The 144,179-nt window shown below is 41.5% G+C and overlaps 2 protein-coding genes across 6 annotated transcripts; one reads left to right on the plus strand and one right to left on the minus strand.

Moving 5' to 3' along the window:
* Positions 1-11,526: 11,526 nt before the first annotated feature.
* On the minus strand, positions 11,527-27,595 carry TNFAIP3 (TNF alpha induced protein 3). Of its 4 annotated transcripts, none has more exons than XM_050787357.1 (9): positions 27,243-27,595; positions 23,315-23,624; positions 19,820-20,010; positions 19,009-19,156; positions 18,678-18,848; positions 17,598-17,778; positions 15,478-16,397; positions 14,577-14,758; positions 11,527-13,796 (listed from the first exon to the last, which is right to left on the minus strand). In XM_050787357.1, exons 2-9 carry the CDS (start codon positions 23,607-23,609, stop codon positions 13,512-13,514), a joined length of 2,373 nt encoding a protein of 790 aa, XP_050643314.1. In that variant the 5' UTR covers positions 23,610-23,624; positions 27,243-27,595; the 3' UTR covers positions 11,527-13,511. The 4 variants fall into 4 exon arrangements, with proteins under 4 accessions (XP_050643314.1, XP_050643317.1, XP_050643316.1 ...); XM_050787360.1 differs by lacking the exon at positions 27,243-27,595 and adding an exon at positions 23,921-25,431; XM_050787359.1 differs by lacking the exon at positions 27,243-27,595 and adding an exon at positions 23,903-25,431.
* Positions 26,548-86,688, plus strand: LOC126952615 (zinc finger protein ENSP00000375192-like). Of its 2 annotated transcripts, XM_050787429.1 has the most exons (3): positions 26,548-27,143; positions 79,187-79,259; positions 83,780-86,688. In XM_050787429.1, exons 1-3 carry the CDS (start codon positions 26,881-26,883, stop codon positions 83,936-83,938), a joined length of 495 nt encoding a protein of 164 aa, XP_050643386.1. In that variant the 5' UTR covers positions 26,548-26,880; the 3' UTR covers positions 83,939-86,688. The 2 variants fall into 2 exon arrangements, with proteins under 2 accessions (XP_050643386.1, XP_050643387.1); XM_050787430.1 differs by lacking the exons at positions 79,187-79,259; positions 83,780-86,688 and adding an exon at positions 67,493-69,948.
* The last annotated feature ends 57,491 nt before the right edge of the window (positions 86,689-144,179 follow it).

Genomic DNA, 144,179 nt, shown 5'->3' on the forward strand with positions numbered 1-144,179 from the left:
CTTTTTATTGTAATCCTTGATGATAATGACTGTCAGGGCTGAAAAAGACACCTCAAGAAAATATAAAAAATAGAAAAAAAATAGAAGATATGTAGAAAAAAAATCACTGGGTGTATCTGCTATTTCATGGTGAATCACATTTCATTGTCAGTTATCAAGTATGAAGAAGTTTTTGTTGAAACTCAGCTAGTAAATTCCTATCTTCTTTGATGTCGGTTAGTTGGGAAGTTATAAAGATAAGTTGAAATTCTCAACAAATGGATTCAAAATCTCTTGAAACCCTTCATTTGGGTAATTTTTAAGCTGACTAGAAAATTTGGTTTGCAAGTTTAAGTGTGCAGATAATAGAGTTTGTAGGTGGCACATCTGCATCATTTCTGAATGAATGAATGAATGAATGAATGAATGAGTGAAGGTGCCTCTGGGACCCTTCTCTGAGCTAAGTAAAGCATACAGTGACAGTGACCCATAGACGCTGTCAACTTATATACCAAATATTAGCAACATGTGGTTTATATCATAATTTTTAAGATGAAAAAATAAACTCAGAGGTGTTCTATTTTGTTCCTGCACCTCCTGGTGGCATGCACCCTGCTTTGGGCTTTGGGAGCAATACAAAGCCAAGAAGTCTTAATTAGAGGAAAAGCATGTCCAGGCCCATGATTTACAGGCGTAGGTCACTAATAAAGATACAGCAAAAAGTGGGTTGGAAAAAGGGATGAAGGAGTTTCCAGCCCAAGATAGAGCAGCAGAATGGGAGGGAGAGGGATGGATTTGAGAGAGACATTTTGGTGATACACTTAAAAGTTTGGATGTGAGGCCGGGTACGGTGGCTAACGCCTGTAATCCCAGAACTTTGGGAGGCTGAGGAGGGTGGATCACTTGAGGTCAGGAGTTCAGACTAGCCTGACCAACATGGTGAAACCATTTCTCTATTAAAAATACAAAATTAGCTGGATGTGGTGGCACACGCCTGTAATCCCAGCTACATGGGAGGCAGAGGCAGGAGAATCACTTGAACCTGGGAGGCAGAGGTTGTAGTCAGCCAATATCGCACCATTGCACCCCAACCTGGGAAAATGATAATGCCCCTTCCTCCCTGAGCATGGGAAGAAGAGGGTGGGGCATGAAATGTAATGAGTTCAGTTTCGGATGATATGAGGTCCCCTTCCCTCCCCCCATGTGGTATATGGGAGGCTTCCTGCAGCATTGGGAGTGAATATCTGGGCAAGCTGAAGCAAAGCCAGTTCCTTCCAAGCTTTATTTTTCAGGCTTCTAATCCCTAGGCTCTTTGTCTTTTCGGAAAGTTATTTATTTCTTTGAGACTCTGAAGAAAGCCATGGGTTCCAGTTCAGAAGAAAGTGAATGTACACACCACAGCATAAATTTGTACTTGTGCTTTATAGGACACTCAGCCCCAGAGATCTGTCCATGTCCAGATGGGAGCCCTGCTCTAACTGGCTCCTTCAATGACCTCAAAACCTGCTCTGTTTCCCTATGTGCCAATCTTCTGAGTCAGAGATAATTTGCTAATTATAAGTCACTTCCTATTTTAGAAATCCTCATGACTTATGGTCAAATGCTAATGTTCATCACGCTGATTGATGAATTGTAATTTCTAATGCCGGGTGTGAGATGGCAGATAAAATGGAGACAAGAGGAGGTTCACTCTGAGACTTTGATTCCTCTGGGCCAGCATTCATATAGCTCATCCAGGATGGAATGCAGTAGGAAACACACAGCACCACCTGCGAATAATTCTTGCCTCAAGGAACCAGAATCTAGTAAGAAGTACAAAAGAACAAGTTAAATGACACCACAAGAAAGCAACCAGCCAATCCAGAATGTGGGATACTGTATGAAACAGATGACCCCATTGCTCTAACAAATGAATGGCATGAAAAATTAAAAGAGAATATTCCAGAAAAAAAAAAAGAGCCTTGGCTGGGTATGTGGCTCATGCCTGTAATCCCAGCACTTTGGGAGGCTGAGGCAGGCAGATTACCTGAGGTCAGAAGTTCGAGACCAGCCTGGCCAACATGGTGAAACCCCATCTCTACTAAAAATACAAAAATTAGCCAGGCATGCTGGCACATGCCTGTAGTCCCAGCTACTTGGGAGGTTGAGGCATGAGAATTGCTTGAATCCAGGTGGCAGAGACCTCAGAGAGCCAAGATCGTGCTACTACACTCCAGTTTGGGTGATGGAGCAAGACTCTGTCTCAGTGGCTGGCAAGAAGCCAAATAGGAACAGCTCTGGTCTGCAGCTCCCAGCGAGATCAGCACAGAAGGTGGGTGATTTCTGCATTTCCAACTGAGGTAACCAACTCATCTCACTGGGACTGGTTAGACAGTGGGTGCAGCCCCATGGAGGGTGGGGTGTCACCTCACCCAGGAAGTGCAAGGGGTTGGGGAACTTCCTAGCCAAGGAAGCCGTGAAGGACTGTGCCATGAGGAAGGGTGCACTCTGGCCCAGATACTACACTTTTCCATGGTCTTCGCAACCCACAGACCAGGAGATTCCCTTGGGTGCCTATACCACCAGGGCCCTGGGCACAAAACTGGGCGGCCATTTGGGCAGACACTGAGCTAGCTGCAGGAGTTTTTTTTTTGTTTTTTTTTAAATACTCCAGTGGTGCCTGGAATGCCAGTGAGACAGAACCATTTGCTCCCCTGGAAAGGGGGAGGAAGCCAAGGAATCAAGTGATCTAGCTCAGCGGATCCCAATACCATGGAGCTCAGCAAGCTAAGATCCACTGGCTTGAAATTTTCATTGCTAGCCCAGCAGTCTGAAGTCAACCTGGGATGCTCGAGCTTGGTGGGGGGAGAGATGTCTGCCATTACTGAGGCTTGAGTAGGCAGTTTTCCCCTCACGGTGTAAACAAAGCCACCAGGAAGTTCAAACTGGGTGGAACCCACTACAGCTCAGCAAAGCCACTATAGCCGGACTGCCTCTCTAGATTCCTCCTCTCTGGGCAAGGCATCTCTGAAAGAAAGGCAGCAGCCCCAGTCAGGGGCTTATAGATAAAACTCCCATTTCCCTGGGATAGAACACCTGGGGGAAGGGGCGGCTATGGGCACAGCTTCAGCAGACTTAAACATTCCTGCCTGCAGGCTCTGAAGACAGCAGCAGATCTCACAGCACAGCATTTGAGCTCTGCTAAGAGACAGACTGCCTCCTCAAGTGGGTCCCTGATCCCCATGCCTCCTGACTGGGAGACACCTCCCAGCAGGGGTTGACAGACACCCAATACAGAAGAACTTTGGCTGGCATCTGGTGGGTGCCTCTCTGGGATGAAGCTTCCAGAGGAAGGAACAGGTAGCAATCTTTGCTGGTGATGCCCAGGCAAACAGAGTTGGCAGTGGACCTCCAGCAACTCTACTCCAGCAGACCTGCAGCAGAGGGTCCTGACTGTTAGAAGGAAAACTAGCAAACTGAAGGAATAGCATCAATATCAACTAAAAGGACATCCACACAAAAACCCCATCCAAAGGTCACCAACATCAAAGGGGAAAGATAGATAAATCCACGAAGATGAGGAAAAATCGCACAAAAAGTTTGAAAATTCCAAAAACCAGAACACCTCTTCTCCTCCAAAGGATCACAAGTCCTTGTCAGCAAGAGAACAAAACTGGATGGAGAATGAGTTTGATGAATTGACATAAGTAGGCTTCAGAAGGTGGGTAATAAACTGCTCCGAGCTAAAGGAACATGTTCTAACCCAAAGCAAGGAAGCTAAGATGCTTGAAACAAGGCTAGAGAAATTGCTAACTAGAATAACCAGTTTAGAAAGGAACCTAAATGATCTGATGGAGCTGAAAAACACAGCATGAGAACTTTGTGAAGCATACACAAGTATCAATAGCTGAATCAATCAAACAGAAGAAAGGATATCAGAGATTGAAGATTAACTTAAGGAAATAAAGCATGAAGATAAGATTAGAGAAAAAAGAATGAAATGGAGTGAACAAAGCCTCCAAGAAATATGGGACTATGTGAATAGACCAAACCAACGTTTGAATGGTGTACCTGAAAGTGATGGGGAGAATGGAACCAAGTTGGAAAACACTCTTCAGGATGTTATCCAGGAGAATTTCCCCAAGCTAGCAAGACAGGCCAACACTGAAATTTAGGAAATTCAGAGAACACCACAAAGATACTCCTCGAGAAGAGCAACCACAAGACACGTAATCTTCAGATTCACCAAGTTGAAATGAAGGAAAAAATGTTAAGGGCAGCCAGAGAGAAAGGTCAGGTTACCTACAAAAAGAAGCCCATCAGACTAACAGTGGATCTCTCTGAAGAAACCCTACAAGCCAGAAGAGAATGGGGGCCAATATTCAACATTCTTAAAGAAAAGTATTTTCAACCCAGAATTTCATATGCAGCCAAACTAAGCTTCATAAGCAAAGGAGAAATAAAACCCTTTACAGACAAGCAAATGCTGAGAGATTTTGTCACCACCAGGCCTGCCTTACAAGAGCTCCTGTAGGAAGCACTAAATATAAAAAGCAAAAACCAGGACCAGCCAATGCAAAAACATACCAAATTGTAAAGTCCATCAACACTATCAAGAAACTGCATCAACTAACAGGCACAATAACCAGCTAGGATCATAACGACAGGATCAAATTCACACATAACAATATTAACATTAAATGTAAATGGGCTAAATGCTCCAATTAAAAGACACAGACTGGCAAATTGGATAAAGGGTCAAGACCCATTGGTGTGCTGGATTCAGGAGACCCATCTCACATGCAAAGGCACACGTAGGCTCAAAATAAAGGGATGGAGGAAGATTTACCAAGCAAATGGAAAGCAAAACAAAAAACAAAACAAAACAAAACAAAAACAAAGAAGGGCATTACACGATGGTAAGGGGATTAATGAAACAAGAGCTTGCTACCCTAAATATATATGTACCCAATACAGGAGCACCCAGATTCATAAAGCAAGTTCTTAGAGACCTACAAAGAGACTTAGACTCCTCCACAATAATAGTGGGAGACTTTAACAGCCCACTGTCAATATTAGACAGATCAATGAGACAGAAAATTAACAAGGATATTCAAAACTTGAACTCAGCTCTACACCAAGCAGACCTAATAGACATCTACAGAACTCTCCACCCCAAATCAACAGAATATACATTCTTCTCAGAACCACATTGCACTTATTCTAAAATTGATCACATAATTTGAAGTAAAACACTCCTCAGCAAATGCAAAAGAACAGAAATCATAGCAAACAGTCTCTCAGACAACAGTGCAATCAAATTAGAATTTAGGATTAAGAAACTCACTCACAACCACACAACTATATGGAAATTGAACAACCTGCTACTGAGTGACTACTTGGTAAATAACAAAATTAAGGTAGAAACAAATAAGTTCTTTGAAACCCATGATAACAAAGACACAATGTACCAGAATCTCTAGGACACAGCTAAAGCAGTGTTTAGAGGGAAATTTGCAGCACTAAATGCTCACAGGAGAAAGCAGGAAAGACCTAAAATTGACACCCTAACATCACAATTAAAAGAGCTAGAGAAGCAAGAGCAAACAAATTCAAAAGCTAGCAGAAGACAAGAAATAACTAAGATTAGAAGAGAACTGAAGGAAATAGAGACACGAGAAACCCTTCAAAAAATGGATAAATCCAGGAGCTAATTTTTGAAAAGATTAACAAAATATTAGCCAGACTGATAAAGAAGAAAAGAGAGAAGAATCAAATAGACACAATAAAACATGATAAAGGGGATATCACCACAGATCCCACAGAAATACAAACTACCATCAGAGAATACTATAAACACCTCTACCCAAATAAACTTGGAAATCTAGAATAAATGGGTAAATTCTTGGACACATACACCCACCCAAGACTAAACCAGGAAGAATTGGAATCCCTGAATAGACCAATAATAAGTTCTGAAATTGAGGCAGTAATTAATAGCCTACCAACCAAAAAAAAGCCCAGGACCAGGCAGATTCACTGCCGAATTCTACCGAAGGTACAATGAGGAGCAGGTACCATTCCTTCTGAAACTATTCCAAACAATAGAAAAACAGGGACTTCTTCCTAACTTATTTTAAGGCCAGCATCATCCTGATACCAAAACCTGGCAGAGACACAACGAAAAAAGAAAATTTCAGGCCAATATCCCTGATGAACATCGATGTGAAAACCCTCCAGAAAATACTGGCAAACTGAATCCAGCAGCACATCAAAAAGCTTATCCACCATGATCAAGTTGGCTTCATCCCTGGAATGCAAGGCTGGTTCAACATATGCAAATCAATAAATGTAATCCACCACATAAACAGAACCAAAGACAAAAACAACATGATTATCTCAATAGATGCAGAAAAGTCCTTCAATAAAATTCAAACATCCCTTCATGCTAAAAACTCTCAATAAACTAGGTATTGATGGAACATGTCTCAAAATAATAAGAGCTATTTATAACAAATCCACAGCCAATATCATACTGAATAGGCAAAAGCTGGAAGCATTTCCTTTGAAAACAGGCAGAAGACAAGGATGCCCTCTGTCACCACTCCTATTCACCATAGTATTGGAAGTTCTGGCCAGGGCAAACAAGCAAGAGAAAGAAATAAAGGGTATTCAAATGGGAAGAGAAGAAGTCAAATTGTCTCTGTTTGCAGATGACATGATTATATATTTAGAAAACCCCATCTTCTTAGCCCAAAATCTCCTTAAGCTGATAAGCAACTTCAGCAAAGTCTCAGGATACAAAATCAATGTGTAAAAATCACAAGCATTCCTATACACTAATAATAGACAAACAGAGAGCCAAATCATAAGTGAACTCCTATTCACAGTTGCTATAAAGAGAATAAAATACCTAGGAATACAACTTACAAGGGATGTGAAGGACCTCTTCAAGGAGAACTACAAACCACTGCTCAAGGAAATCAGAGAGGACACAAACAAATGGAAAAACATTTCATGCTCATGGATAGAAAGAATCAATATTGTGAAAATGGCCATACTGCCCAAAGTAATTTATAGATTCAGTGCTATCCCCATTAAACTACCATTGACTTTCTTCACAGAATTAGAAAAAACTACTTTAAATTTCACATGGAACCAAAAACTAGCCCATATAGCCAAGATAATCCTAAGCAAAAACAGAAAAGCTGGAGTCATCAGGCTACCTGACTTCAAACTGTACTACAAGGCTGCAGTAACCAAAACAGCGTGGTACTGGTACCAAAACAGATATATAGACCAATGGAGCAGAACAGAGGTCTCAGAAATAACACCGCACATCTACAACCATCTGATCTTTGACAAACCTGACAAAAACAAGCAATGGGGAAAGGATTCCCTATTTAATAAATGGTGCTGGTAAAACTGGCATCCATATGCCGAAGCTGAACCCCTTCCTTACACCTTATACAAAAATTAACTCAAGATGGATTAAAGACTTAACTGTAAGACCTAAAACCATAAAAACCCTAGAAGAAAACCTAGGCAATACCATTGAGGACATAGGCATGGGCAAAGACTTTGTGACTAAAACACCAAAAGCAATGGCAACAAAAGCCAAAATTCACAAGTGGGATCTAACTAAATTAAAGTTTCTGCACAGCAAAAGAAACTACCATCAGAGTGAACAGGCAACCTACAGAATGGGAGAAAATTTTTGCAATCTACTCATCTGACAAGGGGCTAATATCCAGAACCTACAAAGAACTCAAACAAATTTACAAGAAAAAAACAAACAACCCCATCAAAAAGTGGGCAAAGGATATGAACAGACATTTCTCCAAAGAAGACCTTTATGCGGCCAACAAACATATGAGAAAGAGCTCATCATCACTGGTCACTAGAGAAATGCAAATCAAAACCACAATGAGATACCATCTCATGCCAGTTACAATGGCGATCATTAAAATGTCAGGAAACGCCGGGCATGGTGGTTCACGCTTGTATTCCCAGCACTTTGGGAGGCCCAGGCTGGTGGATCACAAGCTCAAGAGTTCAAGATCAGCCGGCCAATATGGTGAAACCCCGTCTCTACTAAAAATACAAAAGTTAGCCAGGCGTGGTGGCGGGTGCCTGTAGTGCCAGCTACTCGGGAGGCTGAAGCAGGAGAATTGCCTGAACCCTGGAAGGTGGAGGTTGCAGTGAGCTGAGATCACACCACTGCATTCCAGCCTGGGTGACAGAGTGAGACTCCGTCTCAAAAAAACCAAAAAACAAACAAAAAAACCAGGAAACAACACATGCTGGAGAGGATGTGGAGAAATAGGAACACTTTTACACTGTTGGTAGGAGTGTAAATTAGTTCAATCATTGTGGAAGACAGTGTGGTGATTCCTCAAGGATCTAGAACCAGAAATATGACTTGACCCAGTAATCCCATTACTGAGTATATACACAAAGGATTATAAATCATTCTACTATAAAGACACATGCACACGTATGATGTATGTTTATTGCAGCACTATTCACAATAGCAAAGGCTTGGAACCAACCCAAATGCCCATCAATGATAGACTGGATAAAGAAAATGTGGCACATACATACCATGGAATACTATGTAGCCATAAAAAAGATGAGTTCATGTCCTTTCCAAAGACATGGACGAAGCTGGAAACCATCATTCTCAGCAAACTAACACAGGAACAGAAAACCAAACACTGCATGTTCTCACTTATAAGTGGGAGTTGAACAATGAGAATACATGGACACAGGGAGGGGAACATCATACACTGGGGCCTATTGGGGCTTGAGAGGTAGAAGAGGGATAGCATTAGGAGAAATACCTAATGTAGATGACAGGTTGATGGATGCAGCAAACCACCATGGCACGTGTATACTTATGTAACAAACCTGCACGTTCTACACATGTATCCCAGAACTTAAAGTATAATAAAAAAAAATTTTAAAAAGACTCTGCCTCAAAAATAAATACATAAATAAATAAATAAAAAAGAGCCATATAACTCATTGCAGCCTTAAGCAGTCCTCCCACCTCAGCCTCCTGAGTAACTGGAACTAAGGTGCCTGTTCACTCTTACTGCTATCTAATAATCCATTGTATGAATATACATCACAATGTATTTCTCTTTTCTCCTGTTAATGAACATTTGGATCATTTGAAGTTTGGAGCTGTTACGAATATTGCTGAGATGAACATTTTACTACCATTTTTTGGTGAACATATGTATGTATTTCTGTTTTATGGGTGTATAGCTAGGAGTAGAGTGTATACCACTGAGTGTATACCTAGGATTGGAATTTTTGGATCATAAGGTAGGTATATGTCCTAATAAATATTGCCAAACATTAAAAAAAGAAAAACAAAAAGAGCCTTAATAAACGAAAGCAATAAGACTTTGTCTTGTATGGTAGATAAACTGAGAAATTAGAATACATACTTGGAATTTGGATATTAAAGAAGAAAATAATTTAGCTGGCTCTGATAATGGTGGTTATGTTAAAAGGACATATTCTGATGAATTGGAGATGCACACTGAAATATTTATGGGTATGAAGACACAATATCTGGGATTTGCTTTCAAGGAGTTCAGGAAAAACAAAAAAGAGGATGTGATAGATGAAACAAATTGGGCAGAATGTTGGTAATTATTGAAACTGGAGGATGGCTATAGAGTGGCTCTTTTTTTTAAATTTATTTTTTATTATTATTATACTTTAAGTTCTAGGGTACATGTGCATAATGTGCAGGTTTGTTACATATGTATACTTATGCCATGTTGCTCTGCTGCACCCATCAACTCGTCAGCACCCATCAACTCGTCATTTACATCAGGTGTAACTCCCAATGCAATCCTTCACCCCTCCCCCCTCCCCATGATAGGCCCTGGTGTGTGATGTTCCCCTTCCCGAGTCCAAGTGATCTCATTGTTCAGTTCCCACCTATGAGTGAGAACATGCGGTGTTTGGTTTTCTGTTTTTGTGATAGTTTGCTAAGAATGATGGTTTCCAGCTGCATCCATGTCCCTACAAAGGACACAAACTCATCCTTTTTTATGGCTGCATAGTATTCCATGGTGTATATGTGCCACATTTTCTTAATCCAGTCTGTCACTGATGGACATTTGGGTTGATTCCAAGTCTTTGCTATTGTGAATAGTGCCGCAATAAACATACGTGTGCATGTGTCTTTATAGCAGCATGGTTTATAACCCTTCCTCTTTGCAGATGACATGATTGTATATTTAGAAAACCCCATTGTCTCAGCCCAAAGTCTCCTTAAGCTGATAAGCAACTTCAGCAAAGTCTCAGGATACAAAATTAATGTGCAAAAATCACAAGCATTCTTATACACCAGTAACAGACAAACAGAGAGCCAAATCAGGAATGAACTTCCATTCACAATTGCTTCAAAGAGAATCAAATACCTAGGAATCCAACTTACAAGGGATGTAAAGGACCTCTTCAAGGAGAACTACAAACCACTGCTCATTGAAATAAAAGAGGACACAAACAAATGGAAGAACATACCATGCTCATGGATAGGAAGAATCAATATCGTGAAAATGGCCATACTGCCCAAGGTAATTTATAGATTCAATGCCATCCCCATCAAGCTACCAATGAGTTTCTTCACAGAATTGGAAAAAACTGCTTTAAAGTTCATATGGAACCAAAAAAGAGCCCGCATCTCCAAGACAATCCTAAGTCAAAAGAACAAAGCTGGAGGCATCACGCTACCTGACTTCAAACTATACTACAAGGCTACAGTAACCAAAACAGCATGGTACTGGTACCAAAACAGAGATACAGACCAATGGAACAGAACCACGTCCTCAGAAATAATACCACACATCTAGAGTGGCTCTTTATAGTACTTGTCACTTTTTCATTAAAGTTTTCTACTTTAAAAGTTAAAATTTTAAAAAATGATTATAAATATATTTTTAAAGTGTGATTCTAAAATCTGACTGATCATCCGAATCACCTGAGGAGCTTAAAAAAATAGATTCTGGGAGCTGCACAGTCCTGCGGAATCAGTTGTCTGCGAGTCCATTTGTACTGGATGGGAGGTGGGGATGAAGGCTTGCACATGGAGGAATGTGTTATTTTTTAATTTCCTAGTTCTGGCAGCCAGCACGGCCATGCTGCCTCCTCTGCTTTGTCTGACCCAGGAGATCTTACATCAGTCTTCCTTCCTCCCTGCCTTCTTCTCTCTTTCCTGTCTTTCCTCCTCCTCCCTGTTGTTTTCTCTTTCTTCACTTTATGAAAGTTTAGGGCAGGAAACTTAGAAGGGCCACAGGGTCCTAGCATCCCTTTCCTCTTCCCATCAGAGGAAAAGTGTCCTCATTGTCAAGCGGGGCCTTGTGCTTGAGGACCGGGCCTGGACCTCATACAGTTATTATTTATGAAAAGCTGCCTTGCTACCATGGATGAGAGATGTGTGCATTGCTCAGGTGTGCCTCAAAATAAAGCTGCTTAGGAAGCACAGTCTTAATATCCGAGCCTTTCTTTTTCTTTCAGCATTCATCAATTGAAAACATCACAATCTGTTCTTAAATAATTTATTTTTTAATGTTGACTCTTGTGAAAAGTTACATTTATTTAGAAATACTTGAAGAAATCCAACAAAGAATAGGTGGCTTTCTATTAGGGACAATTAAATGTGCAAATTTCAAATACTTTTTATAATAAGTATAAATAATTCAATTTTTTCACATTAAGAATGGAGATAATGATCAACACAAAATATTAACGTATCAACTTTAAGAGAATTAGATGAAAACACCGAAGTTTATTTGATATCTTTGGAAAGAAATTATAAAGATTTGTCTGGGAAAAAACTTAGGGAGCTCTAAGGGGAAAGCATGTCTAATAATATGAGTAAAGGCTGTGTAGAGTTATAGAGCACATATATTTTCAGGTCATAAGCACAGACCCCCAAAATGACAGCCTTTATCTCAGGGGAAAATACGTTTCCCCTCTTTTTTTTTTCTAGAGCAAATATGACAGCAACCACAAAGCACACAGAGAAACTGTAAGCTAGCAACAGAAAGAGATTTCCTCATACTCATGGTTACTGGCTTTTGCTGTCCGAATACCAGGGTACCATGGGATGCAAGGGACTTCCCAGCCCCCCAGGACACAGTGTTAACACAGAAAATAAAACCATCACAAAAGGCCGTATCTTTCCCTGTGACCATCCCCAATCTCATCCCTGCTCCTTCCCTATCTCTATCTCATCTCCAAGGAGGTAGGACACTCAGAGGCATTAACAGAATACAGAGGATGGTTTTTTACTACATAGCTGGAGTTTCATAAGGAGAAGCACAAAACTTTGATGAATATATATACCTTGGATGCAATTCCTTCTTTCCCGGGGAGGCAAGCAAAGTGTACCCAAGAGGCCAATTTACCCGCTGTGGTCAGGAACTTGCCCACAACCTGACTCAAAGCAAATATGTTCTCTCAAGAGGACACTGCAGCGTTTTCCCCAGAGCTGAAGAAATATCTTCACTTAAATAATCTCGAAGTTTGTAATAAAATAAATAAAGTGAATTACACAAACAGGACTAGAGCTCCCTTTAAAAAGGCAGCTGGTTGAGTTTATGCAAGCAGTGTATATACAAGCTCATGCCCCAACAACAACCAGAAAACAGGTTATTATTATTTAGCCCTCCTATTATACTTCTAGGGCAGCATTTCAATATAATTTAAAAAAAAATCCCTCATACATAATGTAAGGGTATACTATAAATGTACACACTTTTACTCCTCAGTTCAAGCTTACTTCTTTAGAAGTAAAGACAGTAATAACCCAAAGAGTTACACGTCTTCCCACTAAAATATTCTTTTAAAAGGTGCATATTGTAAAGAGCAGCTTGTTTTTCTGTCAACGTGAACATGTTCAGTCTCAGCAGCCTCAGAATCACAGTCCATGGATGGTTCTGCATTTCTGCCGGGTCCTCAGGAAAGCACCCGGGCAGGTAGGGAAAAAACCATGAACTACAAACACTCTCTGAATACGTCCATTTTCCCTGAGCTTCCTTGAGCTTCTTGCAGAGGGCCTCGCTGCCATGAGGATCTGGCTTCACATCTCTGAGAGATGCTAGGGGAGGGGAGGTAGAATGGCTCTGGCTTCTCCAACCCACCCAACTGCGTGTCTTTTCCCTTCTCAGCCAAGATGATGAAGCAGTCCTGACGGGCAGGGTGCAGGCGCCTCGGCCAGTCCCCGCACACCTTCCAAGTCCAAAGAAGTTCCTGGCCTCTTGCTTGGTAGGAGAGGAGGAACCTTGGGCTGAATCTGACATCATCCCTTGCCAGTTACAAGCTTTGCTTTCTAAGGCCACCTGGGAACACTCCCTGGTTACCAAACCTGAGCATCGTGGGCACCACAAAGAGCTTATCTTTCCTCTCCTGCTCAGACACCCTCGAGCCCACTGTTGCAGTGGCAGCTGAGGGTTCAGAGGATAGCACCATGATGACTGACAGCTCGAGGCCCCACTTCTTGCAGGAGGTGACCCGCCTGTTTCCGGTTAGCCATACATCTGCTTGAACTGAAAGCACTCGTTGCAGTAGCCGTTGCACTTGGCATTGCCAAAGTGATCACAGGCGGGGGCCCGGCAGCGCTGCTTGGGGGGGTCTTCGGGGGCAGGCTCACCCCGGTGGGCCCCGGGGCCCATCCTCGGGTTGGGATGCTGGCACTCCATGCAGAGCTCCTCGCTGCGGCAGGCCAGGATGTTCTTGCAGGAGGCCCGGGCGCACTTGGGCCTTGAGGTGCTCTGTGTGGTTCGAGGCACATCTCTGCGCTGGCTCGATCTCTGAGTGGAAAGAACAGACGGATCATTAAAAAGTCAGGAAACTATTGCTCACATTTCTTAGGGACAGCACAGTGAAATCTCATTGGATAGTGTGGAGTCTACAAAGAGCTTTACCTGCCTGAGCAAGGGAACAGGAGAGCACCGCAGTCTATGAGCCAGAGCTCTTGAAGGATGTTTCCTTCCAATCTCAAGGAAAGCTGACTTGGCCCCCAGGGAGGCTGAGGAAAACCGTCAAGCCTAAGTTGGCCTGCAAACTTTCCCTGGCTCTCTTCTGTTCGGACCAATAACCACTGTTCTTAGATAGCTTCTCTACCATTATGTGAACAACAGGCGACACACCTGTATCTGTCAAAGCTGGCTTTTCTGATGTACCATTAAGCGCAGGCCCCCGGCAAGCTCTGTCTGTTCGCTCCTTGTGATAAACGATTATTTAAGAAGGGCTGCTTTTTAGATGTCTGTGCTTCTCTTACAAATCAAAGAAGCCTCTGATCACGGTCTGGCTTTCTGGGGGCTGGAAGAAGTTTTATGCAATGGCTGTGTTTCTTTGTTTTTAAAATAAATTCAAAAGTATTCTTGGAGCATGAAAATCGGTGGCAGCATTTCGGACCTGGGGAGCCACAGTGACATGGACATTCCCCTTCAGGTTCTGAACTAATCCTTTATCATGAGGGGACAGAACCTGGCAGAGACGAAAGCCTGCTTGTCACTGTCGGAAGCCAACGCTCCAGCAAAAAGCACCGGACACACGGGAGGGAGGGAAAACTCCTCAAAATGTCTCACCAGTTGCTCTTCTGTCCTTTTGGCCTCATGAAATCTCTGATTCTGAGCTTCAATGAAACACTTCTGGCAGTATCCTTCAAACATGGTGCTTCCAAGGGTGCCGCACTCCCTCCCCAGGCAGGGAATGGTGTTCTGGAACCTGGAGGCTGTGGGACTGGCTTTCCCTGAGGCAGCGACCAAATCTACATGAGAGTGGATGCTAGTTAGTACCACATAGGGGTCACCCCACAGATACAGAGATGCTGACATTAGAGAAATAAATGGGTTCCAAATACAGATTAGGCCAGCCTTAAATATATAGAAATATATATATGTACATATTTAAGTATATAAATTCAGCAAAAGAAATAATAACAACACTATTATGGAAACATCTTTGGCTTTACCAATCTCTCATTTTGAACTTGAAGCACTGATTGGTCACAGGAACAGGGCAAAGAGCAGGCATTACCTGGTCACCCTTCTTTCAAACGAGAGATTTCCAAAACCACATCTGTTTCCTTACAGTGTCAAGAGAGACTTCCTTCTCTCCAGTTACTACTCTTCAGATTTTAAGATTGTTCTATTATATCTAAGTTGCAAAAGAAGTCTAGTTTAAGACTGTCTTAGATACGCCAGACCTGAACGGTCAAGTAAAAGCAAATCCCATGAGCTCTGTCTACAGGGCACTCTGGTTTTTGGAATGTGATATTAGGAGCTGCTACAACCACGCAGTGCCTTTTGCCTCCATGGGCAGCTGGCAGGGCCACCGTGGCTGTCCCATGCACAAGCCAGTAGAAAAGCACGGTAGGTCCTGACCACTCTGCCTGACTGCCCACACGGGATTTTTTCCTTAAAGGTCAGGAACAAAACCTCTTCTGGACAGTAGCTGCTATGTTAGGAAGTCAACCATTTCACTCACGTTTGTTTTCTCTGTACTCGATGAAACACAGTGTGCAAAAGCCCTTGTTTTCTGGAGTCCCAAAATACATGCAGCCAGCTTTTCTGCACTTGCTGGTCCCCGTCCTGTCCCCCGGAGTCCGTGCAGCTTGAGACAGGCAGCCAGCGGGGGCGTCATTTCCAGCTCTGTGGCAAGAATGCGGGGAGGGACTCCGGACGAGCTGTGAGGGATCTGACTTGGAACGCTGGTGACAGGAGGGAGGGAGGCTGGTGCTGAGGCTGGAGGAGGCCTCTGCTGTAGTCCTTTTGAAGCAAGTACTGCAGATCCCATTAAATGTCCTGGTGACATCCTGGAGGCAGGCTTGGCACTTCCCGGGATCCAAGTGCCTTGTGTGGTCTGCGGCGTGGCTGGCGTGAAGTTGCCGGGCGTTGTGGCAACGTTCACAAAATCCGTTGTGCTGCACATTCAGTGTGAAGGGGCAGCCGGGGCTCCTGCACTTCATGGCAGTGGTCTCACTGAACAGAAAAGGGCTGGGTGCTGTCGGTGGAGCAGAATGAGGCCCCCCAGTGGGCTCCTCGGGGTTCCACGCCAAGGGCTCATAGGCTTCTCCCCGAGAGGCCCCGAGCGCCATGCCAGGGAGCCCCTCGGGGCCCGGCTTGGAGTTCAGCTTTGGGAGTTTGTTTTGATTCTTTTGCCGCCTCTCTGAGCACTCATGGCATAAAGGCTGGGTGTTCACAGACATGAAGAAGGGGCAGTTGGGCGTTTCACATTTTACATCCATGAGAGAAAGCTGGGGCAGGGAAGATTCCATGGGATTCTGGGCATGCATCTCGCTCCTCCCCTGCTCGCTGTTTTCCTGCCATTTCTTGTACTCATGCTGAACAAGCTCAAAGTAATCATCTACCAGATTGATTTCTTTTGGTAAGTTAGCTTCATCCAACCTGAAGACCAAAAAGAAAAAATATGTATGAGACTACACAAAATCACACACAAGATTTTACATCATTAGCCTACAGAACAAAGTTTTAGAATATGGATTATGGCAAGAATTGCAGAACCATTAACTGAAACGCAGGCCTGTGATGAAGAGCTCACACTTTTCACGTAACATGATCTGACACATTTCCCAACACGTTCTAGAGTCAAGAATGATGTCAGTTAGTTTGCTAAGACTTCCTTATTTTTAAAATCACAGTTTCATTTAATCAATCTTGGTCCATCCAAAAATTATAGATAGTTTTAAAACAAGGGCTAAAAAAAAAAAAAAAAAAAAAAAAAAAATCAGCTGACTCTTTAATTTCTCAGAGATCAAGTTTTGAGTAAAACATCACTCAGGCCATTCGTTTGGGACTAGTCTACTTTATAGCACAAACTACTTTGGAACCTCAGGTTGGGTATTTTGCTATTACTAACTTTAAACTTGTGTCTGGTCTCCACCAGCATTAGCAGCCATGAGTAACTAAGATGCAGACACACTCAAAGGCACTTGCCTATTTACTGTTGACTCTGTAATTTGCTAATCTCCACGTTGAGAGACAGATTCTCTTACGGCCTCCTTGTCATCTCTTGTGCATCTCAAGTGCTCAGAAACAGGCATCTCTTTAACATAAAGCCAACGTTTAAAGACCAGATACCTGCACAATGGGCATTCTGGGGCTTTCCTCCCATTCCATGTGGCAGAATCATGAGCTGCAACAGGAACAATTCTACAGCCCCAGCTATGTCTGATGTGCCTGTTCTTACCAAGAAGCCAAGAGAGAAAGCTTTTTGTTTCCAAGTGTTTTCACTTGCTAGTCTTTTTAATACGTACCAGAGTAATTAAAATACAAAAACAAAAAACAACAACTATCCTTGATGTAAATGCACTTTGAAAACCCATAATTCTGCAATTCTGGCTTTTGGGATCCAGATATCTAGGAAACTCAATATGGATAAATGACTTATTTCGATTTGAAACCCAAGTTAGTACGGCCTTACAGAATCCTCTCTAACCATGCACAAGGCTCTGAATTTGTTTCCCACTGGCAGAAACTGGCCACAAATCACTCTACTGTTGAGCTTCAGGGTGGCAGCAACTCAGGTGGCTGAGGTTAAAGACAGTTACAGATGACACAGGAGAGAGCTGAACATAAACTGCTTACTTTGCGGCATTGATGAGATGAGTTGTGCCATGGTCCCAGCCTTGGACAGGGATTTCTATCACCATTAAGTACTCTTTTAAGAGCTTCTCCTTCATCTCATTTTCAGGATCTGTCAAAAAGTGAACTTTCAAGTCTTCAAATCTTCCTCGGTCTCTGTTAACAAGTGGAACAGCTCGGATTTCTGAGGGAAAAAAAATAACACATAAGTAAAATCGTATTCTACTAAACAAGGCCATAGGTAAGTAGATCGCATTTTGAAAGTGTGTAAAATATATAATTTACAGAATAGAAAACTATTCTCAGCCACAGTTAAACCCAAAAGGGAAAACAGAATGTGCTACAATCTAATATAAAAATGCACTGTTTCCAGGAAACTCACAGAATATTAACCAGCCTGGAGGGGGTGGATCTTATTGGTTGAAGTCCCAGGCTTTAGAATCAGACTGACCTGAGTTTGAATCCTGGCTTTTGTCAAGTTGTGTGGCATTAGGCAGGTCAGTTGACCTCTCTAAGCTTTAACTGTCTAATCTGTAAAATAAGGCTACCAAGGCCTACATCTGACAAGAATGCTAAGAGGATAAAAATGCAATAAAATAATATATCCAAAGCACAGTGCTTATTCCACATGAAGCTATTAAAATAACAGCCAACAGGCCAGGCACGGTGGCTCATGCCTGTAACTTTGAGAGGCCAAAGCGGGAGACTGCTTGTCCCCAAGGGGTTGAGGCTGCAATGAGCCATGATTGTGCCACTGCACTCCAGCCTGAACAACAGAGGGAAACCCTGTTTCAAAAAGAAATAAAAAAGCTAACCTGACAGGCATTTACTTGCTCCATAACAGGCACTGTGTGCCTTAATTTATCATGTATGAAAGTACTTTCCAAGTCATATTCAAAAAGATATGAGGGTATTATGAGTTATTGCTATTGCATTACTCTTACTAACCAAGCAAGTCACAGAACAATGCATTTAAATAAAAATAAGATACTTAAATAAAATAAGATTATTTCAATAAGAAGCAAAAAAACCCCTGATGTTTCAGTGTCTAGTTACAAATCTGAATTAATGCAGTTTTCTCACCAGGCCCACTGTCCTTCAGGGTCACCAAGGGTACAAAATGATGGCTGTCATAGCCGAGAACAATGGGGTATCTGTAGCATTCCTGGGCAGGCCAATGGAGAGGCAAGTAAATTCCACCCACTTTCAAAGGGGCGAAATTGGAACCTGATTCCAAACTTCTTAGCATTTTGTCTGTTCAAAGAAAGAGAAAGAAAAATGAGACCCTTAGGTGACTTTCACCAAATTCCATTTCACTCTGTTACCTGAACTTTGGCAGTGTGGTTTTCTCGACGAGCCAAGCCATAAAGCTGAAAGCATTTAAGTACAGATATGTGATCTATAGGCATCTCACCTGAAATGACAATGATTGGCCTTCTGAGGATGTTGCAAAGGACAAATATGTGTATTTCTTCCAGTGAGTTGTACTGAAGTCCACTTCGGGCCATGGGTGTGTCTGTGGAAGCCATTTTGATAAGGTTGTCCCATTCATCATTCCAGTTCTAAGGGGAGGGGGGTGAAAGAAAGGAAAAAAAAAGCTTGAATGTACCCTGTACTCCCTGTACTAAAAAGTCATTCTGACATCACTCTACAATTATTCATTTATATAACTCAGCTTATTTTTCCCCTTTCATGAAACTATCATTCAAATGATCACCCTTTTTTCCCCATTTCCATTTTCTTCCTTTACTTTTTTCCACTACAAGGCAAACTCAAAAGTTGGGGAGGACGGGACAGCACCTGCTTTAAAAAAAAAAATCCCTGATGAGGTATCACATTGCAGCCCCTTATCCAAATGTTCACAAAAATTCCAAACTTGTGACTGAGGATGGTGAGGCACGTGTCTTAATCTTATTGGCTGGCTCAGCAAAGCTAAGGGCAATCAAACCGAAAAACAACAAAACACCAGTGGAAAAGGCCATGATCAAAAGACTTGCTGCTACAGGGAACAGATGCACAGCTGGGAATCTGCTAACCAAAAACAGGGCAAGAGCCTTGGGTGAGTCCCACTGGAGGTTTCTGGTGTTTTCCATTGAGTATGCTTCGCTTAGACAAATTCATGTGACCTAGTCCATCAGATGCTACCAGAGGGCAGGGACTCGTCCAGGGGTACCCTATGCCCACCATGGAGCTCTGTCAGTAGATAATTACGGGGAAAAACATACCCGAGTATCATAGCAAAGCCCCGTTTCAACAAATTCCTGAGATTTGAGAGACTCCAGTTGCCAGCGGAATTTAAAGTTGCGTGTGTCTGTTTCCTTGAGCGTGCTGAACAGCGCCTTCCTCAGTACCAGGTCTGTGTCCTGAACGCCCCACATGTACTGAGAAGTGGCATGCATGAGGCAATTGCCATCACCTGAGGACAGAAAGGAAAAGAGAAGGAGTCAAGTTATCTGCATGGAAGGCCCAACAAAAGTTTCAGAATAAACCAGCCCTACTGCTATTCTAGTGGACTGAATGGTTTAATTTGGTTTAATTTCCTAGTCAAGGGCAAACTGATATTTCATAAGATGATGACAGCTTTAAGGAAAAAACAGTTCTTTTTATTCTTCTTTTTAATGAATGACACCAACTGCAGAGGAGCCAGGGGACCTTGGTTCTAGCTTAACTCTGCTCCTACCTAGTTCAGGTGACCTGGGGGAAATTCCTTGAGCTCTCTGGGCATTTTTCCTGTTTGTGAAATGAGGGCAGTGAGTGACGGTCTCTAAAGCCCCATTCCTTCCTACCATCCCCTGATCTGCCGGTGAAGGCACTGGCATGGCTGCTCTCTAATTCTAAGGAAGCGCACACAAGGCTGCACGCACAAACCAGGAAGCAGGCATGGCTTGCTAGACAGGGATGGTCTGGCTGTGACTCAATGGCAAATGACTTGACCATTCCACTTTAGCCTTTGGGCCCTGGGAGTTTCCTCTCCTGGTGTGTAAAGTGGCGTTGACAACACTGAATTACCTATGGCCTGCTAGTCCGGCTCTCAAAAATGCCTTATGCAAACCTGCTTGTTAGTAACTGTAAAGTACAAAAGTTAAAAAGCACCTGGGTGTCTAAATTTGAAAATAATTCGGTGTTTAAGGCTGACATTTTGAGAAAAAAACAAAAAACAAAAACCAAGTTTAATTGTATGCCATTAATTTGTGACATTTCCAGTTTAAAACTCACAATTCAATGGGCTGCATTTTTTTTCAACCCCCAAACAATAAATCTTTTGGGGGAATGTTTAAAACAAAAAACGTTAACTCCTTAATCTCCTTTGGCAAGTGCAAAATAATTTTTATAAAGAAAAGTTAAACTGTTTCTTATATTACTCTATAAGTAGGGCAATAAAGTTATTTGAAATTTTATCAAATTGTAATTATAGTCAAACTGTAAAGAAACCAAAAAACCTCAAATATATATCCACAGCCAGTATTCCTTCAATTTATACATTTAGAAAAACTAGCTAAGTATTCAAACAAATGAACAAAAAAGATCACCCAAGCCTTGTGTCTTGGCAGACGTGTAGCAATGATTGCATTCTGTTGAAATTTCCCCTTTGCAAAATCTAGAGCAAAGATAAGGCTTTTTTTCTTCTTGTGCTTACTTTCAGTTCTTTATTGAGATGCACCAGTATAAAATTCCCTAAGTAACATCTGGAATTCCCCAGTGCTAAGTTATTTGACTAGCAATTGAGCAACAGCTATTGTACTTTTTGTTCTGGTGTGTAGACATTTAAACTGCGAAGTGCACCCTGGACTTTCCAAGTGGGTGTGGTCAGGGTGAGCTGGAATAGGGCTACTCATTATACAAGTGAAATCGCTGCAGCCAATAGACGCTGGAATTTTTCACATGAAGTTTCAATTTTATGCCACCTACTCCCTTCCTCATTCACCACAGTCTCATATCCTCAAATGCAAACTTGTGAATCACCCCCTCCCCAAACAGATATTGCCTTTGAAGAACCCTCCTATCAAGGGAAGGATTAATTTTTTTTAAAAGGTGCTAATCAAAATCAAATTTAAAAAGTCATTTGTTTTCCTCCCCTCCCTAAATATCTTTTCTTCGTTTTTTAGAATCTTAAGGAGTTTTCTTGAAAGTGAAGAAACAAAAGGATTCTGAGTCCAAAAATGATTTCCCAGAAAATGTTACACAAATACACCTGCTTTTGTAGTTTTATTTCTAGTGTGGCTCCTTGTTGATTTAAATGACATGTTTGCAAAATAAGTGTTTCCTATTTATATTCCTTTTTTTTTTCTAGTGGAAATAGAGCATTTCCTTTCTTAAGGAAATAAAGCAAAAAGTCAGTTAATTCTCTTAATAAGGTTTTCCCCTTTCTACCACATTTTTAATTCAGCAGAATCTTTGTTTCTAACTCCCCCAGAGTTGACTCCATCTCTTTTTGGTAACAAATGGGAGAGGATTAAAACCACAAATTGTCAGGCACATAAACCCCGTGATGATGACTTCACATAATTACCTACCTCTATGTATCACTTAATTTAATGCCAAGAACAATGCAGACAGTAGCTATCCCCAGTTTTCTTTCTATGTATGTTTCTAAGAATCAGTATTTCATAAGTCTAGGCAAGATGTTGGGGTAATGTACAAGAGTCCCCAGAATCAAAATTTAAAAACCCATGTCCACTAATCACTCTAAGTTACCCAAGTCAAAAAAAGCCAAAGTTAATGTACCAATGAAGTTAATTAAGTTAGTGTTCTTATCGTAATCATTGTCAACAAGGATTTTCTTCCCTTGGACATATTATTTCTATTAGGATGGCTTGGGACTGTCACAGATATAAGGACCTGAGATTCCTGCTCTTATGTAGACTATGAGCATTTAATTGATCTTGTACAGTCTACTTGCTTATTGTCATAACTATCCACATCCATAGAGTAGAATTTTGTGCCTGCATGGAGCAGTATGCTCTGACATTCCTGTTAATGCACATATTCTTACCCAAGGGAAATGATTAAAAAACAAAACAGTAAAGCTTGGAATAGGAAATAGCTACTAGTGGTAAAGGCCATTGGCAGAACAGCACAGACAGGAAGGAATTCAGTGACTAAGAACCCCTAAAAATAATGAAGGTGAAGTCTAAAATTCATGCTAAAAATTTCAGCTATCTATTTCACCTTGCAGGGCATAGGCAATAGAACCTAGGTCAGAGAGGAGGAGGAGACAAACGAAGTTCTTCATGTCTTCAACAGCCATTCACTGGTTAACTCATAAAATGCTACCAATTCAAGAAGTGTAAGAACATCACAAGCATTTTCTAATGACAGTGGGAAACAAATGTACTACCAGTTTTCACACCATGCTTTCCTTTTGAACTTAAAGGCTTGTAACATTTCCATTACGGGCCAGTGAAGGGTATTTTACAGATGATTAAACATTTGCAAGAATGAGAAACAAATTGCCTAATCGGGGTATGGTGTTTACAAATGCATTCTCCAAGCCTCAATGTGCTCTGCAATATACGCAATCAGAAAATATCCTTAATAAATAGATTCACAAAACAAGTCTGCTATTATCACATGCCCCGAATAGAGATTCTATACTAAGGTCTCAATACTAAATCTCAAGACTGATTTGAGCTTGGGCTTGTGCTAGTAAAGCTTGAATGGGGACCCAGCAGGCGGGAGCTATCACCCAGGCAAAAGAAGCACAACAGATCAAGTTTTACCGTTCGTTTTCAGCGCCACAAGCTTCCTGACTTCTCGACACCAGTTGAGTTTCTTCTGGCTTTCCAGGGAAGCCTGGATGTTTTTGTCGATGAGGGCTTTGTGGATGATCTCCCGAAACTGAGGACAAAACTGGCAAGTTCTGAACATTTCCAGTGTGTATCGGTGCATGGTTTTAAAATGATGAATGATCCCATTAGTAGGTTTAAAAATATCTTCTGGAGTTCTCTCCCGTATCTTCACAGCTTTCCGCATATTGCTCAAATACAAAGCCTGAGGAAGGACTTGTTCAGCCATTGTGCTCTCCAACACCTGAAAAGGAAAGGAAAAAAAGCCATTCCATTAGCCTAACTTTAATACGACTCCTATATAGCTGCCTGCAGGAAACCCCAGTGTTTGATCTTGTCATTACCCTGATCTGTAGGCAAAAGATCTTAGCACCTCTACTCCCGGGATACTAGCTGGCCCCAGAGATTAACTCACACTGGACTGTTTTAAGTTACATCACTTGAAAAGATTAGCCTAAACAGGAGAAGGAAGGCAGAGAGTGGGTACTGAGGAGGAGGGGAATAACCCGTGTTTTCAGTAACTTTTGTCAGGGAGCCAACCCTGTCTGTCAGCAACAGGTACTGCTCCTCAAAACCAGCTTAAGCTCCTGTTTCATTCTGAGGCCACGCTGAACAGCGCTGGATTTGGGGAGTACCGGACGCCAGTTAAGGGCTCAACATAGCCCTGACAAGTCTGTAGCTCCTCCCCTCAGACCACCACCAGGCAATCCTACTCTTGGGCCAAATCTTGAGTTATCACTCCCTCCCTATGCTGGAAGGACAGTAAAATACTTTATGAAAAATCTTGCAATTTTATGCTGTCACTTAGGCTGCTGGCTGGTGTTTCCTCTTTATTCCCAAAGAGAAGTATTTATAAAGTGTGTATTCATAAAGTTTATTCTAATGTTTATAAAGAGTTAAAACCGAATGTTTTCTAATCAATAAAAAAGCCCGTTTCCACCAAGATACTTTGTAATTTTAAGAGCAGTCAGCATTCCTTCAGAACCTCCCAATAGGACTTCATATCAGAATAAGAAACAGACTAACAATAGGCTAGGCATGGTGGCTCACGCCTTTAATCCTGGCACTTTGGGAGGTCTAGGTGGGAGGATCACTTGAGCTCATGAATTTGAGATTAGGCTGGGCAACATAGTGAGACCCAGGTCTCTACGAAAACAAAAAATGAAAAACCACAAAATAATAATAGAACAATAAATTCTATACTTCTAAGAACAGATATTGGAGCTCAATCATTTTAACTCAACTGCCAATGAAATTTTATCATCACCCTCCAGGTACCAACACAGGGGCATGTCTGCCTGGCTTTTCACCCTGAAATCTTTAAGCATAATCAACTAGTAGAAGGAATGAAAGTCTAGAAGCAGACAAAGAAAGAAGTTTCCACCAGGAAGCCACTCTGGCAAATGAAGGAGGAAAGGCGGCAAAGACCAGCATCTACAACCCATGCCAACAGTGCAGGATGATGCAAATTTACATGATGTGGGATCTCTCCAGTATGGAACAGTGTAAAAAGCCAACTCTGATTCACTAGCCCTTAGTAGGGTGTCTGGTCACAATTCCTAATTTCCAAGAAGATGAAGAAGTTTTCAGAGCACAAAGACATTCCCTAGGAAATTTCACAGTGATTGTTAATTCCATTCCTGCCGCATCCTATTTGCCAGGGCAACTCTCCAGTTAATAAAAATGTTAAACCTATGGAAGAGGGAGGAGAAGAAATCTAGATTTTAGGGTAGCTACTCCTGCGTGGGTCTAGACTCTCTTAACACCATTAATAAGGTGGTCTAAATTCTTGTGGCCCACTCACAGGGGAGAGGTTGGACTAGATGACCCATGGTTTCTCCTGAGGAGTTTTCTGGTGATAGTTTTAGATTAGGATTCTTAATCTGATTGCTGGGAAAGGCATAGTGGGAGTCATTCTCTGGATCAGATGGTGCTCTCTTTTGATGTCAGACGTCCTCTACAGGTGGAATTGGGCAAAACCATAACAGGACAAAAATAACACATACACCTTTCCTTTGTGGCACAGCAAAAGTCTCTCTCACGATATCATCCATCCATCCATCCATCCACCCACCCACCCACCCATCCACCCAACAAGCACTACCTGACCACTACTGAAGGCCAATCACCATGCTTGATGATGGGATTAAAAGTCAAAGATGACCTTATTCCCTTCCTTGAAATCACACTACCAACTTAGTCTGCAGCTAAGGCAATGGAGTTACAGGTACTGCTCAGATCCCACAGCCATTCAGGGGCGAAGTTTTGCCTAGGAGCCAGGTCTTTCAATACCTGCCCCTTGCAATCCCACAACACCAAACCTGTGGCTACAGTGCCTGCCACAATCAGATGGAAAGAGATGGGCAATAGGAAGATTTTAAACAAATGAGGTGTTATCTCTTTTTGCTTGTCTGACCCTTTTTTCTCTTCTGAATCTAAAGATTTTTCACCAAAGATCTAAAATAGTGAGAGCTGTAAACCATACGCAAGACATGCAAATGTCAATATTGGATACCCCAGTGTGATCTCATTGGTAGGTTTAGCCTTGCACAGCCTGTAAAACTGCCTCCTTAGAAATCAAAACCCACTGTCCAAGTTTCCAGTTCTTGGATCTCTCTACACTTAAGATTAAAGAATAAATGTTTCAGATACATTATAAAGTGGCAAACAATGCAATATTACCCTTAACTTTTTTTTTTTCTTAACATTTGTTACCTCACTGTCTTATTTAAAGGTAATTTCTCAACTTTTGTCACTAGGATTCTACAGAACTTCTCCATTGCTCAAACTCTTCTCCCCCTTGTTTTATTTTTCCACTCTGGGCAGATATTTTTGTCTGCGTTGTGGAAATTGATGAATTATTTATCAACAAATACCTCATCCAAATTTGGGGATGTGCCTATCAAAAATAGTACTAAGAATTGAAAAAAAAAAAAAAATCAAAGCAGCACCTTAAACAATGAGAATGAAGCATTCATTGGCTGCTCAATAATCCAGTACATTAAGGTTGCGGGTCCAGAAGCCCCTTTAATTAACAATGGTTCCACCAAAATGCTGCCCTGAGACACTTGACCAGACTGGCTTTCCAAGGCAAGAAGATCTGAGGCGAGGAGAACTGAAAACAAAGCGGGTTCAAAAAGAGTTAAGCTCCTTCCTTACTTAATGCCACTGTTTTCCTGAGAGGCCAGGTGGCAGGATGTGGGACGACTCCGGCTGACAAAGACAGTCTAACCGTGGGGTAGGGGCTGGAGCAGGCGCCAGCGACCCATGTCTACATGCATACTTCTCTTACACTGCTGCAGCTGGAAAAGCTAGACCCTGCGCCAGGACCCCAGCCCTGTGCACGGACCCCTGAGCGTCTGGGAAGCTGTCTCTGGGACTGAAGCCCCCCACCTCCGCCGGGCTGGCGGCCACTGCGGTACCCTACTCCCCGTCGGGCTGGCCCTGCACAATTTGGGAAAAAGCCGCAGCGCTTCTGCAAGGTCTACGTGGCCAGGAGCATGCAACGCTTGGCTTCCAAAAAGACACGAAAGGAGCAAAGCATCAACGACCACCCGATCAGAGGGCCCGAGGGGCGCCTCTTCACCAGTCAGCTGCAGCTTAAGTTCCGTGCATTATCCGAAAGGAACAGCTGGCTGGAGGTATCCAGGGCTGTCACTCCAACCTCTGAAGCGGTGACCTCAACTCCCAGCACTTCAAAACCCAGACAGAAACAAACGTCCAACAAACTCCCACTCCAGGAGCGCTGCAAAACCAACGCCAGGTAGACGGAGCCAGCCCGGGGGTCGCTGCCCAACATGCATCCGCAGCCCTTGGCTGCGGTGAGCCCGAGGCAGACGGCACTGGGAGGCGCAGTGGTTACCTCTCCGGGCCCCGCGATCCTTTCGCAAAGTCCCAAGTCCGGGTCAAAGCAGGAGCGCCCAGCAGGCGGAGGTCGGGGCCGGGACCGGGCGGAGGCGACGCTCCATGGACGCCCGGGGTCGGGCTCGCTCGCTGGCAGGGTCGGCCGGGGGTGTGATCTCTCTTGGCGGCCGCTATCGCCGCTCCGCCCCCGCGGGCTCCAAGTTCGCTTGGCCCGCCACGAAGACTGCAGACTGCGCAGTCTGCTTTTCCCCGTTTCAGTTGTATGCGGGTCTAGGCCCGGGGATTTCCACGGTACTTTCCAAAGTCACGTGACTCTCTGGGTAGGGCTGCGAATTGCGTCCCGCCGGCCGCCAGAGGGCGCAGGGGGCGAGGGGCTTTCGCGGCCTCCGCGCCCCGACCCGCCCCCTTTCCCTGCCCCGCCCCGCTGCCTCGCCCCGCCCAGTCCCCGCGGGCCCAGGGAGAAACTCCCTCGCCCCGCCCCGGGGTGTCCCCGCGTGAGTCACCTGGGCATTTCGGAAGCTGGGGTCACGTCACATCCATGTGGAAATCGCGGTGATGGGAACTGGAAATGAAATAGGTTCTTTTTCGCAGTTGTTTTTCTGCAGAAAATCATCAACTGTGGAGAAGAAGAAGGGAAATAAGAAAAAAAGAAAACCCTAAAAACCACCCTGGCGTCCGGGCCCGCAGGCCTCGGGCTGGCTCTGAAAAGTTTGGGCTGTGCACGTGATAAGCGCGTAGGCGGGAGCCCCAGACAGGACCCGGGCGGGAATTTCGAGAAAAAGCAGCAGTGACAGCCTTTGGTCCCCATCTCCATTGTTCCTGCCAGCTCTGGACCCCAGGCTGCATGAGACGTAGGTCCCAGGGAACACCCGACCCCGTGGCCCCAATCTTAGGTAAACTTAGGAATCAGAACAACATTCACCCCTATGCCACCCTTGCTCCATTTCCCCTTCTCTATTTCTGCTCACCAAGCATCCAGCTGACATTGCATTCAAGCAGCATTTCAGCTTAGAAATCGCTTCTAGTCCATCACCGTGCTTGCCATGTGTCTCCAAGGCTTTATTAGGTGTGTTTTTAGTTGTCCTGATTATCAGTTCACCCCAGGGTGCTGATGGCTGATAATACTGGCGCTCCCTTCCCCACCCCCATGCGTTGCATAGGGAGAGTGAGTCATGTGGAGATGGGTGCAGTCCCCTGGGCAGTGGGGGTGCAGGTCCTGTGCAGGGAGGAGGCTTAGGGTGCTTTTACTGTCTTACAGCCCTCTAAGCACGGGACCCTTTGGATCATTTACTAGATTGGCTAAACTAGAACCAGTTGGAAATATTCTGTACTGTGGTCCCTTTAATTACATTTAAGAATACTCGTCAGGCCATATATCACAGGTTTTTAATTAGAAAAGTATCCTCCTCTCGCCCGTAAGTACCTGCAGAGAGGGGGATGCGAGCTGGGTGGAGGATGGCACTGTTTTGGCAAAAAGAAGTTTAGAGCAGGCCGGGCGCGGTGGCTCACGCCTGTAATCCCAACACTTTGGGAGGCCGAGGCGAGCAGATCACGAAGTCGGGAGATCGAGACTATCCTGGCTAACACGGTGAAACCACGTCTCTACTAAAAAATAGAAAAAAAATAGCCGGACGTGTTGACAGGCGCCTGTAGTCCCAACTACTCGGGAGGCTGAGGCAGGAGAATGGCGTAAACCCGGGAGGCGGAGCCTGCAGTAAGCCAAGATCGTGCCACTGCACTCCAGCCTGGGCGACCGAGCGAGAATCCGTCTAAAAAAAAAAAAAATAGAAGTTTAGAGCAGGGTGTCACTAGTGGCCTCTCCGAAGACTGGTTCTGGTCTTAAAACCGATGGCTGGAATTTCTTCCAGTTCCAAACCTCTCGTTATTTGTCCTCTCTTCTTGTTCACAAATGTGTTATCAACATTCAAACAATGGATAGTCAGCTATCCATTGTAGATGGACCTTGCTGGAATTCAGGGCTAGCAGAAATGACAGGGTCTAAAATGACATTGATCAACTAGTTGCTATATGCTTATATATGCTTTTTATATGAAGCTTAAAAAACTTGAGACATTTGCACAGTTTCCACAACCAAAAGGGGCAGAGTCACCTGTGGCATTAAGCCTGTGTTACTCCAAAGACCCTAGTGACCAGTCTTACTAGACCATTCCTCTCAGGAAAGATCCTGTGAGACAGGGACTCTTTTGGTGCCCTGTCTCCCAGCCTCCCAAAACAGAATGCAGCTTCAGAGGTAGAAGGGTCTTGGTTCCACCTTCAGGAAACCTCCTGGGCTTCATTTGAGCTGACAGAAGAAGATCGTGTATCTGAAAGACCCTGCCTGGAATGTTAGTCCTCACACCACTGTCCCGCTGGTGCTCCTTTGTAAACAGAGTTGGCCTGCTCCCTCTCATCTCTGTCTGGCTCCATGGCTTCAATTCCTCCTGCAGCTTCCACTGCCCCTGTCTGGCTCATGTCTTGCTCTCTGGTGTGATGAGCTGGGAGTGCAGTCAGGAGGAGTGGCAAGCCCGAGGGGCCATGTCCATACCTGCCACTGCCAACTGTCCTGATGTAAATGCTTTGTCATCTTGCCTGCCAGGATTTGTGACAAGGTGATAGCAGTCAGAGGCAGGAGTGGTCTGTAGCCCTCGATTTTGTTCAAACTCCACTTTCCATGATTCTACTACTGGGCTTGTGAATTGCCACTCCCACCACCAGGCAGTCTTTACTGTCCTTTCCACCTTCTAAATCAGCGCTGTGTTGGGCTGTACCCTTGGCTTTTCCCCTTCTATTATGTAACGCATTCATAAGACCAATGACAATTTTCTTGGCGAAACAAAAGGAAAGAATAGAAGAGAAGGAGAGAGTATAGATGGAATGACTTCTTATGGAAAAAAGGGGAAATACAATTTGGGGAGATTTGTTGAATAAGTTGAAACCAAAGAGATATAGAATGCCGAAAAGCCTTGAAGGAGGCTTTAATTTGAGCTATAGGCCTTGTCAAGATGGACAGAACTCTTTAAAGAAGAGAATAATTATTAAAATCTAGTAGACAGGAGAAAAAATATGTCTCCTTATTAGATGAAAAATGAATTCTGATTATGTGAAATATTTTTGGAGAGTTCCTAAGTTACGTGCCATTTTGACACCAATGCGGGGTTTATGGGTCATGAACTGTGTAAAATGAGCACACATGACCTCTTGGAATTAAACGGTTTCTGTGAGACTGTGCTTGCAGCCTGTATCCCTGTACCATGCAGTAAAAGAGATGTGCTTGCCAAGATGGGGGGAGCAGGAAGAACCTGATGAAAGAGAGCACTACCTGTGACAAGTGAGAGGCGACCCTGCTGAGCTCAAACATAGTTCATAAGCCTTTCTTAATCAAGAATCAGCAACAGTTTATTGGTTGTTGATTCTTTTTTTTTTTTTTTTTTTTTTTTTGAGGTGGAGTCTTGCTCTGTCACCCAGGCTGGAATGCAGTGGCGCGATCTCGGCTCACTGCAAGCTCCGCCTCCCGGGTTCACGCCATTCTCCTGCCTCAGTCTCCCTCGTAGCTGGGGTTACAGGCGCCCGCCACCACGCCCGGCTAATTTTTTGTATTTTTAGTAGAGACGTGGTTTCACCTTGTTAGCCAGGATGGTCTCGATCTCCTGACCTCGTGATCTGCCCGCCTCAGTCTCCCAAAGTGCTGGGATTACACACGTGAGCCCCTGGTTGTTGATTCTTAATTAGCATGCACCTGCAGTCCCAGCTACTCTGGAGGCTGAGAGGAAAGGGTCCTTTGAGTCCAGGAGTTTGAGTCTATCCTGGGCAACACAGTAAGACCCATGTCTCTAAAAATTAAAAAAAATAAAAAAGAAGAAATTATATATTTTTAATAATCAGTGACACTCTCTTTCTGAGAGTGTACAGAATTCCAGGGCATGGCAGTCATGGGCCAAACTAAAATTGGACCTTTTGTGTCTTTTATACAATTGCCTCCACCCCTTTTCCCTGCACTATACTCTATTGGAAAAGCAGATCATACAAAACATATTGGGAAGCACCCTTAGATAACTATGGCAGCTTAGTTATTACAGGATAGTTTTGAATCATGGTTCAGATTTTCAAATGCTGCTTCAAACATTACTAAAGAGTGATGTTTGCACATTCAAGATCACTACAAAGGCTAGTTCTGAGAATAAAGAGCAGCTCTCTGTGGATTATAAGCGTGAGAACTGGGATAATGATGTCATAGATTTCATCATCTTACGAATGCCAAATTCTACTGAATGTTGCTTCTTATCTAGGGACCTCAGATCCTTTACAGGTGTTATCTGGACCGAATGGAGAAACCCAAGACCCACCATGGCGGAGGGACAACTGATGTCCTAGTGACCCCAATGAGTCATAGTGCCAGGAACAAAGACCCTCCGCTGGGAGGGAGGCAGTTGGTGTAATGACAAGTACAGTTCCTTCTGTTCCACTTTGCCTGAAAGCATGGGATGCTGACATCTCAAACTTGTCCGAAAATCCACTATCCCAGTGAATTCTGTTTTATTTCCTGTCAACACTTGGCTGAAACACTTGGCAAAGTAATTTTTATTTTACATCATAAATATAAATATTCAATTCTTAGTTTCATTTCTGTTTCTGCGAATGCTGCTATTAATGACCAAATAGGATGACAGAAAGCCCAGAAATGAGTGTTACTAGGAACTAGCTAGAATGCAGTGTTGGTTTTAGCAATAAGCCATGTGTTTCTGAGATAAATTAGTTCTTGTTACTTGGAATAGTGCAAGCCATTGTGAAAATTTGCCTTGACATTCCCCTTTGTCTTCATTTGTCCCTCAATCCCTTCAATCTAGTTTGGGGTCTCTATAATCCTGCTCCTTTGGCTGTGAGCCATCTCCATAAAAAAGAAATTTTAAAGGCTTCCATTCTTTCGGAGACCTGTTTTCCGGGACTGGCTGGTAAGATAAATCATGCTCGTTTTTCAGACAGATTGCGATGTGTTACTGTGTTATATTTCTTGAAAAAAATGTTCTTACAGAACTTCCTAGAGCTTAACGGTGGAAATTCCAAGCACTTTAGCAGGCTGGAGAAAGAGCTGTGGTATTTCTATGATTCTTAGAGTCCATGTTTGTAAGACACACTATGGATTTAATAACAAGATTGGGAGGGGGACAACCTCATTGTATGAAATGTACACACGTTTCTTCCTTTACTCACTTAGCCTACGTTTGTTGATGCGATGACATTTCTTTTTCTTCTTCACTGTCACCATTCATGTTTGATTTGAAGGCTTCTTGGAGTTTTGTGATTCCTCTGAGCTGATTTTGATCTTTGACAATTGTGTACTGCAGTGCTCAGATAGGCTGTTTGCAGTAATCTGCCTCTTCTGGCCTTTTTCGTAATTTAGAATTGACCATAACATTACATATTCCTTTAAACTTCTCTTAAAGGTCTGCTGGAAACAGAGATAGTCCTTGAAGATGCTCTGTTCAATAACAGCTTTGGAAAGGAATTTGGCTCCCTTTAAGCCTTTCATCGTGCGATTGGGTCTATTCTTCCGTGACACATTTAAACAGCTTTATCTCTATATAGGGACCAAACGGGCCATTGCTTTACTAGAAACAATGGACTTTAGTTCTGCGTTTTTCTCTTGTAGCTTTAGTCCAGCATCATAATGTATCTTTTGAAAGATATTTTGTTCAAGAGATAGAAATCCAAATTTAAGTTAAATGGAACTTCTCGTTCAGCTAGCCATGTAAATGAGTCAACAGGGTGAGTCTCCATGTTCCCTGATTTTGCTGAGCTCAGGCCAGCTCGCCTCAGGGTCCTGCACTTACTGTTTTCTCTACAGGGACTGCCCTCTCAACTGCTCAGCACTCAGCTTTCTGCTTACATGTTATTTAATCAGAGAAACCTCCCGGACTTACCCCACTTCCTGATCTTTCTGTCTTGTTTTCTTTGAAGCGTTTATCACAATGGAAAATTCTTTATTTATTGGTTTAATTGTTTATCATCTACCTTTCCCTACTAGAATGAGACTCTTTGAGAGTCTGTCACTGATGTTTGCCTGTCATTGTACTCTGTACTCCCTGTGCCCAGAAATGTAAGTGGTACAAAACAGGCACTCAGTGAATAACAGTTTGTTAGATGAATGAAACGATTGGGTGGATGAATGAAAAGATACCTTTCCTTTGGACATTTTTAAGCTTGCAAATGCACAGGCAATGAGAACCACCTCTCTTCACTCTCTGGCATTTGAGGCTTTTTATGTAAAAATTTAAACTAATCACTATATTAGAAATACCAAAATGTTAAAAAATAGTATGTTGTAAAATTGAGGAAATATAGTATTTTGAGAGTCCAAACACGTTAATGCAGTTTACTGAGCCTAAGTGTTGGGTTAATCCTAGTGATTTATCTTTTTAGGTAGGTAAGGGAATAAACAGAAGATCAGAAAAGAAGAGGTACTGCTATTACATTTTAAGTTTCCAAATATACTACTAAGTGTCTCTAATAAAACTTAACTCATTGAAGAAGAAAATAGTCTGACTCTAAAAAGAGTGTGTGTTCCTGAGAAAGACTAGACCAGTTATTTTCCCCTTTCATGTTTGAATGAATAACCATCAGCAAGGGAGAGATGCACTGACCCTCTGCCAGGTATGTTTAGTATGGATGTTTATATGCTGTTGACAAAAAAAAAAAAAAGCCAATCTCTGTAAAATATTTAAAGAGATTTATTCTGAGCCAAATGTGAGGACCATGACCCATGACATAGCCTCAGGAGGTCCTGAGAACATGTATACAAACAAGGCGTTTGGGTTACAACTTGATTTTACACAGTTTAGGGGGCGGAATTTATAGGCAGACATCAATCAATGTATATAACGTATACATTGGTTTGGTCCAGAAAGGTGGGACAACTTCAAGGAGGGTGTTGGGCTTATAGGTGATAGTTGAATTCAAAGGTTTTCTGGTTGGCAGTTGGTTGAAAAAGTTAAGTTTCTTTCTAAAGAATTGAGACAGAAATGCCTAGGGTTAAGATAAGAGTGGGGGTTGTAGAGACCAAGGTTATTGTTACGAAGATGAAGTCTTCAGGTAGTAGGTTTCAGAAAGAGTAATAGGTGGTAAATATCTCCTATCAGACCTTAAAAGGTGCCAGACTCTTAGTTCAATCTCTCCTGGATCAGGAAAAGACCTGGAAAGGAGAGATAATTATCTACTGAATGGAGAGTTTCCTCACAAGAGACAGCTTTGCCAGGTCATTTCAAAATGTATCAAATAAATAAATTTGGAAGTAAAATACTTCGATTTCTTTCAGGGCCTCCTGTCATATTGCTATCTTATTGCTACAAAAAGTCTGTTTTGTCAGTCTTAAGATCTCTGTTTTAATGTTAATGCTGGTCAGTTGTGCCTGAATTCCAAAGAGAGGAGAGTATAAGGAGGCATGTCCGACCCTCCCTTCCCATCATGGCCTGAACTAGTGTTTTAGGTTTCTTTGAAATCCCCTTGGCTGAGAGTAGGGGTCCATTCAGTGGTTTGGGGGTTTAGAATTTTATTTTTGTTTAGAATATTTATTATTCTTTTGATTACAGTAAGTTGGCTGTTTTCCCATATTAATGTCTAGACGTTTTAAAATGTTTTTTCATGCACTTTAATTTTTTAAAATTTATTTGTAAATGAACTTACATGCAAAAGTGTTAATCTTTTGTTTTATGTTAATGGGAATGTTCTTATTTTTCTTAATTGGTTCTGCTCTCATAAAATCCCTAGAATTTAGCCTTGTTGATTTCTAGTTTTTATTAGAGAGCGTTTAGAAAATTAGGAGAAAATGTTGCAGTTGCCATATTTTTAGTATATGCTTTGCAGGGAGGAGGAGAGGGTTGGGAAAGGGTTGCTGAATTTTTCATACTTGAAATAAATCTACCAAATCTATCTTGAGATATGTTCAGCTCTCTACAGAAAACAACTAGAGAAGCGTTATGCTTCATCTCTACAATGAAATGTGATTTTCTCTTGAAATAAGTTACTTTTATGGTATCTTAAGAAGTACCCCTGGGAACGCTCAACTTGTTACAATTCAGGTGTGAAATAAACCTGTAAGAAATGCCTTGATTCTTGAGGCTTTCATGGTTGGTTCTTAGGTTCTCTGGTTGAACCAAACAGTCATTGTTTGGTTGGTTCTTAGTGGTGTCAAACATCCTAACTTGAGCAAGTATGGGATTTGAGATTTTTGAAAAAGATTTTTTTTTATGAAATAACTTCATTCATACATACATCCCCGGCTTTGAACCTCGAGAAAATTATTGTACTTCTTGGGTGGCTGAAAAATTCTTGGCCTTAGGCATTTTAACTATAATTGTTCAGAATTGCACAGCCTGCTACGTCTTATTCCCTTGCTACAGCTGTTTACTTTGTGATAACTGAGCGAACAATGCAAAACTCTGGATGCTGCTGTTTTCAAAGTGCCTTTCTAGTGCTAAATTGGATAATTTAAATAAAAAATTCACCACAACAAAAGATTAATCACTTTCTAAACTAATGATCATTGACTCTAAGCCTTAAAGCTTCTGTTTGTCTGAGTTGATACCTGTTTTTTTTTTTTTTATTTTCAAATTCTTAAAATTTTTATTATTTATTTTTAGAGACAAGGTCTCACTCTGTCACCCAGGCTGGAGTATGGTGGTGTGATCATGGCTCACTGTAGCCTTCACCGACCCTTCTGCTTCAGCCTCCCAAGTAGCTGGAACTGCAGGCTTGCGCCACCATACTCAGCGAATTTGTAATTTATTATAGAGTTGGGGTCTTGCTTTGTTGCTCAAGCTGGTCTTGAGCTCCTGGCCTCAAGAAATCCTCTTTCCTCGGCCTCCTGAAGTGCTGGAATTATAGGCATGAGCCAATGTGCCTGGCCAATAACTGTTTTTTTGTTTGTCTGTTTGTTTGTTTTTATGTCTTTAAGGTACAAAGTCTTATAGAAATCATTTTGAGAAACTTTAGGAAAAACGGTGGAACTTTCTGCTGAGCCAAGAGATTAAGAGATTATTTTTTTCCCTTCTTAAATTGGCCTCATTTTCTTCATTTGTAAAATGAAGGATCTGGATTCATTGGTCCCTAAGTCATTCCAATTCCGCTATTTTATCTTTCTATGATTCCATCAAGAAAATTGTATATGATTTGATATTACAGTGGATAACATTTAATATAGGAATCTGAGTATAGGTTCTGAATCACACTGCTGGGTTCAAAGCTTCTTCTGCCACTTACTACTTAAACAACCTTGGGCAAATTACTTGCTTCTCTGCTTTGGTTTTGAATTTGAAAAATTGGAGATAATAATAGGACTTAGGGTTATTAGGAGGATTAAATAAGTTAATACATGTGATGTGCTTAGAACAGTGACTGGCACATAGTAAGCACTCAATAAATGTTAGTTGTTATTTGCTCACTTTATTGACAGGAGAAGTCTTTTTATTCTAAGGTTTGCTTGGAATTAATAAAACTAAAAGCTACAACAAGGCATTTTATGGTTGTTTTCCATATCTTGGGGGTAAAGGGTTTTTTTGCAAGGGAGTTCAAGAATTCCTTTACACATTTACTTATTTTTACAGGTATAGAACTATTGAATGGTAGAGTTTGAGATCTTAGAAACCATCAAGACTGATGATTTTCAAGCTACTTTCTACATAGGAATCCTAGAGTTCCTTGGAGAGGATATGAAGGTTATTCTCAAGCCATGCAGATGGATGGGCAAGAAAGGATGTGCCTCCATGGTTCCTCTTCAAATTCAACCAAAACAGTCTTGCTTCCACTGGCTTTATATAATACTGTAATTCTTGATAATTAATCTGATTTAACACAAATTTCCTCATTGAGTTTCTCCTCATGAAGAAACTGGGCCCCAGTGAGGTAAATCGGAATGACAGGAACACATAGCCGGTTAGTGCAGACCAGAAATCAAACCCAGGCTTTCTGACTGCTCAATAGACCACATTCTACCATGCTACCATGGAAACTTTAAAATAGATGAAAGTAAAAACAAACAAACAACAACTTAAAAAAAAAAAAAAAACCCAGAGCCTCTCTAGGAAATACCAATGTGCTTTTGCCAAGTGGGGTTTCTCTCACTTCATAACAGCAGTAAACACTAAACCAAGGGAAGGCAAATTTAAAGGTTAGAAAAGATAACCAGAGATTTGGCCAGGCACGGGGCTCATTCCTGTAATCCCAGCTCTTTAGAAGGCTGAGGTGAGTGGATTGCCTGAGGTCAGCCTGGCCAACATAGTGAAACCCTATGTCTAAAAATACAAAAATTAGCTGGGCATGGTGGCGTGCACCTGTAATCCCAGCTAGTAGGGAGGCTGAGGCAGGAGAATCACTTGAACCAGAGAGGTGGAGGTTGCAGTGAGCTGAGATGGCACCATTGCACTCCAGCCCGGGCAACAAGATTGAAATTTCATCTCCAAAAAAAAAAAAAAAAAAAAAAGAAAAGACAAGATGACAGAGATTTACTGGGGCGCTGGACTCCTGCCTGTAATCTCAGTACTTTGGGAGGCTAAGTGGACGAATCACTTAAAGTCAGGAATTCCAGAAAAGATGCCAGAGGTTGGGCCTTTACATTGTTTTGTAAATTCTTCAAACCTTAATCTTATTTAACTTCCCCACCTATACAAAAATTAATGCAGTAATTGCTTTTTAAGGAAGCATTCCAAGGGCCAAATAATTCATATATGTCAAGTACCCTGGGATTCAGGAAAGAAAAATTCCCTATAACTCTAAAGCAAGGATTATAATTTGAGGTTTCCTGACAGTTTTTGTAAGAAAAGAAATGCCAACCTTTCTTTTCTGGGCCCAATGCCAAGTTAGGTAATAACCCTTGCCCATTTTCTTTCCCCAAGCTGTTTTAACTAGATAAGAACTCTGCCTTCATTTCCTTTTGTGAACTGACTTGGGATGTTGCCACATGCCCTTCAACTACTGTCAATGCTCAGTTTGCTGAGTGCTTTTCCCTTCAGAATGGAAAAGGTTTTGCCGTAAATATCTAGCTTTCTTCAAGGTACAAAATGTTTTCCAAGGAGCAGAGACAGAGGGAACAAACTTTCATGTTTCCCAATTGCATTAGTCTGTTCTCATGCTGCTAATAAAGACATACCCAAGACTGGGTAATTTATAAAGGAAAAAGGTTTTACTAACTCACAGTTCCACATGACTGGGGAGGTCTCACAATCATGGTGGAAGATGAAGGAAGAGCAAAGGGATGTCTTACATCGCAGCCAGCAAAAAGAGAATGAAAGCCAAGGGAAAGAGGAAACCCCTTATAAAATCATCAGATCTCATGAGACTTATTCACTACCACGACAACAGTACAGGGGAAGAGCCCCCATGATTCAGTTATCTCCCACTGGGTCCCTCCTGCAAAATGTGAGAATTATGGGAGCTACAATTCAAGTTGAGATTTGGGTGGGGACAGAGCCAAACCATATCACCAATGCTAGATCCCTCAGCTTCAAGTTGGCTCCAGTGATCCTAAGAGGATCAAGGACACTCTACCTCCCTGCTTGTCCTGGATGTCTCTGACACATGTTAAGGGAAAAGCATTAATAAAGTGCTCAAGAAACAATTGTTCAATAGGTCAGTCTTATAGTCAATACTTCATCCCATGCTCTGTCCCCTACTCCTTGAAAAACTGCCCAAAGAAACAATGGATCCACGGAGTCACAAAAACAGGGCATCCAGTGGCCCTCCCCATCTTACCAGCAATGTGACTTTCCCACAGTATAACGACAGCAGTGCCCAGATCCCGATATAAGCAGGGGTCTGCACTGAGACAGAGCTGAGTTCTAGTACCAACTACCCTCCTTATAGCAGTGTTATTTTAGGCAAGTTTCTCAACTTCTGGAAGGTTCTTTTCTCAGGCTTACATAGTTTTTAACTTAAAAGATCTTGGAGATGTCCATATCAACACGGGCAATCTACAGTATTTTTTTTTTTAATGGCTGCACAGCATTCCATGATATGACTGTACCATTATTTAACTATTGATGGACATTTAGGCAGTTTCCAGTCTCTTTTTACAGGAGCCAATGCTGCAATGTGGTGGGTCATAACTTTTTCTTTTTTTCAAATGTGGTCTCACTATTTCATGCAGGCTGGAGTGCAGTGGCATGATCACAGCTCACTGCAGCCTTGAACTCCTGGACTCAAACAATTCTCCTGCCTCAGCCTCCAGAGCAACTGGGAGTACAGGTGTGTGCCACCATGCCCGACTAACTTTTTAAATTTTTTTTGTAGAGACGGGGTCTTGCTATGTTGACCAAGCTGGTCTTGAACTTCTGGCCTCAAGAAATCCTCCCACCTGGGCCTCCCAAAGTGCTGGGATTACAGGAATGCACCACTATGCCCAGCCTTAAATAACTATTTTTATTTCCCTTTCTGTAACTGCTCAAGTCTTTTATGCATTTTTCCTTGGGTATTGGCCTTCTTACCAAAGTTTAAGAACTGTTTATGTATAGGGATTAATCCTTAGTCTGTTGTACGAATTGCAAATATACATGTATTTTTATTTGTATATGCAAAGTTTGTCTTTTAACTTTGTATATGGGATAGTTTTCCAAGCAGAGTTTTATTTTATTTTATTTTTCATCTTGCATGTCTTTCCAAAGGACCAAGCAGAGTTTTTTAAGAGTTGTTTTATGGCTTCTGGGTTTTTAAAGTCATATTTAGAAAGATCTTTTCCACTCTGAAATTAAAAAAATAAAGTCTCCCAATTAAAAAAAATTATGGCTTTGTTTTTCATATTTAAATATTTGTTCCATCTGGAATTTATTTTATTTTAAGCTGTAAGTAGAGACCTAATTTTATTTTATTTCTCCAGATGGCCACCCAGTTGTTACAATACCATTTACTAAATAATACATTCATTGCCAACTGAATTTAGCATATACTAAATTTCTCTGTGTGTTTTGTTTGTTTGTTTGTTTGTTTTTGAGACAGAGTCTCACTCTGTCACCTAGGCTGGCGTGCAGTGGTGCGATCTGGGCTGACTGCAACCTCTCTGCCTCTCGCGTTCAAGTGATTCTTTTGCCTCGGCCTCCCAGGTAGCTGGTACTACAGGTGCCTGCCACCACAGCTTGCTAATTTTTGTATGTTTAGTAGAGACAGGGTTTTGCCATGTTGTCAGGTTGGTCTTGAACTCCTGACCTCAAGTGATCCTCCTGCCTCAGCCTCCCAAAGTGCTGGGATTACAGGTGTGAGCCACTGCGCCCAACCCTTCTGTGTATATTTTGATGTATTGACTTTCTAGTCTGTTCCATTAATTTTTTGTCTGTTCTTAGGCAAAGAAAGCATTGTTTAAATTGGAATTTTGTAACATGCTTTACTATCTAATAGAGTATCTTCTAACTTTTTTCTAGAATTTTCCTGGCTAATGTTACTTGTTTTTTCATATGAACTTTAGTATCCATTAATCTAGTCTTCCCCCAACTCCCAACAAAATTAATTACTATTTTGTGAGGGTTGTGCATTAAACTTATGAATTAATTTAGGATGACTTTACATATTTATGATATTGGACCTTTTTACTGAAGATTATGATATGCCTTTCTATTTAACTTTTTGTGTCCCTCAGTAGTATTTTGAAGTTTCTATGTATGGATGTCATAGAGTGTTTAAATATGAAGAGAGGATAATAATGGTACTTCCTGCAAAGAGTTATTATAAAGATTAAGTGAAGATAATAGTCAGTGCCTGGTCATAACACACACTTAAAAAATTAAAGCGTGACAAATGCACACTTATCGCCATATCCTGGACTATGTGTGACTAATCTAATAAGATAAATCGGTCTTTCAATAATCTCAAATTTCCATGGTTGTGACTCACACTTGGCTCTACCCTTGAAATAGGAACTCTTTTTCTACTTATGTCGCACTCACTGTGTCCAGCTCACCTCTGTGAAAGGTGAATTGAGACAACCAGAAGTCCCACCAGGGGTAACTGTGGCCATCCTTGGACGGGAGACATTCAGGATATGGCTGCCCTGCTGGTCAAGGGAAGTATCAGGATCCAGAAAGAGGTGACTGTATAAGAGTCACATTTCACATCTCTCTTGACAACTCTGGAGAGGATGAAGAAAATATTAAAGATACATTATAGCTTTCAAAGCTACTTTATTTTTGTTTTGAAGGTAGAGGATCTCCCTCCATAGGATAGCAGGGGGGTTGATAAGATTGCTCAGTTGTCAATCACACGGAGTCTGGATTTATCGTCTCCTGACACTCAGCACCCCATATCCGTATATGTAATACACCTTATGGCACACTCACTGTATAGTAGGTATTGAGCTAACTGTTTTATTTGCTTTATCATATTTAATTTTCTGAAGTAGGTATCATTATCCCATGGTACAGACAAAATAACTGAGGGTTAATGTCACAGCTCTAGAAACTGGTAAAACTGCAGCTGGAAATTTGCTTGTCTTCAAAGTCTCTGCTATTAACCACAATGCTTAATTTAGCTGATTTTGAAGAAGCTAAATAAAACCAACTGTAAAATAAATTGAAATATGATTTGACTGCATGTTAGAGCATGCTCCTTCATCTGGAACAGAAGCATTGTCATGCTAGGTATTATTAGTGTATACCTTGTTTTTGTTAATAAAATTGCACCATGACTGAGGGCTATAGTTCCTGGTCTATCTTGAAAATCAGTCTGAATATCCTAGGAAATTCAACTATCTTTTCAGCTGCATTTGCAGGAGGATAAAGTTTTCATTTTTATGTGAACAGAAAATGCCATCCTATCAATATCCAAGGAGTAATCTGTTTAATGGTCTTAATTTTTTAATGCCTTCCTTTGGCAGAAAACTTATTTATGTCACACTTCCATTTGGCTTTTCCCAGGTAACTTATTCAACCTCTGAGAAACACATCAGCAAGTAGGAAAAATGGCCAGCAAATTACTTATTCCCCAAGGGAAAAGCATGTGGCCAATGAATCAGGGGAAACTGATTGCCCAGGGAAGAGAACACTCAAGGCGTTTCAATATGAGTCACCAAACATAAGGACTACCCCATGATCAAAAAAGGTGAATGAACAAAGCCAGGATTCCTTTTATAGTTTCCATCGATGCAATCAGCATGGGATTGTTCCCACACAGGCTGGTGAGGTCTGTCTTGTAAAGAGTGAGGCTTTGTCACTAAAGTACCCAAAGGGATGCTCTGTCAGAGAGCATGCTACAAGTAGAAATGGTGGGCCTAGGGCATGGGAAGCAGAACTGGGTGGGTGGGAAAGGTATTTGGAAGGTCAGAATCACATCAATGGTTGAATGGGGGAAAAGGCCTGGAGGCCGGGAACAGAAGTATGTGGAGACACGCATAGTTACAGAGCTGGCAGGAGATGGTGGCTGGACTAGATGTCAAAGGACCTCATTTCTACAAGAACTGGGAGAGCAAACCTGGAACTTATTCTTGGAGGAAGTGGAATATTTAGGGTTTTAGGAAGGCAGACACTTGGACAAAAAAACTGACTACTGGGGTGTAAGGGGAAGACTTGTTTCTAGGAACTGTGTCTGTTTTGCTTTTGTTTTGCTTATTGCTATATTGTTTCCAAGAGGAGGCCCTCTGCTTGGCACATGGGAGGCAATTAAGTGTTTGTTGAGTGAATAAATGAGGCATAGGGCAGACACCCAGTTTCAGAATGTAGGGCATGTGGTGAAAGCAGGTCTCTGAGTGGGGTTGACTTGATGCCAACTCACCTGAGCAATGACTAAGGACGTGGTTATTGCAGAGCCTCGGGTGGGGCTGAAGCTGCAGGTGGCATGTGCAGTGGCTGGGTGCAGGGCATAGTTGGGGGAAATTAGGAGGATGAGGAGTAGGCAGGAAGCTCCTTACTTATTCGATGACAGCTTTACACATTATTGGTCTTCACTTTTGATCAAATATAATGAAAATGTTTCTCCAGTTTCCTCACTTTCCATGGAACGTCTTACTAAGGAAGTCACGCGTCCCAAATGTCCAAGGTTCACAATTTTATGAGCTACCATTTAGTTTCCATTTATTTGCTTGCTCTGTGGCTGGTACTGTGATGAGTTCAGTATAGTCAATATCTCTATTCCTCCCAGTAATCTTTAGAGGTACTACTTTGCTTGTAAAGTCCCAGCTGCTGCTGTTGGTGGTGGTATCTGCACCACATGTGGGGTAGCAAGAATCTACAGCAGGGTTGGCCAGATAGTAAATATTTCCAGCTTTGTGGGCCATATGATCTCTGTCACATTTCTTCACCTCTGCCATTGAAGTTTGAAGGCAGTCATAGATAATACATGGATAAATGAGTGTGGCTGTGTTCCAAGAGAACTTTATTTGTGGACACTGAAAATTGAGTTTCACATAATTTTCATATGGCACAAAGTATTTTTTAAGTTTTTTCAACCATTGAAAATGTAAAAAAGTTAATTCATGGGCTATAGTTCCCTGACCCCAGTCTAGAAAATTCAGTGGCCTTGATCCCAAAGGGTTGAAGAGCTTCCCAAAGAGGATAGCCCAGGTTCTGAGATTTTGTGAAGTCACCACCAACTATAACAGGTGGCAGGCAGGTGACTACGATGAGGGAACACCTCATCTAGAATGTGGGGTCAGATTTGCCTGTGACAGCCTTTGTCACTTCCAGCAGGATGACACGGCAAAGTTTTTAATGTCTTAGTACCTTAATTTCCTCATGTCCAAAGTGAGGCTAAAAACAGGGTGATTGTGACAAGAAAAAGAAATTAGTTAATGCAGGGAAAGTGTTTGTGATGCCTGACAGAGATGAATTGCAAGGTTAGACCTACAATCTTAGCATCACTGACGGAAACAGGCTGTGAGGACAAGAGTCCCTCAGAACCTGGCTGGACCTCAGAGTCAACCCACTCAAAGATGACCTGAGAGAGAATTTGCTGATCGCTACACTGCAGTTGTCAACAATCATACAATTTTAAGGAAAATTCTTTGAGGAATTCAGAACTGAGTTCAGTTCTATAAAGTGCCGGTGAGGTCAGCACAGAGTTCTTATGAAGATGCCTTTATAGGGCAGGCAGCAGAAACCCTCAGGAGGACTGTTGGCAAGACACAAGGACACGGTTGGCATTAAAGTAATCAGAACAATGAATATAGCTGACAGTTATATAACATTTATTAATATCCTCTGCTTGGCAATGGTCTAGTGTTTTCTAAGCAGAAAATATGTAGGTCTAGTTTACTCCCATGATCACTTTGTAAAGTAAGCACTATTATTAAACCCATTTAATAGATGAGGCAACTGAGACCAAGAGAGGGTAAGTAACACGCCCAAAGTCATGCTTTCTTTAAGTGGCAGCACAATCTGGCTGCTGCATCCTTGTTCTTAGTCTCCAGGCTGAGAGTCTTTACCCCAGGCTCTCTAGTCCTCTGGATAAAATTAGCTTGGCCAGACTTGGGGACGGGGGGATCAGGGGTTTCCTTCCAGGGAGCAAATGGGGCTCTGGGGATTTGCAATACTTTTATGTCACTAGGTTATGACAGATAGCAAATATGATTCATGTGCAAATGGAAATAACAGATTTTGCATTCGTATTTCACATTTACTAACCTCTCAAGCTGGAGCTCTGGTCTAGTCACACAGCATACTGTACAAGTTCAGACTGTATCCTGCATTTTTGATGTAGATTCATTTTCAGAAGCGGGTCGGGGTGGCACACATATTTTTGTCTTTTTTTCTGTGTGGGTGATGACCCTGGCCTCATATGTGAACTATGCACAGACAATATGAAACAGAAAGGTGCCCGTTATGGATCAGAAGGAAATGTCACTTGAACCAGGGCTCCTGAAATTAGTGCCTCTGATTACTTGGATCCTATGAGTCTATAGAAAACTTTGGGTGATTCCCCACATCATGACTGTTGTTTTTTCCCATCAGTAATCTAAAAGAGTTTTATAATTTTTTTTCTGTTTTATCTAGTAATTAAACAGATCTTCTAAAACTGGATTTGGAAAAGGAATTTTCAATAAGGGTATTCCCAACTACATATGCCTCAGAGGATTTGCACTGGAAAATTGGTCTCACTCTATGCCCATATTTGGGAGCTTCCTCATTTGTGAGATCAGATTTCCTGGATATTCCAGAATTGCCTCCACCACGTTTTTTTTTTTGTTGTTGTTGTTTTACTTGCAAAAGGGACACTGAACCTAGAAATGTTATGTTACCTTTTCTCAAAGGATAAAGAATGATATATGAACTGCCGATCTTCATATACAAACTGTGTTCATAAGCTTTGACCACCATCCAGTGTCATGTCTCTTGGTTAAGCAAAATAATCTTACATTCTCTAAATTTTCCAAGGACTTTTTTCCAGCTGATTAGTGACTATGAACCTCTACATTAATTCCTAAGGAGTTATAGATATGTCTTGGATTCTAGCCCTGCACATAATTAATAATTTTATGAATATAATGATAGTGAGCCCTTAACCACACACACATAACTAACTGGCATTTGTTATGTAGATTTTCTTTCTGTTTTCGTTTTTATGGATTTAGTACGTAGAGGTGAGTTTTTTTTTAATGAAAACTGTTTTCGTTTTATAAGAAATGTGCCTTCAGCGATTCAAAGACTGAGCTTGCTTAATTTCTGTGGGATACACAGCCAAGAAAATCACTGGAAATAGTTATTTAAATAAGAGTCACACAAAAAAAGTCCTGAATTGCCTTAAACATACTTTGTAATAATGTCTTCATATGTTATGAGAGTCACTGCAGTCAATTATAAAAATACACAGAATACCAGGAATTCCTATCCCCAGTCCAGCCTCACTTGTAAATATCATACGACCTTAAATAACTGACTTGGGACAGATCCTTATGGCAGTAAATGTTGATTTTGTATTCTAGAAAGGGATTGTTTGTAATTCATCCAAACACATCCCGTTAACTATATACTCCCAGGAGACTAGGGGAAAAACAAGAAAAGCAATGCTAAAATATATTTTCCAAAATACGTTAAATTTCAGCCGGGCCTGGTGGCTCACATCTGTAATCCCAGCATTTGGGGAGGCAGAGGCGGGTGGCTCACTTGGGGTCAGGAGTTCGAGACCAGCCTGTCCAACGTGGCAAAACCCCATCTCTACTAAAAATACAAAAATTAGCCAGGCATGGTGGTGGGTGCCTGTAATCCTAGCTACTGGGGAAGCTGAGGCAGGAGAATTGCTTGAACCTGGGAGGCAGAGGTTGCAGTGAGCCGAGATCGTGCCACTGCACTGCAGCCTGGGAGAAAGAGCGAGACTCTGTCTCAAAAAAAGTAAATTAATTAAAATAAAATAAACAAATAGAGATAAAATCTATTGAATTTGAAAAGAAATCCTTAAGGCAAAATGATTTCTCAAGGTGTTTGGATATTCAGTAAACAGATAACCTGACCAGCATCATAGTCTGGGGGAAGACAAGTGTGATCTATGTTATTTAGGTTCCCCTTGGTTTGATGAGGAATTTATTATCTACTATGAGACATGTATAACTCCCAAGAATCTATACTGAACAACCCAGGACAGTATACATTGAGAGCTATGTTGTGGTTCTCTGGGGCTATAGGAATTCAAAGGAGCCTAAAACAATAGACAAGAAAGGGCCGGAGGCTGAAGCTCCATGGAGAAACAGATAGTTGAGGCCGGTCTTAAATGACAGGGACAATGCCCAATGTGTTCTGGAGAAAGGTGAGGGCCTTCCAAGAAAGGGAGGCAATGTGGGCCAAGTCATGGAGGTGGGAAAATGAGGCCGACAGATTAATGGAAGCATGAAAGAACTAGGCTTCCATAAGCAGAAGCGAGCTGGGGCCCAGACACATTCTAGAGGCCACTGCAAGTCTGTGGAAGGACTTCAGTTGTGGTAGGGAAGGGAAATGGAGCCTCTGAAAATTTTAAGCATGAGTCCTGTGATAAAAATGGTGTTTAAAGAAGATTGATCTGGCAGCGAGGTACTCTGGGAGAGACTATGTCTCCCACTGAACTTCTGTTTGACCTCAGAAACACCTTCTGTTTCCCTCACTGTCCTGGAACTCTTTACTAGGCTTTCCTCCAGCTCCTCATCTATCCTGGCACAGAGCTCAAGCTCAGTCACATTGAGCTGCACCGTCATTGGTGCCTGATAGTTCTTTTTCTGAGTTCACCCACACAGAAAAATATATAGCAGCAGCCTATAAATTTATATGCTATAGAGTCTTAATTTGGGAGATTAACTGTTTCACCATCCAGCGAACCATTTACTTTCACATTTACTTACACATTTAATCTAATATTTTAAATTTATTTTAAATATCAAAATAAATTTAATATTTTAAATGTATTTCTGGAATATTAGTTCAATATTTTATATCAAAATACTGCATACATTGCATTGTGCCACTTGTAATCCTCACAGACGAAGGGTAGGTAAAAATGCGTCAGTGGGTCCTCTATTAGGTACTGAGTTGTATTGATAGACAAGGCAGGCAGGGTGTCTGCCCTCAAAAACCTTATCCACTGAGATTGGCCATAAGCAAATCATTACAAAATACTGAGTTACAATTGTGGCAAATGCTAAGAAGTACTAGGTAATAGGGGGAAGTTTGACAGAGGGTTCTAACACAGACTTAAGGCCCGAGGATTTGGGGAAAGTCTTCTTGGGGAAGTGATATTCAAAATGAGATCTGATTGGAGTGGAAGAAGGTAGAGCAGAAGCCGAAGGGTGTTAGAAATTCTGAGAAGAGGAAATTGCATTTGTGAGGGCCCTGGGGTGAAACAAAGTCCAGGGCATTCAAGGAACTGAAAGAAGGCCCGCTGGGCTGGAGTGGGGAGGCTGGGCCAGGGCCGCAGGAAGAGAGGCTGGCAGGAGGCAGATGGCACCCATCCTCATAGACCGCAGGAAGGGCTTTCAGGATGCATCTCCATCTTCCTCAGAGGGTGCCCTCTACCCTCCCCTGCATGAGTCACAGTGACTTCCTCATCCATGCTTACCGTCCTCTCTGATCAAATTCTCAAATCTAACTTCAGACACTACCCGAGCCATATCAGTGCAAGTAGCCCCCTTGGAGCACAGCCACATCTTAGAACTCAAAGTCAACTGAAAGTGCTCTCCCTCTGGCATCCTACCTGTTGAAATTCTCTACCCTGACCATAGCCACTTATCCCTATGTCTCCCACTGAGCTTCTGTCTGACCTCAGAAACACCTGTTTCCTTCACTGTCCCGGAACTCTTTACTACGCTTTCCTCCAGCCCCTCATCTATCCTTGCACAGAGCTCAAGATTAGTCACATTGAACTGCACCGTCATTGGTGCCTGATAGTTCTCTTTCTGCTTGACCTTCTACCACTCTCACATTCCCACACTTTGCTCTAGAGGAAAGATGAACCTGTTTTCTCAGCTTCACTCCTAAGCTCTTCTGGGAAGCTTAGGTCACCGCCTGGTGATGTTACTACTGATTCATGCGGCTAACTTCAACTTGACCCTCCTACCATTTGATAACCACTTATGATTGATTGTTTATTTCATTCCTCTTAACCACTTTTAGATTTCAAACTTTTTTATCCTAACTCCCCACCCGGTTCCCCCTCTACATTTGTTTTCTATCTCAGGGATGGGCACTCCATCCTTGATTTCCCCATGCCAGGAACCTGGTAGTTCTCTGGACTCCTCCTTCCTCATCCTTATATTCAGATGGAAGCCGAATCTCATTAATTGTATCTATTAAGGCCCTCTCTTTTCAGTTTCCTTTTCTCTATCCAATAGTTGTTTCCCAAACTCAAACTGTCATTGCTTTTCTTGCTTCTCATCAGGAATTCTTCCAATTCTTCCTCCACATGGCCTCAGATGTGAAATCTTTGTTTTAAACTCATCAATGACTTCCATTCCTGTAGGAGGAAAATCCAGCCTCCTTATACAGAAAACAGTAGCCTGGCCCTCACTCACCTCTCCATTTTTTTTTTTTTTTTTTGCCCAGGCATGCCACCTCCTTCTCCTACCCCATTCTCTCCTTGAACCTTACACACTAGCGGTTTAAACTTGCCCTTCCTCTAACTCACTGTGCTACTGGCTGCCTCTGGACATGGTGCTCCCTCTGGCCAGAGTGTTCCCACCCAGGTTACTCTTTACATACTTGAAATCTTTGCAATCCAGTACACAAGTTACAAGAAACCTCTTCTGAGCCACCTTCTCTCCCTCCTCCTTAGGTAGTCCTGATCACTCCTTCCTCTGTACTCCAGTCCACCCAGTGGATATTTCTATTAGAGCACTTATTGTACTTAGTTGTAAGAATTTGTTTTCAAGTCTCTCTTCTTTAAAGCCATTATGTACTCTTTGAAAATGGGTTTCTGTGTTACTTGACTTTGCACGCTTGGTGCCTAGCACAGCTCCTGGCCTGCAGCAGTCACTCAAAGATGTCACCAGACCAAAGGACAATCTCTGGCTTGGTGAATGATCTCATGGTCTACCTTACTGAGATGAACTCCTCCTCATGTGGGACCCTTCTATCTCTTTCCTCCACTTCTTTTCCAAAGGAAGGTCTGTATGCCTCCTCTCTCTCTTCAATCTTGTTTCAAGGAAGAAATGTCCATGAACCTCTCCAAGGTCCACTGCAACCCCTGTGGCCAGGATCCAGCAGGCTCCCATTTCTCCTGTGCTTCACTCTGTAAGTATTGCACCTGTCTTCCAGCTTTTGTTTCTTCTTCTACTTTGTCTTTTCTTTCTTGCCTACAAATAGGCTCTTTCTTTCCTATTAAGGTAAAATAAATCTCCTTTCCTAACTTTTCCTTGATCATCCTGTCTACAGAAATTTCCCCCTCCACCTCTATCCCTGTGCCTGCTTGCTCATTTACATAATTACTTTCTTAATTGTAGTTATCACAACATAATTCCTTAATTTTCTGTTAACTCATTTTTTGTCCCCACTAGAATGTAAGTTCCATGAGGGCTGGCACCTATCCCCAATGTCTAGCAAATTGCCTTATGCAGAGACTTTATTTATTCAATTTACCTGTTGGATAAATAAATGCATGAGTGAATAAGTGAGTGAATAAATAAATCTATCTATCTTCTATTCAAACCCCCTTGAAATCTGCACTTGTAATGCTCTTTCCAGCCCATCTGGCTTCTAGCTCACTGCTCCACTGAAATTGTTCAGTGTTTCCCAGTGACTCCTTTGTTACCAAACCCGGTGGCCTTGCCATCTCTGTGCTGTTTGATAAACCTTCCTTGAAATTTTCTGTTACTGGTTTCTGAGACAATACAATGACATGGTTCTTCTCTCACACTTCTGATCATTCCTGTCACTTTCACTGACTCCTCTTCTTCCACTCAATTTCTTAATTGTTTTCTGGGAACTTGTCTATTCTAACACTATGCAACTCAGTTATCTCACCTATCCCAGATACTTCAACTGTGATCTCCAAGTGAATGAACTGCAAACCTGCACCTCTATCATTAGCCTCTTTCTGAGCTCCATGTTGGCCTTGTGTATATTTCCAAATGCCAGTAACCCCAAACTCACCACAACTCCAAAACAAATCTACAAACTTCCCTCTTCCTGGGTTCCATATTTCAGCCAATGACAGCATCCTCCTCCCACTCATGTAGACTTTCATCCTGACTCTGTCATCTCTCTGGCACTTCCCACTTATCAGTCACCAAGTCCTGTCAATGATTGTACTGCCAGATCTCTGACTTTAATTGCCATCCTTTCTTTTCCATTGGAATTCAGCCTTCATATAATCTCTAAAGCAACCTTCCTGAGATACCAATTCTGAACACCCCAAGCCTCTGTTCAAAAAACCGTGATTGCATAGAAAACTTTTGGAAGGATTGATAAGAATGTACAATTTGAATTTTGTACCATAATCGTGACTTAGTATTATAATTTTATAAGAGTCTAATTTGAAAATGCCTTCTCTTGCCTCCCAAATTTATAAACTTCTCCACTAAATCATTTTTCCATCTACAATATGATGATCCCAACCTAACTTTCCAGTTAGTTAGTTTTCACTTACTCCATGCTCTAGCCAAATACATTATTTATTATATATGCTCCCTTTTTTTTTTGATTCATGGTTAAACTAGTATAGGAGGAAACAGGTAGAATAAAAAGATGCCTTTTAATGTAATTATCATAAAGCATTGGTCTTCAATGAAGTTTATTTGCACATGTATAGCTCAGAAAATTGAGTTCATAAGGACCCTTATGGAGTCCATTGCACCTTTCACCACCTCCACCAGAACAGGCATGGATATGGCTGAGAGACCCACATACAGTTCACATCACAGGACTCTGTGCAGACAACCCTCAGTACCAGCTCAGAGCTGGGTAGACTCCCTGAGTGGTTAGACCTAGAAGACAGACAACAATCATTGCAGTTCAGTTCACAGGAAGCTACATCCACAGAAAAAGTGGGAGAGTACTACATCAAGGGAGCACCCTGTGGGACAAAAAAATCTGAACAACAGCCTTCAGCCCTAGACCTTCCCTCTGACAGAGCCTACCCGAACAAGAAGGAACCAGAAAACCAACCCTGGTAATATGATAAAACAAGGCTTGTCAACACCCCCCAGAAATCACACTAATTCACCAACAATGGATCCAAACAAAGAAGAAATCCCTGATTTACCTGAAAAAGAACCCAGGAGGCTAGTTATTAAGCTATTCAGGAAGAGACCAGAGAAAGGCAAAGTCCAGTGCAAGGAAATCCAAAAAATGATACAAGAAGTGAAGGGAGAAATATTCAAGGAAATAGACAGCTTAAATAAAAAAACAATGAAAACTTCAGGAAACTTTGGATACACTTTTAGAAATGCAAAATGCTCTGGAAAGTCTCAGCAGTAGAGTTGAACAAGTAGAAAGAAAGAATTTCAAAGCTTGAAGACAAGGTCTTCAAATTAACCCAACCCAACAAAGAGAAAGAAAAAAGAATAAGAAAATATGAACAAAGCCTCTAAGAAGTCTGGCATTATGTTAAATGACCAAACATAAGAATAATCAGTGTTCCTGAGGAAGAACACAGTGCTAAAAGCTTGGAAAACATATTTGGGGGAATAATCGAGGAGGAGACCTAGACCTGTAAATACAGGAAGCACAACGAACACCTGGGAAATTCATCACAAAAAGATCTTCACCTAGGCACATTTTCTTCAGGTTATCCAAAGTTAAGACGAAGGAAAGAATCTTAGGAGCTATGAAACAGAAGCACTAGGTAACCTATAAAGGAAAATCTATCAGATTAACAGCGTATTTCTCAGCAGAAACTCTACAAGCTAGAAGGGATTGGGACCCTATCTTCAGCCTCCTCAAACAAAACAATTATCAGCCAAGAATTTTGTATCTAGTGAAACTAAGCATTATATATGAAGGAAAGATACAGTCTTTTTCAGACAAACAAATTCTTAGAGAATTCACCATTACCAAGCCACCACTACAAGAGCTGCTAAAAGGAGCTCTAAATATTGAAACAAATCCTGGAAACACATCAAAACAGAACCACTTTAAAGTATAAATTGCACAGAACCTATAAAACAAAAACACAAGTTAAAAAGCAAAACTAAAAAACAACAAAGTACACAGGCAACAAAGAGCATGATGAATGTAATGGTATCTCACATTTCAATACTAATATTGAATGCAAGTGGCTTAAATGCTCCACTTAAAAGATACAGAACCGCAGAATGAATGAGAACTCACCAACCAACTATCTGCTTCCTTCAGGAGACTCACCTAACACATAAGTACTCACATAAACTTAAAGTAAAGGGGTGGGAAAAGGCATTTCATGCAAAAGCGAGCAGGGGTATCTATTCTTATATCAGACAATAAAAACTTTAAGGCAACAATGGTTAAAAGAGAAAAAGAGGGGCATTATAAAGTGGTAAAAGTCATTGTCCAACAGGAAACTATCACAATCCTGAACATATATGCACCTAACACTGGAGATCCCGAATTCATAAAACAATTACTAATAGACTTAAGAAATGAGATAGACAGCAACAAAGTAACACTGGGGACTTCAGTACTCCACTGACAGCACTAGACAACTCATTAAGACAGAAAATCAACAAAGAAACACTGGATTTCAACTATACCTCGGAACAAATGGACTTAGCAGATGTATACAGAACATTTCATCCAACAACCACAGAATACACATTGTATTCAACAGTGCATGGAATTTTCTCCAAGATAGACCATATGACAGGCCATAAAATGAGCCTCAATAAATTTTAAAAAATTGAAATTATATCAAACACTCTCTCAGACCACAGTGGAATAAGACTAGAAGTCAACTCCAAAAGGAACTTTCAAAACCATGCAAATACATGGAAATTGAATAACCTGCTCCTGAATGAACATTGGGTCAAAAATGAAATCAAGATGGAAATTAAAAAATTCTTTTAACTGAATGACAATAATGACACAACCTATCAAAACTCTGGGATACAGCTAAGGTGGTGCTAAGAGGAACATTCATAGCCATAAACACCTACATCAAAGAGTAAGAAAGAGCACAAACAGACAATCTAAGGTCACACCTCAAGGAACTACAGAAACAAGAACAAACCAAATCCAAACCCAGTACAAAAAAGGAAGTAACCAAGATCAGAGCAAAACTAAATGAAATAGAAACAAACAAACAAAAATATATAAAAGATAAATGAAACAAAAACTGGCTCTTTGAAAAGATATGTAATATTGATAGACCATGAACAAGATTAACCAAGAAAAGAAGAGAGAAAATCCAAATAACCTCACTAAGAAATGAAACAGGAGATATTACAACTGACACCACTGAAATACAAAAGATCATTCAAGGCTACTATGAACACCTTTATGCATGTAAGCTAGAAAACCTAAAAGAGATGCATACATTCCTGGGAAAATACAATCCCTTAGCTTAAGTCAGGAAGCATTAGATATCCTGAACAGGCCAATAATAAGCAGTGAGATTGAAATGGTAATTAAAAAATCACCAACAATAAAAAGTCCACGACCAGAAAAATTCATTGCAGAATTCTACCAGACATTCCAGACATTCAAATAACGAGTACCAATCCTTTTGAAATGATTCCACAAGACAGAGAAAGAAGGAACTCCCCTCAATTAATTCTATGAACCCATATCACCCTAATACCAAAACCAGGAAAGGACACAACCAAAAAAGAAAACTACAGACTGATATCCTTGATGAACATAGATGCTAATAGATGTTAAAATAGATGCTAAAATAGAAATAGATGTGAAAATCCTTAACAAAATACTAGCTAACAGAATCCAACAACGTATCAAAAAGATAATCCACCATGATCAAGTGGGTTTCATACGAAGGATTCAGGGATGGTTTAACACACACAGGTCAATAAATGTGATACACCACATAAACAGAATTCAAAACAAAAATCACATGATCATCTCAGTAGGTGCAGAGAAAGCATTCAACAAAATCCAGCCTCCCTTTATGATTAAAACCCTCAACAAAATCGGCATACATGGGACATATCTTAATGTAATAAAAGCCATCTATGACAAACCCACAGCCAACATAATACTGAATGGGGAAAAGTTGAAAGCATCTTCTCTGAGATCTGGAAGAAGAAAAGGATGCTCACTCTCACTACTCTTCTTCAACATAGTACTGGAAGTCCCAGCCAGAACAATCAGACAAGAGAAAGAAATAAAGGGCATCCAAATGGTAAAAAGAAAGTCAAACTGTCTTTGTTTGCTGATGATATGATCGTTTACCTTGAAAACCCTAAGGACTCCTCCAGAGAGCTCCTAGAACTGATAAAATAATTCATCAAAGTTTCCAGATAAAAGATTAATGTACACAAATCAGTAGCTCTTCTATACACCAATAGCTACTAACTGGGGAATCAAATAAAAAACTCAACCCCTTTTACAATAACTGCCAAAAATAAATACTCATGAATATACCTAACAAAGGAGTTGAAAGACCTCTACAAGGAATACTACAAAACACTGCTGAAAGAAATCATAGACAACATCAGCAAATGGAAACACATCCCACGCTCATGGATGAGTAGAATCAATGTTGTGAAAATGACCATAGTGCCAAAATCAATCTACAAATTCAATGCAATCCCCATCAAAATACCACCATTATTCTTCACAGTTAGAAAAAAAGAGTTTTAAAATTCATATGGAACCAAAAAAAAAAAAAAAAAAAAAAAGTCCGCATAGCCAAAGCAAGACTAAGCAAAAAGAACAAACCTGAAGGCATCACACTACCTAATCTCAAACTATACTATAAAGCCATAGTCACCAAAATAGTGTGGCACTGGTATAAAAATAGGCACATAGACCAATGGAACAGAATAGAGAACCCAGAAATAAACCCAAATACTTACAGCCAACTGATCTTTGACAAAGCAAACAAAAACATAAAGTGGGGAAAGGACACCCTTTTCAACAAATGGTGCTGGGATAATTGGCTACCCACATGTAGAAGAATGAAACTGGATCCTCATCTCTCACCTTATACAAAAATCAACTTGAGATGGATTAAGAGCTTAAACCTAAGACCTAAAACTGTAAAAATTCTAGAATATAACATTGGAAAAACCCTTCTAGACATTGGCTTAGGCACAGATTTCATGACCAAGAACGTAAAAGCAAATACAATAAAAGCAAAGATAAATAGCTGGGACCTAATTAAAGTAAAGAGCTTTTGTACTGCAAAAGGAGCAATCAACAGATTAAACAGATAACCCACAGAGTGGGAGAAAATCATCACAATCTATACCTCTGACAAAGGACTAATATCCAGAAATTACAACAGTCAAACAAATCAGCAAGAAAAAACAAACAAACAACCCTATCAAAAAATGGGCTAAGGACATGAACAGACAATTCTCCAAAGAAGAAATACAAATGGCCCAGAAACATATGAAAACATGCTCAACATCACTAATGATCAGGGAAATGCAAATCAAAACCACAATGCGATAGCACCTTACTCCTGCAAGAATGGCCATAATCAAAAAATAAAAAAAACAGTAGATGTTGGTGTGGATGCAGTGATCAGGGAACACTTCTACACTGCTGGTGGGAATGTAAACTAGTACAACCATTACAGAAAACAGTGTGGAAATTCCTCATGAATAATTTAAGTTCTTAAATAAAATTTAAGAACTAAAAGTAGAACTACCATTTGATCCAGCAATCCCACTACTGGGTCTCTACCCAGAGGAAAATAAGTCATTATTCAAAAAAAAATACTTGCACACACATGTTTATGGCAGTACAATTCACAATTGCAAAATCGTGGAACCAACCCAAATGCCCATCAGTCCATGAGTGGAAAAACAAACTGTGGTATATATGTATAATAGAATACTACTCAACTATAAAAAGGAATGAATTAACAGCATTTGCAGTGACCTGGGTGAGATTAGAGACTATTATTCTAAGTGAAGTAACTCAAGAATGGAAAACCAAATATTATATGTTCTCACTGATATGTGGGAGCTAAGCTATGAGGATGCAAAGACATAAGAATGATACAATGGACTTTGGGGACTTGAGGGGAAGAGTGGGAGGCAGGCGAGGGATAAAATATGGTGCAGTGTTTACTGCTCGGGTAACGGGTGCACCAAAATCTCACAAATCACCACTAAAGAACTTACTCATGTAACTAAATATCCACTGTACCCCAATAACTTATGGAAAAGTAAAAAAAAAATAAATAAAAAATAAAAAATAAAGTGTACCAGAGGTCATCTGCTTCTAGTTTTAAAAACATTGAGCTCAAAGTACATATCTATAGATGCACCCTGAATTGGAAACATTAATTTGCAACTATTCCATAGCACGACTCAAGTTTCTTAAGATATGCTTAATTCACTGAAATGAGGCCTCGATGCAAGATGTTCTTCAGATGTCTGGAAGGAACCACAGTAATGATGATTTGCATTTAGCTAATTTGCTATTAGGGTTCCTGTTTCCCAACATCCATAGATTCCAGGGTCCAGGGCCCAGTTCCAGTGTATGGAGGACTTCTGGCAGTCAGTCACTTTACTTTTTCCTGTTCTGGGTGTTGAATTCCCAGGCAAACAGCCAACCATCTGGACTGTGAACCTGATCACTTGCTTTTCTTTTTCTCTTCCCACTCTGCTGTATACATGCTGTACATTTTCAGGATGATGATTTCCCAGTCAACCAGAGGATGACCTAGATCCATATATGCTCATCTCTCCCCCATTCCAGAGACAACCTTCCTCTCCAAATTAGAAAATGAGCTGTGCATGCCACTGTCTGCCACTAGCTCTAAAGTTTGGAGGTCCACATCCCCTAACTAGAATTCTATCAAAGGGAAAGAGAACTACCCATCCACTAGCATCTGGTTGACATCCTTCCTTTACCGAGCTATGGCTACTAATTCATACCTCAAGGAAGAACATCTGGAATACATAAAAAAAATCTTTTCAAATCATTTTATTGTTTTCCTTCTTATTAGAGAAATTTATTAGAAACCCAATATATTTTTCTAATTACAATACAATTACTCTCTCACTGTACAACTACAATAGTATGGCAATAGAGTGTTGTGTATGAAATAGGCTGTTTGGGGAAAGCTAACAACCTTTAATAGTTTTATTTTTACAGGAAACCATATTTCGGTTTTCAAATAGCCAAATGTATGCAAGCTTTTGAAACATAATTACAGATGTTATGATTTAAGCTTTCTAACACACGTGTATATATGCACATACTTATGGACAAAGGCTGAATGGAAACATGGAAAAAGGAAAACTGTCAATGTGCAAAGTGTTGACAAAATGTTCTCCTTAATAATGTTATTATATTCATTTATACAATTAAAAATTACCTTAGCAATAGATAACTGCAAAAAAATTGTCATCTCCTCCCTAAAGGTCACCCTTCTGCATAACCATGATACGCTTTTCTATGTTCTCATAACATCTTATATACAAATCTTAATGTAATAGTCACATTGGAGCATAACGTATAGTTATTTGCTTATGTGTCTATTTTTCCAATTAACTATAATTTATTTAAGGACAGAGATTATCTCTTGTTAGTGTCTGTACACTATACTAGTTCAATAGCACACTGCCATGGAGTAGGTATTTAGCAAATTGTTGAATGAATGAAAAATGAATGAGTAGGTAAATTTCTTCATGTGGTGTAGTGGAATTAACACATTCACATACTCAGCCAGTTAGGATAAAAATACATAAATATCATCTACGAAACTTGAAAACTTTGGTCAAAGCAGAAAATAATGTTTTTTGAAGTAGAAATTACAAATAATTTCTAAGTGCATCTGGAGGAAGAGTAAACAAGAGATTTAGGGTTTTGTTCCTTTGGCGTATTCCCTGATTTCAGGCCTCAGATGTTTTCACTTCCTCAAATTTTTGTTTTTGTTTTTGTTTTTGTTTTCTCAGCTTTTCCTGATAAAACTATTTCCTTTCTCCAAGGTTTCAAAGGTTTTGACCTGATCATGTATTACCCGAACCATGACTCTGATGGAAGAGTTATCAATGATGACAACTTTGGTGGAAATGGTCTATAGATTCAGGCAGATATGGCTGCATCACCATCGTATAAGGGAGGAGATAAGACTCCTAGAGGGAAAAAATGTAGGGTAATAGGGTTTGGGACTGAAGAAAGGACCACTGGAAATGTCTATGGTAAAAAGATCTTAATTAAGCAAATGAAATATTATGAACAGAGCAATGTGAATCAGTTAGTTCAGTATTTCCTAAACCTGCTTGATAACAAGTGATCACCAGGAGGTGATCCTCACACCCATATACCCACATCTACCTCTGTGCCTATAGAGCCTTCCTTCCTTCCTTCCTTCCTTCCTTCCTTCCTTCCTTCCTTCCTTCCTTCCTTCCTTCCTTCCTTCCTTCCTTCCTTCCTTCCTTCCTTCCTTCCCTCCCTCCCTCCCTGCCTCCCTCCCTGCCTCCCTCCTTCCTTCCCTCCCTCCCTCCCTCCCTCCCTTCTAGCATATTCACTAAATGTGAATGTCTATGATGGGAATAAGATTGCTCATCATTGTGTAGGGAGTTAAAGGAAATACAAAATGTAGTCCCAGACTCTACAGGCTACTACTTGATGCAATTTACAAATTTGTAAACTTTCATTGCTGATTTGAGTATTTTACCTAGCTGCATAATCAGGCATGGTGTGTGTGTGTGTGTGTGTGTGTGTGTGTGTGTGTGTGTGTGTGTTTCTGTTGTTTTGTTTGCTTGCTTTTTAAACCCTGCTGTAGTTTGGATATGGTTTGTTTGTCCCTATCAAATCTCATGTTGAAATTTGATTCCCAAAGTGGTGGTGTTGAGAGGTGGGGCCTCGTGGGAGGAGCTTATGTCATGGGGTAGACCCCTTGTGAATGGCTTGGTTCTTGTATTAGTCCATTCTTATGCTGCGAATAAAGATATACCCAAAGCCAGGTGCGGTGGCTTATGCCTATAATCCCAACACTTTGGGAGGCCGAGGCAGGCAGATCACCTGAGGTCAGGAGTTTGAGACCAGCCTGACCAACAGGGAGAAACCCCATCTCTACTAAAAATAGGAAAAATTAGCCGAGTGTTGTGGCACATGCCTGTAATCCTAGCTACTTGGGAGGCCAAGGCAGGAGAATTGCTTGAACCTGGGAGGCAGAGGTTGCGGTGAACTGAGATTATGCCATTGCACTCCAGCCTGAACAACAAGAGTGAGACTCTATCTCAAAAAAAAAAAAAAAAAAAAAAAAAAAAAAGACATACTTGAGACTGGGTAATTTATAAAGGAAAGAGGTTTAATTCGCTCACAGTCCCACATAGCTAGAGAGGCCTCACAATTCTGGCAGAAGGTAAATGAGGAACAAAGTCAGGTCTTACATGTGGCAGGCAAGAGGGCATGTGCAGGGGAACTTCTCTTTATAAAGCTATCAGATCTCATGAGACTTATTCACTATCACAAGAACAGCACAGGAAAGACCCACTCCCATGATTCAGTTGCCTCCCACCGGGTCCCTCCTACGATATGTGAGAATTATGGGAGCTACAATTCAAGACGAGATTTGGGTGGGGACACAGTCAAACCATATCAGTTCTGTTTTCAAGGAATTGAGTGAACTCTTGCTCTCCTGAGACTGGATTGGTTCTGTGGGGAATGGATTAGTTCCTGAGGGGCAGGACTATTATAAAGTCAGGACACCCCTTCGGTTTTGACCCTCTTTGCATGTATCTACTTGCCCTTTAATCTTTTCCACCATATTTTGACACAGCACACAAGCCCTCACCAGAAGCTGAGCAGATGCTGGCACCTTGCTTCTTGTACAGCCTGCAGAACGTGAGCTAAATAAATCTCTTTTAAAAATAAATTACCGAGTCTCAGGTATGCCTTTATAATAACACAAAACATACTAAGTCAAATAGCAATTGAATAATGTTGGATAATCAAGCCGAATCATTACATCTCTTTAAAGAGTCCCCAATTCTTTTCCACTTGGGAATTTTGAAGGAAAATTTGAGTATTTTATATATGATAATGCCTTTTCTTAAAAAACTGTTTCTGCAAACTCCAACACTATTTTCACTCTGTGCATTCAGTGTGCTAAGGCAGCATCTTGGAAATCTTTGGTTTGAATGAGCTGTAACTTTAGCCTCTGCCGATATTCTGACCAGCACCCTTTTCATTTTTAGGCCCTGTTTTGATCCAATCAGTCGCTTACTTTTTGAAATTTAAGTTTCTGGGTTGCAAATAAGTAATTTGTATTTGTAACATCATTAATAAATGAATACATGCCTCGCAATGGATTAAGAGAAAATAAATATAACACTACAAATGGAAGCCTGTGGTAAGGAAGTCTATTGAACTTGAATTGTGGGAGGCCTTCATGTGCCCCTGGATCCTCTCTTTTATTTATTTTGAGGACAGAGCTAAGCACTAGCAGGTAGTAATACATAACAACTCTGATTAGTGCTAAAAGGTTTGTGAATTTAGTATGAACTCCTCCACCGAATAGTAAACTTCTTGAAGGGAAAGACCTGGCCTTACTCCCCAGTACTTGTCAACAGAGAGTGTCACACAGTAGATACACATAGATGTTTGTTGGACTTAAATTTGATTAAGGGATTCCTAGGAATAATTGTTTTCTCTAGGTATGAGTCACAAAAGTGAGGTAATTGGTTCTTAGGTGAGTTATAATTTATTCTCTTTCCACTCCTCCAATACATTGGTGAAAAGCAATAATAATAACAAGTGTTTGGTTAGCAAGTTTTTCACAGAATTAATCCAGTTTACTGCTTGTAAAACTTTTGTCTCTCTTCATGCATCTTTTCCTAATATGGTAAATAACGCATTTCAGAGAGCGTTTTCTTGACTTGGTTTTACTATTAGTTAATTCTTTTAAAATGTCCCATTTTCACTATCAGAAGTTGCTCACTTCTTGTTGGGAGCTGTGGTTTATTGAGGAGGGGGAGTTCCTTTAAGGCTAGTAATACTTTGGAATCCCCAGGGATGGTCCATGACAAAAGAGATTAGAATTCTGAAGCAACACCCTTCAAACCACAAGTAGTCCGTCTATCATCTGAGTCATAGTCATCAACCAGGTCTGACTGAACATAAAAACGGGGGAGAAAAGGAAGAAATCCTCATAAAAGTACATTGTACCCAGTAAAAAATTATTGTCATGCTTTAGAATTTTGACAATCAACCCACTGAAACATTTTATACTTAAAATTCCAAAGAGATTGCCATATCAAGTCCCTACCATAAACTTTCCTGTATTATGTTAAGTATTTTTAGTTTTATTAATTTTGTTGAACACCTATTCTTTAAGTTGGTTTATAACTTCCTTGGTGGGTATTTTTTTTTTTCTGAAGAAATGTTTCTAACATCTCAAGATTCAGATTACTTAAGGTACTTTTTATAGGTATCTACATTCCAATGAAATACAAAAAATTGAATTTATCTGAAAAAACATAAGCCATCAAATCATTTGTCAGAGCTGCTCTATGTGGATTATAGGTCTGCATAGGCTTATAGATCACAGCTATGCACCTTAATCATTGAAGGGGTCCTGGAAGGGAAATTTATGTTATCTTAGAGAGCAACAAAAGCCAGGGGACAATCAAATGAAAATTCTTTTCCTTTCATAAATAACTTAATAATTAGCATTTATGAGAATAGCTGAGTAATTTTGGCTATTAACCAAACCTTTTTTATCCTGTTTTATGGCCCAGGCTTGGCTGACAAGTTGCCGAACCGTGAGTGTATATATAAATATATATATATATATATATTTTTTTTTTTTTCCTGCTGTCACAACCACCTGTTTTAGACTTAGCTTTCATTTTGTGTGTGTGTGTGTGTGTTATCTTTTGCTCTCACAGGCAAAAAAAAAAAATTCCTTAATTTGTAAGAAATACAATTTCTTACAAATAATAAATAAAATTCAGGTTCATGAGCCCTGAATTTATATGCCAACTTTAGAGCTTTTTAGCAGTAGGATTTGGGCTACTTACTTAACAGACTCTCTCCTTCCACTCCCCCTCCTCACAAAGTCATCCTTACCTCTAAAATGCAGGTAATTAGACTGACTGCCTAGAGTTGTAATGGGCAGATGTGAAAACATAATGCTAAGTTTCCAGCATCATGGTAGATGAACAAATGGTGATGTCCTCCAGCAGAAAGTCAATGTGGCCTACAAGAAAGGGCAGGGGAGAGGGGCTCCCAAGACCCACATTGAAGTCCTGGCTCTACAACTTACTAGCTGCCCACATTGGGAATTCTCCTAAACCTTCTCTGCATCTCAGTTTCTTCATTTGTAAAATGGGCAGAATATTCCTTAATCTACCTCTCTAAGTGGTTTAAACGAAATAATTTTGTGAAACTGCCTTATAAAAATGATGAGATGTTAAAATGTTATTAATATGATGACAAAATTTTTGGAGTTAACTTTTTTTCCCTCTGGGGAATAGTATTGTTTCAACTGGAGTTCAATGGTTCCCTTTTGCTGAAGGTAGTGGCATTTCTCTCTTTTTTTTTCTTTTTTCTGAGTGACTCAGTTGGCACTTGTTATGAGCTATCTTGTAGGTTTTCTTTTTTTTTCTTTTTTTTTTTTTTTTTTGGCACCTCGACTCTGTTTTCATTTTTTCAAGAGTAAGGACCCAATTTTAAACTTTGTGGGCTGCATGCTGAGAGCTCGTAGGTGGAGCTGAAGGGGAAATCCTCCCTGGGGCACCATAGTTAGTGTGGGAAGGGCCAGGGTTGTGGAGTAGAGCAGAGATGGTTTTCAGAGAGAATAGGAAAGAAAAACAGGAACTTTGATGACATGGAGAAATTCTGAGATGCAGGGGAACATTGAGGGGCTTCCATGGACTTGCCTTGATCTTAGCAAGAAAGAAGGCCAACAAGATGAGGGAAAGAGAGTGGAAGGGAGTTGGGATCTTAGGGGCTGTATGTCAAAGTGTCATGTTAACAGAATAACCAGCATATAGCTGACACTAAAAAAGTTTCTTAACTTTGAGATGAGTAGAAAATATTATTTCATTATTTCATTATTCATGTCATATAATATTAGCATAGATAATAACATATAATAATAGTAACAGCATGTATTAGGTACTGAGAACAGCCTTACTAAGTAGATGCTATGATTATCCTTATTTTAAAGATGAGAAAACTGAAATTTTGGAAGGAAGTTCTGAAACACTATTGTGGGGCATAGAGTATCAAGTTTAGTAAGGAAAAGTAAAATGATTATAAGAGAGAATCGAGGGTCCAACTGAAGATGGATGGCATGAGTTTAAGACAAAACTCTCAGCACAATTCCATGTTTACCTCAGCAATGTACTGCAACTTGGTGCAGTTGGTTGAGTTGACTGAGACTTAGAATACAATGGTTAGGAAAACATCAACCTCTTTGCGCTCCACATTGGACTTAATGACTATGAGTCATGTCATATAGAGGAGGCAAGTTTTTCAGTGGAGATAGGAACGACTGAAATATGTTCTTCAGCCTAGTGGAGACAAGTAATTGTCATTGGCCGGTGAGTGTTTGAGATACTTCAAAGCATGGATTGTGCTTCACCCCGCCCTCTCTAGCTAAACTCCTTGGCTAATGGCCTGCATGATCTTAACTTCATTCTGGAAATACTGGTTAAGAGGATTCAGGACAGGCCATTTGGAGGCTGGTGAACCTGACAACCTACGCAACCTACATTTGCACAGCCCAGTTATTTTCTGACTAATGGGTCAGAAAGAGGGGGCAGAAGAGGAGAGAGAAATCTTCACCAAACAAACAGCTGGGCCATCTGGGTGGAGTTGCTTAAGGCAGTCGCAAAAAACCGATCACATCATTTATCTCTCATTTAATAAGGGCAAGGCAGGGATACTAGCTGTGAGACGCTTCTGCTCCGGGAAAGGTAGGAGCATTTGAACAATCTCTCCAGTATAGGGGAAGGGGGACATTGGAGTAGAAGTTGGATTGTTGAGTCACAAAGCAAATAGGTATCTTTTTATTCTAATTAACTTGAGAAAGAAAGAATTTGGTGTTATATCAACCCAGTGCTTAAACTTTTTGCCTTCATTCTATAAAAACTATTTGTGAAAATTGTGCCATTATGACTTATTTTTTGATCTGGATAATGGAGCATTCTCTAAAGGGAGCAGATGGATTGATGAGGAGATTCAGAATAGTGTCAATTGTTAGGAAAGAGGGTGTCCCTGTTGGCCTGGGGGTGAGGGGAGAGGCTCTGACAAAGGTGCTTGGTCCCCAGCCACGCTGTATGTGGTTCTTGTCTGCCTGGGTCCATGTGAAGAGACACTGCCAGATTGATTTGGGATGTGTCCTGGGCAGTGAGACTTTTGAAAGTGCGTTGGTTGATTCTAGTGCACAATCCAGTTGAGAACCACTGTTTAGGGAGCAGGGTGCCTAAATTATGATATAAAAAGAGGCTTTTTATGGGAAAGACTCTCTATCTCTCTTCTTTAGCACCAGGAAAGGAACTAGTATTAGTGATAGGAAGTGATAATCAATGGGAAGCCAATTGGGGCTCAAAGGAAAGAAAGCTTTGATGCTTGGTACTGAAATGGAAGTGGCGTGGTAAGTGGAGAAGCCCCTGATGCGGGAGATGATCAAGGAGAAGGTGGACAACCATTGACTGGGAAGGCTGAACTAGCCCAGTGACGGCTAGATAGTGACAGGAGGACCGGAAGCAACCTCAAGTCCCTTCCCCTTCACTCAGAGCCACTCGGTTTTCTCTCTTTTTCTGTATTGGGTTGGGTTTCCCCATAAAGATTTTCTTTGAAGAAAGAGTCTGCTGAAAAAAAAAACTTTTAAAACCACATAACTAGTTGACCTTTATGGCTATTACCAACCTGAAGTTCTATAGCATTAAATCTTCTCTGATGTTTTCTAAGAAACCAGGCTACTGATTGATCCATTCTTCCAAAGGCCAAGGGGGAAAGGAAGGAGAGCTTAGAAGGGTGGAAAGCATGAGTAGAAGAGGGAGACTTCTGTTAGCTGAGGGCCCTTAACCCTGTCTAGGCTTGGAACCACCTGGGAACTTTTCAGTAAGACACCCTCCCAAACCAGTGATATCAGTCTCTGGGGATATATGCCCGGGTATGGGTATTCATGAAATGCAGCAGAGTTGAGAACCACTGGCTTAATAGATGGGCACTGAGGAGAATTCTTTTTATACATCGAAGCCAAACATGTTAGACAACCAACACGGCAGTTCTTAAACTCCAGGTGCATCAGAATCACCTAGACTTGTTCAGACAGATCGCTGGGCTCCACCCCCAGAGTTTCTGATTTAGTAGGCCTGTGACAAAGCCAAAAATTTGCATTTTTAACAAGTGCCAGGTGGTGCTGACACTGCTGATCTGGGGAACCACACTTTGAGAACCACTGCTTTAACAAAAGGAATTTACTTTTGACCTTAAAAACAACTCCCTAACATTGACAAGTAATTGATAGTGTGCACCCTTGTTATGATATGATGAGAATGGCACTTGGCCTCTGTGGTCTCCCTCCCATCAAATGCATTAACCCAGTCTAATCATGAGAAAAACATCAGACAAATCCCAACAGAAGGACATTCTACAACATATCTGACCAGTAATCCTCAGAACTATCAAGGTCAGCAAAGCCAAGGAAAGTCCAAGAAACTGCCACAGTTAAGAGGGCCCTAAGGAGACATGACTACTAAATGCAATGTGGTATCCTGGATGGGATCCTGGAGTAGAAAAAGCACATTAGGGGCTGGGCGTGGTGACTCACCCCTGTAATCCCAGCACTTTAGGAAGCTGAGACAAGCAGATCACTTGAGGTAAGGAGTTCGAAGCCAACCTGGCCAAGATGGTGAAACTCCATCTCTGCTAAAAATACAAAAATTAGCTGAGTGTGTTGGTGGGCACCTGTAATCCCAGCTACTTGGGAGACTGAGGCAGAAGAATCACTTAAACCCAGGAGGTGGAGGCTGCAGTGAGCCAAGATCATGCCACTGCACTCCAGTCTGGGCAACAGAGTGAGATTCCATCTCAAAAAAGAAAAGAGAAAAAAGACATTAGGAAAAAACTGAGGAAATAATGTATCAATACTGATTCATTGGTCGTGACAAAGGTACCATATTAATGTAATATGTTAACAATAGGGGAAACTCAGTATTAGGTAGGGAGCTCTCTGTACCATTACTGTACTAATTACATTAATTCTATAATTTAAAAACTATTCTAAGATAAGCAGTTTATTTGGGAAAAAAAAAAAAAAAAAGAACTTCCTGACTGCTACAATACAGACCATTCCCGATCGTGGTTATGGAGGAGGTATCTTCAAAAGCATCAAGGTAAAAATATCAAATAATTGTATTTGTTTGAATGAAAACTTATCTGGATATAGGAGGTGAGTTACATAACATACCTTTATCTGTTTTTCTATGTGCTTATGTGACTCAGATGATTGTGTGACTTCGAAATAATTTTTAAGGTCTATACTTTATATATACATATAGCATATAGATATTATACATAATACAAATATAGTATACATATGTGCATCAGCATACTTACAGCTGGTATGAAAGATAAGGTAGCTGATGCCTCTCAGTTTATTAGGATGCAGCTGCAGTGGGAATACAATTTTAATTAGAAAAGGTACCTGTCGTAATGACTTAATATTCTTGGTAGACATTTTCAACCTTTTGATTATGCCTATCTGGAAACCATCACAATGGTGGTCTTTCTTTCTCTCTCTTCTTTTGTTTTGCAGTTGCAAGAGAACCTGCTTCAGGTGGTCTAAATGAAAGAGAGTCTGAGTCCTGTGCTTAGGTAATATTTAGCTGCTGGTTTATGGTTATGGATGACATTATTCCATTGGCTTCAAGAGGGCACTTCATAAAATTCCTCACTTACTGATTCAAATTTTAATATATCCGTGGAGCACTGTGTGCTCACGGCAGGTGAGGATAGAGGTGAGAAGACCCAGCAACTCCCTGGACATCCATATGTGTCAATCAGCCAGGCATTTACATTGTTTCCCTAACTTGGCTTTAGTTCCCCTCAGCCTTTTGGGTGTTGGTCAGAGATCGTGGTTATGGAGGAGGTGTCTTCAAAAGCATCAAGGAAAAAATATGAAATATTTTGATATTTGATACCAAATATCAAAATTTGCCATGATGCCCAGCATGGCTCAAGATCAGAAGTGTCAAGCACATCTGGTAAGGGAGATAATAATAATTTAAGGGCAAATGAATTGCCCCATGGACAGTGGATTGCAGTATGGATTTGTTTGGACCACTTATCTTTTCTTTTGAATTGACTTAACTCCTACATTCGTAGGAGATAAGCAGGAAATCAGAAGCACTACTAGGGATTGGCACTGGTCTAAAGGACAACTCTAAGGAGAAGCTTAGATACCAGATTCATCTTCCATCCAACAGAAGCTCCCCAGGGATAAAACTGCAAGGTTAAATGTGAAACTCAAAATTTGAAGCAAAAGGCTCTCCTCATCTGCACGTTTTTTCTTCCTAAATTGAGCAGTAATACTAGAAACAGAGTCAATTGAACCTTAATAGTTCCTCTGGGGTACCAGGCATCATTCTAATGAACTTGTTTCATCCTCACAGAGGCACAGATAAGGTAAGTAACTTGCCAAAGTTCACACTGCTTGGAGTAGAGTCGGGATTCTAATCTGGCTTGTCTGGCTCCAGAGCCCATGTTCGAACGTTAGGCTCATTCTGCCTCTCTTGGAGAAGACACCAGACGTCCCAATCTTGGCTAGCCTTTCTAATCCCAGAGACCTCCACAGTTAAACAAGGTGTAGAAATAGAATGTCCCATCACTTAGCTATACTTCTATCCCTCCCCACTTCTATACAACTACCACTACCATTGCCACCAGCAACTGGTAAATATTGATGGAGCTTCTTTTCTTTGCCAGGCACTATAGATACAAATTTTTAAAAAAAGAGACTACAATCCTGACCTCAGGAACTACAGAGGAGATAGACACCCAAGCAAATATGCCAACAAAATCCCAAATGGGGTCTAGTAAGGGGGAAAAAAAAAAGCTGGCATAGCCAGATGGGCAGGGACTCGCCTTGCTTCAGGGACAAACTGGCAGTAGTGATGAATTCCTTTCATTCTTAGCTTTCCTCCTATTACTTCCCTGATTTCTTTTACTTACAAATGACATGTCTAAATAGCAGAGACTTGAAGTTCTCTTGTTGAGGTGCTGAGATGTTCAGAAGGGAGGTATCCTGTTTAACCAACAGATCATTTATAGATAAAGAGAGGCTCTAACTTAGCCTTCTTCCAGGGCAGGAAATCTTCTGTTCCATATGCAATATCTTCTGGCAGCCTTGTCCTCTTTTTGTCCTTGTCGACTACAATAACAAAAAGCTGTTGCCGAGGCATTGCTTTGCTATTGACGTGTTACCTTTGAAACCTCCCTCCTGTTATGGAATAAGCCTCTTCCAGATCATGGATCATTATCATCTGGTCTGACAGGCAGCCTTGTTGCCACGGAGACCCGAAGGGATCAGGCGTGGCGTTTGCTTGCATCGTCATCCCCTCCGGGGGAACAACAAGGACTCTTCTGCACGTCACGCGTGGCTGTCCTGGGGCTGGCTGCCACCAGACTTTCCCTGCGGGTAAAACCTAAACAAATGACCAGCTGCAGATAATATCAAGACTTCTGTTTGATATGTTAATAGTGACAACCATATTTCCACAATTAACAACGGTGGGAAGAAAACACTGTAGTCACCAGACTTGGGAGGAGAGGGTTTGTATTCACACAAACACAACCTTACGTCACTGCTTGCCACCACAAAGGTCTCTGTTCACTGTTTTGTTCTTGAAGATCATCCTTGTGCTCATCCTCTGATCTTGAATTTCTACATAACTTTCTCAGTTTATATGCCCTGTGGCAAGTGCAGCAAGCACTGTTTCCTGTTTCTAAACTTGTAGAAAATCATCCGTACATCTTACAGTTGTCAGTTTTAACCAGATAACAGCGGCACTTTGTTGCTGCTTTTTTATCTTTAGCTTAGGTTAACAGGACCTTGGAAGTAAAGTTGTAGATTTATTCAATAGAGTATTCTCAATTAATTTGGCTAGATTTCTACATTATTCAAAATCTAAAAAAGTAGAAATGCATGCTTATATGTCTAAGACCTGAAAAATCCGTGGTGACATCCCAAAATAAATGAAGATTTTAAAACAATAAATGACTTTTTTTTTTTTTTTACTCTGTGCTTGGGGAGAAGAAATGAAGGAAACATCAATGTTGCTTTAAGGAATGAGAACCCCAAAAATAAGAATATATAATTATGGCAGATAGGGCATTATTCAGAATTGATGGGGCTGGTGTGCACACAAACATTTTAATAGTTCTAATACTTTATGTACACTCTTGCGATGAAGTGATGACTTCATTAATTGATTGAAGAATATTTATGCAATGCTACTATATGCTAGCTGTAGAACTAAGCTTAGTCTCTTAAGATCTTAACATTCTGAAACTATTAAAATGTGTAATCACCATTTGTAAAAGTAAAATATACTAATCTAATAATCTGGAATGTACATTACAGTAATAAAAAGCGGGGGAACATCCTATAAAATATCACTCAGAGATAACCACCACTTACAGAGTGAGGTATATTCCTGCTTTTTGTGGATTGTGTGTGCGTATATATATGTTTAAGCAAAGCTAACAATATACTATTTTTATAAGTTGGCATTTACTTTTTTCTTTTGCTTAACTTTATATCATAACCACTTTCCCACATTATTACAAACTCTTCATAAATAATCTTACTAATGATCATGCAATATCTTATTTGTAACAAAGACTATCTTTTTTTTTTTTTTTTTCCATCAACACACTGCATGGACAACAGATTTATTTTTTAAGTAAAAAATCTTTCTTGGCTACACTAACCAATGTTTTTTGTTTTTGTTTTGTTTTGAGACAGAGTCTCATTCTGTCGCCCAGGCTGGAGTGCAGTGGCATGATCTCGGCTCACTGCAACCTCCGCCTCCTGGGTTGAAGCGATTCTTCTGCCTCAGCCTCACAAGTAGCTGGGATTACAGGCATGTGCCACCACGCCCGGCTAATTTTCATATTTTTAGTAGAGATAGGATTTCACCGTGTTGATCAGGCTGGTCTCAAACTCCTGACCTCAAGTGATCCACCCGCCGCGGCCTCCCAGAGTGCTGGGATTATAGGTGTGAGCCACTGTGCCTGGCCACTAACCAATGTTCTTTAGAAAAGTTAACCTCATTCGTGTTTGGGGATGACACTCCCGTTCTCTTGGAGATATAAGTGCATACACAGACACTCACCACAACCCTTGGAGCCTGACAGGCCGAGACCATAGATGCGTGTCCAACATGACAACCATTTCTCATTCCCTTGTGGTGGGAGCTGTCCTCCTGACGGGCCAGGCCTTCATGTCTTCACTGATGAATTCAAGACACAGCACCTCGGATTCAGCGTCCCTCAGCACCGCCACATAGCCATCCTCCCACGTGGGAAACCTCTGCTTCCTGGTGGGAGGTCTCTCGCTAACTCCATGAGGAGCACCGAATATGTGTCAAGCACTGATCTAGAACAGAGGCCAAACACAAGGCAAATACAATTCTTTTTTTTTTTTTTTTTTTTTTTTTGAGAGGGAGTCTCACTCTGTCACCCAGGCTGGAGTGCAGGGGTGCAATCTTGGCTCACTATGACAACGTCCGCCTGCCGGGCTCAAGAAATCCTCTCATGTCAGCCTCCCAAGTAGCTAGGACCACAGATGTGCACCACCACGCCCAACTAAGTTTTTGTATTTTTGGTAGAGATGGGATTTCACCATATTGGCCAGGCTGGTCGCGAACTCCTGGCCTCAGGTGATCCTCGGCCTCCCAAAGTGCTGGGATTAAAGGTGTGAGCCACCACGCCCATCCCCAAGGCAGATATAATTCTTACCCTTGCAGAAATTACAGTCTTGGAGGAGATAAGCATTTAATCAAGTAATTATGACATTTGCTACAGGAGTGCATAGCAGAGGGGACTTAACCAGAGGAGGTGACATTTAAACTAAAAATGTGAAAAACCTGTGAAATTAATCAGAAGAGGAGGAAAGCAACTCCACTATGTTTCCTGCTAGGTCTAATCTTCCCAAGAGATGCTTGGACTCTCTTCATCACTACTAAGAAATACGAGCACACTCTTAATTTAGGTCAAATTTTTTCCCTCCTGGACTTGCAATATGTTGTTCCCTTTTTCTGGAACACATTATGATACTTTTTCAAAACAGCAAGATTCTTTTACTCCCATTGTTCCTGCTTCTTGAAGTATTAATCAGAATATTGTGTCTGCCATCCCCTTCTTCTGGTCATTTTCACACAGTTTTCACGAGTTAGTTTAAATGTCACCCCCTCTGGTTAGGTCCCTCTGCTGTGCATTCCTGTAGCAAGTGTAATAATTACTTAATTAAATGTATATCGCCTCCCAGCCTGCAGTTCCTCCCAGTATTGGAAGGATAAGAATCATATCTGTTTTGTGTTTGGCTTCTGTTCTAGCTCATTGTTTGACAGATACTAGGTACTCAAAAAATATTGAAATGAATAGTGGGCATTTAGGGTGCCTCCACTTTTTTTTTTAAATAAGCGGTGATGAAATGAACATCTTTTATGCATGATGTCCATATTTTGGAATTTTTAAATTACTTTCTGACGATAAGTTCTTGGAAGTAGAATTACTAGGTCAAAGGATATAAACACTTGGAGTCCTCTTAGGAAACAGCACATCGCTTTCCAGAAAGTTTTATACTCCTACAAGCAATGTATGAGATTTCCTGTTGCATTGTGCTCTTGTGAACATGATTAGGCAAAGAAATCATTTTTGCTAACTTGATAGTAAGAAAAATTCTCTACTGCTGTTTCACTTCTGCCTTTGTTAAGTAACAAGATGAACATTTTCTATCTGTTTTTTATTTATATTTGCTCTATTGTGAGTTGTCTCGTGTCCTTTGCCCATTTCTATTCTGAAATCTTCATGTTTTTCTAATCAATGTTTATAAGCTCTATGTTTCAGAGATATTAGACGATTGTTTCTTATTGTTTACCATAGATTTTTCTATGTAGGGGTTTGTATTTTAGTCTGTGCCCTTCTTAATGTTCAGAAGTTTACCATTTCTCGGTGGTCAGGTCTATTATCATTTGCCATGGGATTTCTTACATGACAAACTCACAGTGCTCTTCACCAGCAGTGATCAAATAAATATTCAGCTATTTTTTTTGGCATGTATACAGTTTGATTTCTTTGCCTCTGTGTGTGTGTGTGTGTGTGGTATGTGTGTGTGCGTGTGTGTGTACTTGTGTATGTGCATTTATGTGCACATGTACTTGGGTCCCATCCACTGATAATTTAATTTGTCATCTGGCAGGAGGGGAGGGCTTTCTTTTGCAAAAAGGACCGACCAGTTGTCTCACCATGACTTGTAGATTTTTTGTTTCCCAATGATCTCAGGTGTCTCTTTTCACTAACTTAAAAATCAATATTATTGGAGCATATATATGTCTTCCTGGAGTGAGTCTGGTCCTTTTTAACCATCTAGGTTTTAGGGAGAGTCTTTGAGAAGGCACAGTACCTTCTTCTGCTTCCATTCTTCTCCCCACTCATCCCCCTGGCTCTGGGTGCCTCTGTTCAGCAGCAATTTCACTGAAGTTGAACTCTGAGCATCTGAGGAAAGCTGGAAATCTGAAACAGTAAAGGCACAGGGCATTTGCATGAAAGCCCATCAGGCTAATTTGGCCATGTTTGTAAATGTGTCTTTCAGGCATTATCAGAGCAAAGCTTTAGTTTGTCTGGCATTGGACCATTTTTAAAAACGTATAGCCTATGAATAGATGACTGCTAAAGAGTAAGTGCTATGGCAAAAGACAGATTATCTAGTGTTCCTGGATAATCATTTGAATGTTCAGGAGACCCAAGTCTCTATGGTGATAGTTTCTTCTTTTACACAACATCGCAGAGCTGTGCAAAAGGGGGAATGCCAGTCTTAACTAAGACAAGAGCCGACCAAGTGTTTCCTTCACAGGAAGCCACTAGCCACGTACTCAGAACAGTGGGGGGAAGACATATCTTTATATTAAGTTAATTTGCTCTTGCTTTCTTCTTCACCTTCTTGCTCACCAGCTTTTGACTCAGTTACAATATTATAACTGTCGGTCCCTGAGAAAATCAGAGTCACAGAATTTAGCTTCTCGAGTTGTAAAGCATTCTCAATACTAATTTGATCATTTTCCATAAATCAATATTGGAAACAAAAATGGGTGATTATTTGTATATTTCAAGAAGCAGAAACAATGGGAGTAAAAGAACCTTGCTGCTTCAGGAAAGTAGAATAATTTATGTCAGAGTGCTACAGGATTGAAATGGAAACATTTTAATTCCTGTGCCCTGCCCCCAAAATGTGGATGAGGATTTTCCAAAACTAATTAATTCAGCCTTTATCCAGAACTTAAATATAATGTCCCTCCCCAAGCCAAATCTTAGACGAATGTAATTAATATTCTTTTTTATTATTTATTTATTTATTTATTTATTTATTATTTATTTATTTATTTCGAGACAGAGTCTCCCTCTGTCGCCCAGGCTGGGGTGCAGTGGTGTGATCTCGGCTCACTGCAAGCTCCGCCTCCCGGGTTCATGCCATTCTTCTGCCTCAGCCTCCTGAGCAGCTGGGACTACAGGCACCTGCAACCACGCCCGGCTAATTTTTTTGTATTTTTTAGTAGAGACGGGGTATCACCGTGTTAGCCAGGATGGTCTCGATCTTCTGACCTCGTGATCTCCCTGCCTCGGCCTCCCAAACTGCTGGGATTATAGGCATGAGCCACTGTGCCCCCCCTAATATTCTTTTTTAAAAAAATCTATAGAAATTTTTGCCCCTGGGTGGCTGTTAGGGCAAGGGGTTACAGGTATTTAGAATGTCCTAAGGTGTTGTAGGTTTATTAGCAAGTAATAGATAACAAGTAGCAGAGAGAGCCCCACCTTAAAGAATACAGAGCCTCATCCCCAGCTCTACTCACCCAGTGCCCATCTCCCTTACCTGCTCTTCTTTTCCTTTTCCCCACTGTACTTATCCTCCTCTAACATACTATTATTTCTCTTGTTCTGCTTATTGTCTGTTTTCTGTCTCCTTCTCTCTGAGGACAGGGATTCTTACCTGTTTTATGCACTAACGTATTGTGAGTGCCCAATGCCATGTCTGGCACATGACGAGGCACTCTGTCAATATTTGTTGAGCTCAATTTAATCAACTCTCATCCCTGAAAAGAGCAGGGTTCTGATGAGGTGGGAGTCCTTCTGCTTAATGATGTCATGCAGGACCTAGCTCTTTATAACTCTACTTCTTTTTATTTTTATTTTTATGTTGGCTCTATCCTAAGTCAGGCACCTTCTGTGATTCCTAGATGACTCTTGCTCCTTTTTCAAACACACCAAGAGGGACAGAGGGACTTTGTCTTGTATTCCAAAGCAGAGATCCTGAGACTCACGCTGAACAAATGGGCTTAGGTCACAGTCACTCTGGCTGGGGGGGATAGAATGTGCTGATGGCTTAGCCCAGGCCACGTGTTCCCTTCTTGCCACTCAGATGGAATTAGCCTCTCAGGTATCGTGTGGATCCCCAAACAAAAATCGAGGGGCTGCTGGACAGGGAAACATGGAGAATGGATGCCCACACTACTCGACAAGCAAGAACAGGTTAATCAGTTAAAAGTTTACCATTACAGGCTGGGCGCAGTGGCTCACGCCTGTAATCCCAGCACTTTGGGACGCTGAGGCAGATGGATCACCTGAGGTCTGGAGTTCGAGACCAGCTGACCAACATGGTGAAACCCCATCTCTACTAAAAATAAAAATATTAGCTGAGTGTGGTGGTGGGCGCCTGTAATCCCAGCTACTTGGGAGGCTGAGGTAGGAGAATCGCTTGAACCCAGGAGGCAGAGGTTGCAGTGAGCCAAGATCACACCATTGCACTCCAGCCTGGGCAAAAAAGAGCAAAACTCCTTCTCAAAAAAAAAAAAAAAAAAGGAAAAATTTACCATTACAAGTAAACAGAATTTGAAAACTCCTTTCCCCATTCTACCTAGTTTATGTGACTAGAGATGAGGTTAGACTCAGTTTAGGAGGCTAGACTGAGTTAATATTCTTCATGGGATGAATTTGAGATTTCCCAAGAGTGGGAGGAATCTCCTAAGAGAATTCAGGAAAGAGCAACCAAACAAGATGCTGACCTTAAGAATCAAGAGATTGTTGCCTCTTCACTCTTCCTGTGGATATAACTTACCAGAGTTTACTTGCTGGGTACACCAGACACTGCTCCTCTTCATTTCCAGGGATTTATTGTCCCAGTTAAGCGGCTGTGTAGAGAGGCTGTGAGTTGCAGTCAGTGGCCAGGAACGCAGGCGCTTCCCCAAGCTGCTCCTGCCAAAGTGGAGATCGTCCCCTAGAGAGGCCCATTGTGATAACTGGCTCCTCTCCATGCCCTTCCCCATCCCTGTATTACTAACCCAGTGCTCACCCCCAAGTGGAATACTGTTTAATTTGGCCATCCATCATTCTATAACGCAGGGAATGGATTGCTCCAGGTAGGTCCTGGGATGTGGTGCCGTTTCCTGGGTTATGCATGAAGTTGACCTTTCTGCCAGAGAGGGTAATTCCATCCCCAGGATCTTAGGCTCCTTTCTTCTTCTCAGCGTAAAGGAAGCACTCTTGTTTTCTAATACCTCAGCCTAAGAAAGTAACAGAAGTGATCATTATTTTCATGACCACAGCTGGCTCCCCAGAACAGTGTTGTTCCTTTGGAGCAGTATTAATTAATCAGCCATGACACCCTCTTAGGATGAAATCTGACCGCCTATCCATGCATGATCTAGGAAGGCCCTGCTTGCTTTGCCAACTCCATTTCTCTCCCATTCCCCCCCCCCCTCTTTTTTCTTTCCATTTCAGTCACACTGGTCTTTAAGTTGCTAAAATAATCCAAAGTCTTTTCTTCCTTAGGGTCTGAGACTGCCCAGATTCAAATTCCACCTTCGCCACTTAGTAGCTGTGTGACAAGGGCAAGTTACTTAACCCTTCTGTGCTTCATCTTATACCTCTGTTACATCTTATACCTCTGTTAAGCAGGGTTAACAGTAGTTCCTACATAGGGTTGTGTTAGGATTAAAGAATAGAACATATGTAAAGTTCTTAGAATGTTACTGGTTCATAGTAATGTCTGAAAATATTAACTCCTCCTCCTCTTTGTACCATCCCTATCCTCCCCAACAAATCTCTTCTAAAAACCCCTCCCCTCCCTTTTTCCAAGTCTGGATTTCTGATATGTCCTATTAATAGTTATTATATAAACTGTCATAACCTTGGAGACCTTTTCTGACCCTCTGATCGAAAGTAGCTCCTTTGTAATTTTCTCTCACACCTCTGCCTGTTTCCTTCATAGCACTTATCTCAATTTGTGGTTGTATATTTATTTGCTTTTATTTCTTGGTCATCATCTTTCTCCATGACTAGGCTAAAAATGTCATGGTCAGAGTCTTTGGCGGTTTCACTCATCCCTGTGCACGTTGTATGCATCTACACAGAGCAGGCAAACAATACATATTTAGGAATGAAAGCCTACCTCCTCTGAGCAGTCAGCAGCCTACAAAGGGAATCTGAAATTCTTAATTCAAACTCTGTAATATGCTGGAGCAGAAGCCACATTGCTGGGCATCAGTGCTGGGTGTCCTCATTGTGGTTGACATGACGGGGTGGGGAAGGAAGCACTCCTCCTACTTAAAAGAAAACGCCAAGTCAGTTGGACATCTCAGCTTTCCTGAGCCTCAGCTGTGGAAGTTCATGGAAGGGGCAAACAGGAGACTCTGCTGGCCAGCCAGTGGACAGATGAAGCCATGGGCCAGCTTAGAGGAGGGATGTCATTCAGCAGCACCTGTGAGACAACTTGTAGGGACCTCAAGAAATATTTGAAAGATACCTTACAGGGTACAAAAGGTCCACCATCCCCAGGCTATGGAAAAAACCAGGGAAATTTGAGTTGGGGTTGTTCCTGTTATCTGTACAGTCTGGTAAGGCCAGGGGAAACTTGAATGACAGTATTCATTCTATCATGGCCAGGACTCAACCCTGTGCACAGAGTTGACAGAGAGAAATATTCCAGTGAAGGCCCCTACCAGTCACTGGGGGAGAAAGAGCAGTTATCAGTACTCCCGTATCATTACCTGTGCGGCCTCCACCAGAGGCTTTGACCTTAACAGGCTGCAGGTTGTATTGGTGGGGAAAATTAATCATTTTCTTCTTCTTCTTTTTTTTTTTTTTTGAGATGGAGTCTCGCTCTGTTGCCCAGGCTGGAGTCTAGTGGCGTGATCTCGGCTCACTGCAAGCTCTGCCTCCTGGGTTCACGCCATTTTCCTGCCTCAGCCTCCCGAGTAGCTGGGACTACAGGTGCCCGCCACCTCACCCAGCTAATTTTTTGTATTTTTATTAGAGATGGGGTTTTACCATGTTAGCCAGGATGATCTCGATCTCCTGACCTCGTGATCCGCCCACCTTGGCCTCCCAAAGTGCTGGGATTACAGGCGTGAGCCACTGCACCCAGCCTAAATGAATCATTTTCTATCATACTGAACCTTTAAATAAGTCACACTTCCAGCACTAGCCAATAGTAAAGGATATTAAATATGTTTCTATTATCTGAACAGGGAGGAAAGGGGTCTTTTGAGAAGCATATTTAGTGCACCGGGAAATTGTTCATACCAATACTTTTAATGCAGAGGGCATCAACCTGAGAGTCAGGAAGTCACACCTGCATCTTTCTTATCCCTAAATTTGTTCCATTTTAAAAATGAATAGCAGAAGTTTATAAAACAAAATGTAAACAACCTTCTCTTTCTCCCACTGCTCTTCTAGTCCGATTCCTTACAGGTAGTCACTATTAAAACAGGCCTGCAGCTGGGCGTGGTGGCTCACGCCTATAATCCTAGCACTTTGGGAGGCCAAGGTGAGTGGATCACCTGAGGTCAGGAATTCAAGACCAGCCTGGGCAATATGGTGAAACCCCTAAAAATATAAAAATTAGCCGAGTTTGGTGGCACACGCCTGTGGTCCCAGCTACTTGAGGCGGGGCGGGTAGGGGGAGGGAGCCAAGGCACAAGAATTCTTTGAACCTCGGAGGTGGAGGTTGCAGTGAACCGAGACTGCGCCATTGCACTCCAGCCTGGGTGACAGAGCGAGACTCTGTGTCAAAACAAAAACAAAAACAGGCCTGCAGGCATTCTTTCCCACTGTCTATGTACATTCATGTATACGTACCTCCAGCCCCTACCCATGCATGCATAAAAATTCTTTTAAAGAGATTATATTATGAACACCTTTTGCTGATACAGGGATTGCCTTACCTCCTTCTCAGGTCTGCAGTGTCTCCACGTTCAGAGATTGCGCTTTATTTGATCATCTTTTTATTGAAAGCCATTCTCTTATTGGTAGGTAAGCTGCTTCCATTATTTCTTGTCTACAAACTGCTACCTTGAGTGTCCTTGTACATACATCTGTAGACTACATTCCTCCATGTGTATTTACTGGGTCAAAGTCATGCATTGAGAATTCCAGCAGCTGGATTTAGATTGCACTTCTGCTTGGAAGTGTTAACATGGGCATCCTAACTCGTTTGAATTAAGTTTAGACCAGCTAATCTTCAAAGTCCCTTCTTGCTCTAACGTGGGTTTCTGTTTGTTTGTTTGTTTTTTATTTGTTTGTTTGTTTGTTTTGATGGAGTCTTGCTCTGTCACCAGACTGGAGTGCAGTGGCACGATCTCGGCTCACTGCAACCTCTGTCTCCAGGTTCAAGCGATTCCCCTGCCTCGGCCTCCCAACTAGCTGGGACTACAGGCACGTACCACCATGCCCTGCTAATTTTTTTTTTTTTTTGTATTTTAGTAGAGATGGGGTTTCACCATGTTGGCCAGGATGGTCTTGATCTTCTGACCTCGTGATCTGCCCATCTCGGCCTCCCAAAGTGCTGGGATTATGGGCATGAGCTACCACACCCGGCCTGCTCCAACGAGTTTTAAGATTTCCAGCCTCCTATAGGTGCTGGCTGCTTGAGGCTGATTTTTATACTGGGTTTTAGAAATGATTCTCTACCTAGAAGAGAGACAGAGAGAAGAAGTATTAAAAGCAAATGAGCAAATGCAGCTGAAAATTGACATGTAATTCATGGGAATTGGATGGAATTAAGCCAAGGTGCATGAAATACACTTCATATTGTGAAAGGATAGATCTAAAAGTGATGTGTTTGCCAAGAGCAGTCCACATTGATATTTCATCTCAAACAGTGTCTTGATATTTAGAGATGAGCGTTCTCAGTACTTAATGGAGGGCAGTATACCAGGGTTGGCGCTAACCCAACCCATAACCTTTGAGCCATAGTCCCTGTAACTGTGTCATCAGCTGGTTTCATAAGAGAACATGCCTAAACCTGCCCAATCCTTGGCTGGGGATGCTTTCAGGAAAATCCAGGGTGCTGTTGAAGTTTTGTAGGTGACTCAGGTAGTGGAATTCTGCTTTTGAGTCAAGACAGAATTTTAGCTTTGCCTGGTTGGGGGTTTAGTCACTGGAGCTAGCCCTCTAAGGTCATATTGAAGTAGGCAGAAAAATTGTCTATGGAATATGTTACCTTGAAAGATGATTTCATTTAATTGAAAGATTCACGAGATTTTTCCTTATGATTCCACATTGATTTTAGTTGATGATGTTATTATTCCCCTCCTTTCTAGGAATAATAGGTTCAGCCTTAGAGAATGACCATCATATTTCCATCGTAATCCAGAAACAACTACGATGTCCAAACCCTATGACATTGGCTTCCTAAATGAAAGCCAATGGAGAATCTTGGAGCAATTCATTCTAAATAATTGGTGAAGCTTTTTCTTAATAAAAATACAGAGCTTTCCAATTTAATTCAATAGTACTAGGTACCCACTCCACATTACTGAGATTTTTAAACTGTTATAAAATGAACATTTGGAGAGCACCCATATATCACTAGGCCTTAGGAGAAGAAAAAAAAAAAACCCTGAAATCTTCTATTTAAAGAAGACATGTAAACATACCTACGAGTGCAGATCCAATTTCTCCAAAACAGTATGCCAAGAATAACTTCATTGAATGTTGTAAAGATACAACCTTAATCAATACATATCCTTTTTCATTTGGGGCTTAAAACTGCTGATCTAAAATGTTAATGGATACGTTTATTTCTCCAACACAAATCCATAATATCACCAATCCAGAAAGACTGGCATAAAGAAGTTGGCTATACACATGCTATTTATTATTCAGCTAATAGATGTCTGTGTCCTGTTTAGAATCCCCAAATTATTTGTAAATTATTACATGGAGTTTAGATTATTATTTCTACGTTTAGCCACCTTTTTATCCAAATACTGATTACTTTATTAGCATATTAAGTGTAAATGTGTTAAGCCTGCTTGGGCCAAATAGTGAAACACTGTCCCAAAAAAGAAAAAATAAATAATAACTAAAAACAGGCTAGGCATGGTGGCTCATGCCTATTATCCCAGCACTTTGGGAGGCTGAGGTGGGAGGATCACTTGAGTCCGGAAGTTCAAGGCTGCAGTGAGCTATGATTGTGCCACTGCATGCCAGCCTGGGCAACAGAGCAAGACCCTGTCTCTAAATAATAATAATCATCATCATAACGATAAAAACAAAAACCCAGAAATATCAGATGAGACAGGCTAGTGTTACTGTTCCTTTATCCTCTTTTAATGAGGATTAATTTAAGCCCCCACGTAGCAAAATAATATACAAGATATTTGCAGAAGGCAAACATTGACCTCCAGACTCCTCTAACTTTCTAGACGTTGTTTATTCTTGAGCCTCCAACTTCCCCATTATTTTGCTCCAATGACTTCCCCAATCCATGAAGTTTCCTTATTTGTATTTTAAACTCATCCTCTCTACCCTCATAGCTCCTTTCCTGTAATTCTGAAATTCTTTTTAAACTCTACTTGCATCATTTTGATTCCAGAATACGTACGCACTCGTTCACAACCATTTGCCTTACAAAAGACATCCCTGAAATGTGGCCCAAAGGAAGAAGCCCCTTGACGAAGGGGGTTGCCCAGATAAATGATTCATTGCCTAAAGTGATGGACTTTTTACAATGTCATTTTTATTTTGGAATGTAGGAAACTGGTTTCGCTGTCTTTTGAAGCATCATCACAGAGGCATAAACTGAGGAGCAAAGCTTGTAACTGAGAGGTTTTAAATGAAAAGGGTAAGGGAAACAAACAATATCCCACCAGGAGAGAGGTCTGATAGCTCAAGTGTCTCCTTTCCTCTCCTGGTCGCCTCACACGCAGAGGCAGTCTTACTAAACGTGCTGTGCAGCAGCGACGTGACTCACAGTCAGCTAACAGAGCAGGAAGTCACCTGACGACAGATGGGAAAGTCCAGAGTAGATTGAACGTACTTTTTAAGAAAAGGAAATAAAGAAGGCAATTTGTAGGGCTGTCACAAGGTTAGAAACCCCGATTATATTTGATAGTTCGGTGCAAGGCACTAGCCTGGGAATGCATTAATCTGTATATCAAGTAATTACTACCATATTTGCAAGCTGAGTAAGTAGGTTTCAGTCATTAAATAAAGAACAGCATTCTTGATTGGAAGGATGAAATTATGCAATCTTCACTGGATTGGGTTAAATAACAAATTAATATCTGGGGTCTTGGCAGGGACGGTCATATGCCAAACTGTGAAGCAGAACATTGTCTTTGTCAGTGTGGTTGTCTGTTTGGGGAGTTCTTCTCTTGTCCCAGGGGTTTAGGGAGAGAAATTGAAGTGTTTTAGTTAATCAATAAAACCAGAAATATATGAGGACTTGTTGTCTGCCAAGTCTTCTGCAAGGGAGTGTGGGGCAAATGGACAGGAAAAGATCCTTGAGGAGCTCTATCTAGTTGGGGGCAACAAGATGTAAGCATCTGGAAAGGTAAGTAACAGTGTAAGAGTTGTTTCAAAGAAGAACATGATGGATTACAAAATAGCAATGTCAATAAGATGTGTTGTGGGCATTCAGAGAAAGGCGAGGTTAGTGTGGGCAAGGTGGATAAGGGAAGTTTTTGGGCAAACAGTGGATCTAGAGCTATGCTACACTTTTAAATCAGAAAGAATCTATAGGTAAGTAGCAAAGTCCAAATCAGTTATCCTAGGAATGGCAGCAGCCAAGCAGATATTTGAATGGGCTGGTGGTGCAAGTCCACAAGTCTAAAGATCTGGGTTAATCTTTGTTGAGAAAGACTGTTGAACAAAGGTGCCTCAATTTCCTCATCTGTAAAATGGGTGCAAAAAATGTCCAACCTGCCATCCAGGTTAAAGAATTCTGTAAATCTCAGTGTAAACTATAACTCATGTAATAACCTTAAGCTATTATTAATGGTAATGTATGATGATATTAGGAATATAGTTTTGCATATAGAGATACTGCTCGACTTTAAGGACTAAAATGGTAATTTGAACAACCATACATAGGTTATGAGGAAGAGTTTGAGGTAGGGGTGCTAACTATAAATATCAAATTGCAACATGTAGGTGACCAATGAGCACTTTCATCAGCTTGCTCTGGGGTCTTGCTAGAAGCAGGATGAGGACATTTGTTTTTCAATATTATAACTAATAAAGGTATTTTCTTTCTTTCTTTCTTTCTTTCTTTCTTTCTTTCTTTCTTTCTTTCTTTCTTTCTTTCTTTCTTTCTTTCTTTCTTTCTTTCTTTCTTTCTTTCTCTTTTTCTTTCTTTCTTTCTTTCCCACTATCTCTCTCCTTCCTTCCTTCCCTCCTTCCTTCCTTCCTTCCTTCCTTCCTTCCTTCCTTCCTTCCTTCCTTCCTTCCTTCCTTCCTTCCTCCCTTTCTCTCTCTCTCTTTCTCTCTTCCTCTCTCTCTCTTTCTTTCTCTTTCCTTCTTTCTATCTTTTTTTTTTTTCCAGAGTCTCACCCTATCTCCCAGGCTGGAGCACAATGGCGCGATCTCAGCTCACTGCAACCTCTGTCTTCTGGGTTCAAGAGATTCTCCCGCCTCAGCCTCCCGAGTAGCTGGGATTACAGGCGCATGCCACCATACCCAGCTAATTTTTTGGCATCTTTAGTAGAGACGGGGTTTAGCATGTTGGCCAGGTTGCAGGTATAATCTTTCTAAGGATCATTTTGTTTTCTCTGGCTGTGAAGATCGTTTGCTTTCAGTGTCCTACATGAACATTACATGTTTAATCTGAACTTACAGAGCCTGCCCATTGCATGGTATATGGTAAGAGCCTAGCATTGAATGGGGAGCCCATAATAAAGAGCCCATATATTGAATGGGAACTTTTTCTAGATTTAAGACACAATCTGGTAATCATTGCTTTTAATTTCTGAAGTGGGAAGCATTTTTTCCTCTTAACATATTGATAGGAAAATAATTCATGTATTTGTAGTGGGGTCAAAATTCACACATATGAATCACATGTGCACAAATAAAAAATAAAGAAATGCATCTTTATTTTCCTTCACTGAGCTCATCTTGCGCAGTGCCCCTGTTTGCATTGACAACAGGGTTTTGACAATTTCCATTCTTGACATTTTTTTTTGACAATTTCCATTCTTTCCGGGCTAAAATGGTTCTTTGGGGGTAAATATTCAGTCCATTGAAAGTTGAAACCCTCTTCCAGGGCAGTTTCTCCCCTCCCAAGAGTTCCTCTCTCTCTCCTTCTATTCCTAGATGAGAGAATTGTGGGCTGGCAGAGGGAGGAGGGCCTCTGACCCTGTGTTGCCCTCTGCAGAGTCATGGCTTCTACTGAGGAGCCTGCTCTCTCAGCTCTGCTGTTCACAAAGGAGTGATTAACCCCATGCACCTCAGGTGCCAAGCTGGGGTTCCTGGCTGATGTCAGGGGCCTGCTTACACTGTACGTGTAGGCCTGGACTCTGGACTCTGACCCCATCTAGTCAGATGGCCCTACTTGCACCTACATCCTCCCTCCTGCCCCCACCCCATCCTCCTGTTGCTGTCTTATTTCTATATTGTACCACGTGAGACTGTGGGAGCTGCCCCAGGCTGGTTCTCCAGTTCTAGATGACTGGAAATCTGTGAAAGACTGGTTGTTTTCCTGGCTTACACTGTGCTCACAGATTATCCCCCAACCTCTCTGACTGCCCTATGAGGTCTGGCCCTGGCTTGTCTTCCTCCCTCTAATTTGGCTCCTTTCCACAGCCCAGGAAGGCTGCCATGGGGCTGTGGTGGGGGAACCCTTCTGTGGCCAGTGCTGCCCATCCCTACCCTTTGATGGGGCCCCAGCATTCAGCTCCTCAGACCACATAAGTGTCTTTTTAAATCATTTTTTTTTCTGAGTAAAGCATGGCCTCTGCAGAACAGAGGTGTTTGCTTGCAGACTTTTGTCTACCTGCAATTTTCTAAGATCCACTTTCACACAAAGAACAGTAATGGCTCTCATTTTCACTGGATTCTGCCCATTAGTTCAATAGGTAGCGACATATAAGACAATTAGGGAAAAGGAATCACCAGAAACAAATAAATATTGACCTAATGTCTCAAAAATGTTATTCTTGTTACAAATGTTTAAAGCATTTTGGTAGCTGTGACACATTTGTGAAGTGGGCGATGGTGACATCAATTCTTTGGTTGAGAGGGGCTTGATCATTCATTCTACAACTCCCATGTTCCCAGGTTATGAGTCATTCACAAAATATTTATTGAGCAGCTATTTCATTCCAAACATGGGAGAAATAAAACCACGTTTCAATATCCTTGCATGTCTTTACATGTTACTAAACATGCTTCAGGTAAACCTCCCTGTATAAAGATTAATGGGACAGGGGTACGGGTAGACTTTTAGGAGCCCCAAGCAGTGCAAGAGCCTGGGAAGAAAGTGAAGTAGAACCTTGGAAGAGCAGTGCACCACAGTTTGAAGCAAGTGATGAACAGTCTAGAAACAAGAGAAAAAGGGCTTTTCACCTGCAGGGACCAAAACCGAACCCAGGAGGCTTTGGGGGAGCAACTGGATGGAAAGGGCAAATCCCAGAGGTCCATCCTGGAAGGAAGGGTCAAACCAGGGCAAGGAGGGAACTCCCATACCTTGATGAAGTGCCAACCTTACCTACCTTGAATCAGATGATTTTGTTGGTAACCAGTCCAATTTACAAAAGTATGTTTTTCTGCTGACTTCTTAGACTCTTACTGCTTTGCTTCTCACCCTGCCCCTTGCTTTTATTTTTTACTTCCTTTGTTTTCTAGAACTGGTGAATATTCAGGGAGATTTGAATGGAGACTTAGAAAGTCTGAGCAATTTAGAGTTGGGATTCAACGTCTTTGTACACTGTTATCCTTTCTACTTGGATAGCCCATTGCAAGCAGTTCTAACAAAAACCATGCACATGTGATATGAAGTCTATACATTTTCCTGCTTAGATACAGCAATGCTTCACCAGCCCGTTGAGAACTACTCACTGATTTTCTAGCAGCACTGCATTAGTAAACAGGACTAATAATTTCATTCTGGCAATGTGAACCAGGTGCTAAACTTCAGTTGTTTCACTCACAATGGACTAATATGGGGGAAGATATTTTTAAAATTTGTGGTTTGAAAGTCTTTGTCACTTAATTGCAAGGAATTAATCATAGGCCTATTAGTCTGTTCTTGCATTGCTATAAAGAAATAACTGAGACTGGGTAACTTACAAGGAAAAGAGATTTAGTTGTTTCACAGTTCTGCAGGTTGTACAGGAAGCATAGCAGCCTCTGCTTCTGGGGAGGCCTCAGGAAGCTTCCAATCATGGTGGAAGGCAAAGGGGGAGTAAGACATCTCACACGGCCAGAGCAGAAGGAAGAGAGAGAGAGGCAGCTGCTACATGATCACAAGAATAACGCTGAGGAGATGGTGCTAAACCATTTATGAAGGATCCATCCCCATGTTGCAATCACCTCCCACGAGGCCTCACCTCCAACATTGGGGATTACAGTTTGACATGAGATTTGGGCAGGGATACAGATCTAAACCTTATGACCTGCCTTGTCCACTACAGTAGCTGCTGGCCTTGTATGGCTATTTAAATTTAATTTAATTAAAATTAAATTAAGTTAAAAATTTAGTTCTTCAGTCACCTAGTCACATTTTAAGTGCTCAATAATCACTTGTGGCCAGTGACACTTTATTATGTTGGGCACACAGTATCGGGCGGTAGGGGTATAGAGAATTTATATCATCATGGAAAATTGTATTGAATAATACTAGTGCAGATATTTGTGCAAAAGTACAGCTAGAGGAAGCAGTGGTTCGGGATACTTTTGTTGTTTTTGCACAGGTGCCTTGGTTCCTAGTCCACTCCTCTTTCCCTTACACTGCACTATCTCCTAACAGTTGAGGAGAAGATAAATGATGAATGATAGGTTAACTGCCTCCGAGTAAACACCAAAGAAGCTCTTTCCACTAAATAATTTTCAAACCTAAATAGACCAAAATTATTCCAGAAAGGCACTTTAACTGTGCTTGCACCAAATGATGGTATCAATAGTTTTGCACAGTCGGTTTATGCCACTGAGTGTTTTCTCCAAGATGAGGTTTGGTTACAAAGATGCTTTAGGATCATTCTTTTAGAAGAAGTGTGTCATTGTGACAAAAATGTAGGTACAAATAATACAATGAAAATGATGAGAAAATGGCAAAGGTTGCAGGACAAACTGGATACATTGTTGGACAGTGGGAAATATTCTGAAGCACAAAGAATGAATTATGCAACCAGTGAAAAGAAATACATTCATACACTGCTCAACAATCAATAATAGAAGGAATAAAAAACTGATGAAATCGGGAAAAACATATCATATATCTTGTGTGTGTGTGTGTGTATCAAATGTATATATATAGAGTTGGGTCAATTGTAACAAATGTGGGTGTCAGCCCTACTCTCGAGTACATGCTTGAGGTCCAGACCATTTCCCCCACTAAGATATAGCAGATCAGGCAATAAATGAAAGATTTTACAGCGACTTCCTGGAGGACCATATCACGATAACCATCCAGACCCTTGCTAGACTGGCCTTCTGCCAAGGGAAAGGAAAGCAGGAGATTCCTGAAGGCCAAAGAACACCCTCCAGGAACTGGACTTTTGAGAAGCAGAGAGGTCAGGTCAGCCTATCCTCATATTATTCAGTGATGTCAGCATCAATTCACCAGGGATTTTTCCAAGGTTACAAGCTTCCTATGATCCCCGTCTTGGAGACCTTGAAGGCAGCCTTTGACCTTGGCAGCCACGTAGTGGTGGAAAGTATTGGAGGGATCAGTGTCAAGGCTTTGCGTTTGGCTTGTGGTAGCAAAAATAAAATAGGACCTGCCAGGTCTCCCAGTCAACGCAGGTAGCCTACAGTTAATTTAGGAGAAGTCTAGAGTGCAGGTTTAAAAGTCTAAAGTTAAGCACGGAAAAATGTGGCTAAGGTTTCCATAAATGTAATGCCTGTTGGGATTTATATAACATCAAAAGGTACTTGCTAAGGGACTTCATAGAACATTGGAAAAACCATCAATGACAGGTGGTTTTCCTCAGCAGGTTTTTATTGTAATTGAAGTTGCTTTATTTCAGAAAGAAGATGCCTGATGCAACTGCAACATATCCAAGTAAAGAGAAAACGTATGTCAATTTTCAAAGCGTGAAAGAAATCATTCCTGCTTCTGTCTGGTAGGAATACATCAAGGAGTAATACAACATTTAACACTTTTGGTCTCCTTTTACTTATAAACAAAAGGATTGATGAATAAACTTTGAAAACCAAATCTGTTTTTGAGTAAAAGAGCTCCTAGATTAGAAAATTTTGCAAATGCTTTTTCACTTCAAATATAAAGCTGGTCTCTCACAGAGGTGACCTAACTTGAGAGAAGAGAGACTGGATCTTACCATTCTTTGTTTTCTTAAAGTGTTAGCGAGATAACACGTCTTTGATATGTGCTTATTATTTGCTGACTGTGTGAAAGGAATAGTCCTTTATACAACTTGGAAGGAAAGAGCCCAGAACAAAAACAGTACGGTTCTGACATATTTGAAGTACAGGATGTTCAGGCAAGGGAGTGAAAGTACATTAGGTTTGTTTTCAATTCATAAATCTTCTAGTTCCACAAGATAATTCTGTATGTTTTGGTTAGTTTAAGAAAGATACAAATGCTTGAATATGGGCAGCATATAATCTCTTGGGGGGAAAAAAAACCAAACCTTTTATTTGATTGTTCCCAGGCTTTCAGTTGAGAATTTTCCAGAGTGAAGTCACCTTCTTGCTGTGGTCTGCAGCTGTAGAAAGTCTGAAGTTAGAGTCTTTGACCAAACTCGTTATTTTTTCCCCCAATGATCCTTTAGAGGATTTAACAAAACTTGAAATTTCACTAAAGAATAAAGGGAAATACAGTACAAGCTAGAGTAGCCCAAATCTTTGTTAAAGAGAAATTATTTTTATTGTGATTAACTCTTCTCAGACACTTAACTTTTCCAATCCAACCAGAAAGAAAGGATGGGAAGAAAGAGTCATGAGGCCACTGCTAACCCAACATTTTTCTTCTTGTTTCTGAAAAAGCAAGATTTAGGAGGCTGCGGCCTCAGTTACCAGGCCATTGGCTTCTACCCACTGTGTGAAAGTCAAAGCCTTTCTCCCATTTATAGGTCCTCTTCTCTTTCTTCCTGTCTCTCTGCCAAGCAAGTGGTGTGTGTGTGTGTGTGTCCACTAAAGGACTGGTTCTCAGCTTGTGGTGATTTTGTCCCTTTTCCCTCAAAATCTATGACAATGTTTGGACACATGTTTGATTGTCACATCTTGGTACCTTACTGGTTTCTCATGGGTAAAGGCCAAGGATGCTGCTAAACATCCTACAAATGCACAAGTTAACCCACACCACAACAAATTACATGGCTCCAAATCCTGATCTAAAAGATTAGGTATGGAGGCCTCACTGGTCATTGATAGGTGTATGGGGAAGCTTCAGGTAAAGAATAGGTGATACTCCAAACTGTTTCTGGTAAAACTGTAAGATTTACGAGGTGAGTAGGCACATGGACTTTAGAACTGGAACCAGAGACCTGGGTTCACAGTGTAAATTCTGCCACTCAGTAGCAAGGTGTCATTGACAAGTTACTTAACTTCTCTGCACTTATTAGGGAAATATAATTTTTAAAAAATATCCTCCTGTATTAGTCCATTTTCATGCTGTTATTAAAGACATACCTGAGACTGGGAAATTTACAAAGATAAGAGGTTTAATGGACAACTCACAGCTTCACGTGGCTGGGGAGGCCTCACAATCATGGTGGAAAGGAAGGAGGAGCAAGTCACATGTTGTGTGAATGGCAGCAGGCAAAGAGAGCTTGTGCAGATAAACTCCCGTTTTTAAAACCATTGGATCTTGTGATTCATTCACTATCACGAGAACAGCACGGGAAAGACCCGCACCCATGATTCAATCATCTCCTACCAGGTCCCTCCCACAACACATGGGAATTATTGGAGCTACAAGACGAGATTTGGGTGGGCACACAGAGCCAAACCATATCACCTCCAAATCCACAAAACCTCTTTACAAAGGTAGGAAAGTAGAAAACAGCTTCTCTACTGAGTCAGCATTAAACCAGAATGCAGCAGGGACAGTGGCTCATACCTGTAATCCTAGCACTTTGGGAGGCCAAGGCGAGTGGATCTTCTGAGGTCAGGAGTTCGAGACCAGCCTGGCCAACATTGTGAAACCTCGTTTCTACTAAAAATGCAAAAATTAGCCAGGCATTGGGATGGCCACCTGTAATCCCAGCTACTCAGGAGGCTGCAACAGGAGAATCGCTTGACCCCAGGAGGCAGAGGTTGCAATGAGCCGAGATCGTGCCACTGCGCTCCAGCCTAGGTGACATAGTAAGACTGTCTCAAAGAAAACCCAAAAAACAAAAAACTAGAATGTGATGTATATCACAGACAGGCAACCTGCTAAAGGCATTATAAAGAAAGAAATTTCATTCTTTTATATAGCTAAGTGGATCCAACCCATTACCTTGGATAGGTTTTGCAATTAAGGGTTAGGTCACAGGTAGGCCTATTTCTTCCCAGGACACAGGGAGACTGGCTGTTATCTTCCTTGATTATAGTTCAAAGAGAAGGCTCTCAGACACTTCAGGAAACATTCCTGAGTATTGACACTGGCCAGAGGTTTAGTTAGCCATTAACAAGGTTTATATACATTTGACAAGGACAGAGAAAGAAACTCTGAAGAAAAGGAAAGGGTGGGATGCTCCTTACCTTATTTTTAACAGGGGGAATTAAGCCTTATTTCTAATTTTGCATATGTCCTTATATCCCTCAAGTGATTTGCCTATAAAAACAGGGTAATGGCTGGGTGCGGTGGCTCACGTCTGTAATCCCAGCACTTTGGGAGGCTAAGGCAGGTGGATCACCTGAGGTCAGGAATTCAAGACCAGCCTAGCCAACATGGCGAAACGCCATCTCTACCAAAAATACAAAAAATATTAGCCAGTCTTGGTGGCGGGTGCCTGTAATCCCAGTTGCTTGGGAGTCTGAGGCAGGTGAATCGCTTGAACCAGGGAGGCAGAGGTTGCAGTGAGCCGAGATTGTGCCATTGCACTCCAGCCTGGGTAACAAGAGCGAAACTCCATCTCCAAAACAAACAAACCAACAAACCAACAAAAACAAAGAACAACAACAACAACAACAAAAAACAGGATGATAATAGTCCCTATTTCTTAGAGCTGTTGTAAAGATTAAAGATTATATGAGTTAACCTGTGTATAGGGCTTAGACCAGTGTTTGGCACTCAATAAATATTTGCTATTAATATGCTGCTTTAAGGCAAGCCCTGGTGATAGCCAGGGTTTTAAGATGTCCCCATGATTCCTGTCCTTGGCATATAAGCCTTGTATAATTCCTTCCCCTCTAGTGTAGGCAGAAGCTGTGAAGATGAAGAGATATTATTTTATGATGAGGTTACTCATCAGTTGACTTCGAGCTCATAAAAGGATTCTCCATAAAGCCCGAGTGAGACAGGGCTCATGGAGGAGGCCACATGCCCAGGAACTGCCGGATAGCCTCTAAGACCTGAAACCACCCCAGGTGCACGGTCAGTGAAAGAACTGGAGCCTCAGTTTTACAATCACAAGGAACTGAATTCTGCTGATCTCCAGAAAGGAATGCAGCCTGGCCAACACCTTTACTTCAGTTTAGTGAGACCCTGAGCAGAAGCTCCAGCACATCTGGGCCTAGACTTTGACCTCCAGAAACCTCGGAGTGAGCCTCTGGGCAGCCTTTTGCCCAGTTTCCCTTCTGTAAAGTTAATAAATGAAAGTCAAGAATAACTAGGCGGCCGTTTCCTGTAATTCTGAATTCTGTAAGGATCCCAAAGAGTGAGTGCTGGAAGAGTAGGGGTGGCTTTCTAAAAGAGACCATTGCAAGCCTGAGCGCACTGGCCTGAATGTTCAACTCCCCTTTGATATTCACGCTTTTGGTGTTCCCAAGAAGGCAGACTGAGATTCGTGTTCAGCAGGGCTCCAAACGCTTGGTGGGTTTGGCTCAAAAATATCTTATTTATAGACACCTTTTTCTCTTAGAAGTTTAAATCACTTGAAATGCATGTAATTAATCTTAATGAACAAAGAGGGGCTTTGTCAGAGATCAGAGGGTTCTGGAAGGCTACTGACATGCCCAAGAACACGCTCTCAGGCACTAGCTGACTCCCAGCAGTGGTGAGCCTCATATCAGGTCCTTCAGCTTCAGGAGTGGGTTAAAATGGAGATGCATTCATCACCACTGGGCTCTCTTAGAGATTCTGATTAGAAAGATGGGTCCCAGGAGATTGCAATTTTAGCAGGCACTTATGACAGTTCTGAAAGTAAGTTGTTTGTGGGTTAAACTATGAAAAACTCAAGGCTTAAAGGAAGCATCACCAACAGCAAGTTAGAGATTAACTTAAAGGATCAGGAAGGGTTCCAGCAGGAAGCAGACTCCAACTCCTGTGATTGAAGAAAGAATTTCAGTGAAGAAATTTATGAGCATTGGGGTAGGTTTAAGGGAAACAATAGGGGTTGTTAAAGTATTCAGAGACTGGCAATAGCTGGAAATCGTCTCCACCCATAGGGCTGAAGGAACAAGAGGAATGTAACAGTGTCACTAAATCCCATTAAGTAATGGGGCTGATGCGGACAGGCCCTCAATAAAGGCTGTAGCCAAAAAGGGATGCAGCAGGTGCCAGAGACAGGGAGGGTGCATAAAAACAGGGAGGGTCAAACAGGGCGGGCACCTTCCGTGGCAGAACCCAACTGGAAGCCAGCCAGCAAGGGAGCCTGAATGCACAATCCCAAGGGGCAGCTTCTCTCTGCCCTAAACAGGGCAGAGAAGGGCAGACAGGGGTGGCAGTGAAAAATCATTAGCACATTTCAAATCTTAAGAACAACATCACCAACATGAAGAATTGCTGGACAATTAAGGGAGTGGACTAAAAGAGAAGTCATCTCTACTACCACTACTGCCGAGAGCATCAGTTATAGGAGAGGGCCCAGGCCAGGCATCTTGGAATCAGGAGGGGATGTGGAGGTATAAAGTCTTGGGGAAGGAGAAATGAAGATGGCAGGGCAGGGCTATGGTGCTGTGCACCTGACAGATTAGCCTTTTGCAGTTAGCCCTGAAAACCATAAGAAATACATCTGAAAGTACTGTAACACCCTTTCCAAGACATTCAGAGTAGCACTCACTGTCTGAGCACCAATTCAGTGTCTTTCTTTGCTGAGAGCATTGCCAAAGCTCACTGCTGCCCCCTGGATAAAACAAACCAATTTAATGAACACTTGAAGCTCTCATCAGAAATTGTCTTATTATTGTAATTAATTACGAAGCATCTAAATTCCTCCCCAGATTATGACCACCATTAAGAGGATAGCCAATTAAAAACATTATGTAACCGGATCACATATGTCAGTTCATAGTACAGCTGAGATGTAGAGAAAAGGGAATTTCTTTATATTTTGTTTAATTGGCCCTCCCAAGTTTCTACCCATTGGTAAATGGGGGAAAGGCTAAATGTTCAATCTGACTTAAAGTTTAGTGTTCCGGTAATTTAAATAGTCCCTTAAGTCATCTTAAGTCACTATTGGATAAAGTTACTAAGTGGCTCACTTAGTTTGACCTTACCCCCTGTATTTCTACCTAGTTGAGATATTGAGGTCTAGGTGAAAGCATGGAAAAGAATGTGACTTAATGGTTCCATGTTGTGCTGATGGGCTATGGATAGGCCCCGGGCTCATGACAGTTCATGGGTTGCGCTGATAGGAATCCATGTATCTGTAGTGGCCAGCCCCTTGTCCAAGGCTGTTGCCCTGTTGCTCTTCAGGGCTGAAACCTGCAGCTGGTGGTCTCCAGCTCCAGAAATGTTCTTAAAAAGAACTCGACATTCATTTCCTGATCTCTGCTTCTCTTCAACTCTAATGAGCTCTAGCCCTTTGGGTTTCTGCTGCCTCCATCCCTTGGCTTGGCTATCTATCCTGTGCTGTGGAGTCACCTTGCTTTGTCATAGCAGGCACTGTGGCAAGTCCTCCGGCTTTCATCTCAGCATCCTGTGGGGCAAGAGAATGAAGGGAGACCCCAGATTGCCAGCTAGCCCTTTGTGTCTGCTCATGTCCTTCTACCCTCTTAAGCACCTGGATGATCACATTTGGGTGTGGGACCATCTTCACTGTAATCCTCTCACTACCATCCAAATGGGCATGTGTGGCAGCCCCTCTCCTGGGTGATCCTCTCAATGTATCCAAAATATATACAGTTGATCCTCATTATTTGTAGATTTGCCTATTTGCTAAAATTTATTTTTAACCCCCAAATCAACACTTGTGCTTTTGTATCATTCATAGACACGTATGACATGGTAAAAAATTTGAATCACTCATCATGCACTTTTCCAGTTGAGGTCGCACCAGGTGAAGCTCTGCCTTTTTGTTTCAGTTCTCATCCTGCAATGAAAGGTCCTTCTGCCTCCTTAGTTGCACATCTTTTCATTTCTGTGGTTTTTCTTGGTGACTTTACTGTTTCAAATGGCTCCCCACCATAGTGCAGAAGTGATGTTTGGTGTTCCTAAGCTGAAGAATGCTGTGATGTACCTTACAGAGAAAAGATGTGTTATGGACTGAAGGTTTGTGTCCCTGCAAATTCATATGTTGAAGGCTTACCCAACGTTTGGCTGTATATGGAGATGGGGTCTTTAAGGAGGTTTTAAGGTTAAAAGAAAGGGCCTTATAACGTTATAAGGGGGGGGGTCATAAAGTGGGCCCTGATCTGATAAAATTAATTCTTTATAAAAAGAGCTTTCTCTCTCTTCTGCCCACCCTGCCCATCTCCCCCCTCAGTGGAAAAGCCACTCAGAGGAAAAGCCATATTTGGACAAGGCAACTGTCTGAAAGCCAGGAAGAAAGCCGTTGCCAGAAACCAAACCTGTGGGTACATTGATCTTGGAGTTTCTAGCCACCAGAACTTTGAGAAAATAGATTTCTGCTCTTTAAGCCACAGAGGCTGTGGAATTTTATTAGATCAGCCTGGGCAGATTGAGAAAACATGTCTTAGATAAGCTTCAATCAGACATGAGTTATAGTGTTACTGGTCATGAGTTCAGTGCTACTGAGTCAATAATATCTATTAAGTAAGGTGTTTAAAAATAGACACACACATAAAACAAGATTATATGCTGATTGATTAATGAATTAAAAATACTTATTCCCTGTTAAGAGAAGGAAAAAGCTGCAGACTGGGAGGAAATATTTGCAAGAAGACATGTCTGGTAAAGAACTGTTATTCAAAATATACTGACGTGGCTTGCATCTGTGTCTCCACTCAGGTCTCATGTTGAATTGTAATCCCCGGTGTTGGAAGTGGGTCCTGGTGGGAGGTGATTTGACCATGGGGGCGGATTCTAATGGTTTAGCACCATCCCCCTAGGGCTGTCTCATGACAGAGTTCTCAGGAGATCTGGTTGTTTAAAAGTGTGTGGCACCTCCCCCTTCTCTCTCTTCCCCCTGCTCTAGCCCTATAAGATGTGCCAGCTTCCTCTTTGCCTTCTACCATGATTGTAAGTTTCCTGAGGACTCCCCAGAAGCAGAAGCCTATACAGCCTGCAGAACCATGGTCCAGTTAAACCTCTTTTCTTTATAAATTACCCAATCTCAGGTATTTCTTTATAGCAGTGCGAGAATGAACTAATACATATATAAAGAGCTCTTAAAATTCAACAAAAAGAAAATGAATAACCGGCTGACAAAGAAGGGCAAAAGACATGAATATACACCTCATAAAAGAAGATATACGAATAGCAAGTCAACACATAAAAAAAGCTCCACATCATATGTCACCAGGGAATTGCAATTTAAAACAACAATGCGGGCCAGGCACGGTGGCTCATGCTTGTAATTCCAGCACTTGGGGAGGCTGAGGCAGGTGGATCACCTGGGGTCAGGAGTTTGAGACCAGTCTGGCCAACATGGTGAAACCCCATCTCTACTAAAAACACACAATTAGCCGGGTGTGGGTGGTGCATGCCTGTAATCCCAGCTACTTGGGAGGCTGAGGCAGGAGAATAGCTCGAACCCGGGAGGCGGAGGTTACAGTGAGCCGAGACCACGCCATTGCACTCCAGCCTGTATGACAGAGCAAGACTCTGTCTCAAAACAAAAACAAAAACAGTCTTGCAGGCATTCTTTCCCTCTGTCTATGTGCATGCATGTATACATACCTCCAGCCTCTACCCACGCATGCATAAGAATTCTTTTAAAGGGATCATACTTAAAAGGATTGTGCCACTGCACTCCAGCCTGGGCAAAAAGAGCGAAATTCCATCTCAAACAAAACAAACACAAAATGCAATAGCACTACATGCCTATTAGAATGGCCAAAATCTGGAACGCTGAAAACATCAAATGCTTGTAAGGATATAGGGCAACAGGAACTCTCATTCATTGCTGGTGGGAATGCAAAATGGTATAGTCAGTTTGGCAGTTTTTTTTACAAAACTAAATACTCGGCCGGGCGCGGTGGCTCAAGCCTGTAATCCCAGCACTTTGGGAGGCCGAGACGGGCGGATCACAAGGTCAGGAGATGGAGACCATCCTGGCTAACTCGGTGAAACCCCGTCTCTACTAAAAAAAATACAAAAAACTAGCCGGGCGAGGTGGCGGGCGCCTGTAGTCCCAGCTACTCGGGAGGCTGAGGCAGGAGAATGGCGTGAACCCGGGAGGCGGAGCTTGCAGTGAGCTGAGATCCGGCCACTGCACTCCAGCCTGGGCGACAGAGCAAGACTCCATCTCAAAAAACAAACAAACAAACAAAAACCCTAAATACTCTTACCATATGACCTAGCAGTCTCACTTCTTTGTACTTACCTACATGAGTTGAAAACTTATGTCCACACAAAAATCCTGTACATGAATGTTTATAACAGTATTATTCATAATTGCCATAACTTAAAAGCACTCAAGATATCCTTCAGTAAGTGAATAGATAAAACGTGTGTATTTGCTCAGGCCAATATAACAAAATAAAAGAGACTGAGTGGCTTAAACAACAAAAATTTATTTTCTAACAGTTCTGGCAGTTAGAAGTCCAAGATCAAGGCCTCAGACGATCTCAGTTCTGGTGAAGTCTCTCTTCCTGGATTGCAGATGGCTGCCTTCCTGTTAAGTCCTCACATGGCCTTTTCTTGAGACAGCAAGCTCTGTGGTATCTCTACTTATAAGAACACCAGTCCCAGCTGGGTGCAGTGGCTCACACCTGTAATCCCAACACTCTGAAAGGCCAAGGCGGGTGGATCACCTGAGGTCAGGAGTTCATGACCAGCCTGGCCAACATAGTGAAACCCCGTCTCTAATAAAAAAAATACAAAAAATTAGCTGGGCATGGTGGCAGGCACCTGTAATCCCAGCTACTTGGGAGGCTGAGGCAGGAGAATGGCTTGAACCCACTAGACGGAGGATGCAGTGAGCTGAGACTGTGCCACTGCACTCCAGCCTGGGTAACAGAGCGAGACTCCATCTCAAAAAAAAAAAAAAAAAAAAAAAAAAAAGAACACCAGTCCCATCCAACGAATTCCCTATCATAAGACCTCATTTAACCTTAATTACTCCCTTAAAGGGCCTTATCACCAAATATAGTCCCATTGAGGGTTAGGGCTTCAACGTATGAATTCTGGGAGGACACAACTTGATCTAAAACCCTGTGGCACATACAGACATTAGAATATTTGTCAGCACTAAAAAGAAAGCAGCTGTGAAGCCATGAAAAGACATGGTGGGATCTTAAACGCATAGTACTAAGATAAAGAAACCAATCGGAAAAGCTCCATACTGTATGACTCCGACTATATGACATTCTGGAAAAGGCAAAACATAAACTATGGAGACAGTAAAAAGATCAGTGGTTGCCAGGGGTTAGGGAGAAGTGAGGGATGAATAGGCAAAGCACAGAGAATTTTTAGGGTGATGAAAATACCCTGTATAATACAATACTATAATGGTGGGTATATGTCATTATGCATTTGCCACAACTCATAGAATGTACAACACCAAGAGTGAACCCTAATGTAAACCATGGATGTTGGGTGATTATGTAGGCTTATCAACTGCAACAAACGTACCACTCTGTGAGGGATGTTGATAGTGGGGGAGGCTGTGCGGGGAGAGGGGCAGGAGCAGGTGGTAAATGGTAGCTCTCAGTATTTCCTGCTTTACTTTGCTGTGAATCTAAAATTGCTCTAAAAAATACTCTATTTAAAAAGAAAAAGTAAGTGCTGTGAACAGAGGCTCACAGGAACACAACTGTGTATTTCTTTTAAGAGCAATGGTTTAGTACTTGCTAATTCAGTGTTTGTGGTGGAGGGGAAGAATAATTTTTTTCTTTAATCCCCATAGGTTCTGGCCCCTGTAACAAAAGACAGATTAGCAAGAGAAAAACAAACAGAAGCTTATTAACAGATATATTTCATATATACGTGGGTGACACCCAGGTAATGAGAAGTTCTCAAAGAGGTGGTTTTGAATTCCAGCTCACATAGCATTTTCATCAAAGAACACTAAATTTTTAGAAAAGTGACAGGACAAAGGAAAAGGATTTTGAGTCCCTAGGGGTGGTAGTTTGGGAGAAGGCAAATTAATGACAGATAAAGGCCAGTTAGTAAAGCCCTTAATGTAGATTTCTCTGGTAACATTTTCAGGCCAATAAGGGTTCAAAAAATTGTGCTCAGTGTTTACCTCTGTTCTCCCCAGTGAGGGCAGGGAGGAAGGAAGATGCCTTTTATCTTTGCATAACTGTGTCTTGCTTTTAGGCCAACAGAGAGAGGGTAGAGAGCTTTTCTGTATCCACTTCTTCTTAACTGTTCCAGCTCAACAATTCTTCATATCTGGGGATGACATGTTCTGGTCTCCCACAGCAGTGACCATAATAAGCATAACTATGGAAAATAACAACAATTAGCTGGATATACTCCTACTCTAGGTCAAAAGTCAGGAAAGGACAAATGGGACATTCGTGTGGCTCTCCTGCCTCCCCCACCTTCCTCCTTTTCTTCTTCCCACTTCTCTGGGATTCGAAAGGAACAGTCCCCTTTCCCCACCTCACACACTGGCCTTCACTAACCCACTTCCTGTTCTTGAATTACCTTATCAGAACTCTGTGATCTGGCTGGTCGGGCAGACTCATCTGTAAGCTAAAGAACAGATAAAGACATGGAAATACTCTTTTGTCAAGGTATTAGGCAAGTTTATAAAGCTAATGTCATGCTGCAAAGTCCTATTATGGAATGCCAGAAGGTGACTATTATCTTCTATTTCACTGGATTCCTTCTCTAACAATCCCCTTAATTCCCCTGTATCCCTCCTTCCTTCTAGATATTCCAGGCCAATGAGGGGAAATTGATGTACTGGCCAGGCAAGAAGAGCAAAGTTCATTAATCATTTGTAACAAGTTGTCCTCATTTTCCCTGAAAGCCTCACAGAGCAGAGCTCCGTACCCTGAACGTGATAGGGGCTCAGTAAAAACTTCACTAAGTTGGAAGCTATCAAGAACTGCTATGTGGTTGCCACACCTCCAACCTGCAGGTGTTGATTAATATCTTTTTTCTTTCCTTCTTCCTCCATCGTCACACCTTAGTGATCCTGCAGCCAAATATTCCTTTAAGGAAAAAAACCCCTTAAATACACAATCATCATGGTAACTGACGCCTTCTCTCTCCTATTCTGAAGCTCTGCCCCTCCCAAGAGGCACCGACTATCACCAAACCACATGGTTGGTAGGTTTTCATCAAATATCTTTATATCCTCTCAGAATGTAGGTGGCACTTGGGGAAATGCTCTCTAACAACTTGAAATGAGACTGCATTTGATGAGTGAAATTCAGAAAGGAGCTTGCCAGACCAGCACAGCCATAGAGAGTAACTCTACTGAATGACTACCGGTAAACTTAACAGAATTCAGGAACACAGAGAAAAAAGAAATGTCAACCAGATAGGGAATTAATCAGCAGCAGGCACAGATGACAAAAAGACCCATAAAAGCATGTGGCTGAGAAGAAGGTACTCTGTCAGTGACTATGTATTTGGTTTGTCTGGCAAGTCTATCTCTAATTTAGAAATGGGCCAGGCGCGGTGGCTCACGCCTGTAATCCCAGCACTTTGGGAGGCCGTGGTGGGTGGATCATGAGGTCAGGAGTTCAAGACCAGCCTGACCAATATGGTGAAACCCCGTCTCAACTAAAATTACAAAAATTAGCCGGACATGGTGGCGTGCACCTGTAGTCCCAGCTACTCAGGAGGCAGAGGCAGGAGAATCGCTTGAACCCGCGAGGCAGAGGTTGCAGTGAGCCATGATCGGGCCACTACATTCCAGCCTGGGCAACAGAGAAAAAAAAAAAGGAAAAGAAAAGAAAGAAAGAAATGGAAATAACAGGCCATCAGGGTCTAATGCCATTGTGCCCTCATTACCTTTCTTGGCACTCCATGCCTAACAACCAGTCTAGCTGGGCGTGGTGGCTCACATCTATAATCCCAGCACTTTGGGAGGCTGAGGCAGGTGGATCACTTGAAGCCAGGAGTTTGAGACCAGCCTGGCCAACTTGGCAAAATCCCGTCTCTATTAAAAATACAAAAATTAGCTGGGCGTGGTGGTGGGCGCCTGAGTCCCAGCTACTTGAAAGGCTGAGGAATAAGAATCACTTGAATCCGGGAGGCAGAGGTTGCAGTGAGCCGAGATCATGCCACTGCACTCCACCCTGGGTGACGGAGCGAGACTTTGTCCCAATAAATAAATAAATAAAATAAAATAAAAATAAATAAAATTAAATAAATTAACAACCAACCTGATGTTAATGTAACTTGTTTAAAATAAGGGAATGGGCTGCTCAGGCCACCATGAGTGTAAAATTCTCGATTTGCATTCTAACTTTATACATCATTTTCTCGTGGGCTTTGAGTGAGTCAGCATCTCCAGTCTAGCCAACCCTGGGACACTTACAACATCATTTCTGCACCTACAAAATTATGGACCAGATTTTGGAGAGTAACGAGTTCACGAAGGTAATTGCCAATTTGTGGGGTCTGTCTGGGGGTCAGTGAGTGTTCACATTATTCTCTAACGCTTCTTTATTTTGATTGAACATGTCGGGGCTCAACAATTGTTAGGTAATGCACAAGAATGATGTTTCCTTTGTTAGGTGATTCTATTGCTTCTCGTTGCCAGTCTGGTTGGAAATACCCCGGGGGCCTTGTTATAGGCCACAATACTGGATACTTCTGCTTCTGGTGAGATGAGGCTCTCAAGAGTAATGTTTGTAAAATACAGAGTAAACTTATTTTAAAAATTACCAATACTTTTACAACTGTAGGAAAAAAGTTTCTGGGGAGTTTGAGCTTAAGAGGAACTTCTACCCCCCGTCCCAACCCTCCCACCCAGTTTCTCTATCTAGATCAGAGAGGCAGTACACATGCTATAAATGTGGGATTTATATTCTAAGTTTTTCCATCTTGCCTTGTATCAAGAGGTGGCAATAGGTCAAAGGAGTACGTTAAGTTGTTTCACTTTGACAGTTGGCTGAAACTACTATGTCTACCTTCAAATTAAACTTGAAAACACATTTAAAAATATGCCCAAGATCGCGGTTGATTGGCTTGGCCATTTTCTGGTAACCTTTCTTCATTTCTGGACAGGTACCAGTGCCATGTTTGTGTATTTTGCCCTGGTGCCATGAGGACACTTGAGCTGAGAGCAGCCTGTTTTTATTCCTGAACAGTGCGAAAGAGCACCCTAGCAGCGAGTGTTAACCACATACATCTTAAATAGGATTTGGCTTGCAATGTGATTCTGACCTGATAACAGGCATCAATCCTATAACGTTCTTCATCTGTCATATAACTCAGGTCAGCCTCATTCTTAATAATGTGACTCCGGTTGTGACATTCATCTATTCTCCCAAGAGATTTCACTTGGCTTTTCTTGGCCAGCTTTTTGTGGGAGCAGAAGAAACTCTGCTGCAGTGAAAGAAAATGCATTTATGTTTTAGATTAACATTAGAGTCTTGAGATTTCCAACCTAACATGTAAGTTGTTCATCTGCCTGTCTCTATCCAGTCCCAGGACATTAGAGAGGGAATTGGAAATGATTAAAGTGGACTTGGTTTGATTGGGGAGTCAGAGACCTTGGAAGTCAAGTTCAGATCCCCAACAGGAAGCTGTGGATGGGCAAGGAGAAGAAATCTCTCAGTATATATCTCTGCATTGCTTGTCTGTCTGTGCGGCGGGCATTGTCTACTCTAGATTCAGTCTCGGGCAAGGAGGCTAGTGTCTCTCATATGACACAATCACATTCTAAACCTTGAAGACTGGAAAAAACAATGCATAGCTTTTTTGGTTTGGAGTACTATTATTGAATGTTTAATATCTGACATCATCAACTTGAGTGCTAAAGCGTATGGATCAAAGGGCTGGGTGTGGTTTATTCTAGTGTAGTACATAACCTCCTGTAAGTCGCAGGTTAAGAAAACAAGAAGTTCTGTGACTTCTACCAAGCTCAATCATTTGTAACATCCAGCAAAAGAGAATGCTATGTGAATGCAACTTTGGAATATCATGTGCAACTACTTAAAAGAAGTAACGTGTGAAGAAAGTGCTTAACAAGAGAAGAGAAGTTTAGGCAGCTTCTGGGCTTTACAAACAGTGCTCTATGGAAGAATGAACAGAAGCAACACTGAACGGACACTGGTGAAGCAGAGCCCCAGCAATTTCCACAGCCTGCACGTGCCTATAGCAGCAGAAAACACAGACTTCCAGTGGACTTCCAGTCCAGTCCTGGAAGAAGCCGAGCTGAGGCCACGTCTTCTGGAAGTGATGCTTCCGGGCAGATTGGCCCACTAGGCTTGGCATTGGTTTGCTAGCTGTAGAGGAACTGTCAGGCTTCCAAAAACTAGCTCAGATTGGGTCTGAATTCCCCCAGGAAGTACTGCGCGCTGTGTGTGTGTGTGTGTGTGTGTGTGAGAGAGAGAGAGAGGGTGGGGGGGGGGTGGAGGGGGGGAGGAGGCGACTATTACCCATCAGTTGCCTGAAAGACCTAGTTCCTGGAAAAAAACCCTGAGGAAGTAGGTGGCTTGTTGTTAGGGAACTTGGAGAGAGATAAACTCACTTTGTTGTGGAGCATTAGGTTGTAAATTACACATTGGCAGAGAACATGCCTTTAGTTCTCAGTGCCGATGCATTTAAGGTAGACTATGCAGAAGGCTGCAGTTTTTCTTATTGTTGACTGAATTTTGTTGTTGAAAATAGTTATACAATGAAGGCTCTCTCACTACCACCATCACCACACACACACACACACATATACACACCCCTGAACTCAAACAGGCATGATTGTAAACATGTGCACTCCACCTGCCCCCACCCCCATACCACCATCCGCACTCTTGATTCACAAGAATCCACGGTTACATAAACATATTCTTCAAATTCACATTTTGGGATTCCTAATAATTATTTTTTATTTTATTTTCAATTAAATGCACACATGTTAAATGTACAGTTTGGCAAGTTTTAACAAATATAGACACGAAGTAACCACCATAACAAACAAAATATAGAATATTTCCATCACTCTAAAACGTCTCCTCATGCCCTTTGATAGTCAATCCCCTCAGCTCCCGCCAGGTACCAGGCAGCCACTAATACACTTTCAATCAATACAGATTAGATTTTCCTGTCCCAGATTTTCATAGAAATAGAATTATACCATATGTACCTTTTGACATCTGGCTTTGTTTTTACACAGCATAATGCTTTCAAAATGTTAAGATTTATGTTGTTGCATAAACTTGTAGTTTATTCCTTTTATTTATTTATTTATTTATTTTTGAGATGGAGTCTCGCTCTGTGGACCAGGCTAGAGTGCAGTGGTGCGATCTCGGCTCACTGCAAGCTCCGCCTCCCGGGTTCTCGGCATTCTCCTGCCTCAGCCTCCCGAGTAGCTGGGACTACAGGTGCCCGCCACCATGCCCGGCTAGTTTTTTGTATTTTTAGTAGAGACGGGGTTTCACCGTGTTAGCCAGGGTGGTCTCCATTTCCTGACCTCATGATCTGCCTGCCTCGGCCTCCCAAAGTGCTGGGATTACAGGCATGAGCCATCGAACCCTGCCGGTTTGTTCTTTTTTGTTGCAGAGTAGTGGCATGCCATTGAATGGATACTCCACAATTTATTTTTCCATTTACTTCTTGATGACTATTTGTCTTGTTTTTAGCTTGGGTTATAATGAATAGGTACCAATCTTTGCATGGGCATGTTTTCATTTCTTTTATTTACATCTTAGGAATACTATTGCTGGGTCATTCGATTTCATTTATTTTTCTCTGTTGTTTATGCATTTTTCTATACATTAATTCCTGCTCTTTATGATTTCCTTTCTTCGGGTTAAGTTTTCTCTTCTTTTTCTAGCTTTAAGGTGAAACCTTAGATGATTGACTTCAGGATTTTCTTTTCTTTTCTTTTCTTTTTTTTTTGAGACAGAGTCTCGCTCTGTTGCCCAGGCTGGAGTGCAGTGACAACATCTTGGCTCACTGCAAGCTCTGCTTCCCGGGTTCACGCCATTCTCCTACCTCAGCCTCCTGAGTAGCTGAGACTACAGGCGGCCACCACCTCGCCCGGCTAATTTTTGGTATTTTTATTAGAGACGAGGTTTCACCATGTTAGCCAGGATGGTCTCGATCTCCTGACCTCGCAATTTGCCCACCTCAGCCTTCCAAAGTGCTAGGAGGGATTTTCTTTTCTAATGTAAGTATGCAGGACTTTGAATTTTCCTTTAAAGAACTTTGATGCACCTCACGAATTTTTATATATACCTCACAAGACAATCCTTGCTTTATCTAGTAGGAAAGAACCATGAAAACAATGATGCTAGTTGAAATCTTGCAAAGTGATCTTAATAATAAATAGAAAAAAATTACAACTGTTCTGTGACCTTTTACATTTTTTATCGTGACATTAAAAACTTTTATTGTCTTTTATAAATGTGTAGGAAAATGAAAAAATGTGAAACTTTTTAATACTATAATTTAAAATATTAGAAACATTAAGAACAAAAGTATTTTGTGTCTTTGTAAAAACTTATCAGTCAGCTCTCGGTTCCTACTCTGCTTTGGGATAGTGTGAGCTTCGTTTTGTACACATGTGACTTCCTCCAGTTATAAACCCAATAAACTCTGTGGGGAAAAAAACCCACAAACAACTTATGAGAGCGTGAATGTAGAGTTTCAGTTTGGGAAAATGAAAAAGTTCTGGAGATGGATGGTGGTGATAGTTACACAGCAGTATGAATGTATGCAATACCACTGAACTGTATACTTAAAAATAGTTAAAATGGTAAATTTTATATTATGTATGTGTTATGCAATTTAAAAGATGTTATCAGGAGTAGTTTGGACAATGCTTGATGCTTTCTCATTGTGTAATTTATGATATGAAGTGATCTTCTTTTCCTTGCCTCTGTGAATTGTCAAACTCCTTTCTAAGTTTAGGTCAACTTCCAACTTCTTATTCTTTGTATTTTCAATGGCGTGAAATATCTGAGAGTTCCTGTCATGTAAAATTTTTGCTGACATCACTTCTTTTGGGACACACCTTCATCCTTTTCATCATAAATGCTCTTTTCATTTGTTACTTTCATCAAGTCCTTTGCGTACCTAGTCTCTCAAAAAGTGATAATATTAACATTTCCATATCAGCTATTTTTGTCTGTAATTCCATCTACATTCAATACAAATGTTTCGCTTTCAACGTTGTAACTTTTTGTTTGCTTGCTGCATTTTCATCTTTGTTGGCCAATTTCTTCTTTTGGTCATCGAATTTTGTAAAATGCCATGTGAGTTTATCAATGGGAGCCAAAGAGGAAACAGCTTTCCTATATGTGTGTGAACTGAGTATGAAATGCACAGCAACCAATCACCAACAGCCTTTAGAAGAAGGGATGTGATTGGTCACAGATCATGATACTCATGATGTTACTTGTATAATTATTCATGGACTGATGTGCTAAGAATGAAGTTTATATTTTATGGAATTGCTTGCAGCTAATATACTGTGGTAACAGAAATGTGGTAGCTGAAATTTGAACCATGTTGTTGGGGGACTGGTGTTATTTTTTGGTAACTGACATCTGTGCATATTAGGACCTGTGCAAAGCAAGGATAACTTGTACCTGTGTTTTCTTTCCTTCTAATTTCTTTTTGATCCATGAGCTACTCAGAACTGTATAGTTTAATTTCGAAATATTTGGAGATTTTTCAGGTATCATTTTAATAAACCTTTTAGTTTAATTTCATTTTGGCCAGGGGACATTCTCTGTGTGAATAAAGTACTTTTACATGTATTGCAATGTGTTTTATGGTCTAGCATATGGTCTATATTAGTGAATGTTCCATGTGCATTTGAAAAGAATGTGTGTCTTGCTGGGTGTAGCAGCACCAGCCGTGAAGCATTCTACTAGGCCAAGTAGCCTATTTGGGTATAACATTTTATTAGGCCAAGTGAACTGATGGTGTTGTTAAGGTCTCCAGATCTTTACTGATTTTCTTTCTTTCTTTCTGTTTTTTTGTTTTGTTTTGTTTCTTGTTTTTTCTTTTGAGATGGAGTCTTGCTTTATTTCCCAGGCTGGAGTGCAGTGGTGTGATCTTGGCTCACTGCAACCTGCACCTCCCGAGTTCAAGCAATTCTCCTGCCTTAGCCTCCCGAGTAGCTGGGACTACAGGCACCCGCCACCACGCCCGGTTGGTTTATCATTATATTTTTAGTAGAGCTGGGGTTTTACCATATTGGCCAGGCTGGTCTCAAACTCCTGACCTTGTGATCCACCCAACTTGGGCTCCCAAAATGCTGGGATTACAGGCATGAGCCACCGCGCCCAGTCGATTTTTACTGATTTTCTATTGACCTTTTCTATCAAGTACTGAGAAAGAAGTATTGAAATCTTTATAATTGTGGATTTGAATATTTCTCCTGTCAATCAATCCATCAGTTTTTGTTTTATATATTTTGAAACTTTGTTATTAAGTACATATTTTTAGGATTGTTATGCCCTCTTGTTGAATTGATTCTGTTATTATGATGTGATCTTATTGATCCCTGATAATAGTCTTTTTTCTGAAGTCATTTGTCTGACATTAACGTAGTTACTCTAGATTTCTCATGATTAGTATTGACGTAGTATAATTTTTTTCATTCTTTTACTTTGAACTTATATATGTCTTTATATTTAAGTCTATTTCCTGTAGCAACTCACAGTGGGTCTTTCTTCTCATACAGTCTGGCAATCTCTGCCTTTGAATTGGGGTGGATGTACATGTAAAAATGTGAAATCCAAATGTAAAATAGTGGCTATTTACATTTAATGTAATTATTGATATAGTTGAATTGAAGCCTACCATCTTGATAGATAAATTCTATTTGTTTTATCTGTTCTTTGTTCTTTTCCCTGTCTCTTGCCTTACTATCTTTGGGATTGAGTATTTTCTCTCTATAATGGATTTATTCACTGTATCTCTTTATTTTGTCTAGATTTTATGTTATGAACATACATTTTTAACTTATCACAATCTGTCTTCAAGTAATATTACAGCCTTTCATATTTAATGTAAAATCCTTACCATAGTATACTTCCATTTCTTCCTTCCTATGCTTTATGCTATTTTTTGTCATTCCTTATGCTTTTGCATGTATTATAAACCCTGCAAAATAGATTGGCATTACTTTTTGCTTTAAACAATTATTTTTGGGAGAATTTTGTTTGTGTGAGGAAAGAAGTCATACTTACATATTTGTTTTTCTGGCATTTTCCGTCTGTTGTTTTCATTGTGCCTGAAGAATTTTCGAGCTGTACTACCTCTACTGATGACATTTTTCTCAGTTTTGTTTGAAAGATATTATTACTAATTTTCCATATAGTTTTAAGTGATCAGGATCTTGTTTCATCACTTTGAAGATATCATTTTTAATCTTCCTGCTAAAAACAGCCACATAATGCCATATAATGATGAATATGTGGTATTTGGTATCATTGTTCTCTATTTCCTGTAGCTGTTTTAAAAAATTTCTCTTTATCAGAGGTTTCTAGAAATTTGATTATGATGTCTGTTGGTGTAGTTTGAGAGTGTGTGTGTGTGTGTATATATATATATAACGAAAGAAAACAACTGGATATTACAGGGCTGAAAAATATAATAGATAAAATGAAAAATTTATTAGCCAGAACTTATGGAAGACTGACATCTACAGAAGAAACTATCAGGAAAGATATATATATGTGTGTGTGTGTGTGTATACATAATTATAAACACACATATATATTTATATATCCTCACATTTGTTGAGATTCTTGGATCTGGGCATATATAATTTTCACAAAATTTGGAATTTTCTGGCCAATATTCTTAAATAAGTAAATATACATATATATGTATATTTCTATGTCTTTTTCCTTGCTTTCTGAGACTCCATTAGACTGCTCAGTATTCTCTGACAGGTCACTGAGGTCTATTAACTTTTTGGTATTTTTTCTCTCTGTGATTAAGCTTGAATAGTTTATATTGCCATTATTTTCAAGTTCACTGATCTTTTCTTCTGTTGGATCCAATCTGCCATAAATTCAGTCTAATAAATTTTACATTTTACGTGTTGTATTTTTCAGCCCTGTAATATCCATATTGTTCTCTCTATAGCTCCCATTTTTTTCCTTATTTTGTTTATGTTTTTCTTTAAATAACATGATCGTAATTGTAATAACTGTTTTCTTTTGTTGTTGTTCTGACAGGGTTTTGCTCTGTTGTCCTGGCTAGAGTGCTGTGGTATGAACATGGCTCACTGCAGCCTTGACCTGTACTCAAGCAATCCTCCCTCTTCAGTTTCCTGAGTAGTGAGTAGTTGAGACCACAGGTGTGTGCTTCCATGCTAATTTTTTTATATTTACTTTTTGTAAAGATTGGAGGGTATCCTTATGTTGCCCAAGCTGGCCTCAAATTCGTGGACTCAAGTGATCCTCCAGCCTTGGCCCCACAAAGTGCTGAGATCACAGGCTTGAGCAATTGGGCCAGCCTACTTTTAAACTTTAAAATATTCTTATATGCTAATTTCATCATTTGTATTGGCTATTTCTCCTCTCTCTCTCTCTCTCTCTCTCTCTCTCAACCTGTTTTCAGGACTAGTCAAGTGCAATAGTGAGGAGGGGTGAAAGCATAGAATACAAGATTTGATCTGTAACTGACTGTGAACAGTAAATTAAAATAACTCATTACCTTCAGACCAGCCCTGGTTGTTCCTATTGACTAATTATCTCCCTGATTATGGATCACATTTTGTGGCTTTTGTTTTGCATATCTAGTAATTTTTCATTGAATGGTAGACATTATGAATTCTATGCTGTTGAGTGTTTCAATTTTGTTATCTTTCTTCAAAATGCTGAATATTATGAAGCAAGAAATGAGATAACTTGTCATCCGCTTGATTTTCGATACTTGTTTTTAAGCTTTCTTAGGATCATTGTAAAATAGTCTTTATTCTAGAGCTAGTTTAGACTTACTACTAAGACATAACCCTTCTGGAGTCCTTACTGAATGCACTGGGTATTCAGTGAGGCCACTCCATTCCGGCTGGTAGGGATCCAAATTTCTCCCAGATGTGTTTGAGTTCAGGAAGTTGTTTAGCTTATATTACTGTGGCAGTTATTCTTTCCTCAGCCTCATGGAAATTTAGCCTACCATGCACAGATTAGTATTCAGCCAAGGAGTATTAGTATCTGGGCCTAAGGGGATCGTTGGATTCTTTTCCTTGTGCAATTTTTCCCTCTCTGGCACTCTGCCACACACATAGCAGAAATCTCAGTGTCTCCAATCTTCTATATCTGTCTCCTCTATTTAAAGAGATCACCAGACTTTCTTTCCTCTTCCTGTGGTCTGAAAGTTGTCTCCACACAGAAACCTGTAACCATCAGAGGGTCACCTGGTTTGTTTCTCTTCTCCCAGAGGATCACAATCCAGCTGTGCCTGCTGTCTAAATATCTGAAAAACATTGTTTCACATATTTTGTCTATATTCCTAGTTGTTTCTAGAAGAGCAAATTCCCACAACAATTCTTCCCTCATGGGCAGGTGAGGAAGTATATTGTGTATTTTTTTTTAAAAAAAGTATTTTTTAAAAAGCTTGACCTAAACTATTTTTAATCAATTTAATAAACAGTCGTGAATTCCCTCTGTGAGTCAGGTCTATTGCAGACACCAGTGAAAACAAAAGCAAACAACATTCCCTGTTCTCCTTGTCCTTTAATTTAGTTGGGCAGTAGACATGAAGCAAATAATTGTACAAGTGTTTAACTATAATTTCTGATAGATACTGAGAATGTAAGGTGAAGGGTGAAATGGAAGATGATTACTAAGTGACTTAGAATTTGGTGCACTGTAGGGTACTTTGAGGAAGAAGCATTTACACAGAAACTTAAGGAATAAGCAAATGTCCGTCAAGAAAAGAGTAAAGACAGGAGGGTTCTAGGGAATATTTAACTAAACACAAACGAAATTTTGGCTTTATAAAGTTTTTGTGGGTGAAGTAAATGAAGGACAACGTTCCCATAGTCTTTGGTGTTTGTTGGCTATGACAACGGCTAGCTGGGATGTCATTAGGAGTTGCTTTACTTGAGTGGAGTAAGTGGCACTCACTGGGCCTGACATCAAAGTTGAGAGCAAGTGTCTGTGTTGTCTTTTTTTATGCGTGGTGTGGGGAAGGGGTGGAGAAGAGAGAAATGGGAGAAGAAACTATAGAAAACCAGAATATGTCAATCCAAAATATGCCTTGTTGACAAAAATTATTTTTGAGCTAAAGATCATTAAGAAGCAGCAGACAAAGGGGAAACTCTCCCTATCCTGCTTTTTCCCTCCTTGAAGACAGGATGTAAATTCCCCTCTGCTGGAGAGCTTTATATTCTCATCAGCCCAGATACAGCACCGAAGGAATCTGCAAACAAACATCATTCTGTTAGTTTTCTCCCATATTTACCTTCCCACAGTTTCCTCTCTTTGGAAGCCTAAGACTACTCTCCTTCATCTTGTCGTTTCTCTACAAATTGATTGTTCTTTGTTGAAGACACTCGAGGAGCCAGAGTTCTAGGCCGCTGCTTTGAAATCGTTCTTACTGAGTTTTCTCCAGTGTGATGTGCACTGCATGTGTTAATAAATGTGTTTGTTTTCCTCTTGTTCATCTGTCTTTTGTTACAGGAGTCTGTCCCAACTAAGAACTCATAGGAGGCATGGCGCAGTGGCTCACATCTGTAATCTCAACACTTTGGGGGGCTGAAGCTGGTGGATTGCTTGAGTCCAGGAGTTTGAGACCAGCCTGGGCAACACGGTGAAACCCCGTCTCTATCAAAAAAACAACAAAAAATTAGCCGGGCGTGGTGGTGTGTGCCTGGGGTCTCAGCTACTTGGGAGGTGGTGGGAGGATCACTTGAGCTTAGGAGGTGGAGGTTGCAATAAATCATGATTTGCCACCGCACTCAAGCCTGGGCGGCAGAATGAAAACCCCTCTCAATGAAAAATAAAAATAAAAAACTTATGGGTTTTGAGGAAGATTTTTATTCCTTTCCTGACAAAACTCTCATGGTTTTAACTTATGCTTATATACTGTTAATATCAAAATTGTATCTTTATATTAGATCACGCTAGTGTGCTTCCAGTTGGTGAATATCTTCAGCTAATTGTCTCTCAGGTCCCTCAAACTCAGTATTCTCAAACTTGGCTTCCTAGCATCTTTAGTCTTTAGCTAACAGTTCACTGGTTACTCAGGCCTGAAGCCTGGGTGTCGTTCTTGTCTTCTTCCTCTCTCTCACTTCTCTTTGCCCAGGTCATCTTTCCACACTCTTTAATCTTTTTATTTTTATTTTTTTGAGACAGAGTCTCTCTCTGTCACCCAGGCTGCAGTGCAGTGCAGTGGCGCAATCTTGGCTCACTGTAACCTCCGCCTTCTGGGTTCAAGTGATTCTCCTGTCTCAACCTTCCGAGTAGCTGGGATTACAGGCTCAAGCCACCGTGTCCAGCTAATTTTTTTGTATTTTTAGTAGAGATGAGATTTCGCCATATTGGCCTGATCTCAGGTGATCTGCCCGCTTTGACCTCCCGAAGTGCTGGGATTACAGGCGTGAGCCACCATAGTGTCCTAACTCTTCAGCTAACTTTTCACTAGTTCACTGGTTACTTAGGCCTGAAACCTGGCTGTCATTCTTGTCCTCTTCCTCTCACTTCTCATTGCCCAGGTCACCTCCCCACACTCTTTAATCTTTTTTCTTTTTTTTTTTTGAGACAGCGTCTCACTCTTGTCTCCCAGGCTGGAGTGCAGTGGTGGCACAATTTTGATCTCGGCTCACTGCAACCTGTACCTCCTGGGTTCAAGCAATTCTCCTGCCTCAGCCTCCCGAGTATCTTGGATTACAGGCACCAGCCATCACGCCCGGCTAACTTTTGTGTTTTTGTAGAGCCAGGTTTTCACCATGTTGACCAGGCTGGTCTTGAACTCCTGACCTCGTGTGATCTGCCCACCTCAGCCTCCCAAAGTGCTGGGATTATAGGCATGAGCCACCGCCCCCCGCCCACATTTAATCTGACTCTCCTCTCCCTCGTTACTCAAAGTGCTCTAAATTAACCCCCCAGAAGCTCTCACCTGACCTCCCTGACAGCATCCTGATTGGTTTCTTTGGTACTATTTTTGGTGCCCCTCAAATCTATCTTTCACAAATCCCTGGAGGTAGGGGCAATAAATGAGGAAGGTGCAGGGCCCAGGAAGGTACCAGAAATTAATGAAGTGGGCTGACTGGGACTATGATAAAATAAGAAGATTGTGTCCATCCAGAAAAGGTGAGCACTCCTCAGCCGCAGCCATTTGTTGGTTTGCTGGAATAGGAGTCCACTTTTGCCAGATCTTCATTTAAGAGAAGCTAGAAAACCAGACTTGTATGTGAAATCTCTTGATTTGAAATGCTTGCAACTGCTTGGACCAGACACAGCCTGTATCTAAGCTCTGCCTCTGCTCAGTGGCACTCCTTTTCTAAAAAAAAGTCTTCAGTGGCACTTAATATTTATGGGATAAAGTTCCCACTCCTGGACCTAGTGGAGCATCTGAAACAGTTTTCTTTTCCCTTCCCAGTAGTTCTGAATTTTTGCTCAGTATTCTGTAAACTATGCAGACCTGGCCCCAGGAAAGAGGAAGACAGAGACAAGTGGAAGAAAAAAGCTGTTGCTCAGCTTTGGGTTTACATGTTAAAGTCCATAAGGAGAGAGCAGATTCAGAAATCAGGCTTTCAAGAGACAGGAGTTTTCTGAGAACTCTCAGTTTACATTCCACATATCAAGAAACTAAACTTAGAGGGCTAACTGCAGAGTGGATCACAGATCTAGAAAGAATGCAGGATAAGAGGCAGTTCCCTTCTCTCAGTGGAAAAGCCCAAAGGAGTTGGGAGTGGAGAGGTCACGGAGGAGGCAGGAAGATCCTCTGGCTCTTGCATCGGGCCCAGAATCTGAGGTGGGGTGGGGCTAGGTAGATACATACAGTTTCAAGGGAACATGAGAATGTTCTGGAACCCTGTTCCCCTACGGGTAGCTGGGAGGTTTGCCAGCCTTCCAGAGAAGTATGCGGTTGAGCCTGTGTTCCACTTGCGTGACCTTTGTGTCTGCGGGAGGGGCTGAGGAAGGTGGCCCCCACATAGCCTCACCAAGGCCTGTATTCTGAGGTCATAACTTAGTACTCAGGTCCCAAGGTAGGAGAGTGAAGGCCAATGGCAGTGTCAGCAGCAGGAGTGTGATGTTATTGTGGAGATGAGGCTGCACTATCTTCAGAGCTCCTGGCCCTGGACGTCCTGTAACAGGCAGGTCCACCACAGCAGAGGCCACCCGGAGGGAGGTCCATGTCTAAAAAGGACACGGGTGAGTCAGCAGAGAGTGGAGGACTGGAGGGTCACCCTCCCTAATACAAAACAATGCATGATAACTTCTGTGCCCTAGGAACTTAGAAAAGAGCAGGCAGAGAAGTGTTGAAGAGAAAATCATTCACAACACTTGTTACTTGGGAACCATCACTACAGGTATAGAGACCACTGCACTGGGCCCTTGCAGTGGGGGAGAGAGGCTGGGCTCATCTCTGACTCCAACAAGGGCAAGTGGGAGTTGATAGCCAAGGGAAGGAGTTTCTCAGTGGAAAATTACTAAGAGGAAACATCAGGAAGAAGGGGATTTCTTCTTAGATGGACTCAATAGAATTCTTGCTGAAGGCAGACCAGGGTGATAACAGAACGAGGGTGGGGGATAAAGACAGATTCCAAAGGAGGGGGATTTTTGTTAAACTGACTTAGCAGGATTCTTGGTCAAACTGGATTCTACAAGGGCAGAGAGAGAAGCTCAAGGTTAGGACCTCATCAGAAAGAGGCCTCAGAGAACCCTGACTCACATTTGGTGAAACGAGACTCTTTCTCAGAGGGAGATGGAGAAGAATCCCTAAATAATCAGGTATTTACCCCCAAAAGGACTGTGTGTGAGCTGGAAAATACTGAGATAAAGTATATGAATTTGGCTGAAAAAGCACTGCATGGGATTGAGTACACTGAGCGATATAGAACAAGACCTCTGCTTTAAGCAGAGTGTGAGATTCATAGCAACACCACGTCAATGTTAGAAATAAAATTAGTTGTGTTTCTGCACGTCTGTCTTGTAACTACTCAGCTTTTTCCTATGAGAGTAGTTAAAAACAAGTAAACAAAATGCTCTCCACACTCCATCCTTCTCACCACCTACACTTAATTCTCCAGTATCACCACACTGCTTTGTGTGTCTCATGGGAAGTCAGCACTAGTATGATTTGTATGATTTATCTCCTTTGTATCTGCTAATCACAGTAGAAGGAAGCTCTTCAAAGGCTGGGAACAAATTTTATCACCCTTTGCATTCCCAGGACCTAGCACCATTCCTGGGAGATAGAAGGTCCTCAATAAATGTCAGATGGATATATAGATAAAAACATTCCAACACTCGTGGTCAAATCACAGGTAGGAAAAAGCAGGAGGTTGAATTATCTGTAACTGAAAAGGTTCGAGTACCTTCCTGTAGAATTTTGCCCTAGAAATTCCTCCACCAGAGACTCTAGAGTGAGTTAAAATGCCAGCTCCTCGCACCTTATTATTCCATTGTTTTGGAATAACAACATCAGCACCTTATCACATACAAACTCAGCTGAGTGGGGACAGAGAGCAGGGTTCCAAGGAAGAAAAAGCAAGAATGGGACTATCTGGGGCACTATGGGGTAGGCAGTTCCCTTGGACCAGCCAAGAAGAGATTTCTCATGGAGGCCGAAGGCCTGTTGGTAAAGAGGTGGGAGCAAATCCCCTTCATGGGCGTGCCATCAAATCATTCACATATGGCCCCGCACTTAACAGGACCTCATACTCGGTTTAACATTCTGCTGTCACCATCTTGAAATTCTTAATAATTTTCTAACGTGGGATTCCACATTGCCATTTTGCACTGGGCTCTAAAACTGAAGAAAAGGACGCCAAGAGAGAAAAAGGAAAGAGGCACAAGAAAAGTTCTTCCATCTGAATGGTTTTGCATAAGATCCTGTGGTAGGCAGGGCACGGTGGCTCATGCCTGTAATCCCAGTACTTTTGGAGGCCGAGCCAGGAAGATCACTTGAGATCAGGAGTTCAAGACCAGTCTGGCCAACTTTGTGAAACCCCATCTCTACTAAAAACAAAAAACAAAAAATAAGCCAGTAATTATGGTGCATGCTTGGGAGGCTGAGGCAGGAGAATCCCTTGAACCTGGGAGGCAGAGGTTGCAGTGAGCTGAGATCGCACCACTGCACTCCAGCCTGGGTGACAGAGAGAGACCCTGTTTCAAGAAAAAAAAAAAAACCCAAAACAAACAAACAAACAAAAAACCCTGTGGTAAAAGCCAGGAAGCTTGCAGGATGACCAGGAGAACAGAGACAGCAGAGAAGCCTCAGGGTGAGCACCAACCAAGGGTTTATATGTCTTATAATGAGAGACGGGCTTCTGAGATGTCAGAATGTGGGGGTTTTGGGAACCTCTCCCTTGCCATTCTCACCATAGATTTTGCAGCTTCCTTTCCTGCCCTTCAGTAAGACCATCTGTTTCTTGTCACTGATGGCTCAGGCTTTTCTTTGAAGCTGAAGACTAAGAGTTGGATGTCTTTTGCTAATGTCACATCACTGACCTTCATAATATTCCAGGAGGTAGCCAGGCAATAAGGTTGATCATAGCTGTGCTGCACACAAAGAGACAATTGCAGCAGAGATGCTAGAGGTCATACAGTACATCTATCATAAAGCTGAACTTTTTTTGGTAATAATCAGTGGTTACGCCCTGCTGGGAAACAGCCTCAGTCATTAATATCATATCTAAGAACCTGTAAAATACCCTCCTGGTTGACACACTATGGTTAGGCATGTCCCCTATCCCTTTCATGATTTGAAACAAAAGATGACAATCTGCTTTATCTAATGCATTTCCTCCGTGAATTCATCATTAGCATTGTCATCTTCCTTTCCAGATAAGAGTTCTTCACGTACAACTAGTCAAACATTTATGTCCTTACATGTATTTTTTTTTCTTCAGTACAAACAGGAATGCACATTGATTGAACACTTTGTTCTTCATCTATAACTAAAATAAGGCTGAAAAATGACAAGCATTGCATGAAGGAAAGTCCCCTCTTTGACATTTTTATGAACATCTTTATAAACATTTCATGTATTTGGTTCTGTGCTAGACTTAAAGCAAATCCAAAGATAATCTTTGTCCTGGGGCAAGTAATCTTATATCTAGAACACGTGGAAGAACACACACAAATGCTTCCTCACTGTTCAAGGGGGCCGCAGAATGCAGATGCAGAATGCCCATGGGTTGAGTTGCAGATATTTATTATGCTATGAACATAATACATTAAAGAACAGAGGAGCTTTTAATTTTAATACAAAGAAGCAGAATGGAGACAGGGGTTTTGCTAATCCTCAAATGAAACAACAGAACTTTCCCAGAGTGACGTATCAACACGGCCCCTACCATTTGTTGTTTATATGCTGTTCTGGGCTGTGTCCTTTGCAGTTAATCTCTCATTTAGTCTCCATGAGACATTGCACATTGCCAGCATTGCATAAATATTTGTTTAATGATGACGGATATGAATGTAAATCTTCTGCTCCCAAATAGAAATTTCACTGGGGCTCTTTTAGTCATATAGAAATTATTTAACGAAAGGTTTTTAGTCCTGTGGGAATCATAAAGTAAAAATAAGAATGAAGAAAGTCTCTTTTTTTTTTTTTTTTTTTGAGACAGGGTCTTGATCTGTCACCCACGCTGGAGTGCAGTGGTGCCGTCTCAGCTCACTGCAGCCTTGACCTCCTGGGCTCAAGTGATCCTCTCACCTCACCTCCAAATACCTGGGACTACAGGCACATGCCTGACTGATTTTTGTATTTTTTGTAGAGACGAAATTTAGCCATGTTGTCCAGGCTGGTCTCGAACCCCTGGGCTAGAGCGATCAGCCCACCTCGGCCTCCCAAAGTACTGGGGTTATAGGCATGAGCCACGGTGCCTGGCCAGAAGCCTCCTTTTAACACCCTTCTCCAGTGATCTTCTCTTCTCTATTTCTTGTCCCCAAAGATCCTCTCCTTAGGATGGAGAGCAAGAAAGAGGCAGCAAGAAAGTGTTGGTCTCCTTGCTCTGGTTGGAGCTGGTTCTTCATTGTCCCAAGAGGTAACCGGAAACGTGGAAGCTCTGAGGCTGTTTCATTTGTCCTCTCCCACTCAATAAGATGGTCTTTTAGTCTCAGCTTGAACAGTACAGGAAAAGGATCTCAACATTTCCTGGAATAGCCTATTCGACTTTTGAAACAAAAATGTTAAGAAAGTTATTTCACATGTTGAATTAAATATTTGTCTCTTTTTAATTCCTAACTGCTGGCTTTGAACTTCTGGAGGGCTTTCTAGCCCCTTTCTCTCTCCAGTCCTTACCATTGACCTGGAAGAGAGCCATCTTTGTAGAACAAGGGAAAGCTGGAAAGGGTCCAGGTTATGCACAAACTGGGAAGTTGAGATGTTGTACTGTTCATAAACATGATGCTTAGAACCAAAAGGATAATAGGGGCTGGGCACAGTGGCTCATGCCTGTAATCTCAGCACTTTGGGAGGCCGAGGCGGGCAGATCACCTGAGGTCAGGAGTTCAAGACTAGCCTGGCCAACATGGCGAAACCCAGTCTCTATGAAAAATACACAAATTAGCTTGACTCGGTGGTGCGTGCCTGTAACCTCAGCTACTCCGGTGGCTGAGGCAGGAGAATCGCTTCAATCCTGGAGGTGGAGGTTGCAGTAAGCCGAGATCATGGCATTGCACTCTAGCCTGGGTGACAGAGTGAGACTCTGTCTCCAAAAAAAAAAAAAAAAGAAAAGAAAAAGAAAAAAGAATAATAGGAACAGATCCTAGGGGAGGTTGGCAGCTTTGGGTTTGGACATGTAAGTAATCCCAGTTACAAATCACAAACTAGAAAATTCCAGTAGGCAATCTGAAGTCAAGAAGGAAGTGGTAAGAACTAGGAATAAATGAAATCATTCATGATGAGTGCACACTTTAAGAAGAGAAAGATGAGATCATTATAGCCCAAAGCAGTTATGTTAATGAGGTTACAAACAAGTTAACAGCATTATGACTCTAATATTAGTTTTATAGTAAGATAGTGAATAATAATATGCCAGTAAACCAATCAGAAAGAATAAAAATAGTAGAATTTACATGAATGATTAATGAAGAAATAAGATAAGAATATTAAGTGGGAGGAAAAGAGTGTTACCGGCAATCGGGCTGAACCTGAGACTTAGCCACATGTAGCTGTGGTGGACTACAGGAATTCACACCTAGTAACTGATCATTTTTTGTCAAACGAATCCCTAATTATTGCATCAACTTTATGAGGTGATGGAAATTAACATCCCTATATTTCACAGATGTTAATAATTTGCCTAAAGAGAGTGAGCAAGTCAATAAGTTTGAATTTCTTTGACTCTAGCCCTTTGCTGCTTCCCCAAGATATCGCACTATTGGAAGACAGAGCTTTCTGGGCCAGCCAGGGTGGCTCATACCTGTAATACCATCTCTTTGGGAGGCCAAGGCAGGTAGATGACCTGAGGCCAGGAGTTCAAGACCAGCTTAGCCAACATAGTGAAATCCTGTCTCTACTAAAAATACAAAAAATTAGTTGGGCATGGTGTCTCGTGCCTGTAGTCCCAGCTACTCAGGAGGCTAGGACAAGAGAAAAGCTTAAATTCGGGAGGCAGAGGTTGCAGGGAGCCGAGATCATGCCACTGCACTCCAGCCTGGGTGACAGAACAAGACTCTATCTCAAAATTAAAAAAAAAAAATTAAAATAAAAGACAGAGCTCTCTGGAAGGGTGTCACTTGATGGGATTTAGGAACTTTCTGCTAATTTTTAATAATATTAGTCCAATTGCCTGACCTGTTATGACTAATTGGAAGACTGGATAGATGGATGAAAGGATGGATGGATGGAATAGAATCACGAACAAGGAGGCCTTCAATAGTCAAAGAATGAAAGTATGGATCTAACCATCATTACCTGCCACTCGGATCACCCTTGGGCCTGGCCCACAAGAACTTAAGTTTGGGTCCTAGGGAGAGGGGCTCCAAACAGAATCTGAAGGACAGTTCTCTAAGATGATGAGCATGGCACCGGGTCTCCTCGTATAAATGGTGTTGGCACTCAGCATGGGGAGAGGTATTTTCTTCACTTCATCAAAGTCCAGACTGTGGCAGCGCTGGCTTTGAGGGCCCTGCATGCAAATGCTTCAGGTTTTCAGAGACTTTGGCTCAGTGAGTCACCTTCAGTTCTGCAGAGCACTGATGAGGAATAACTCAGATGAACATTAATGGCAGATGGTAGTAGTATCTTGGAAGCTGACTTCATAGAGAATTGCAAAATGTACACGTTACTTCTTGTTTTTTTTTTTTTTTTTTTTTTTTTTTGGAGATAGACTCTTGCTCTGTTGCCAGGCTGGAGTGCAGTGGCGCAATCTCAGCTCACTGAAACCTCCACCTCCCGGGTTCAAGCAATTCTTCTGCCTCAGCCTCCCGAGTAGCTGGGACTACAGGTTTGCGCCATCACACCCAGCTAATTTTTGTATTTTTAGTAGAGACAGGGTTTCACCATGTTGGCCAGGATGGTCTCAATCTCTTGACCTCGTGATCTACCCACCTATGTGTTACTCCTAAAATACACAAAGAAAACTTAACGTCACTTTTTTTTTTTTTTTTTTTTTTGAAATGAGATCTCACTGTGTTGCCAAACTGGTCTCAAACTCCTGGACTCTAGCAATCCTCCTGCCTCAGCCTCCCGAGTAGCTGGGATTACAGGCATGTGCCACCAGGCCCAGGTTTAATGTCAATTTCTATAACTGATTTGGACTAATCCTCATTTTTGGTAGCAACTATCAGGAAAAATTGTGAGAGACTTTGAGCAAAAAAGGTTACTATCCTATATAGTACACCCTTCTTAGTGAACTCTCCCCTTATTGCCTTTGAGCTATTTTAAAACTCTGTAAGTTGAAGAATACTGAGAGTAATGCAGATGGATCTTGCCAATGTGTTTGATGGAGATGAGTTAATAATTGCCTTGTGGATATTGGCCAATTTTTAAAATTCATTTCAATCTTCTGGATGGCCTGTGTGTGTGTGTGTGTGTGTGTAAATTCTCCTTTGAACTGGTTTTACTAGCTTCCTTATAACTTGAAATAAAATCTTTAACAGATGAGAGTCATAGTTTTGACCCTTAAAAATACATCCTTCAACACAAGAGAAAACTAACTTTAAGCTTGACAATATGTGACCTCACCATTTCATCAGGCCTCACCTATTTCAAATAATGACTTGGTCTTTATTGTTTCCTGCTGCACCTCCCGCTGCACCTTTCCAAGGGGGCATCTTGATGTGAGGAGGATGAGGTTCATGTGACTTGTTGTGGTGGAGGAGACAAGACCTGAGAATTACGTGGTGCCTATGTAGTCATTTGGTCATTATTCTAGAACCACTGCCTGACAGGAGACTGTGGGCCTGGGAAGTACACTACGTCTTCTTTTTCACCCCGAGTCTCGGTGCCCCTCAGTATGGTACATGCAAACTGCTAGTTACAGTGCATGGTCTGTGTAGACCATGGGAAACCTGGAATGCTGCCTCACATGCAGCTATCTAGCCACTGCCCTCCACCAATGAGGGTCTGTGGCTCCTTCTCCATGCTGATGTGGCTGCATCCCAGAGGCGCTGTTAGGCCCAGAATGCTCTTGGTCTTTCCTATACCCATATGGACATTTCTGTCATTAAATTGATAGCTTATAAGTCTGAACCTTCTGCCCAATCTTTTTCTTTTTCTTCCTTCCCATCATCCACCAAGACCAGATTGGCAGGTGTCCCACTTTCACTTCCAATCTTAGGGATCCTTCTACAGTATACCTGGTGCCCTTCTGAAGTGTCATGCACTCTCTCTCTTCTTTCCCTTTGGACTATGATGGCACAATGGCTCTTGGGAAACATCATATATGGAGAAAGGACATGGAAAGTCCATTGATGTAATGGCTTCAAGACATTTTCACTATTATATAGAGTATTGGAGGTCTTGAAAGTAGAAATCCTCACAGAGAGTCAGAGCCAGTGAAAGAGAGAGAAATTGTAGAAACCAGAAAATTGTGGAGAAGGCTGTTTAAACATGGACAGCTAAGACAATTCCTGGGACACTCCTTGTGAGTTTGAATAGTGCAAAATCTTTAGGAATGCATCTTTTGCATTAAAGGCAATCATTTTCAATGATCATCAAGAAAATCTATTTATTCAGACATTTTATACTTCTAAAAACCCATATTGGCCCCTAAGGATAAATGCATTTTAGCAAATTTACTCCAAAACCACATGCTTACTAGTAAGTTTAAGAAATTTGTCAAAAACAAACATTAGGTCACTATTTGGTGGAATGCAATTTCTACTTCTCCTCATAAAAAAGGAACATTTTACCATTTCAGTCTTCTTGAACTTTTTCTGTTGCTCCAAATACCAGAAAATGAATGATTACATGGATGCTCCAAAGGCAGATAATATTCTAAAAATGTATGAATGAATAACTTTATTTTCATAAAGTTTAGAGTCTTCAGATGAAGTATGAATTCCAATGCATCATGCTGGAAGGCTCTTGAGTATCTGGAAACAGTCTTTTCCTTTTTCTCTCAAACGAGGTAGGCATCGTGTCTCCCTGATAGGAGCTATTGACTTTGGGCAGTAACTATAACAGTACTTCTTTAGACAATTCTGATAACATGTACAGGTTAAGCAACTGCTTATAGAATTTCCTGGTAAAAACTAGTGATGAAAATTGTGTTGTATAATTGAAACAGTAAATGACTCTTCAATGTAGCATCATCAGTACTGACCCACACATAATTTCCTGTCAAGTAGGTGACATTATAAAATAAACTTTTACACACACACACACACACACACACACACACACTTAGTTGTCCTGGAAATAAATGTTTGGCATGTTCTTCATGTACAATGTATGTGTTGGACTCATTCTCAAAGGAAGTCATTGGCTAATGAGTCTTACCTATAGTGGTAAAGAAAGAGACGGGAATACTAGTTCCTCCCTAGCTTATGCTGCAGCAACACCAGTTCAGATTTCTCCATATGAAAATATCAATTCTAAAATCTTTCTTGTTTGAAGTCATGGAATATCTGTTATCATCTAACATGTATGAGGATTCATTCTGAGCCAAACACTAGGACTATAAAGATGGGAAAGAGGGAGTCTCTGTGTTCCAGGAGAATGCATTCAGGTTAGATAATGGCTTACTCTACTGGAATTTAGATCATTGCATACTTCAGTTCCTTGACCCCAGGTCTCTACTACATCAAGCGCAAAACAATCTCAGCCCTGGGGAGGCTCATACATGTCTGCCTTTTGGAAGCTATGGTGGGATTGTCCGTGTTTTGTGCTCATGATAAATTGCTTTCTTTTTGAGACACATCCTAAATTATGTTGAAGTCTCAGTCTTTATAGCTCACTGCCATGTGTGGCAGAGATGGCTGCCTCTAGTTGTTGGCTCCTTGTAAAGTGATTTGTTTATAAATCAAAATTAAAAATTCAAGAAACACTAAATTTGAACTCATATGAAAACTCTAAAAATCGGTGTCCTTATTATCAAAAACATTAAGTTTGCTTAAAGTTTATCTTCATCACACCATGGATCTATGGTGATTATAGGTACAACAGTGTTGGGGATGGTGACAGTGATACGTCATTTGGCTGCTGGTGAACTGATGCCAAGGACTGGATATTTGTGTCTCACCCCCTTGTCTAATTAATATATTGAAGCCCTAATCACCAATGTGGTGGTTTGGCCTTTGGGAAGTAATTAGCTCATGAATGTGGAGCCCTCATGACCACATGAATGGGATTCATGACTTTATAAGAAGAGACTAAAGAGAAACTTTCTTTCAGTCAGATGAGGATACAGCAAGAAGGCAGCAATCTGCAAGACAGCCCTCTTCAGGGACCAAATTAGCATCTTGATATTGAACTTCCCAGAACAACTCTGGAGGCTGGGAAGTCCAAGATCAAGATGCCAGATAATTGTTGTTGTTGTTTAAGCTGCCCAGTCTGTAGTATCCTGTTATAGCAGCTGTAACTGTTGAAGACAGGGGGGCTTTCAGCAATCTCTCATGAGACCAGTGCCCACTGGGGTTCAGTGTGCCTCCTCAGAGAGCCTCATGTTGAATCCACAGGGGGGTAGAAATGAAGAGGTGAGGTAAACCCTGGATCTCTACATCTGTTACTGACCATATGAGATGAGAACTAGTGTTGTTTTAGTCAACTAGTCAACCCAGAAAAAGGTGAACATAGTGATGACAGCTCTGTCATGCCCTAATTTGCATATAAGGAGCACAAATTACAATCTGAAAAGGGACTAAAGATGTTTCCTTGAAGATTTTTGGTGTTATGATGGGGAGCCTTCTGGCCTAGTAGATTGTAAGCCAGTTTGTCATAGTATCAGCTAGCATTTATTGGGTGTTTACCATATGCCAGGCTCTGTGCTGAGGACTTTACATGCATTAGGCCATCTAATCCTCATAACAACCTTCTGGGGGAGGTATTGTTATCATCATTTTTACACATGAGACTACCGAGGTACAAATAATTTGCTTGTCCAAGGTGCAGAGTTAAGGGTAGTGCCAATATTAGAACGCCAACAGTCTGTGCTCTTAATCACCATCCCACATCCCTTCACTAAGTGAAGCCAATTATGTAATGCACACAGCAGTACCATGTTATAGGCACTACCACAGCCCTATTTTTACATGGCAGGAAATATGAGTAAAATAAGGGACTGTCACTAGCCTCAGTGGGGGTCAAGGGGTACATTGCAGAGTTTGAACACAGGCATATGAGACTCCAGAACCTTCTTCCTTCTCATTAGCACAACACAGTGGCTCTGTTTCTCATTCTGAGATGTCCTTAGGAACTTGGAAATATTGGCCATCCTGATCGTAAAACTATTGCCTTCCTACTCCCTGCTTAGAAAGTTGATAACGTGTTTGGGATCAGATGCTCTCCATTGCCACTCCCTACACTGTTCTCTCTACACAACCTTGTATTCACTTGTTTTTGTGTTTCCATTCTTCCTTTTAGCTCTTGGCTTATTAAGTCTCATACTGTGGGCACCTACCAGGGCCTGGCACAGAGCTTGCACTGAGTACATGATTGGTGACCTAGGAAGTTATTATACAATGGATTATGTGTTATCCCCCAGGTAGCTTTGCATCAACAGTGGTCATGAATGCAATAGAGGAGAGACTAAGATGAGACTTCCAGGCAAAACTGTAGCTCCTGGGGGCATCTGTGATCCTTCCCTACAGTACAGAATACTTCTGGAGAAGAACAGAAAGCCTCACCGTAGGAATGCAGGGCTAGTGTGCTTGTGCAAACAGAAGGGGTCTAATAGGTGCTTGAGGTTCCCCAAGATGATGCTGGTAAAGCAGGTCACTAGGGCAGAGCTGTTGGCTGCCTTCTTCTGCCCTCTGTTTCCCCCAATCCTAGTTCTTTTAAAGAAAAATCATAGGATAAGAAGCCAAGAGGGGAAAGCCTATCCTATTCACCACGTATTAGCTATGTGAGTTTAGAAGTCACTTTGCCTCCCTAGGCCGTCATTTTGTGACCTGTAAAGTAGGAATTATAATAATATATGGCCTGACTACTGCTTAGGTTTTGTAGATCAAAGAAGATTGTAAAAATGAAAGTCCTTTGTGAACCAAAGCACGCTGCTGGTCTAAGCTATTATCTCCATCTGCACACTGGGTCTTCCTGGGGTAATTGATGTCTATGGATCTCTTTGATACGTCTCAGGAAATTCCTGGCAGACCTGACACTCAGGTGTCATTTACTTGTCTCCAGGCTTTAAGACATGCTGAGAGATTCTCCTTATAAAATTCTCTCTCTGGGGCTTCCATTTTTTCAGCATCTGTAAAATGAATATATAATGTGTCTTACAGCCAGTAAGTAAAAACCACATCCCTTTATCTTTGTTCTGAGAGGGACGTCAAATTACAGGTTCTGTGAGAAAGGAACATCTTGGTTCCTCTTCTTGCTGAGACTAAGTCTTAGATTGCTAAATCATTACCAGAGATGCATGCTGGGGCTAACAAAGGGGTCACCCCAGCAGCTTCTGTGTGAAGGCAAACAAATCCATTGTAGTTTAGTGATTTCTGAGTAGAATAGCAGTTCCTTTGCAATAGCAAAGGAAGAAGAGTCATGAGAAGAAAGGGCCAAGATATACCAAAGAGGGCTGGAGAAATGGCAGGAAGCAAGAAAGACAGCAAGGGGAACATTGATGGAACAAGGAAGGAATTTTGGTGGTGACTCAGGCCTTTCCAGTCTGGGGCCCCAAGAGCATTAAGTGGTTGAGAAGCAAGGTCAGCTGCTTGGGTCCTGATCTTCCCACTCCTCATTCCCATGAGTAAGGACTTCCCTCTCACTGACTTTTCTTCCTTCAGATTTCATGTTTTCAGTGACGCAAAAAGAATAGTTGTTTTGTTTGCAATAGCCAATGAGGTGAGAGGCAAATACAGGGACAACTTTTTCTCTGCCCTCCTAGGTTCAGTGACTGGGGCCTGCAAATTAAACTGACAACAGATTAATAGAAGAAGAGGTTTATTTCACATGCGCACAGGGGCTTTACAGAAAATAAGTGAAAAACCTAAAAAAACGGTTAGGCCTAGAGGCTTATATCTTATTTTAACAAAGGGTGATAAATCCTAGAAAAATAACTAGGCAAAGGAAAATGAGTTTGAGCTTCTGAGGGAAGGAAATTAAGGGAAGGTAAATATTTGGGGGAAACTAATGATAGATAAGGACAATTTTATAAGGCTCGTTATGCAGACTCGAGTAGGTGCACCTCAAGTGACAAGAGTTGTCTCTTTGGTCATTAAGAGTAATTTTCCTTTTTGTGGTATAGCAGAGGAGGACACCTTTAAAATGGAAATTTCTGTTTCCTTTGCAAAGGAAAATGTATGGCCTGCTTTAAAAAAAAAAATAAAAAGTCTTCTTCATAAGCAAAGGCACGCTTGCTTCAATTCAAGTCTTGGTATCTTCCCTGGACTATACAGGATGATGCAGGGCACAGGGTGGACTCGTGCTGTGTCTCCCTAGTTTTGGGTTCTATGTGTAAAAAGGTGGTGAGAAGGATGCTAATCTAGCCAGAAAATGCAAGCCTCGCCAGCTATCTGCTTGAAACGCTCTGTTATCTGCCCTAGTCCTCAGAACCCTGTGATTAAACTGTGCTTGGTCTGCTAGCCCTTCTTAGACCTGGAGTTGGAATGAAGTGTTGCATCCTAAAGAGAGTCTAAAAACCTAAAAGAAAAAAAAAATCACAGGATCCTTTGGAATTATCAGAGGATTTAGGGATCTCTAACCTAACCACTCCTCTCTCCCTCCACAAAAGGAGACTGAGTTTCAGAGACAAGACTATCATGTAAGATTGAGCAGATTGTCTACTGCCCAATTCTAGGGGAGATCAGTTGCACTGTTGTCATTAGAGACTTTTTTCTCCCACTGAATGTGATAAAATGTCTTGAGCAATGTACATATTTTCCTAGTGTGTATGAGGGCCCTGTATGGACTAGCAAGTGTGTTACTCTGAGGGGGTCAGAGAGAGGTACACTGACTTGTTCAAGAAATAAAAAGAAGAGAAAATTTTTCACCCACTTCCATTCTCCTTAGTAGGGTAAAGTCATTCCAACTACAGCACATTTACGGAGCATTGTTTATATAGGTACAGTTATCACTCCTTTAGAAAAAACTTTCTAAAGGATTCACAGTCAGTAAGTGACAGATCTAGAATTTGAACCCAGGTGGTCTGGCTCTGGTACCCACAGTTTTAATCACCTCAATTATCCAAGACTGTACCTTCATTTTAGAAACAACATTATTAGTCTAGAGAAATTTCTGGTGGAATAAGTTGAGGAATAGTAGACAATCAGCTATGACTTCTGCCTTACTCTACGGTGTCCAGCAAAGACAGTAAAATGAGGAGGTGTCTCACAGTCGAGTCCTTTATCCCCATCCTCTTATTGTTAGCTCCACACTTGGACTTGATTTTCATGTCCTGTGTCTCATAGGTATGGCCAGAGCATCAGGGAATATAGGTGGTTTTTCCATTATATTGAGTTTGCTTATAATAAGGGATATAATAATAAGTTACATTTGAAGAATTGTTTACAATTTTAAAAGTACTTTCACATTTATTTCCTCATTTGAGCTTCACAACAACTTAGGTAAGGAAAATACAATTATCCTATTATTATTATTATTATTATTATTATTATTATTTTGAGACAGAGTCTCACTCTGTCACCCAGGCTGGAGTGCAATGGCAGAATATCAGCTCACTGCAACCTCCACCTCCTGGGTTCAAGCAATTCTCCTGCTTCAGCCTCCCAAGTAGCTGGGACTATAGGTGCATGCCACCATACCCAGCTAATTTTTGCATTTTTAGTAGAGATGGGGTTTTGCCAGGCTGGTCTCGAATTCCTGACCTCAGGTGATCTGCCTGTCTTGGCCTACCAAAGTGCTGGGATTATAGGCATGGGTCACCGCGCCTGACCCTATCCTATTATTATTTTACAAATAGAAAACTGAAGTTCAGGGAATTTCCAAAGGGAGAGAGGTATAGATTGTTCTCAACCCGAGTGTCTTGATTCTTAATTTTATGTTCTTTATACTATATTCGGTATGGATATCTGTACAGATGTGTGCATGTGTGTTCAACCATATAAATATTTTAAATCTTATTTTCATCTAAAAATATTATTTTAAAATGCACTTTAGACACAATGTGGATTTCCATGTGAGCTTCTGTCATGTTTTCTGGGGAAAAATGGGTCCAATCTGTGGGGATTTATTGGTGACACAGCTTTGGGAAGACTTGGTCTTCTTGCTTCCAGGACTCTCTGGGAAATGAATTTTCCCACCCTGTTTCTTTATTTTATGTGCTTATATGATCAGTTCCCAAAACTTTAAGACTCATTATTTTCCGCCCTTGGTGGGACCTTTGTGAAATTTCCCCATTAAGGAATTTCAAGTTAGTCACTACCCTTCGCTTTAACTTTGGAGATTTCTTATATACCATCTCAGCTTCACAAAAAGAAATTCCCACAGAGGAAGCCCACGGTTGGACGGAAGACAAACACCTGCAATGCCAATTCACTCAAGTGACTAAGCTCATCAAGGTGTGTTTAAATGTAATCTTTGAACAGGAACTTGAAATTCTTTGTAGACTTCCAAATCTCTGTGCTATTTCTGGACATCCCCTCCAATTTTCTATAGTTATTTTCCTTAAGGTGCTGGATACAACATTAAAAAGCATCGATCTGATTAAGAAAAGCAAATTTTACAGCCTTCCCAGTTAGAATCGTTTGGATCATTAACCAATCTCTTTTCTAATTTCCCTCAATTTTATAGAATACTCCTATCTACTTTTTGACTCATATCCATCAACACATCACTGAAAAAACACAAAAAATTCCAGGAGCCATGTAATCCTCTAGTAACTTCACTTATTCTCAAAGGCTTAATGGGATTGGGGCTCATTGATAGTCTAGTGGAAGGCATCCAAAGAAGCTCTCAAAGCATTCAGGAAATGTTATTTTAGTGACTCAAAAACCATACCAGTTTAGCTTTATTCAAGTGTTTCAAGTTTGAAATGATTTATACTTGATCTACTCATCATAAAATAACATACTTCTTCTCTGACACATGATGCCTCTTCGTGATCTAAGATAAGTTACTTAAGCTACCTCCCTCTAATTTCCTAAGTTGCAAAAAACACAGGGCCAGGCATGTGGGACTGATTACCTGTTAAGGAAAGTGACTGAGTTCTTATTTATAACATATCCTGAACATCAAAACTATATATACATAGCATAATTAGTAATACTCCATAGTGCTTGCCAGAACCTATAGAATGAATGACCATGAATGAATCAATGGTCTGGGCATTATATTCAGTAGACTAGATCTCAGAAAGGAAAGAGGAGCAGCATAAAATACGGCCTTTGTCCAATATTTTGACCACAGAGCAAATTGAAAGAGAACCAGAGGAAACATCTCCTTCAGTGGTGGAAGTGGTTTCTGCAGACACAAGATAACCAAAAGTATGGCATGCTGGGGAGATGAAAGACATTTTAAAGGTCTCTGAGACTTGATCAATGACCACTTTCTTGGAGAGCCCCACATCATGCAATGTATGCAAATCCTGTGTAGTGGGGTCATCGATCTGCTCAGGCATGCAGAAATCTTTCAGGAGAAGGATGGGAGATTTTTAGAGGAAAAGAAGTACCAGTGGCCAGGAAAGGAATTACCTTAAGAAGGTAATATGTTGATGGAAGGAGCAGATGCCCTGGAGTAAAGCTGTTTTCCAGAAGTTTCCTGTCCTGGTGTCCAACTGGATAATGATGAGCAATCCTTGAACTCCATCATGTGCCTCATGGAATAGAGTGTATTGTAAAAACGCATCTCAGCAAACGTCTCTCTTCAAAAAGTAGCTTTAAAACCTAGGACACATTTAGCCTATTCAGGGAAAAGAAACAAAACAAAGCATTCTATAGCAGCCCTATCACCGGTTGCTAAAGGAACCCAAATCCACCAGCACAAGACACAAGAGTCATTATGAGGCAAACAGCAGTTAACCTGTGAGCTCTGAAGTCCTGCAGAGGCTGTGTGTGTGCAGTTGCCGTGGGCTGTGGATGACCCAGGGTGTTGACTGCCTGTTCATTACTCACCCTGTCATCCTAACTCTCATCAGTAATGGAATAAGTAGGTGGGTGCACTCATCTAAGTTTGCCTTTTGCAAGAGTCCAATTTTGTCCTCGTCTTCTAGAGTGGAAATGAGAAATATTCTCTATTCCACTGGGGATCACTGGAACTCAGACACACACACACACACACACAGAGCAAGTGAAGGAAGACTTCAAGCAAAGTATGTTATAGATTCATTAGGTTTCCAGGAGATTTTGTGTGGAAAAGAATATTTACTACCACGTCCTTTGTTTAAAGTCTAATTTAGTAATGTTATGAATTTATTTTAAAATTGTTTTAAAAACAGACTTCCTCTAAAAATTCACATACTTCTTGTCTAAATAATAAATCAAAAACATAATTCCCTAAATATGCATACATCAATTATAAATATAAAAACATTTAAATAGAAAATTAAATCACAAATCAAGTATATCAGAGTTTCTTAGGCATTGTCTGTAGGAAGCTGATTTGTAGCCACTGAAAGATGCCAGATCCTAATCCCTATGATCTGTACATTTTACCTAATGAGAAAAAAGGGTCTTTGCTGATGTGATTAAGGATCTGGACTTGGGGAGATTACCCTGGATTATCTGAGTGGACCTTAATTCCAATTCCAAGTGTCCTTATAGGAGGAGACAGAGGGAGATTAGATGGACACACAGAAGATGAGGAGGCCACATGACCACAGAGGCAGAGATCAGAGGGATGAGGCCACAAGTCAAGGAATGCCATTGTCACTAGAAAGGAACGAATTCTTTCCCAAAGCTTTTGGAGGCAGCTCAGCCTTGATTTCAGACTCTCCTTCTCCAGAACTATGAGAGAATAAATTTCTGTTGTCTTAAGCTACCAAGTTTGTGGTAATTGTTATAGCAGACACAGGAAACTCTCTAATACCTTAAGCAGCAGGCAAAACAACATAAAACATCACTATGGTTACAAAACTGTTTAAATACCTGCACATCATTTCTGGTTAAAAAAGTGAGATGGTGGCTCAAGTCTGTAATCCCAGCACTTTGGGAGGCTGAGGCAGGAGGATCACTGGGACCCAGGAGTTCAGGACCAGCCTGAGCAACATAGTGAGACCCCATTTGTACAAAAAAAAATTTTTTTTAATATGATGGATTTGACTTTGTTTCTTCATCTTCTTCCTTAGGTTGGAGTGCAGTGGCATGATCATGGCTCAGTGTAGCCTGGACCTCCCAAGCTCAAGGGATCCTCCCGCCTCAGCCTCCTGAGTAGCTGGGACCACAGACACATGCCACCACACCTGACTAACTTTTAAATTTTTCTGCAGAAGGGGTCTCACCATGTTGCCCAGGCTGATCTCAAACCCCTGGGCTCGAACAATCTACCTGCCTGGGTCTCCCAAAGTGCTGGAATTACAGGTGTGAGCCATTGTACTTGGCCTGTTTCTTAATCATATTTTCTATTTTCCTAGGTTTTAATAAATCTCCTTCCTAAGATTTTAGTAATTGTACCATCCCATGTATAAAATAGTTTCCAATCAGGTTGTAAGGTTGCACGTTCTGCATTTGTTGACCAGTTAACTCAGTCGGGCCCTGAGGTCTGGTTGCCCAGGTTAAGGTGACGCAAACGTAAGCTGCTGGTCATAGGCCGAGGTCCTTCTGTGATCATCTTCTCTGGTTTTCTAATAGGATTTTTATCTGCCTTTCCTATTGACTTTATGTTTTTGAGATTAGGTGTCTTTACGTTGGTTTGAACTATAACTATACCACAGTGACACATTCTGTAGGATAATTGTAGTTGCTGAGACTTCATTATAATTTGTAAAAAAATCTAGAGGATTCTGTTTCTTAGCTGGGCAATTAGCTCTCTAATTAATTTTCTCAAAATGGCCCTGCTGGGATTGCTTTTGTACTGGTTATTGCACAGGTGGCCCCTTTGCGCTCAGTTCTTTCGACCTAATCATCCCGCTAGAATGTGCTCACCCACAGTTTTGTTCTCATGTTCCTGACTACACAGATTTTTAAAATGTATATAAGCTCTCTTCCTATAAGCCACTGAAAATTTAAGGATAGTCTATGCATGGGCCACAAGCAAGAGTGGGGGCATTGAGTCTGTCGCTTGAGGCCTTTCTTCTCACTCCGCAGCCTTAGTGTGTTGGCTGTTTGCATTTATTGCTTCGTGGATTAAAAATGATGGTTGCAGCCTCAAGCTTCATGCAGGTAGAAGGATAGAAATGGGCAGCTCTCCACATATCTACCCTTCAATCAGGAAAGCAAATGCTCTCCCAAAATGCCCTCTCACAATGAAGCCAACTTCCACATACCTCTCATTGGCCAAAAATACATTACCTGACCTCTTGGCTTCAAAAGAGACTGAAAAATGCTTATTATTTCTAATCTCCATCAGAATAGGGGAGGCAAAGGAGAAGGGCCAGGAAAGTGTGATTGGTGAGCCCAGGTCCCGGGACCTCGTGACTTTTCTCTGTATGTCTGCTGTATACTTGCCTTTCTACAGGCTTCTTTCTTCTGCATCACCAGTTATAGGACCAAAAATGTCCAACTTAGCCTAGGGAACCCCCAGTCCAGAAGCCTATTTCTCAGATGGTGATCCATGGCCTTCCTGTTTTAGATTCACCAGGGATACGAGTCGAAATACTGATTCCTGGGCTCTAAACCTGCTATACCAGACACATTTTGAAGATCAAAGATCTTTCAGCTCCAATCCTGAAGATACAGTGGTGGAGCATGGAATCTCATAAGTGTCTTGGGTATGCTAAGCTTTGAGAGTTGACGAACCAGAGCCCCTATGTCCGAATTCCAAATTCCCTGGAAAGGGCTGCTGATTGGCCTGCTTGGGTCCAGTGTGTAGAACACCCTCAGTCTATTCAACTGATGGTGTTGTTGGAAGGCTGTGGGCTCAGACCTCATGGCCATTGCCCTCTAATCAGGGATTTTTTGAATAGGCAAATCTGCTAACTTTTCTACTACAGTGCTTACAATTCCCAAGGCAGGTAATTTTATACTTCACGGCTGCACCCTGAGGATCCCAACTGTCTGTCTCTCCCAGTGTTTCTGCTTATGCAACTCAGCCATTGCCCTGATCCAGGGTCTTGCCCTCCTCTCTTCTGGTTGGGCCCAACCCAGCCATCCCTGTCCATTCCTGGCTTCACTCATTTCCCTCAACTTTGCAATGCTCTGGGGCTTTTGAGTGGTGCACCACAGTGTAGCACATGAAGCAAGTTCAAAATTTATAGTCACAGTCCGATGTGGAAAAACATAACATTTAAAATTTTTCTGTAATTGGACTCGGCTCAGCTCCAGTTGTAGACTCCATTTTTACTAATAGTCTAAAGCTTTTAATTTTTCTATTTTAAGACAACTCTACTTCTGGTCTGGGCACAGTGGCTCATGCCTATATTCCCAGCACTTTGGGAGGTCAAGGCAGGAGGACAGCTTGAACTCAGGAGTTTGAGACCAGCCTGGGCAACATGGAGAGACCCTGTCTCTACAAAAAATACAAAAATTAGTTGGGCCTGGTGGCTCACGCCTGTTGTCTCAGCTACTTGGGAGGCTGAGGCAGGAGGATCACTTGAACCCAGGAGGCAGAGGTTGCAGTGAGCCGAGATCACACCACTGCACTCCAGCCTGTGGGACAGAGGGAGTCTGCCTGGTTCAAAACAACAACAACAAAAACAACAACAACAACAACAACAACACAAAACAAAAAAGCAGATAACTCTACTTCTGGTTTAAAATGTTGCCTCTTTTAGTAAGGATTCTGTGAAATTCAGAGTTCTCACTTCCTTCTTCCCAAGAGTGACCTTATGATCCAGGGAGCTTAGAAGTAAACTGGGTTCTCATATAGCCCTCTGCCATTGATGACCACTGTGTTGTCATGCTCTGGTCCTTGGGGAATTGTGGCTGGCACCCAAAAGGGGTCTCCATCCTGCCTGGTCTTTGACATGGTGGGCTGGTAGTTGCTGCTGCTGACCCTAGTCCCTGCCTCACTCTGATCAACAGTGAAGTCCATGTGTCTGTGTCCTCCTGCTCTTCTCCCAGACTCGCCGTGACCCACCCACTCCTACAGCTCTTCTATTCCTCTCCTTGAGGACTGAAAACTCTCTGTTGCCTATCTTTAGTATTCTGTGATGTACATGGCTCTGCAAGGCTGTGCCAAGGCCTGGTCTGCCTCACCACCTCTCTCACTTCTCTCAATGAGAGCCGTGTTATTCAAATGCCATTCAAAATAAATGTTTTTCTATGGAACTCTGTTAGAAACTGAATGCTTGTGTCTCCCAAAATTTATATGTTGAAACCCTACCTTGTAATGTGATAGTATTAGGAGGTGGAGTCTTTGGGAGGTGAGTAGGATTAGATGAGGTCATGAGAATGGAGCCCTTATAAATGGGATTAATGTTCTTAGAATAATCTTAAGATAGCTTGCTTCTTCTCCCCACCATGTGAGGACGCCATTAGAAGGCACTCCCTATGAGCCAGGTAGTGGGCCTTTACTAGACACCGAATCTGCTGGCACTTTGATTTTGGACTTCCCAACCTCTAGAACTATGAGAAATACATGTTTGTTGTTTTAGCCACCAGTCATGGTATCTCATATAGCACCTGAGGTGATTAAGACACTGGCTGTCTTCTTGGGATCTGCCATAGAAAGTACTATTAAGTAAGGACTTCTGGGTGTCTTTACCACACTCCACCTAGGGTTTGACCACAGGAGGGAACAGATTTTGTCACTAGCTATCTTGTTCTTATTAAGCATTCTATTTTATTCTCTCTAAATTTCCTCTTCTTGTTCACTGGGAAATACTCCTTGCCATAGTGGGTAGGAAGGCAGATATATAAACTGGCACTCTTCACTGCTCTGTAGAGGTTACTGCTCCGTGTCCAATCCACAAAACTTGAATTATAAATCGTGTAATCCAGTCTTATTAATCTCAGCTTTTAGAATTCCGTGGAATCAATTTAGTTCACAGAACAAAGACAGGTTCTCACAAAAAAACTACCCTTTGGCTTTCAGATTATAGTTTCTACTCTGCATTTAAGTCATATTTTTAATGGACTTCTTTGTTTTAGGCTGATCTGCCCTACCCTAAAAGAAGTACATGTAGAAAGTACTACTGATGCCTGAAAAACCTGGAAAAAGAAAAGGTAAAAGCCACCAAGAACATGTAGTGTAATATAAAACACTTTCCTCACCCCATTCACCCACTCAATTATATTGTCTTGTGGATATTTTACTGTGTTAATTTTGCCTCTTGTAATAGATTAGAAGCTCCCTGATGGCAGGGCTCATGCATCCTGCATCTCTCCTCAACCCCCCAAAACTCAACAAGTGTCCTTTCCACAGTTTATTCAGTGCCACATTTTTTTTGCATTTTTTTCCGTGGGTGATTTTTCTATTTAAAATGGACCCTGAGCATAGTGCTAAAGTAGTGTCTAGTGATCCTAAGCTCAAAAAGGCTGTGATGTGCCTAACAGAAAATATCTGTGTTAGAGAAGCTTAGTTCAGGCATGAGTTATAGCATAGTTTGCCATGAGTTCAATATTAATGAGTGAAAAATACATTAAATAAGGTGACTTTAAATAGAAACACACATGAAACAAGATTATATATATACATATAGGAATTAATTGACAGAAATGTTGTGACCAGAGGCTCACAAGAACCTAACCCTGTATATCTCCTGGGAGCAATGGCTCAGTATTTGCTAATGCAGTGCTCAAAGAGACTGTATAGAATATGACTACTACAGATAATAAGGATCAGCTGTATGTGTTTGCAGAGCATAACTCTTCCTTTAGGAGGCCTGAGGTGGGAATTTAAATGAACATCAAAAGTCTGAATTTAGGATCCAATGGCTTTCCCCAACTTGGGTCCTATTTGGCTAAAATCCCTCGTGTGGCCTCCTATTGCTCTTAGTGTGAGAGGCGGTTTCTTCAGCCTGGCCTTCAGGACCCTGCCTGCCCTGACTCCCACCTGCCTGGGCCGTCTCTGCTGCCGCCATGCCCTCCTTCCCTCCACTCCAGCCACGCTGGCCTCACTCACCAAGGTCATTCCCTCCTGGGATTTTTGTATTTGCCTTCTATCTGGACTCTTCCCCCTGAGGCTCTTCTTGCGACTGGCTCCTTCTTGTCATTTAAGTCACAGCCCAAATGTCACCTCTTCAGAAGTCTTCCTGATGCCTCTGTCTAAAGTGGCTGCCCCCACTTCTCTCTAGGGGAGCACGCTCTTTCTTTCTTGAGACACTCTTTGCTTTTCATTTCTGCCCAACAGAATATTAATTCACTCAAAAGGGGCTCCTGTCTGTCTTGTTCCTGTCTGTTTCCCTAACACCTAGACCGGTTCCTGGTTCCTAGTAGGTGTTGAGTGAAAATGTCTGTTAAATGAACGAGCGATGGATGACTCTTGGGAGCTAGGTTAAATTCCAGTAAACTTCCAAGTCTTCAAAATTATGCTAAGCAGCTTTGAGTCTCTTCAGCTGAACGGGAAAGGCAATGTACATAATGACAGCCTGATTTTCACATCATCAAAAGAAGATTAAATTATAGCTAACAGTGAGCTGATGTTATTGATTTCAGTTCTTTATGGATGCATGGATACCATCAAAATGGTAGATAAATTGAGAAAGGCACATAATTAAATGGAGCATGGCTCTGTGTTCTGTTACTGTATTCAATGTTAGGTACCATCAGTGCAGAATGTGAATAAAGCAGCTACTGCTTTTTCAGTGTCATCCTCATCCCAGACACTGGGCTTAGTGTGATATACATATACACTGTCATGTACAATCCTTCCAACCTTTCTCCACCCATGAGAACTCACCTTCATTCTTCATACAGGCCACAGAATAGTTTTTCTGAAGATTACATTTCATCATATCACTCTCCTGCTTAAAACCCTCCCATCATTTCCCATCGTAATTAAAATAAAATCTAAGCTCAATTAGGGCCCTGAAGGGCTTACTTGAATTGACTCCACCAACACCTAGGACCTAACCTGTACCCTCCTCTGACACTCATAACATGTCACTTATAACACTTCTCTCATGTCCCTCATTGGCTTTTCTTTGTCTCTGGAAATGCTAAATTTGTTCCGGTCCCAAGGCCTTTGCTCTTTGCCACTCCCTCTGGCTGGAATGCTTGTTCATAAGATCTTAACCCATACTGACTTCCTTTCCATCAATCAGCACTCAGACAAAATGTCATCTGCTAAGAGAGGCCTTCTGAGGAGGCAGTTGGAGAAGTCCAACTGCTTAGCTAGAGGAACTAGCCCTTGACCCAAGATACTCTCTACCTTATTACTCTTGTATTTTTTCAGTAGAATATCACTTTCAGATCTCTCTCCTCTCCCTCCTTTCCTTCTTTCCTCCTCCCACCCTTTCTTCTTTCACCACTTACTTGTTGGCTATTTGCTCCCATCAAGCATAAACCTCATTAAGACAAAGATTTCTTTCATTCATTACTCTACTTTTGGCATCTAGAATAGTGCCAGAATTATTATAGGGACTTGATTAATAAATACTATTTAATGAGTGCCTCCTGTGTGCCAGGCACTGTAGTAGATTCATTAGATGCCTATTGCTATTTCTCCCAACAGACTTTCCAAGCTTTGGGTATGAATAAGTTGAACCACAGAGAGGTCATGTGACATAGCTAGTGAATGGGAAGCTGAGTTGAATTCAGAAGGTTTACCTGATTTTAAAATCCACGCATTTTTCTGTGATTCAACCTGCTTCACTTTGCTTGATTTTCAGACTCCACATTTGTGGTTAAGCATCCTTGTGTTTGTCTTTCACATTTGACTTTTGCCAAGTGATCGCTTTCATACAGCTATTGGTATCAGGTGTCTTCTGCTGTCAACATAAACCTATTTTATAATCTTTAAGATTATTTTGCTTTATAACTACAGCATTTTAACTGAATACAGTAAAATTGATGTTAATTAGTGCTATTAAAATGAATTTTCTCTGAGATGTTAGTACATATAGACAGACAAGAGTATTTAGTAGTTTCAGCTTCCTCAGTCAATTTCTTTGTGACTTGCTCTGTGACAGTAATTATACCCACTGGTATATTTCCTTCCTCTTTTCTCCACTTAGGTTTTCATTTTCTATTTCAATTTATATAGAATATCAACTTATAGACCTCAGATCCTTTTTGAAAGTGGGTGTGGGTAATGGGGGGGTGGTTGGAAGTATAAGCCAGAAATGAATTTTGTATTTGGAACTGCTGTAGCCACGAGTGATGTCCTCCTTAACATCTTAAAGACAATCATGGGAGTGAGGGAAGAGCTTGTGGTGAATCAGGAGAAGATGGGGAGAACATAGGGTTGACTGGATTGAGGGCAGGTATTCCTGACTAGGGCCTCATGTACTAGCTGTATTTTTATATCTCTACTTGATGGGGCAAATCTGAACACTGGTGAGAATTACCCTGGAGCAGTGGGGAATAGTGTAGACTCCACCAACAGACCTCTTCCCTCCATATACCTTGACCTCAGACACCCACGAACTCCCCAGCATCTTCCCAACCTCTCCATCCCTGCCTGGGGTGTGTGGATGACACCCAGAAGCCCAGGCTCCCGGCTGTCTGAAGGTGCCTGAATTAGCTGTTGTATCTCTTAGGGGAGAGGTCACCTGAGAATACAGAACAGAGGGACCATGGAAGAACTAAGACTTACCCATCAAGGCATGGAATGAAACTAGGAGGGCATACCAAGGGCTGCCCAGGAGCCCCCTCCTCCCGCTTCCTTATCCTACAGCTGACCCAGTCCCTTCTCCTTTCTTCTTCCTTTTTTATCCTCAGCTTCTTGGCACCAGTTCACACATTCCTTTCCTTGGTCGCCCTGAAGATCCTGTGCACTCCCTGGGCCCTCCCCACCCTGTTCACCCATCAGCCTGTCCTGCCTCTTCCAGGTTTCCTATGGCTCTGGGGCCTGGCATCTCCGGCCCTGCCTCTTACCAGCAGTGTGGGAAAGGGGATGAGCTGGCTTATCTGCACTCTGTCACGGAAGTCCACTCTTCTATTTAAACCACACCACTCCTATCCCCTCCATTAGACTTGAAGAAAATCAGAAAGTAGTTCTCTACCATCAACAACACTCCCTTCTCCCACCAAATGCCTGCGGACTGCTAATGTGACTCTTTAGTGCTTGTAGCCCAAGCAATTTAATTTCATGCATAAGGTACTTGCAATGGATACCATGCAAAACAAAACAGAAGTGTGAGCAGTTCCCTGCCTCTTCTTTATGGTTTCAAAGAAATCTCAACCCCTTAAAATTTACCTATACTTGATTGGTTCTCAGTCTATGCTAATAGAAAGTCTACACTATCCAAAACTTCCAAACAATTATGCTCAGAAAGGTTTTTCTTTTTTCCCACAGGCAGTTAGATAAATACTCAACAAAAATATTTAACTACTTTCGGCTGGGCGTGGTGGCTCACGCCTGTACTCCCAGCACTTTGGGAGGCTAAGGTGGGCAGATCATGAGGTCGGGAGATCGAGACCATCCTGGCTAACATGGTGAAACCCCGTCTCTACTAAAAATACAAAAAAATTTAGCCGGACATGGTGGCGGGCACCTGTAGTCCCAGCTAATTGGGAGGCTGAGGCAGGAGAATGGCGTGAACCCGGGAGGTTGAGCTTGCAGTGAGCCGAGATGCCGTCACTGCACTCTAGCCTGGGCAACAGAGCGAGACTCCATCTCAAAAACAAAAACAAAAAACATTTAACTACTTTTGTCTGTATCTATTAAAGGTAAAGGTCAATATGTATTAATCTGCTATGTGGAAATTTTACATGAACAATTTCAGTCTCTATGTAGTAATTTTAAATTTTACAATGTTTATTTAGTTCCAAAAGGGGAAAAGTAAACCAAGTTGCTAAAAGGCTAACTAAAAAGAGGTAAAAATTACCATGATTAAGTTTTCAAGTATCTAGATATATCAGGTGACAGGCTTTTAGGAATTAAATTTTATGAAAGTAAGGACACTTTTTATCTCACATATCTTGACTATTCTTATGGTGTAACAGTACCATCAATATTGCGTGAATGAGGACAATTTATTAATGATATAAAACAGGGCTATATTCTGTCTGTACATCTTCTTTATTATACCGAAACATGATTTCTCTCAGCAAATTCAGAGCACATTCTGGCATGTCAGCCTGCTTTTCTTCATACCTTTACGTGATGTGCATTTCCTTAGATAGTGAATATTCCTTGAAAATGGGATTTGTGATGATGGCAGACTATGTGATCAAATGCTGTTTCATGATTTTCTTGATGACATCCCATCAGATTTTGGTTTTTGCACATTTTTAAAAAATGGAGCATTAACATTATTTGAGTTCCAAATCTATTTTCTCCTGGCCTGGAAGTGCAAGGATTGGTATCAAGTTGAGATGGAGTTGAAATGCTAGTGTTGGACACTTGAGTCCTGTCTTTTTTGACATGTGGAAGGCATGGGGAGTTTTTAGGTTTCAGGTTTCCTGTCGGCCTTGGCTGCTGCTTCTTCCCCTCCTGGCCTGAAGCTGGGCCACCTGACCATAACTGGGCCAGGAAATGTAGAAACCCAGCTGGCCTCCCAGTGGCCAGGACCACGCTGGAGATGAGGTTCAGCATGCCTCCTGGGCTGTTCTTCGCTTGTGGCCTCCTTTTTCTGTTGGATCACTGGCCGCTCACTTCCTTAGATCAGTCCTCATCAGATACTACATTTTTTGATGGCTTGGTTTCTTTTGGTTACAGTTTTCAAATTTCACTTCCGGTAGCTGCATGGACGACCCAGGCTACTTGGGCTTTCACATTCCATGCCCAGAAACTGACCGTGACCCCGCAGCTGGGTCCTGCTCTCTGCTGAAGAGCCCCCCAACATCCACAGGTTGTCCTCCTGCCTGCACAGACCTGGAGGATCACTTCCTCACAGACTTTCTGTTACTGTCGTCAACTCCTGTTTGCTAACCTCAATATTCTTGGACTTTCCTCTTCAAATATTGTCCTTACTCTGAAAAATGATCTCTTCAGTGCCTGCAACTGTATCTGTTCTTTAAATACCTGCCCCATGCCAGGAATGGTCAGGACTGGCTCCTAGTAATAATCCCTTCTGCTGCTGCTTATTCTTTACTCTGTTGGCAGATGCTCTCTCCTCTCTGTGTCTCAGCTGCTGGGTCTTTAACATGGAGACAATAATAGTCTTCTATGAGGATACAGTAGTGAGGTTTCCACGAATTAACTTGTACAGAGAGCTTAGATCATTGTCTGGCACACACATATTTAATACAATTTAGCTTTATTATCACGAGAAAATTTCTCTCCAAGCACTACTATCACTGGTGAATTCAAGCTAACTTTGCCTTGGAGTCCCACCACTCTAGGGATGGACAAAGACAGGCAAGGAGGAAAACATCTGCACTACTTTCTCTCACTGGGATACGTTAATTTGCTTCACTATCATAACTATCTTACTATCTCTATATATCCCATAACATCACGTTGCAAACCTCAAATATACACAATAAAATTTATTTTAAAACAAAGACATCTCAGGGTTGGGCATGGTGGCTCATGCTTGTAATCCCAGCACTTTGAAAGGCCGAGACAGGAGGATTATTTAAGGCCAGGAGCTTGAGACCAGTCAGGGCAACATATTGAGACCCCCATCACTGCAAAAATAAAAAATAAAAGAAAGGCATTTCAGCCTTCCTGCCAAATTCTGAGCTAGCAATGGATTGTTTCCCTTCGATCTAATGTGAAACAAGGGACTAGAAAGAAGAATTTCCATCTGAATTATACACAAGGGGACTCTAATGAATATTCGTGAAAAGGGACACCATATGTGCAAAGGCAAAGGGCTTGCTTTGAGCTCTATCTCCCTCTGCCTCACATTTAGGCTTAATGGAAGATAGAAGTAGGCTGGGAAAAGCATATGGAAATTCAGTACCATTATGTAACTCCCAAGAGGTGGGAGCAAAAGGTGTGCTGAAACTGCTTCATAGATGGGCTTCCAAATTGTAATCAATATTCCGAATTTATTGGTGGCAAAAACTATCTATCTATCTATCTATCTATCTATCTATCTATCTATCTATCTAATCTATCCATCTAATTCCATTTTTTAGAGACAGTATCTCACTCTCTTGCCCAGGCTGGAGTATAGTGGCATGATCCCAGCTCATTGCACCCTCAAAGTCCTGGGCTCAAGGCATCCTCCACGGAAACCTGCTGTGTAGCTGGGACTAAAGGTGTGCGTGCACCACCACGCCCGGCTAAAACTACTTTTGTAATGTTTATTACTGAGAACATTGAATTAAACTCATTAAATGATGGTTTATTGGTAGAGCAGTTTAATCGGCTATAAGAGGTAAGGATCATTGTTGGATATTAAAATGATACATTCATTAAATGCTGTTCACTAGAATATGCAAAAACCGTGACTTGTGACTCTATCAGAGGCCACAGTCAGGACAGTACACAGTTATCCTCACAAACAGTGACTCTATGTTGAAGGCTGACAAGAACAATGAGATAGGAACAGTTTTAGTAGGCACACAGAGATACTGTTAGGCAGTGTTGGTGGCTGCATGGTAATCACTTCTGATGTGTATGGTTTTGTTTAGAGTTTATTAATCCTTTCAAATGTGTGCCTAAAATTCTTGTGCTAAATTTAACATCATCAAGAAAGGGCTGCCACTGTGATATTCTGAAAATGGGCAGGAAGGAGAGATGTTTCCAGTGCGTCCTCAGCACAATTGGAAGCCACACAATGGAGATGACAAGAGTTGGAAATGACAAAGAAACGTGTCAAGTGGAAAAGCTTTTGTTTAATTCTGGTCTACCCATTGTGGTAGGTCTGAGGCACCACCAGAAATAGCAGTGGGTCCTGGAAGCGATGGTCACAGTCTGAATATGTAATGGAAATGGGAGGAAACAGGGACATGGAGGCGGTTATGCCTCATTCCTCTCAGCCACCCTTACGTCTACAGGAAGTAACGTCCAGGACTGTCATCTTTTAGGACAAAGGAGAATGACGTAAGAAGAGTCTGAAATACTAAGATCTCAAAAAATCCTCCCTAAGTCATGGAGACAGCCTGCATGACACCTCATCTGATTTATTTTTTGAACCTCAACAGCTCGTCATGCAATTTCCTTGTTTGTGTATCTCCTTTTATTCCCCGGAATGAGACACACTTTCTTTTTCCCCCATCAGGATCTAAAAATCAGCTTGATGACATTAGAATTCTTCCCTCAAGGGACACAACAGTGGTTATTTTAGGACCTTTTTTTTTAACATGGCTCAACGACGAAATTTTGGAATGGTTCTTAATCCTACTTAGACACAGAAAGGGAAGGACTTTGAGGGGAGGTATTTTTTGTTTCGTTTGTTTTT

This window comes from Macaca thibetana, chromosome 4 (assembly GCF_024542745.1).
Source record: "Macaca thibetana thibetana isolate TM-01 chromosome 4, ASM2454274v1, whole genome shotgun sequence".
Taxonomy (NCBI): Eukaryota; Metazoa; Chordata; class Mammalia; order Primates; family Cercopithecidae; genus Macaca; species Macaca thibetana.

Coding starts and splice junctions, on each gene's coding strand:
- TNFAIP3 (XM_050787357.1), bottom strand. CDS start 23,609: ATGGCTGAACAAGTCCTTCCTCAGGCTTTGTATTTGAGCAATATGCGG. Junction 20,011..23,314: donor TGTGGCGCTGAAAACGAACG/GTAAAACTTGAT, acceptor TTCTGTCCTCAG/GTGATGGCAATTGCCTCATG. Junction 16,398..17,597: donor CATCTCATCAATGCCGCAAA/GTAAGCAGTTTA, acceptor TTTGGTCTTCAG/GTTGGATGAAGCTAACTTAC.
- LOC126952615 (XM_050787429.1), top strand. CDS start 26,881: ATGCAACGCTTGGCTTCCAAAAAGACACGAAAGGAGCAAAGCATCAAC. Junction 27,144..79,186: donor CGCTGCAAAACCAACGCCAG/GTAGACGGAGCC, acceptor CCTCCTTCTCAG/GTCTGCAGTGTCTCCACGTT. Junction 79,260..83,779: donor TGAAAGCCATTCTCTTATTG/GTAGGTAAGCTG, acceptor TTTTTTTTCCAG/AGTCTCACCCTATCTCCCAG.